The 144,179-nt window shown below is 46.1% G+C and overlaps 5 protein-coding genes across 6 annotated transcripts; 3 read left to right on the plus strand and 2 right to left on the minus strand.

The window, feature by feature from the left end:
* Positions 1–1,129: 1,129 nt before the first annotated feature.
* Positions 1,130–37,944, minus strand: LOC135366319 (uncharacterized). The gene is made up of 22 exons (XM_064598991.1): positions 37,922–37,944; positions 37,659–37,762; positions 35,186–35,275; positions 33,965–34,083; positions 33,291–33,401; positions 32,630–32,714; positions 29,662–29,729; positions 29,500–29,559; positions 28,578–28,714; positions 24,770–24,899; positions 22,727–22,843; positions 21,071–21,211; positions 20,355–20,568; positions 16,262–16,359; positions 14,759–14,787; positions 14,024–14,114; positions 10,852–12,267; positions 10,705–10,799; positions 9,264–9,355; positions 6,630–6,864; positions 4,310–4,443; positions 1,130–1,302 (listed from the first exon to the last, which is right to left on the minus strand). Exons 1-22 carry the CDS (start codon positions 37,942–37,944, stop codon positions 1,217–1,219), a joined length of 3,675 nt encoding a protein of 1,224 aa, XP_064455061.1. The 3' UTR covers positions 1,130–1,216.
* A 4,026-nt stretch (positions 37,945–41,970) lies between these two features.
* On the plus strand, positions 41,971–53,809 carry LOC135365970 (uncharacterized). The gene is made up of 6 exons (XM_064598613.1): positions 41,971–42,078; positions 42,139–42,366; positions 43,959–44,325; positions 44,688–44,745; positions 50,983–51,034; positions 53,366–53,809. The coding sequence occupies exons 2-6, from the start codon at positions 42,261–42,263 to the stop codon at positions 53,587–53,589; spliced, it is 807 nt and encodes a 268-aa protein (XP_064454683.1). The 5' UTR covers positions 41,971–42,078; positions 42,139–42,260; the 3' UTR covers positions 53,590–53,809.
* A 12,185-nt stretch (positions 53,810–65,994) lies between these two features.
* LOC135366482 (lysozyme-like) lies at positions 65,995–85,957 on the plus strand. Of its 2 annotated transcripts, none has more exons than XM_064599195.1 (6): positions 65,995–66,039; positions 76,059–76,197; positions 78,019–78,110; positions 84,837–84,900; positions 84,968–85,043; positions 85,669–85,957. In XM_064599195.1, the coding sequence occupies exons 2-6, from the start codon at positions 76,059–76,061 to the stop codon at positions 85,733–85,735; spliced, it is 438 nt and encodes a 145-aa protein (XP_064455265.1). In that variant the 5' UTR covers positions 65,995–66,039; the 3' UTR covers positions 85,736–85,957. The 2 variants fall into 2 exon arrangements, with proteins under 2 accessions (XP_064455265.1, XP_064455264.1); XM_064599194.1 differs by lacking the exon at positions 65,995–66,039 and adding an exon at positions 73,711–73,914.
* Positions 66,446–69,037, minus strand: LOC135367523 (52 kDa repressor of the inhibitor of the protein kinase-like). The gene has a single exon (XM_064600820.1). The coding sequence runs from the start codon at positions 69,035–69,037 to the stop codon at positions 66,446–66,448; it is 2,592 nt and encodes an 863-aa protein (XP_064456890.1).
* Positions 85,958–104,714: 18,757 nt separating the features above from the next.
* On the plus strand, positions 104,715–130,364 carry LOC135367524 (probable pre-mRNA-splicing factor ATP-dependent RNA helicase mog-5). Its single transcript, XM_064600821.1, has 12 exons — positions 104,715–104,877; positions 105,101–105,295; positions 106,457–106,642; positions 109,034–109,120; positions 118,976–119,099; positions 122,268–122,446; positions 124,241–124,381; positions 125,465–125,674; positions 128,856–128,936; positions 129,007–129,135; positions 129,752–129,948; positions 130,235–130,364. Exons 1-12 carry the CDS (start codon positions 104,722–104,724, stop codon positions 130,362–130,364), a joined length of 1,815 nt encoding a protein of 604 aa, XP_064456891.1. The 5' UTR covers positions 104,715–104,721.
* The last annotated feature ends 13,815 nt before the right edge of the window (positions 130,365–144,179 follow it).

Genomic DNA, 144,179 nt, shown 5'->3' on the forward strand with positions numbered 1-144,179 from the left:
CGCTCCCCAGGAAGAAGGATAGGGCAGGGCAGGGAAGGGATAGCATGTGTCCCGGGCCGACTTCAAGGGGAGCCGTGCAGACATTCGTCTGGACAGGAAAGTCTTCTGAATTGCACAGGGCTTCAGGCGTGCAAGCTACGAGCCTTCATATCCACCTCAGTGTTGTCCGCTTGAGCGAAGCAGGAGGTAAAATGTACACCAGTTTATTAACTTTGGTAAAGGATATGAAATGATAATCCTAACCTGACTAATTTATTTATTTTTGTTTATTTTAATTACCGTAATTTCGCGTGTATTAGCTGCGGCTTATGAGATTTTTTTTTTTCTCACAGGCGCTCTGCGGCTTATCCACCTGTGCTGCTTATCTGATAACTATTTTTCCCCGGTATTTTCCCCATGCACCGGTTTTAACGAATGGGCCGACAGTGTCTCTGGAACAGCACCGCCCAGCCGATGCACCAACAGTGCGTAAGAGGGGCGCACCCATATTCGAGTGGACTGATCTTCCTGATGCCTACCCCCAAGCAGCTTTAACGAAAGTGGTTACAGTGATTTACATCTTCTGGAAGCCCTCTGGACCCCTCGATCCATGGAAAACACGCAACAGGGGCACAATCCGATCATGGTAGAACACTAGAACTGACCTCCTTTGTTGTACACCATTCCGACCCAGGAGTATGAACCACAGGGTTTATGGCCTTATGTGTGGTCACTTTTGTGGCACAAATCAGTCTCGTCATACTGCCTGCGGCTTATCTGCCAGAAAATTTTTCGAAACCTTCCTGAAACCGGGTCCTGCGGCTTATCTGCGGTGCAGCTTATACACGTGAAATTACGGTATTACATTTTAGATATCTATTGTACAGTATTTTATATACTGTATTCACTCTTCACTATTTTTTCCACTGTAACTACTGCAATTACAACTTTTTTTTTTACACCCCCATGTAATGTCCCGTAAGGGCCCTTGGGGTAAAATAAATGAACAAATAAATATTGTGCGCAAAAAGACTCTTCACTCAGTCGCTACTTCATGAATCATTTTAATGGTTACCTGCTCCTCCTAGAGCAGCCACTGTACATATCTACAACTGCAGTAAGGTATAAACGCAGCCATTCAAAAGTACAAAAATATAAAAGTCCTAAAATAGTACACAATAAGATGTTAAAAGAGGGCCCATCATAGCTGCAGTGCAAAGAGTACTTGCGTCAGCAATCACTGCACCCTGCAGTCGTCCGGATTCTGCAGTAGAGGGGGTCTCCGGAATGCAGGACCTGAGCCGGTGCTGCTTGTTGAAGGCACTATTGACAATGATAATAATAAAATAAAAATAAAAGAATATCATGAAATATATATATTTATTGAAACGCAGTCTCAGCTACAGTTCGGGTGGCTTCACCCATGACCATGGACTTGCAACACAGCTAACAGCAAACGCACTTAAGACCCCAGTAATCGTGCTCACGTGCAACAACAGAATTTTCAATGTAACATTTGAATGTGAGCACTTCGAAAGGTCTTCAAAGTGAGCACAGTGTACACAAGGAGACGAGAAACACAGTATCACTGAACGCGTATCTACGAGCAATACAACACTGTGGAAGGAAGCATGGTAAGCGAAAAGATGGCAGTTTAAATGTACAAGTTTCCAGTACTTTACATGGTGCTGCACCTGGAGAGCAAAAGATATTCTTCAGAGACCTTTCACCAGGTCACTTTTGCCGGTAAATTCTCTACCAGGAATGTGTTTGCTAGATATGAAATGACAATACAACTTTTACAACTACAACTGAAAGACGACTTCGATCAATCTGACCACCATAGTGCACCGCACTAGGGGGCCCACTACAGAGGGGAAAGGGGGGTCTCCACTAACATCCTCGCATATCACTGCACACAGTGAAGAGCAATCCCTCACTAGCACATTATCAGAGCCACGTGAGCAAAAGAACCTATTGGGTAAACATGTGAATATGTTCAATACTGGATATCCAGAGAAGCGATTTTATTGGTGATATCAACAGAATGCCAAAGGGGCAACTTTTGAGTTACTCCGTATTCGCACGAGCGACAGCAAATGCTGGTACTGTATACAAATACTGTATACCCCAGCACAGGACTCTTACAGGACAACAGGAGGCTGGGACAGCACAGGCAGGAAGCTACACGAAACACAGCATACCTTCCTGCTACCACATGAGCCTGGACACTCAGCGTTAATCCGGAATATCCGGTGCTGCTACCGCAGCGAACCACATTTTCTCGAATATAAGACTTTTTTTTCCCAAAACCCAGCGTTCCAAAGTCGAGGTTGTTTTAGATTCGAATATGCGTGCCACAACGAGGTCAGGGAAGAGGTGGAAGCGGGTGACAGGACAGGCCAATATCACGCGGACAATACCATGTGTTGCAACGTCAGCGCGATGCAAATACAGCAACACGGACACAATGGGGACGCCATTCATCATTCAACGCCATTCATGCTTCGATGTCCTGTGTTTGGATGAAAAGTTAAAGCTTTCGAGAATACAGCTACAATTTTGCGGTGGCAACGCACAAAATGTTACAAGGTGGCAAAAACAACAGGGAGAGATCAAGAATTGTGCCAACGCAGTGGATTTTGGTCGCTTGGTGCGATGTGCCTGATGATGCTGTCACGCACACTGTTAAAAAAAATGGAGGAAAACGAGCTGTGGGCAGATGGCAACAAAGGACACAGTAGTCAAGAAACTGATGATGAATAAATGGTATTGCGCACTGATTCCAACTGCTATACTGCCTCCCAATCCCCTTTTACTTTTCTTTTTCCAAATTTGTGTACCCTGAAATCGGGAGGTCATCTTAGATTTGAGAAAATACGGTATTCTGCAGCAGACGACAAGAACACTCAGTCCCCTGCTAAGCGCTGTCCTAGTAATTCCGGGACCATGCGAATACCCGACGTAACATACAGCAGAACTTTACTCTCGTGATGAGTTTTTTTTGCCTTTTCTTCTGCTAGATTATTCCATGGAGTTGTCACTCGTGTGGACACATGGTTAGTTGAGTGCAGGCGACCAGCTGAGCTTTACGTCACATACAGTCGAGCCCGTTTATAACGATATTGACGGGAACGCGAAATCTGATCGTTATATATCAGAGAATTGCCGCTCGGGTTCGCGTAAACGAAGTAGATCGCCACAAGCAGAACGCTGCTGAACATGAGCGTTTGTTAGGAGCACAGAAGCATTTTATCTAGCTTTAAATTGACGCAGCTGCGCGTCGAAAGCTTTTAATAACATAACCGCAGATACCGTGCGAGGCGCCGCACCTTTTGAAATCGACGACCTCATCCATTGCTCGTCATCCAATGCCATAGTCATCACTGTTCTCACGATCGGGACTGCGAGGTCCATCAGAATGCGCCCCCGCCACAGGAAATCCGTCGACGCGTATTTCAGTGGTAACATGCAACTGTCTGCCAATACACGTTTTCGAAGCCGCGGTACTTCACAACGTGGTTTTGCACCAGTACGAAACCTGTAAAGCGCATGTAACTCGGGGTCGAGCCATGCGCTTTTCCTCCTCAAAAAGAGTCTCGGAATCGCGGACGCCATCGTAGCAAGCACGCAGCAAAACAAGAGAAAAAGCCTGAAGACGAGGGAACGATGTGGAGAGGGAGCAACCTCCTCTAATTCTCGCAAGCTCCTTCCACGCTTTCGAAGTCGCGTGCCTCGCAACGCACGCATCTAATCTTCAGCTGTCATGCGCGGAAAAACGCACTGCGTTCTCACTTTAGCAGGCACGGAGGCGAAGGCTCTCGAAAATGCCAATGTACTTTGTTTTCAGTGAATTGGTGCGATCTTGCTTTCTAATTTTCGCGCGTTTTACCGTCCGCCGGGAGAATTCCGATCGCTATATGCGAGCAAGCTCTTTCGCGGCGATCGTTATGTCGATGTTTTATTTACACGTAGTTCAATGGGAGAGCTGACGGGAACCAACAATTCGATCGCAATATCGGAGTTATCGTTCTATCGAAGATCGTAATAAACGGGCTCGACTGTATGTCTTTTTGCCAGAGAATTCCCAATGTCGCGTTTTCAACTGAGGAGATTAGAATCCAACTGTATCCGTTCTGGGTGTGTCACGGCCCACGAGACCATCCCTTTAAGTAGCGCACGGTGCAATACGTGTAAGAACAAAGGTGCGATATGGCATTGCACCCAAACCTTAAGGCAGCAACATGTGGAGAGGACAAACTTAAGAGCATGAGATACGCAACTCTCAATGCTATGCGTAGGCAAAAGGTACAACATCTGAAGGAAGTACCTGTAGTATGGGAAGCAACATTTTCTTTGCCACACGGGCTCGTAGCAGCGTCTTTGGCAGCATGCAGGTTTGTATCCATGCTCTTGCAACAGTTGGCATTGGTGCTTGTGGCAGCATCTTTCGTAGTCAGTCGTCTGTAATCAGTGGTGTTACCAAATGTCAAGTTTTTGAACTGTCAATTCCAGCATGAAATTTGTAAATGCGAGAATTTTATGTGGCTCGAGAACATCGAGAGTTTTACAGCGTTCAAGAACCTTGAATGATGCATATCGTCGTCACTGTATCCTTCATTAGGGTTAATGCGGATGCTTTCAGAATTTTTTTTCCAAGGGCTTTCAAGGACGCACATGGACTTCTCAGAATAATGTCTCTAGAATTACAACTGTTTCTATACACACCACTGGTACAAAAAATGTAATTATAAATCTTTTTACAAAATATAAAAGCAAAATAAATATGACAAGTATATTTGTATACTGCATGCCACATTCTGTGAGTTTAATTTATACAAGCTTTCGCGTGAAGGTCCAGCTTCTTCATGTACAAAGTGAAGTGGTGACACGCATAAGTATATATGGTATATAAATATACACGACTAAACACAATTTTGTACAAAAAAGAATGAGAATGTGAAGCGGGCTTCACCTAACTCTTGCATGTAGTGAGGCAAAACCCCCTTGCAGAACGGCGATTGCGATACATCGCTTCAGTGGTATTCGAAAAATATTCTAAAATTTCGAATACTGAAAATAAGTTGCGAATATTTGCGCAGCTCTGCTTTCTCCAGTATAGTCGCTCACTTTGCAATAATATGCTGGCCAACCAAAAAAGCATGGAAAATAATTGGAGAGGGATCGATATCTGAGATACGTTCTCACACACGGAACGTTACATTGCAACACTGCACTGTTTCATCACGCAAAAATTTTGCCTAACTTCGTTTCATTCAAATTTAATGACGTGTGGATATTTGATATTTTCCTGTACAAACAGACTAGACAGTATTCATGCAAGTTGAGCACGTTTAAAATATATTATATACCTTAAAGCAGCTTTCAGTGGCATCATGGTAACCAATGTATTAGCTAGTACACGGTGTCCCAGAAAACGTGCCACTGAATTGTAACAGAAAAAAAAAAACATACCACCTAGAAACATGTGGTCAACAGCATTTGTTCTTACTAGGTTGTTGCCACCTCCTGATGTGAATGTCACGTATCAATTTTTACGAAGTTAACTCAAAAATTTGCCAAGTAAAGGTCACTTTTTTACCCCACCAATGTGAAGAGCATGCCCAATTTACCGAGATTCATGGTAATACAGGGACATCGAGGAGCCCACAGAGGGATAGCAAAAGGAAATAGGAGAGGCACGGCTTATTGCATCAGGCGTCTGCTGGGATCATGCCTTCACGCTCACAATTGCAAGAACTGTCACATTTTCTACTATCCCTATGTGGGCTGTGTTTAGCAACCTCCTTTCATCGGACTGACAACGAGGGCGCTCAAAATATCATTGACCACTAGGCTCTTGGTGATCCAAAAAGCATGATGTTCAGCTATATTTTTGATGGGATAGCTTCCAGTGGGATAGGTTCCGATGGGATAGATGAGTGAATTCGGCACATGTTTCACTTTGGTGGGATGAAAAAGCGACATTTACTCGGCAGATTTTCGAGTTCAGTTTGTAAAAATACCTAAACTAAAACAACTAACTTAACTAGAAACTTGAAACTTAAATTAGAAGGTGGCAAAGACCTAGTAAGAACAAATGCCTCTGACCACGTGATTCTAGGTGGAGTAGTTTTTTTATATTATAATTCTATTGCATATTTTCTAGGATGCCCTGTATGCCGTATTTAATCTCATAATTTGCGCACTTGTCTCCCCGAAACAAAAGTCTGCAATGTTAGTGAGTGTGCAAGTTACACGGGAACATTCTAACGATATCAAAACGACGCAAAATTCCAAAATTTTGGTGCGCCGTTCATACAGGCTCCCGGTAGAGCCAGCATTTACGTTACTACTGCATTGCACAAGCACGAAAGAAGCAAGCTACTGCAGAACTGGCGACGGTCAAGAGGCAAACTACATACCAGCCCTCCCAGTGGTGAAATCAGAGTTCGAGGTAACTTGTTAGTGTAACTTAAGTTCCATTTTTTGGTATTACTTAGCTCGATACTTTTGCACCGTGGTAACTTTCAGAGGAACTCGTTTCTTCTTCAGGTAACTTTGCCAAAGTAACTCAAGCTAAGTTCCCAGTAATTCTCCAATTCGCTTTTCACTCATCCTACAGTTTTGCAGAGTTTATTTTATACTACCTTCGAGATGTGAGCTGTGAAACTTTTCGTTCGAGCTTCTTCGTCCTCATTGTCTGATGATTGAGCTGGGCTCGTAGGCGTTCGATGACCATGTCGTCCCCGATTGAGGGCCCAGAGAGTGCCTTGGCAGCCTCCATTATCAGCGCTTCTTCTCGAGACCCCGGTGACATGGGCTTGCGGGCCTTCTCATGTTTGGCTCTGCGGCAGGAACTGCACTGGCTGTCTGGCAGGCTCACTGCATATCAATACAGAAGAAAAATATTTTGCGTCTCTTCAAATGGGTTTGCTAATAATTTTCTGTAAAAGTAGAGCTACAACATAGTTAGGGTTTGTGGTTTCCGACATCTGCCAAAAAAGGCTACCCCCCCCCCCCCCCCCCCCCCAATTTGGAATATTCCGAAAAAACCTGGGAGAGGAGCCCCAACTTTGAGCAACAAATCGAACAGTAAATGCTATTTTGGCACCCGTACGGTTCCGTTTCAGTCACGTTAGATTTTGATCAACAGTACGAGGCCCCCCTTATACAGTTCTGAGATTGGTATTTTCCTCATTTTGGGGGTTAAAGGTTAAAGGGACCATGAAAGGATATTTGACAAGCCCACGATCATTTTTAATTTGTTCCCCCATACTAAAGCATTCACTCTGTGAAATACGAAGTTGAAAATTGTTCAAATAGCGAAAATATTCTATATTTACCACAGGCGTGAACGGCAGCTGTTACGGCCCGCCTCCGAGGCGAACTGGCCGTGACATCATACACAGAACATGTTGCCGATTCGCGGACGGGCTTTTGCGAGCAAACTGGAAAATTTTCAAACAAGCTCGCGTACTTCGTCGTGAAATTTGTTTTAATTTGACTTGGAGACAAGATTGTGACTAACCGTTGACACAGAATCCTACGAGAAATGTAATATAGCTGTTGACTGTCAGCATGGTTACCGGAGCATGTTTTCCTCTTTAAACTACAGTAGAATCTCGATGATACAATCACGGATGATACGAATTTCGGGATGATACGAATTCTTTTCCGGTTTCAGCCGGAATACCTATTCTTCCCATGTGTTAGAGTTCGGATGATACGAATGAGCCGAGGATGCGACAGAGGTCATTCCCCCGTGATGCGAGAGCGCGCGAGTCATGCTGCTGCGTCTTTCGAAAAGGGAGGGCGATCATCACCACAAACTCCCTTACATCGTGTAGCGCAATCCAAGCAATGACTTTCCTTTTGGTGGTGGTGGTGGAGATAAGATCAAAGGGATTGAACGGCCCGGAACCTTATCACCTTATCTCTGTTTTGACCTTTTTACCCCCCTCACAACAATAAACCGCGAAGCTGTGTGACATCGCTCTGGCAGAAAACAGCGACCAGAACCCCAGAACACGTGGAGGGAACATATCGGGACAACTTGTGGCAACGTTACGCGTCACCATTCTGCAAGTCGGCTTCACCTAACGCCTGCTTGCTTTAGGAGAAGCTCGCTTTAGAACACTGTCGCGCGACTCGCGGGTGAAAAGCACGTGCTACGTCTTTTGAATCATCTCGCGTATTTGGGCAGCATTGGCCAAAAACGGAGACACAAAAGCGTTAAAACCGACCTCTCTCATTGACTGTAACGGAAAATGAACAGTCACTGTCTATTTTCTTGCCTCAATTTTTATTTTGGTTTAATTCGTCTGATACGAATTTCGGATGATACGAATTTTTTCCGCGACCCCGTGAGATTCGTATCATCGAGATTCTACTGTACTTCTTCGTCAGAACATACCTTCGTCTGTGATATTTTACGAGCTGCTGCGTACCGTATGATCCATAGTACAGTCAAACTCCTTTACAACGAAGCTCAGGGGACAGCAAAAAAAAATTCGCAGTAAAGGTATTTTCGTTAAAACGGATGTCCATTATTGGACCTATAGGCTCCAGCGGGACCGAAAAAAAAATTCGCTGTAGTGGTATTTTCGTTAAAAAGGTGTTCGCTATAAAGGAGTTTGACTGTACGCTGCGTGTGTCGCATAATCTCTTCCTCCATTGCTGATAATTTGCCTTTCGCCATATTTTGAGTGATTTTGAAGGCAGATATACGACGCCGTTGTTGTCCAAACCGAAACCATGCACTCACGTGGTCCTGAGGGGTGTGTCCTCCTCGTCGTTCACAGTTGGCTGAGCAGATTGGATGATGATGATGTAATCCCACTTTGAAGGCATATATCCAGCAGTCACGCCCTGCTATTTTGACTGATAACTGCGCCCCCGTTGTACCGAATACAGTTAAAAGTCGATGTGTGTTCGATAGGGAGGGAACATGAGAACGGTTTCCTGCACAGTACTCGGAATTCTCGAAAATCATTACATGGTCCCTTTAAGGGAGATTTAAAACGTGCTGCAAAGCTTTAACAGGGCAGAACACGTGTGAGCACGTATGAAAGAGTACACAAAAAAAGGGGGGAAAGAAAAGGACTTGCTGGCTGATGTCAATGCTCACAATGTGAGTCGACTTGGTTATCGCTATGTTATCCTTAGCCAGTTCCTATCTGATCTGCTGGGCTCCTCCGTAAATTACCCTCAAGCTGACTGTGAAGACTCAGCACCGTACCATAGCTTTAAAATAGCTGCGTTACTGCGCTCCTCGTACATACCTGTGTTATCTAGGTTGCCGTTGCGCAGCCTTCTTATCTCGCTCTGCAGTTCGACCTCCCTTCCGCGATGACTCTTCTTCATGGACCGTATTCTGAAAAGTAAAAAAAGTTCTGAAAGTAAAAACTCGGAAGCAGTTCCACCAAGTCCAGGGAATTCGGGTGACCTGAAGGGGTGCAGAACGGCCAGGACAACAGGATGTCACCTGGCTTAGGGACAGGAGAAATTTACTAAAGTCAAAGGGCCCCCTACGGCATTTCATCTGACATAGTGAGAGACCACGGGCGCTCCGAGAGAAGACAATTGGGGGGGACTATGGTTCTCCCCCTTTCTGGAGCTTCAAGGTCACCTGTGACTAGGGCTGCCACCGGGCCACTATTATACCAGCAGCGCCGGTTATTTGCTCGCTCTGACGGTTGCCGGTAGGAAGGCAACACCGGCAGCCTTCTGCCGGTATTTGTGGCTGAATACCTTTCGTATTCTTCACAGGGTAGTAGAAGGCAAAGTAGTAGTAAAGGGTTCAATACCTTTCATAGGGGCTTTCGCGGGGTTTCCCCTTCAACATTCCACTACAGCGTGAATGAATCTGGAGCACGGACTCAACTCTGCAGTCACCAGTCTTTTTCTTAGCTATTCATTATTATGTATTATTATCATTGTTATTCACTAAGTCATGTGTGTTCGCAGTGGACAAGATCTCTGGTTGTGCAAAGCTGTTGGTGGTTGTGTCGACTGTCAGCCAGAACTAGGCCATATAAAACCATCATGGGATCTTCGCCTACAAAGAAGGGTTTGCCTGCATCGATGCGTTCTTCAAAGTAAGTGGCGGTCCAATCCGGTTGCTCCAATACGATCCAGTTCATGCCTGTTTATAGCAATTTCTAACATCAATGATCCAGCCACACACAGGAACATGAGTTTCCTCGTATTATCTTGAGCGAGCACGCTCGCTCGCTCGCTCTTTCTCTCTCTGTGCTCGTCCACCCCCTCACCCACTTTCCCTTTCCCACGGGCATTTCATGCTTTCCCTCTATTCCACCTCCTCAACCTCAGCCAGCATTTTTCACTTCCAAAGGTGGCTACCCTACCTGTGACATTTGTGCACTCTGTCTGCATCACAACTATGGCACTACCTGAGTGACTTTGCTACAGTTAGTTTTCGAGTCACTCTTACCAAAAGTAGTAACGTAACTTGCTACAACTTAATTCTGCAGGCAAGTAACTATATTGTTACTGTAACTTGTTATTTACAGTCACGAGCTACTTGTAACCCGTGCTACCCATGACAGACAACAACCCATATCATGAGCTTCCATGGCCTACTATGTCAGAGCATTACTTCCATAATAGAAGGAACGGGAATTCAATCGGCACCGGCACTCGCCGTTACGATACCCACTGGAAGGAACGCAACACACAAACACAGCAGTAACGACGACGTACTGTTCATCAAGCTGCGCAATCCTGTACATGAACTTGGCAGGTTCATTCACTCCAGTTTCATCTGTTTGGATACCTCTTTCCGAACGTGATGATTCCTGCAAGTATACGAACGTATTTACCATGACGTACTACTCTAATATCTCTCACCGTTACTACTGCAATTCGGGGATGCAGAGGAGGATTCTGAGCCAAACTGCGCAGTTCATTAATCTGTACGGACAGCATGGCCGGCAGGAGGTTTCCACCTTCCTCGGGTGAGTGTCTGGTATCCTTGTTGGCAGGGTGGCGACCCTTGCCAGTCGAGCCAGCTGAGGATGGTTGACCCGCAGAGTTACCGCCCTTTTCCCCTAGCTTCCGTCGGAACCTCTCCACATGTACGGCATAGCGCGCATTTGAAGCATCGAGGTCGTCAGTGTTTGACAACGTAATGGACGAGTCAGAATCGCTTTCTGAACTTGGGTTCTTGGAGACAGGTTCTTTAAGCGAGGCTTTCGTACGAATCCTTGGCACGGCTGTCGCTGCGACCGTAGAAGACGGCGTTGTCCTAGCGACTTCCGTAGTGGCAACCCGGTCTTCGGTTTCTTTCGCGTCGTCACATGCTATCGCGTCCGTTACAACACCTTTATCGTTTGTGCCTGGCACGATGCGCGCGGTCACCGAAGCATCAGCCGTCGTGATACGTGTCGTTTCAGAAGCTGCGTCTCTCGCTCGAGCTTTTGGATCATCAACGGTGTCTGTCAAAGTGGATGCGTCGCAAGTGGCCGGTTCAACGCGGGCTGTCAGAGCACGGTCGACGGTTTCCGCCGCTTCCGTCTGGGTCGCGACGGGACATTGTACAGCATCGACCCCGTCCGTCAAGGTTGCCTGGCTGCGAGTGGCTGGTCTAAGAGACGCCGTCACTGCACGATCGGAAGTCTTCGCCGCTTCTGTTTCCGTGACCGCGTCTCTCACCTCTACTTGTGGAATGGCGGCCGAGTTTTCCGTACCTACCGAAACATCAACTTTTTGCAAAGTTTCGCCAGCAACCATTTTACCACAGCTGCACACACGCAAGTCAACGCCGACGGAAAACTCTGCGGTGTCTGTCCTGTCGGTCTGGGTTGCAGCAGTTCTCGTCTCCGACCGATGGCATGAGAGGTCCTCTGTACCGACAGCAGCATCCACCCCAACGACGTCGACACTTTCAACGTGGCACGACGGTTGACATTGCCCTTCGTTAGCGCCGCGGAACGCTGATGATGTCATAGTCGAAACGTCGGCAAAGTCTTTGTGCTCTTTCTCTACGGCAGAGCAGGAATCCGTGCAAACAGCTGTGTCAACGGTTTCCGCTCGAACTGCAGCTGTCTTTTCCGGCAAGCACACTGTGTCAGAATACTTCAATGTTTCCGTGGTTGTGTCATTTTCTTGCTCCAAGTCAATGCCTACTGAGCCACAGAATGTCCTTGTAATGTCACGTGTTCTCGTAACGTCACGTGCAATGTTGGAAGGTACGGCAAAGATAGGAGAGGCACCGTTGTCAGAGTGATGTCCATAACTGTCTGTTTTACGGCGTTTCCGTGATGTCTGCGTACACAATGTAGAAAGGCATGTCGAGTATAAATGGCAATAACACATATTTCACAATACGGTGTACAACCATTTTGTGTTGTACACATTAATTCAAAGCACAATCGACACCTGTTTATGCAGGCTCGAAGAGAAGACATTGTGAAAGGCGAAGGTGTCGAGTTCTACAAAATATATATGCATTTTGTGCTTAATACAAACTATAATTGATATGATCAAACCCAGCTTTTATCAGGCTTCATTTACCCGGACCCCACCATTAAGAAGCGCGAAAACAGGTTTCAGTGCATGCTCAATACATTCATTCATATGGGCTTGTTTGGGCTGTGGGATACCAACAACAACAAAAAAAATCCTAATGCTGAGTACTCCACACTGCTGAGCACAGATGCTCAGCATCATGTGCTCATGTAGATAAGCACGGACTTCTTAATTTGTTTTCCCAAAATTAATTTGCTTTTTTCCGCCTGCTATTGACCAGTTTTAAAGAAATTGGCCGGTTTAACTCAAAATAAGACTACTTTTGCCCCCACCCCACCCCCCATCTCCAAGATATAAAACCGAAACCACCAGAGAGGGGCGTCGTAGGACTTCATAGGACGACTCCGGATTTTGCTGCAAGGACTCATTCCTAGGACTACTTACTACTAGGACTACTCCGAGGACTACTCATTCCATTTCACCATATTGCTGCCAGCAGTGGGGTGCAGTATCCCCTCCCCAATCCCCACTAATCATCATTCAAATAAAGTTGTTAACACGAGGGCTTAATTGCTTGATTACATATCACCAAGGGGCTCTTTTTTGTGTGTGCACTTGAGCGCTCCCACATGCTACCATGAGGCCCCCTCCAACCGAAAGGATTTGTGCAAAAGTTTATAAAATCTTCACGAAAACTTAGAGGCGTGAAAGCAATAAAATTACAAATGCAGATTTGCTAAACGTGGTTTCAATACCGATACCAGCCACGTCGAACACACTGCCAACAAAACCCTGGTGTCGGCAGATCTCTAAAGGCACACATTTACGACGTAAACAATCATCGTTAGGTGCCGACTTAAAGGGGTAGAGAGGATCACTTAAAATATTTTGAGCTTAAGACGTCCAAAAGTATATGCGCCAATTTGCCAAACAGCACAAAAGTTTTTTTTTTTAAGCATGTAGCTTTTTTACCGAAAAAAAAAGTACACAAACACAGCCGCACTCGTTCACTCTCAACTCGCCTCACGGGGTGCCATAAGGAGGAAAAGGACGACTTACGACGTCGTAACTTCTGGGCAGTTGGTAGAGGTCAGCACCTGTCTTTCTCTTTTTGTGCATGAGCACTTTCCCCTTTTGCTAGTCTGTAATCCGGCTCCCTTCGGGGCCGTTAGGAATTGAAAAGGTGACATTGGGCATGGAGAATTTCATTGTCACGCAGGAGTTTCCCTGTGTGCAATGCTTTTTCAGAGCCCTGACTAGCAGACGACGCACTGAACCAATCAGCGAGCACAGACCCTGTAGCGTCAGCGCAAGGTCACATGCTGGCACTTTATATTCAATTTCTGCGATAATTACGGCTCCGTGGGGTGAATTGCTTTTCCCTGCGCTTGCCTACTTAACCATTTTGTAGAAAGAAAACCGGGTGTTAAAAATGACTTCTGTGCTACTTTCAGGAAGGAGACACCATTAGGGCACCTTCCACCTCTCGGAGGCAACCGCAGGGATGCCACTCATTTGACGCTCACACGACAGGGACACGTTAGACACTCACGTTGCAGCACAGGCGCTCCAGTGTCGTCATTTCTCGCAGTTCGCAAAGTTCCTTTGACAGGATAGCCACCTCCCTTTCTAGGCTCTCAATCCTGAATTGGACATAGTACAAATATAACAATGTATATAGAATATTACCGGTCGACTTTTCGACAGTAGCACTGTCTTCGTCAGGACATTCAGGACTGTCTTCATCCTGACGAAGTCAGTGCTACTGTCGAAACGTCGACTGTAGCTATGAAACATTAAATGTTTCATAGTATATATTATAATACTTGTCTTACATTACCCACTAAATAAATTGGTTTTTGTTAAGTTTTCTATAATCCGTCGTCCACATATAATTTTATTTTTATACACAACGGCGACTGTAATCCTCATTTCGCGTACAGCTCACATCAGAGTAAACTTGAACGCCATCCCGACCTGCCGACCCTGGTGGTGTTTAGCAGAAGTAACAGCACTTTGGCCATCTGTTCACAGTTCAACGGGGCGACCCTCGTTACGAAGGTGTTTTTCTCTGCTAAGCTGTGCCAGGGTGGCTCTCTCCCCGCTCCGCAGGCTCGAGTGGAGTTCAAGTTAAGATTGACGCAAGCTGTACTACTCTAACAAACACATCGGTGTTTACCATGGGTACTGAAAACTACAACCACATCCACTGTAGGTGAACACTTCATTATTTTTTTATTTTTTTAGGAGAGCAAAGTTCTGTTTTCAGGATAATATGGCCACTTACTTTTCATGGCAGGAAGTGCTCTGACAGACCTGAAAGCGAAGAGCTCTGTTACGGAAAGTTTCGAAACTGCATGTTCAACTCTGTTCAGGTGGGGTTTACAATACACTGTACAGTGATGGAACTGAAAAGAAGCTTCCTGTAGCAGCTCTCGCAGCTGGAAAAATCTGCTTCTGTACGAACAGTAAATCCAGGCAGTAAATCCTAGGCAGTCCCGTAAAATTTACGGTCCATGAGGCAGGGTCCACCAACTCCTAGTTTCTCCGCATATGGTGTAAGCACTGGTCTACTGCACTTACACAGGTCTACAGTCATGTGTTCAACTTAAGGAGAAGAAATCTAGTCTGCCAGCTCGTAAAACATGACTGTGCTGCAGGTAGGATGGCTGGAAACAGAGAGGTCACTCTCCCTCCTCTGCAAGATAATGTAATCAGTCGCACTTACTCTGCCTCTGTATTGCCTGTTCAGACTGGCCACATGACACTACACGAGCCCTCCCCCATGGTGGCACTGCAGTCTCTCTCCTGGCACACTATTGTACATCCTTATGTCCAAATGCATACATAGATGACTGTCTGGATTTCTTATGTTGAACATGACTGTAGGCTGGTTCCAATCCTAGGCAGACCCCCCAAAATTCAACATCGGATTCTTAGAAGAGTTCCTTCAAATGACGGAGGAGGGGGGGAGGCACAAGAAAGGAACGATGAATACACGCTTCATATCATGTGAAATGTTCACACTCACACTTCCCACTTCACTCACAACCACATTCTTCTTCCCAAAATGCAGCACCCTCGGAACTGCCCAGTGCGTTTGATACTGAAGGAAGGTGCGTGTGCACACTTCCGCAGGAACATTGTTCCATGCTGCTCTGATCCACGATCGGCGAAATGGCGTCGCGGAAAGCACACGCGTCATAAGCCACGCTCTTTTATGCGATGCACGTAAACAGTGGCGAGACGGCGTTCTGGCGGACCAGCATCATTGAATCTAAAGCAGACCCATAGTTTCGTACCCCAAATTCAAGAAAAAAAAGGTATGCCGGGTAAGATTCGGGTATCACATGCACCTAAAGGACTGAGTAGTTGCTATGCTGCAAGAGTGTCACAGACAGACAAACTGACAAGGATGACTGCTCACTGTCAAGTAACTGCATTTGTTATACATGGTCGTACCCGTCACACGGACATCCGTAAGGCCTGTGAGCCCACTGTCCATCGGCTCAACTGCGAATTGTGCCCTGCGCACAGTTTCCAAAGACCTTCGGTCAAACTATCGAATGGGTCAACGGAAAGCTCGAGGGTCCCGGCAAAGGCCATTGAGACGCAGACGTCAATACTCTCAATAAACACTCAATAAACAAAACACAATGTGGCCAGAGGATGCGCCGCAGCATCGCTTGATGGCGAAACACGACCACTTTCAGCTACCGTCGAAAACTGCGAGGACCAGCACTAACCATGAATCGAAGAGGGAAAAAAAAAAAAACGAAACCAACGGTACCTGAGGACAAGGAGATGAAGAAAGCTCCAAACTGGCCTCCGCGTTCTTCCACTTTTCTTCTTCACTCAGGTGCCTCTCAAAGTCTGCCTTATCGATGCCTGAATGAGAAAGAAAAAAAAAATATTTGCAGTAAAAAGAAATAATACTATGATATGTGCACAGGGGCTATCTCGTACAGCGCAACAAATGCACTGCTTTGCTGTGATTCACTGTGTGTGCCCACGCGATGGAAGAAGTGCGTTCTTCCTCTGAAGTTCCAGTTTTCACGAGCCATTGCCTCACATTTGGAGTGCACAAACTTAAAATATATAATGACAACGAACAGTAGGTTCAGTTCAGCTCTAGAGGCACGCGGACACAATGAAATACGTTATCTGCCGCGACCTGGCAATGCCACGAAACACCTCTTATGGGCTGTCAATTCTTCAGGAATGCACTGGCCCAGCTTTTGAAGAACAATAAGAGAAGAGCCCAGGGTCCTAATTTTCCAGGAAGATGGAGGGCACCGCCGTACAATCGGGAGACTGAACAACATTCGCGAGTCTCCCGATATAATCTCCGTCTAGGAAGTCTCCGGGGGGGAGCTGGCTGGTGTGACGCTGCGATACGCACGTCAACAATGTGAGCTCAGCTAACAACATTGCTTTCAACTTTTGAGCAGTATCGTTAGCCGGTTCAAAACAGACCTTGCAGAAACTATTACGTATTAACGAGCCCTATGTTTGCCAAAATTTTTGCGCGAAAAACGTTGGGTTTCAGTGTAAGCTCGGGAGTTGTGACTCGGGATAACGCAGAGGAAATATCCGGTGGAATAACTTCTCACATTTCAGGTTAACAGATCATGCCTAGATTAACGTGAGTGCAGTCCGTAGCATTCTTCACTGCCTGTGCTGGTGGCAGGATTTGCGCTTGAGTTTTACCGCTAGAGACAATTTTGCAAATTGGGGGTGGGGGGCGTTTAAAAAACAGGATTTGCAGGACCAAACACAAAGCCTAAGCAGAAACAGTACAAAAAGTTATTTAGAGCTTCCAAAACAGAAGCTTCGCCGCATACAGTGCTCTCTCTTAATCAAGTATCATCCCGAGTGGCATCCCGAGTTCTCTCCTTTCACGTGTTAAAAACAGGCGGTGTACGCCATTTTGCGACACTTATATAGTTACAGTCAACCCTCGATTTATGAACACCCTCGGTTCCCCGAAATTTTTTTCATAAATCGAGGGATTCATAAATCGAAAAATCCGTGAAGAGAGTACTATCGAGCAAATGGAACAGTATTTCCGAGTTGGGATTGTGTTTATAATGTAATATATTGTGTAGTTTTGCTTTCGACCATGCCTTCTGCTGTATCAATCTCACAAAGAACAGACTTTAGCACATTCACACTCTGTTTATTATGGAATACTAAATTGTTTCATTTTGCTTTCGACCTTCCGCTGTGTCAATCTTGGAAAGAAGAGATGTCAGCACATTCGCATTTGACTGGTCTCGGATTTCCTCCGGGATTGCGCTTGCACTCTTTCCGCATTCATCTTCCAATCTTCTCTAGCTACTTTCCCACGCAACGTGCCAGTCCGAAAAGTGTGTCACCATTATTGGAGGGAAAGACATTACGTTCGCCATACCGTTGCCAGGGGCGATGCGAATATCGAAATGGTCCATTGAGGTCAGGAACACTTCATCGCCCCTTGTGCGACCCCCGAAAAACCCGTTTGTTGTTCGGGTTTCGAGGGGGTAAGAACCGAGGGAGCAATACCTGGAAAACGTTTTGTCCGTTCAGGCGTCATTCATAAGACCATGGAATAATCCCTTTGAAGGTTTCTGTTGACCTTGGAACGATCCGTTCATAAATTGAGGGCAAAAGCGGTGGGCAACACCTAGTTGGTTCCCAGAAATTCCATTCATTATTCATTATTCATAAAACGAGGGAAGAATGCATGTAAAAAATTTGGTTTCTCGTGCTCGTGTTCATAAAACGAGGGAATTCATAAATCGAAGGTTCATAAATCGAGGGTTGACTGTACTATATCGAAATCGAAAGGAATCGCAAAATCGTTCAATACAGTAAATCTCGCTTATAACGAACTCGACGGTCGCGCGCCACTCGTTCATTATATCCGAAGTTCGCTTTAAATGGAATGGACAAAAAATTTGATCCAAAAGGCCAGCAGTGTAAGAAACACGAGTCATGTATGCCGTTCATTGAAAATACATCGTTAATGGCGCCTGTTTATACACAGTTGCGGAGATCACGGCGTTTCCTAAGTCATCAAGGTGGTCCAGGTGGGCCGCGGCAATGCCTTCGCGTACACAAAATCGCGGAGCGAAGCAACGTACTTGAGTGCCTCCGCTGTAGTTAAAATGTAAGGAGGGGAAGACACTGTGTCATCATCATCGTCATCGGAAAGTTCGTTTGGCGGCGGGCGCATGTCGGCAATGATGTCCGAATCACTGAAGTCCGCGACGGCCTGTGCGTCGTCATCTGCTGTCGCGAACTCCTCGAAAGACTGACAGCCGTCAGTCAGATTCGCAGCCGTTGCTCTGTCCCAAAGTTCTGTGTCGGTATCACGCACACCAAAGTCCACTTCACGATCGGCGTCTGTAGCCAGTGCCTGATGAACAAATCCAGCTTTTCTGAAGCAGTTTCGCAAAGTTTCCCGCTTCACCTGCATCCATGACGCCTTAATCATCGGCCAAACGTGCACGTGCAGCGCGCGCTGATGGTGACAGCGCATTGGCTGCAAAGCCAGGTCACGTGCAAGCGGCGCCTGACAAATCCACGGGCGTCTGACGTCGCGCGCTCGCCTTCTCCAGTGGTCGAGGAAGCTCTTTCGGTCGCAGTAACCGAAGGCTCCCCGGCAATTCGTTCATAATAGGCGGAGGCAATTTCCATAGACTCAATACAAACTTTGACGGTCGTTCGTGAGGCATTCGTTATAACCGAAGATTCGTTATAAGTGGGGCTGTTATAACCGAGATTTACTGTATATCCATAACTTGATGTATCAGCTGTGCTACATTAGCGGCAACTAAAGCACCCGCGCTTTACGCTCATCCCAGCCACAGTCATGACAGATGCCGAAAGCAGCGAAGACACTTTATTTTACACAAAAAACAAATCTATTAGCTTAGCTCGTGCCTTGTTGTGCGCAAAGAAATTGAGCACATACACACCTCGATCTTGTCAAGATGCTCCACGTTTGGAGCTTTCCGTATCTACGCAGCAGCGACGGATCGCTTGAAACGCTGAGATGAGCTCAGCGGCTGTCGGCAATAGGCCGCGGTCCTTGGTCGTCGTCGGTGCTATCCGCTTCATCGGCACCAGCTATGTCCGCAACGACGTTCCGCGTCCGTCCGTCCCCCAACGGCTTCCGTGGCATCGTCTACACACTCGTATTCCGTAGCGCTCACGCGTGCGAGAACGACGCCCGGAAACACAGTGTTCGCGGAGCACCGCGTCCAAACACACTCACATGCTTCTGCTACTTCTGCGCTCCACCCCGCCAACACCACAAAGCGCAGCAACGTCATATGTCAGTGCTTTCACCCTTTCTGTCCATGTGCTCTCCCCCCTCTGCTGCCCTCTCTCGCTCTTTCCTCCTCTTCCAGGATACGAGACCGCCAGTGCGACTGTCCAGAAGAAGTTGCCTTTTGAGCATCTCGACGTTCGATATATCGGGAAACCGCGGTACCGAAGTTCGATAAAGCCGTCTGTGTTCCTCCCGTCCTATACTTTTACCAGCAATTTTCTAGGAGATTTTCTTATTGTTTGGCATACGCAATAATTCGAAACATGCAGGTCCGACTGTACTTAAAGTGTCACAAAAAGGCGCATGCCGGCAACATTCGAAATATGCAGGTTCGACTGCGCGTAAAATGTCACAAAAAGGCGCACGCCCAGCAACATTCAAAACATGCGGGTTCGACTGCGCGTAAAAAGCCACAAAACGGGGCGCAAGCCCAGCTTTTTTCACAATCCAAAGATAAAGGCACGCTTCTGTCCAGCGAATGGTCTTCAGCATGCTATGCGGTGAAGCTCTGCTGTAAGAGTGCCAGTTGCGGACAAGCCCGTACGTAGTGAGCTCGCTTACTAACCGTAGAAATCGGGGACAGAAATTCCGCTGCAGTCTAGAGGCAGGGATGACTTCGATGGGCGCTTCTCACATGGCATGGCTGAAGAAGCGACTCTAGCTCTCGCTTCAGATCTTTCATCCACGGGACTTAAGATGGAAAAGTCATCTCGTCGTAGGAACGTCAGGGATAGGGCCCTCCGAGGCGCTGCCCACGTCTCCCGACGGTGCCTTCGGGACTGCAATGGGCAGAAGTTATTACCACATATCAGTGACTTTTTTTTTGCTTTTTTTTCAGCTCGAAAATATTATACAGTTATAAACATATTCAATGATACTTAATGCTGTGCCACCTACAGATCTTTCGCACTCCAAAAATTTGGTCTTTTCAGATTTTTCTGGAAACACAGTGAAATGCCCTGCAGGACCCTTTATATGGCCGATATTCCTGAGCGTGAAGTCAGTTTGATGTCCCGATATTTCGGACTGGTTCTGTGGGTTTCAATTTTTGATATTTAAAGGTGCCCATAAGAAATCTAGAACCAGTTTGGTAATAGAGAAACAAGGGAAAGGGTGCAGGCTAGCTGGTATAGATCCATGAAGAAGACCGAGAGACACGGACACAGAACTTTGGTTACAGAACACTGACATTTGGTAGCTTTGCCACATCTTGGGTAACAACTTGGTAGCGCTAAGAATTTTCATAATATGAACGGAAGATTCAAAAATTGCATCGCTTACCTTTACATGTGCAGACTTTTGCGGAGCAGCATGGGTTGAAACTACGAGTTGTTCACGAAGCTCTTTCACTTTCTGTTGAAGTTCCTCGATGGTGGAATTCTTTTCCTGGAGCTTTTTGCTCAGACCCTGATCTTCCAAATACTAAAGTAACATGGATATATCGCTGTCAGCAACAATGCACACAGCTGAAGTGCACAGCTTGGCACAAAAGTTTACGGAACACTGAGGTGTCACAGTCCCCCAATGGAGAGACACCCTCGCAGCAAACAGGAGAGGACCCACATACCGTGAGACGGATAGACTGTCTGGTTATTCATTTCTTATTTGATCTCGTCCTGATGGCTAGCAAAGAGACACTCCAATGAAGAAATATGCCAGTGCCATGTTCCGTAAACTTTCATGCCAAGCATCTTTTGTTATTTGACACAAATAGACAAAACTTTTGTGTATGCTTCACAGATCCACAAAATTATTTTTCAAACGCCTATGTTCAGAAATAAAATGGACAATTTCTTTACGACTGTGCTCAATTTAAATGTGACCACGACTACAGTCAAGTGGCTCTAGCTTCTACGGTATTGAAGAGCTTTCATATTAGTGCTTCGTAAATTGCGTAGATGATGTAAAAATCACGACCTATAATATGTAGACTACAGCGACAATATCATAATCGGCAAACCCAATGAGAAGCCCGTCCGCACGATCCGGTACGAACACTACTCATAACTAAGAGATCTGGTATCATTCTTAATGGCTACCCATAACTTTCTAGCATACTATTAGAACCTCGAACCGGTTCCTAACCGGTTTACAGAATAATTGAAGTGATACATGTGAACTCGGGAGCAGAACCGGAACCGAACCTTTGTGGCCGTACCCGAACCCGAAACAAACCGGAAAACGTTTTAGTTTAGACGCTCTGGTTGCGATGGCTTCGGATCTCCCTGGTCCAGGACTCTTTCTGGGAAATATCGGGTTAGACGCCATTTTTGCCGATTAGAATCGGGTAAACGTCGGGCATAATCGGGTGAAACACTAGAGGGTCAGGCCGTACTCTTATGTCACAAACGACGTTCCTTTTGTGTTGACGTCAAGTAACATCTTTCATTCTGTTGGGAAAATTTATGCACTTCAGTGCCCCTTTAAGTGCTTTTCCTAGTAAGTAAATTTTCCAAAATTCGTTCACAGGAAATAGAGTTACGACCAAAGCTGTTGCAGCTACTGTCACCACTGCACACATTTCCATCTGTTACTGAACACAACATAACAAAAAAACAATGGCAGTAGCGTGAAGTGGGCTTCACCTGACTCTTGGATGTAATGAGGGGAAGCCTACTTGCAAAAAGGGGTGATAGCAATTTCCTGCATCATTACACTTAAAAAGAAATATTCAAAAGCTTCAAATACTGAAAATAGGTTGCAAATAACATTCAAACAGCATCAGATATTCGTTTCATATTAGAAATTGCAAATATTCGCGCAGCTCTAGTTTTCTGGGTTTTTACCGTAGGAGACGATGCAAAACGGGGTGAAAATGGGTTTTACTGTGTGCCACCCTATAAAACAAGGTTCTAAACATGATTTCTAAAATCTCAGTTCGTGCTAAAACTATGCTTTTTCTCATACCAACACAAACACAAATCTAGCCCAACATACCTTTATTTTTTCTTGCAGCTCCTGCATCTGCTTATGGTAGCGACGCAGGGCTGCACTGTCCGAGATCACTTCGTTGACAACTGGCTTGTTCTGGATCTTTTTGGCACTGCTTGCGAACTGATCAGACAGATATAAGGGCACACACATTTAGTTAGGGCTGATTACTTCTAAAGATAGACAAAAAGAAAAACCTATAACATGAATCGTGATTAGCTACACAGAATTTCGTAACAACTTGAAGGTACTCTTATGCAGTACCTCTCTTACAAGAAGACAATGCACTTTTACGAGAATCAATTGAAATGGACGAGGTGTTGTCTTCTCACGTACTCTATGTTCTCTTATTCAGTCCTCTGGTATGCAGCACAAAACGTGCGCAACCCCTTTTTTATTTTGCATGCAAAATGAATCATACACATAAAATTTCAGAACCATATCTTTTCCATAATCGCGGTCAGGTTTCAATCTCTTAAACGGAATTACTGCCTTAACGGAACAGCAGCCGCAAGGTTGTTCGGATTCCTATTTATGCGGTACAAACATTTTGCCATTAAACGGAACGAAAATTTTTACTCTCTACTTAAACGGAACAGAAAATAGAACTCGCTTTGTCAGGGCATTGTCGCTATGCATCGCAGATTGAGCTCTCCGCTTCCAGTACGGCCACGACTAGGATTAGTACGTTAACAGTAGTAAATACCATCGACGCATGTTCTCACGTTTCTGTTCAGCATAGATTTCTAGTCATCGTACTCAATTAGCCACTTCACTGGTCCCTATCAACGAATAATTACCAACTCAATTCTAACCTGGCCCGCGAACCGCCCCCCAAATGTACTGCGTAACGTATCATTTATAAAAAAAGAATGACTAACCAGGTGCAGATTATACATAGGGCCTGACTTTTTAGGGTTAAACCCGTATCCACCCGATATTTACCCCCCGAACGAAATCTGTAAAATTCGGGTTTAACCCGAATCTACCCGAAAACATCCGGGTCGCGTGGCACACTCCTAAGCATGCATTAAAATAAAGTTTGATAACATTGCTAAACATTAGTTCCATGTTAAGACAAATTTTTATTTTAAAAAAAAAATCACCCGAATACACCCGAATTCCTGACGACAGAATATGCCGTAACGGGATTTAACCCGAATACACCCGAATTTTCGAATGAAAAATATCACCCGATATTTACCCCCCGAATTTGGCCAAAAATAAAACCCGAAAAAGTCAGGCCCTAATTATACAGAGCAGATCATGCATACGCTTCTCCGGGACACTCAAAGCAATCGACACAACAACGCTAAGCTGGTTTGTGCCCTGGTGGTGCTTAGTAGAAGTAACGGCAGAGTGTGTTTGTGTCACCTGTTATTTACGGTTAGAGGGGGGGCGACCCTTGCTATGAGGGCGTTTTCTGCTATGCACTGCCAGGCACTAGGCACTGCTAGGCATTGTCAGGCACTACCAGTGTGGTTGCCTTCCTGCTTACGTGAGCTAACTTTGACGACAGCCGTACAACGTCGTGAACCAGGCCAACTGAGGATCGCGTAGGGTCAAGAATGCAGCATGTTCAGCACGAACGCAAAGCTCTATGGCTGCCTGGACACGTTCGTTCGCAGAGCAGCTGCAGCCAACATCTTTGCTGCTGTTGCCTGCTCACATGCTGCTGAAGCACGTGGTGTCTACGGCAATGCGGCTAGCATCCTTTGACTGGGCATCTTGTTCTCTGACACGATCGTAACACGCAGGTGACTTTGAGTGCACATTTAAAGGTGCGTCTTACAACCACGGTAACGTAGCACCAAATACATCAAAATTCTGTGCTGAAACAATTTAACTTTGTGTAGCTCAATTACTTTTCCCAGAAACTGTAACTACAACTAAGTTACGGCTATGGTTTTGCAATTACGTAACAAGCACAATCACTTTTATTACTTCTAAGCGATGTGTTTATTCCTTCTTGCACTGGCCTTAACTATAATACCACCTCCCATTCAGGCCCACCTGTTCCTTGCAGAGAATCACAGAAGTACTACTTACTCTCAGGGTGCAGAGGGTCTGTTCAACTGATGCTGGCGTGACGTTGCAGATGATTGCAGTGTGGGCATTTCCGCCGAGAGAGTTCTTTAGAATCCTCGTGAGCTTTGAGTCACGGTAGTTTATGTGACCCCTGTTCAAGAATAATGCCAAGCAAATTGGTATTAGTAAAGCTCAAGCAGCGAAGGCAGCATTGCATGGTTTTCTCAAGATGCACACAGCTGACTGCACATGGCAGCATTACCCTCTTGTGTTTGCAACCAGAGTCAGTGGCAACGTAAGTCATACACTTCACCCCACCCCCACACAAGAATCGCTCCGCGCGCGGATGTAGTGCGGCGCGGCCAAGTGGGAAGTGGGGGGGGGGGGGGGGGGGAGAGAGAGAGCTGGCATTACATCACGAAATTGGGGCGTCGCCCGAAGGCTGGTAGCCAATCGCGAGCGCCTACCACGGATGTGTGGGCAGTCCCAGTTGTAGCAGTTAAGTCGTCACTGACTATACGTGCTGGCACTTTTCTGGGAAATCAATCAACATCAAATCAATCATAGTGGGCCATATTTAAGCCCGGGCTTTAAGTGGGCGCCTTTCAGCTTTCTGCGGCGGGATTTGCAAATCCACGGGATTCTGCAGGCAACAGAAAACAAGCAAAAAAAAAAACAATGTTGCAGAATTCTCCCAAGATCGCCTATAGACTCTCCGTGCACACTTTTCCAGCCTTTCCTATCTGCGCAGAGTGCACAGGAAAGTAGTCAAAACTCTGCCAACTTCTCTCCGGGCATTTTTGTCGTCGAATTTCCTTCTGTCGTGGCAGGTTCCGCCAGGTAAGTGCTGGCAGTACCGGTCCCCCCAGGCATTTCAGCCACAACTGGTTGGGGTCTGCCAGTGAAAATGCAGGAGATCGACTGATATCTTTACACATTTCTGTACCCTTGCGATACAAAGTTTTTTGCATACTGGACACAGGGTACATATTCGCAGCCACTAAATTTTGCAACATCTACATAGATACTGAACTTCATGACTTGATTTCCTCACTTTGTGATACGTCTTAATTTGCCCTGATGCTGTTCAACTAAGGTGGTATGGTGCACGCTAGCAGTGGAAAGTAGTTTTATTTATTTATGGCACTACCTCAAAAGCCCTCCTGGGGTGTTATGTGGGGGGAGAATACATGTACATATACAAAGAGTACATATGACCTGAGTTGGTACAAAAAGTACACAGAAGCAAAAAAAGAAAAAAAAAAACACCAGATCATAAACCAAGATACGTAGCAAATCTATTACGAAAGACAACAGTATCAAGAACTATGACAAGGGACTAGGGAAGGTCATTCCTACAGTTAACGGTGTTCGGGAAAAATGAGTTAGAAAAATAAGAAGTGCGACACTTCATGGGCGATCGCTCCCGGCAGAAATAAAATGGCTAGAGTAATAATTCCGCAAAATATTACGGAATCCGGAATTCATCTCGGAATTCTTCATTTGGCACAGAATTTTACGGAATCCCTTATTTTTACGGGTGTGTGGATTTCGAATTCTCGCATTCAAATCAAATATCAATCACTCAAAGTGTTTCATTCGCGAATCGAATACCCAGCATTCAGATTTCCGAATATCCGACTACACGTATTCGCAGAATATGAACGACACCTCCTGAAAGTGGGCTTCACCTGGTGCTTCCCTGCGTGATGTATAGCCTGCTTTACAAAACTGCCCATGCTGCAGACAGATGCTGACAGCGAACACAGACAGACTGTAGTTTAGCTTAAGATAACGTTAGCCGAAGTTTCTTGTGCATACTCTGCCTCAAGAAGGGGCCCGTGTGTAGCTCAGCGGTGGAAGTAGGGGATTTGATGTTTGACTCTTAAAGGAGTACAGAGGGCCATAAAAAAAATACAGATTAAGACGTCTGATGAAAGTGTGTGTGTCATTTTACCGAGCAGCGCAAAAGGTTTGGATGTGTGCAATTTGTTTCCCAGAAAAAACTCCGCCCGTTCACCATTTACTCGCCACTCCAGGTATAACGAAGATGAGAAGGTATGATGTCACGTCACCGATGACAAGATAAGGAGAACTCGTTCTGGTTCGCCGTTCAGAGGAGGTCAGCGCCTTGTCCCTTTGCCACCGTAAACCAGTTTTGCCAGTTCTCCCGGTTAATTAGGGATAGAAGGAGCAGCCGAATCATTAGCAAGCCAGGAGAAAGGCTTTTTCAGAACCCCGAACAGCCGAGTAGCAGACGACAGCGGAGTAGCAGACAACATTTCTCTAGACCAATCAATAAGCGCTCTCCTTATAGCGTCAGCATGAGGTTCCAGGCAGATCACAGGCGGTACTGCTCTTCACCACTGTTGCGCACGGTCACTTTTTGTGGCCGTGAATTTTAAATTCAATTTAAATTTTGAATTCTAAATTCGATTTCTGCGATTATCATGACTCTGTGGTGCAAATTACTTCGCATGGTGCATCTTACTAGACTACTTAACAGTTTTATAGGAAGAAAACAGGGTGGTAAGAATGACTTCTGTGCTACTTTAAATAATGCCAACAGCCCAGAAACGAAAAGGATGTCCTAAAGGTCTTCCTATAACCTTCCTATAAACTCCATATGTTGAAAGATATTTCAGCAAGTATAAAATGATTGTGGGCAACACGACAGCATTTTTTGTCGGAGGAGAGCACAAGATATCATGCATAAGATGCTGAGCCACAACAGTGCTTCGAATCTATAATTTTATAAAATATGTTTTGTTGCTTCCCATTTCAAGCAGTCACTGACTGCTTTTCGCGGATAATCGAAGTGTTAAGGTCAGCCAAAACAAAATGTGAAGGACTGTTCTCCCGTGCTCATGACAGTATCTGCCCAGGATACAGTGTGTGTGTGTGCAAGGAGCACTGGGATTTCTTGAAATTGCCTATTTTCACTTAAAATGTTTGCATGTTCTTAAATTTAGCTGATTTTCGCATTCACGAAAGCTGGGAGGCATGGACAATAAGGGTTCTACAGTATTACAAAATATTATTCGAAAAACACACAATTCTGAGGGGAACAGCAGGTGCTGCGAGACATGGCCACTGCAGCAAAATTTTGCCGCATCAGGGAATTCTTGGAGCTCTAGCCTTGTTCAACAGCTCATAAAAGCCCATTACATGAACACCATACCACATCATTCAATGTCACCATCATGTCCTCTCACTTTGAAACCCATCATTCATTCCACTTGAACCTTCAGCATCACGTGACATCATAGACTATCCTTCAACATAAACTTCAACATCATACCACATCACAGGCCATCACTCAACATCACACCATTCTCCATGATGTGGTGATATTAATCATTTCCGTAACGTTGTTAACGAATTTGCCAGTCTATGTAGCAAGCACGACCTGCTAGACTATAACGACCATGTCATAGGCACCCGTTCCTAAAGCCACCTTTGGAAGCTAGCGGTGGCGCTACTCATCGACACGGTTACTGCTTCCTCAACTTCTACAATACTTTGTACTTCAGTTTCCCGCAGTATTTTCGTACAAGCAGCGGATGTCCCACGGAAGATGTTTCATCCTAAAGTTGATTATCATCATCATTCTACGTGCTTTCATAGGAGTTGTTGCCGTCGTCTGCTACGGAACGTCTGCCACTGCGCATTCAAAATTCATATTTCCATTGTCCAATCAGGATGTAGATCTCAATGAGTGGCGCCCCTAGCAAATCGTACGGACAGGCATAACATGGTCGTTAAAATCTAGTAGGTTGAGGTAGCAAGGGGGGAAAAGAAATAGTTTTTCTGCTCAATATGGACCTACCTTTCACCTCGACTTAGTTTCGAGATCACCTGTCCGAGTACAGAGAGTGAACTGTTAATGTGAACCCCTTCTTTGAATCGATTGCCCGTTGTACCAGCCTGTTCAGCACGCTCAGATCCAGCGAGATCAACCAAGTTCTAAGGAATGAAATGAATATGGAACACATGAACGATTACGATGTGCACATGAAAGTGTCATCGTGAAGCAAAGTGCCTATGATCTCAATAAGCAGCCTGCTACAAAGAATGTTGAAACATTTGAATGCGTGTGTAAATATGTGTATGCTACGCTGAGTTTGCAAAAGACGCAGTAAGACAGACGACGACGTGACAATGAAAAAAAAAAAGGACATGTGAAGCCTGACAGCATTCTATAGTTTTTTTATGTGTACAGTACAGCCTCTTTTTTCCATGTTGAGCAGGCAGTAAAGTTCTTCAGGCTTTTTTTCCAACAAAGAATGCCTTGCCCCCAGACCATTCAAAGGCATCTTGAGGCAGCCAAGTTTCTCACTGTTCTAAGAACAAGGCCCCTTCTCTCATGTCACAGTATCAAGATGTACCACTGTATCATTTGTCAAAGTAATCTCAACAGTATCTAAGGCCTACAGCACAGGGTCTGAGAAATTGAACCTCTGTATGCAATAAGGGGATAAGTCGACATATCCTCTTTTTACTATTTTTGTTGCAATGACATCGACATACCAGTATGCACCTGCCAATTAAAACTTGGGACCTTGTTGCGATTTATTGGCCCACTACAGCATGGTAAAAAACGGGAAATGCATGTGTGTCAATGGGACGGACAATCATATCAGGCCCCTTTTCCCATTTTGGGATTTTTCGACTTATCCCCTTATTGCATACAGAGGTTCAATTGTCGCGCGGACAGTTCTCAAGGAAACCCGCTCGTAAAACCTGCTTACCAAGTGCGACACCGTGACGACTCCTTCAGAGTTGTCCTCTCGGATGCTGCTCTCTATGATCTGAGTAGAGTGAAGAACATGTTCCAGTTTAGTGGACAACACCAAAGCTTAAACTGTGCTAATGTCAAAGCTTTACGCGTGTGTTTAAGTAAAGGCACAAACCATTCTGAAAATTGTATGTGAGCGAGAGCTCCTTTGGTTCATGTCGGTTTCTCCAAAGTGCCTCAGTTCTGCAAAATGATGAAGAGCTTATAAAATGTACGTTTCCTGAAATACAGGAGGATACCAATAATTTCGTAAAAGCAGACCTAAGGCTCGTCGCTCGTAAGTGGGCCTCACGTTTTCGGGTTTAGTGGTTTTTTTTTAGTGGTTTTTAACGTTGGGGTATACAAATCTGGTTTTAACCCCAGAACCGTAAAACGAGGCGAAGTGTGCTGTTTGCATTTTAGATGAATGGAAGATGCAAAACAGCTGTACATGATCATGCGGTGCTCAGCATTCTCCAGTTCCCATATTAGTTACTGCACTGGCACATTGCCAAGTTAGTTTTTGAGTTTTGGAGTTTTAACAGAAGTCATAATGACGCAAATTAAACAAATTAAATTAAAAACAGCTCTCACCGGTTTAACCATAAAGCACAAGGCCCTAATCGCAAACTCGTGTGCGAAAATTTATGGCTTGGAACGTTTGTCCTTAAACACGTACTGAATAGCATGGGCGCGACATGAATGTTAAGTTGATATTGCATAAATTTTCCTTTCGTTGCAATTCTATATGATGGCGATCCAGTAAATTACCCTGCTTTTGTTGTCTATGAAACATTCAGAAGGAAGTCACTGGTTTAGAGAATTTCGGAGACAGGCATTAGCAAAAAAAAAAAAAAAAAAATGCCACTGGTTCATGCAGCGGAAACCACTAGCTGGCCAGAACAGAGTTCACTATTAATATAGAGTAGAACCTCTATACCACACAGTGTCCCTGCATGTACTGAAGATGTTGATGTGATGAAGCAGACTTTGACAGTGTGTCAGAGTATGAACTATGCACAGTCATGCATGTTTCCTTTTTTTTCATAGAAAAAAAAACAAAAACACTGTACACATGGAGTTTTTTCATAGAAAGTTATAGATATAGAGTATATATAATATATATTATAATATAATATATAGATAGATATAGAGTATATATAAAGATATAGATATAGATATAGTTCATAGAGTTTTTTCATTGAAAAAAAAAAAAAACGCAACTGCTGTCAACAGCCATCAACAGCTAATGTCTGCTTATGCAAAAGACAGCATGAGAATCCAAATGGTTAGATGTTGTCGTACATGCTTCATGCTTGACCGACTATACTGTGGAAGGTCGTTACATTACTATCCATGAAGTTATCATCTCCTGGGTCTGAGGTAGGGTTCCGAAGCTTCGAACAAATTTTGTCGGGCCAACACCATTATCGACAGAGCTGCGCAAAGTGGGTGCCACATTTGCTCAGCGATGTTCATGAGGTGTAACAGATGAATTCAGCTCAAACTTTACTGGAAAGGCACCGACGAGTTTCTCGGCAGTAAGCAGTTTGCAAGCGATGAAGTGAAACCCAAAGCGTACAGGGGGGCATGCAAACAGGACATTGCAGGGCATGGTACAGAGAAGGTGCAAAAAATAAATGTGCAGAACGGTACCAAAAATGCCTTGACAAAGAGCGTGAGGGTAGAAAACAAATGGGTTTCAATGCATTAGAGAAAGAATTTTCAATGTTTGTTCAATATTTGGGTCAATATTTGCTCCACAGAAGAGGAACTTTCTACTGACATTCGCATGCAGTTATACTTAGAGCTTGAAGTTTTCAGGAAATATTTTTTTCACAGTTTGGGGTACAAAATTGGGGAAATCAACATGTGCTCTAAATTCGTGCGAATTGGAAAAGCTTCCGGTATGCTAAAATCCGGCAGAAATCAGGCTCTATTACTCAAACGAACTGTACTTGTTTGGTGTTCACAGTGATGTAGTTGCATCTGCTGCCAAACAAGCTAGTGTGCATTCCTACAGACGTTTCGGTGAGGCAATTTCCTGGTTGAAAATAGGGTTTCACCTAAAGAGGCCACCTACAATTCGGGCGGCAAATTCGGGGAAGAAACGGGTTTAACCCTAAAACTTCAGGCTCTAGTTACACTAAGCTGGCATGTGTCACTTATTAGCGCAGCTAATCAAACCAAATATATTGAAGGGTAGTTAATAAATCTGATGTCGTACCAAGGAGGAAACATGCATGCGTAAGGACCGGTGCGTTTAGCTTAAAACCAGTTTTTACCCTCCGATTTGCATCATCGTCATTTAGAATACCCCCCCCACACACACAAAAAAAAAAACAAAAAAAAAAGAAGAAATGAAAACAAACTCTGCAAAGTGCTCATTAAGCCACCGACATGACCACTAGAGACCTCTCAAATGCCGTACATTCAGCACTGCTGTTCTGCATCGTATGTCACAATGTAAAAAAAAAAATCTACCTAAAAATCTACTTTTCCGCCCGATATCACTTAATTTTACCGCGTTTTACTGCTTCAGAAATAAAAGCTCGTTTTTACCACCCGTTTTTCAAAAAACATAAAACCCAAAAACACAGGGCCTTATGCATGTTCTTTGTAATAAAGTGTACTTTCAAGTTTTCATCATGCTTTCAATCTGCACTGCAATATACTGCTCTATAGTTAGGGCCTGACTTTTTCGGGTTTTATTTTTGGCCAAATTCGGGGGGTAAATATCGGGTGGTATTTTTTATTTGAAAATTCGGGTGTATTCGGGTTAAATCCCGTTACGGCATATTCTGTCGTCAGGAATTCGGGTGTATTCGGGTGATTTTTTTTGTTTAATAAAAATTTGTCTTAACATGGAACTAATGTTTAGCAATGTTATCAAACTTTATTTTAATGCACGCTTATGAGTGTGCCACGCGACCCGGATGTTTTCGGGTAGATTCGGGTTAAACCCGAATTTTACAGATTTCGTTCGGGGGGTAAATATCGGGCGGATACGGGTTTAACCCTAAAAAGTCAGGCCCTATCTATAGTCATCTGGATTCACTCCCTTACGTAACACATCATTCAACTAACCAAGTAAACCTGCTTACTTTCCCCAGATTTCATTGTAGACAAAATGGCCTCTGGAGAGCTGACAGTGACCTCAGAAAGATTGGCTATGAAGGCTTGCCCATCCTGGAATCAGAATATGGTGAGAATTTTTATTTCTTACATAATTTTAGCAAAAAAAGAAAAGAAAAAGTGTTACGGAGGCGAGGTCAGCTACGTCTTATTTTCGATAATTAGTAGACTCTCGTTATTTCAATCGCTCGATACTTCGTACTTTCTGTTATTTCAAACACATTGTTTGACAAGACCGAAATTTCAAGCATGATACAATATAGAGAGGACAAGACGTGTCGTAAAGGTTGACTATACTTTGTTGATTATTTCTTTATGTTACGGCTGCATCCTGCAGACACACACAAGGAGATCTTTTATATTAATTTTTTACATTTATTTAACTTCATTTAACGCAGAAATTTTTTATTGACTTGTGGCAACCCGCCATCATCTTCCGTCACATTGGCATTGATTCGTACAGAAGTAATCGCCTAGAATATCATTGATCTAAGGGATTCCTTCCCTTGCAAAGCTGACACGCAGACAGTGGCAATTTGGTGTTGTGGACACAAGATTACATTACATGGCTGACATCTACCGGCGCCCCTTGTGAGATCGCAGGGTGCTAACAATGCAAAAAAGACTAACCGTTTCCCTGATCTGCAGGTTCTTGTTCTTGGCCTCATCGAGCAGGTCATAAAGGTCTTCCTTGTATATTTCCAGGTAAGATATCCTCAGAAGATACTCACGATCAGGAACCTGCACACAACAGGAGAGGGGGGAGGGGTCATGAATTACAAACAGAGCAACGCTAAATCTCGTTTAAGCTCACTGAAAAAAAAAAAAAGCAATGCCCATTAAAGCATTAAAATGATACCCAGCATTGGTTGCATGAATGACTGAACAAAACCCTGCTTCACTTGTGCCTTGAACGGTGTCTTGTCACTGCTGAACTCCATTTATGATCACACATTAACAACCTGCAGCCACCATGTCGAGCTTTATAAGTTACTAAAAAGATGTAATTACGTTACAATAACAGAAACATGAATCTGAAAGCAATTCAGTCACTTGAAAAAGTTAGTAGAATAAAATGTAATTTGGTTACGGTTAATCCAAGTTACGTGTGCAGACACACATTACAAACACTCATATCGAGCTCAGAAATTACAGCTAACTTGGTAGAAACACGTTGCGAAGTATGTGTCCCTAGAGTACAGCCGAAAACAACAAAAACATTGGGGATCACAACAGTGCTCCTTTAGCAACTACAAATTCATGACAACACAGACATATAGAGAGTGCCCTTTATGCAGACTTACATTTTCAATTATGCTGAAAATATTCTGGACAGTCTGCTGAACCAATCCAGGTTCATCACCACTGCCAAACATTGTGTGGGTTTTCCCAGAGGATGTCTGCCCGTACGCAAATATCGTGCCTGCAAAGTCATGATAACAGTTACCGCGGGGTCATTCCAATGGCCCTGCTAGACCCCACAGCAGGTTCGGTTCTCAAAAAATATGATGAATACCTCGCACTATCACTTCGGATTTTCTGAAGTCATACGAAAAAATTATGAACCACTTTCAATATACGAGAAACACAAAAACAGTAGAGGAGGGAGGTAACAAAGAGTATGTCTGGTACGTCGCAAAGAGAGAATAAAACCCGAAACAGGGAGCAAACAAAGACAACACAACACGTTCTGAGAGAATGTGTTGTGTGGAGGTTTTCACATTGGGGGTGAAGGACGTGTCTGTGAAGATGCGCAACGAACGAAATAAAGGAAAAAATGCTGTTCTTTCACTAATTTTTTTTTTCGGACGATATGCCGAAAAAATCTTTGTTCTGAAAACTGTAACGGTATCAGGTGGCCGAAGGGACCAGATGTTCTCGTTGGGACGACGTTGTAGCTTCTATAACTAAAAGTTCATCAACAATTTTCGGGTAATTAGTCGTTCAACGGTTGAGCAACACATGGCTAAGAACATCCGCCGCCCAGAGATGTTAGAAGTGAAAGCAGGATGTCTATAGCCCGTTGTTTTTTTAATGAAAAATCTGTAAAAAAAAAAAATGCACCCTGTATAACTAATTACATACTTTTCCAGCCTGAAAGAGAAAGTTTGTGCAGCAGAAAGAAGCACTGCCACCACTAACCAAATGTCGTTTTGTCACGTGGTATTCCTTGTATTGTTATTTAGCTAGTCAATCTTATCTAATGAATTCTACAGTAATACAATAGTTAGGAAGCATGCGAGCTAGTGACATAGATCCACAATGAAGAACCCTGGAGACAAGGGACATGGGATGAAGGGGGACAAGCAATGAATTCAATTCGTCTGGCACAAGGGAAAAACACCAGCAATTACGACGGAGGACCATTGACAAGATTCAGTAGAATTGATCACATAGAGCACTTGGATTTTTCGAAACATAAAACCTGAGTGCAGCTTAGTTGGGCACCCTGTATAAGAGGATAACACAGAATAATACGCATTGATAAAACTGCTGAGCAAACAGAAGTAGTAAAGCACACAGACCATTGAAGCCCCTCATGACAGAGTCCACGATGGGATGGCAGTACTGCTCGTAGATTTCCGCGTTCGTCGTACATTGATCGAAAATGTGATCTGCAAAAAATGGGAACATCACCTGTGTCGTAATCAAGAAAGCTGGGGGCTGATTAAGGACAAGTGATGATTAAGGACAAGTTGTCGTCCTAGCACAGCTTCATTGCCAAATCAAAATCAATGCCCAATCAAAACGGAATCAACAAAAAATTATTAAGCTGGCATTCAAGTCTTTCATTACAGCAGTATTATTCCTTCCCAAGCACTGTTAGAGAGAGGAAAAAAATCAGTCCAAGGCAAGCAACATTCATCTGGACATTCATCAGACTGGACATCCAGATACATCACGTAAGACTAATGCTGTCATTTACTAGTTCTACCCAGTTTTTTCATTCCCGTAATTATCTCTTGTGCAGAGTTAAAACCAACCCTGGGAAACAAATGCTCAGTTTCACGTCAGTCACTTTATGGAATTCGTTACCTATCCATTTGAAGGACATGCCCTCATTACATCGTTTCCGTCATGCCCTGAAGCATCGGCTCTTGATGACGGTGGCTTAGTCACAGAGCGCTAGCTCACATCTACAGCTACCCTCATTCTCATTTATTTTTATTTTTGTTCTTGTTTACTGTTCCTTTTTTTGTTTATTTGTTAGTTGCTGCACATATCGTTTCAGTTGCCTGTACTCGTTTTCCTTTGTTAACCTCCTTTCCACTCTTATTCGTTTAAGCCTTCTGAGTGTATCGGATCTCAACTCAGTGTTATTGCTCAGAGTGTTATTGCTTGCGTGTACTGCCCATGTTATTTGCTTCGTTTCTGTTTGTTTCATGTGTATTCTTCCTAGCAGTTGTTCCACACATTTTATTCAACCCTGGGTGGCCCCTCCTCTAGCTCTGCTACGGGGTCCCCATTACTATCACACTACCTTGTATCTAGCAATAAAGGATTTGATTTGGTTTGATCTGTATTACCAAAAAATCACGCCGGCAACAACAATAAAAACAGAATAAGAACTTGATGTCTTGCAACCAGTTCTGGTTGGGCAGAATAAAGTGCCCAGGCAGAGCCACCCACTTCTCTACTAATGGCAAGTAGCAATCCGGATGTTTCAGATGAATCAAGGCCCCAGTTTTTTACTACTTCTGCCTTAACCTTGACGCTTCATTCTGAAGATTACAGAACTGGTTACAAGACGTCATGTTTCTCATCTGTTTTTATTGGTGTAGTGCCGGCATGTCCCTTTTTAGTAATAAAAAAATGAGGAGGGGGCCTCCCCGTCTGAGAGCTTAGCAAGGTTTTGGGCATAGAGTTTAACATTCCAGTTTAATTTAATTTAGGAGAATATATACATTATTAAATCGGCTAACAAGGTCAATTATGATAATTTTATTTATACTCCTAAATTAACCTCGTTACAACGAAACGCGATATAACGAAATTCGCGATAGAGCGAAATAATTTGGATTCCCCGGCAGAGGGCCATAGAGACCAATGTATTTTAACTCTCGCTACAACGAAACACTTTTCAGCCGCCGCCTCGATACAGCGAAAGAACGAGATAAGGTTTATGACCCCAAAACCGACGTTAGGGTCATGAAAACAAAGGGCGCAAGCAGCGTCCTGTTCCCGCGGCGAAAGACGGCACACGCGATTAGGGTTGGGAGGAACCTGGTGCCTACAAAAGGAAGTCTGAGTCATTGGAAGGTTAGGGATTTTCTTCCGAGGCTTCTCCTTTTCGCGCTTGTTTTGAACTGTCCGGTTGCAGCCAAGTAAAAAGAGCACGAGACGCAAGGCGCCATCGCGCGCGTGGCGGCGTAAGCGGCGTGGCGTCGACGAAATCAGCCTAGATTATTTTCTTGACGGGGAAAAACATGCCGTAGCAACGGAGAGCCTTACGGAAAACGCACTGTCATAGACGTAGAAGGTTTGCGGGAGATCTCAACACGATATGGAGAAAGCTGCGGAGGCTTCGGCGGCGTACGAACAATGCGTGACACTGCGTCTTCTAGGCACGACGCAGACGCGTATAACCGGCTATTTCACGCAAGAATAAAATATTGCAGGTGCACTTTGGCGCTGTATTTGTAGTTGTTGAAACTTTTTCACGAAAAACTTTTCCGCATCGTAGCGGGAGTTATTGACGCTTATGTACAGCGCGCGCCCTCGCAAAGGTCGCGATCCGTGACCTTCAATTCGGTACAACGAAATGTTCGATACAACGAAAGAAATTGCAGTCCCTTTGGGTTTCGTTATATCGAGGTTCGACTGTATATTAATTGACCTCATTAGCTGATTTAATAACTAAATCATTCAATTACATTAACTTAATTAATTTAACCGGACACCTAACATAGCGAAAAACTTGAATGAAAATTTCTTTAGTGCAGCGACATAAATGACCAGAAAGACACAAATTCAATGTAAGAAGAAAAAAAAACTTACCAAATGTAAACAGCAACGAAGCCTTCCCGTCTTTCTCCGTAAAAGTTGAGAAGATGGTGTTTTCTTGAACACCCCAACGAGAGCATTCCTTTGCAACGACCTCTCTGTAAGAGAACATAAGCAGAACATTTGAGCAGATGAGCAGCCCAGCCTTTCATTTTCCAGCGGTATTGATACTCCACAATGCCAAGACTCCAAAGCAGGCTTATTAAAGACGGAACCCACCACTCCTTTCAAGTAAAACGTAGGGTTCATTCACCAACGTGAATCCCTCCAGAGGCCTCATGTAGGCCAGAGGCCATCAGAGGCCATCAGAGGCCATCAGAGGCAACCAGAGGCCAGATGTAGAGTAGCCATATGCATATATGTTACACATTTTGCATTTGCGTTATTCGTGGATCTGCAATTACTTTATCAGATATTCACTCGCAGTTTTCTCGGTTTTGGATTTTTCGACTTATAGCCTTATTGCATACAGAGACTCAATTGTTGGTAGAACCAGCTCAGAATCTGTCCAAGAGACAGATACCTCTGAGAAACAACAATCAAGGAATGTCTCTTGCCTTTCGATCAGGGGCCGCACCCGTACAGCAACTTTTATGCTCGCTGATGGTGGGGACATACCTTGGAAGCTGCAATGCACAAGAAACATGTTTACCAACATCATGATCACAAGATCGCAACTGCGCAAATGTGCCAGACAGAGAATGAAGTATATTTTGGCCAGATGACTTGGTTGGCCTTCATATCTGGTAACAAATGTCCAAGTACTGACATTTGGGTAGCCCCACCACTGAGAGTGCAGTTCTGTTGTAGCACACCAGGCAACCGGGGTAGGCAACTCTTGCTATGTTTTGTATGGCTCCTTTCTTGTTACTGTGGCTTGTGGCTGCCAAGTATTTGGTTGGCAATTTGGCTGTTTCTTCTTAAACAAGTATGGCGAAACAATGCTTTGGGAAATCAACTTGTTGCATATCAAAAGCTGGTGTATCTAACGAAATCATGAAAGTATCAAGGTAGACAGGGCATTTTCAGCCCAAACTGTTGTAAAAGAGAACTTGCTAAGCACGACGACAATTGATCCCTTGCACTCAACTCTGGCAACTTTGGCCCATGAGCATTACACAGTACACTTTCGCCCTTCAACTCTTAACCCTCTCTGAAGACCCTCTTAACATAAATGATTGAGCTGCAGCTCTCTGATAAAGGATTTGAAAACCATCTTTGAGATCTACTAGAAATTCTGTCGTTTGTAGCCAATGTTACTAGTCAGTCCATGGTAAGTGGGTGTTTCAACATTATCCACCATGCACAAATGCACCTTATACAGTCCACTTTCGCTTCCTTGTTTCCAAACCTCACTTTAGGAGTCCATCGACCTATAAATTATTTTTCCAGGAACGCTGATCAATGGTTGGCGCAGTGGTTTATCCAGAATCCCAAGCATGGAGGGTGTTGGAAAAAATGGGGGAGGGGGGGTCATTGTTATACTTACGTCATTACAGCTTAACATATTACCAATTCACGTCCGCACTTTTGCAACTCTGCTTTACGAGAAACGGCGTACATCCAACTACATGAAGTGAAGATAAGAGATGATAAGAGAGTGTGACGGTTAACGGGGCAACGACTGGCATTCCTTGCATCGCTTCGTCCAAAAATTGAACTCTGCGAACCTATCGTCCGTCGCTCTCGAAGGGGCTTGCGTCGGGTCGCAGACGGATGTAACGCTGACGGATGCATTGGAACGCAGTAGCGCGGAACGTGCTTAACGGCAACAGAGTTCCCATAAGACAGTTTACGGCATTCCCTAAAAACCGCCAAAGTCTCATCGCCGAACGCCATGAACAGGATGGAGCAGACTTCATTATATTTCAAACAAGATGTTTTCATAAACATAATGTTCTGCCAACTTTTTTCGTGTTCAACTCGTTTTTCTGACGCATGTTTGCACTTTGCTTCTCGCTCTTCGTAGCGATACTCTCTAATCAAAATGCTGTCACTAATCCCGCCTGGCAGCCACCCATCGTTCAAGGCCGTAATTGAGCTACGGCAGTTTCGCATGGCCAATATATATTGAAAGGAGTACCGAGGGCCGTCCGAAAGATTTTCAGATTAAGACGTCTTATGAAAGTGTGTGTGTCTTTTTACCGAATGGCGCTAAAGGTTTTGATGGGTGGAATTTGTTTCCCAGAAAAAAAAACTCGCATAAAAAATGGGTCCGCGCCTTCACCCTTAACTTGCCACTCCAGGTATTAAAAGGAGGAGAAGGTATGATGCTACGTCACCGATGACGTTTATCAGGAGAACTCGTTCTGGTTTGCCAGTCAGTGGGGGTCAGCCCACCCCACCTTGTCCCTTTGCCACCACAAACTAGTTTTGCCAGATCTCCCGGAGAACTGGAGATAGAAGGACCGGCCGAATCATTACCGAGCCAGGAGAAAGGCTTTTACAGGACCCCGAACGGCAGAGTAGCAGACGACAGAGGAGTACCAGACATCATTTCTCTAGACCAATGAGCAAGCGTTCCCCTTATAACGTCAGCACGAGGTTCCAGGCCGATCTCAGGCTGGTACTGCTGCTCACGGCCGTTGCGCACAGTCACTTTTTGCGACGTACTTTAAATTCAATTTCCGCGATAATTATGACTCTGTGGTGTGAATTACTTCGCACGATGTATCTTACTGGCCTACTTAACAGTTTTATAGGAAGAAAAGATGGTGGTAAAAATGACTTCTGTGCTACTTTAAGACCGTGACTGTACCCGTCTGACAGGTACATAAGCTACCCCCCCGACTATGCAGCTGTCATTCGTTCACTTCGTCTGCGTTCTCCGAACAGTCAACTACAAGGCCGCACCGGTTCCAGCAGCTCTCAAGACCCTTGTACCTGTGCTGCACTGGGGGGACTCCCAGCATGGAACCAAAACCCTGATCAACAGTAACGTAACACTCGTGAGATCACACACAGATCACAGGAAGACAAGAAGGAAATGTCAACATTCAAAAGTGTTTGCCACATGGAATCATCCACTGTTTAAATGCGAGACCAGAGGAGCACCTGGGACAGCGACTATTCAGCTATCTCGCCATTTCATAGGCTGCTCTATCGATTTGGTTTCGTGTCTCAACGTCCCGTTTGCTCGTCGAGCCTTTTAAATTGGATGTGACAATGTACAAGGATGGGCGACGAACTGCACAGAGCCAGCATTCAGCTACAACTGCCTTGTGGCGTCCTTCAAATATGCGTGTCTATACATGCTCGTTTACCTTGTTGCCACTTGCGTGCTGTGCAGATGATTAGTGTGCTATATGCTACCTCAGTGTTATGTCATTCGTCACTGGCGAGCGATAGGAAGAAGGCTTAATCAATAGAAAGAAGGGAATAGAAATAGACGCCACCTTCCCAGTGATAAGCGTCGCGCACGTATTTGTTCTGTCACCGAAACTAGTCCGAGATAGGGCTTCTGGTCCCCTGCTCAGAGGACATGCACTGTAATATTTTGACTGCGTAGATGTTCAGATATAATCTGAATAATAAATTTTAAACCCTGCACGATAAGGTACGCTAGAACGCTCACAACAGAAGACTAATCGCATTTTTTTTTTTTCTTTCTTTTAACGTCATCGAACTTGTATGGGTCAGACTTAATAACTGTGTTTAGGCCAACAGACACTGTGGCTTCTGTTCGGAATGGAAATACAATCACACGGAGTGAACGTCAAGTAGACGCTGTGTACGTTCTCATTCTCTCGCGTCCGCACAGGAACTATTCCAAGCTCACAGTAAACGCTTATCTGAGCAATAACATGCAGAAAACAAAACTCACCTTCACAAATCCCGAAAATGCTACAAGTATGATCACTTTTTCTGGAACATGAATTACATGACAATATGCAACGAAAGACGGAAGTTTGAAAAATGGAGCGACATGGAAAGCGACGTTTTTGTTGTTCTTTCGTTTCTTCTTTTGCAGCGACGATGGCCATGGCAACAGTGCTGCATGCTGCCCAACGGCGGCTGCTACTTGTGATGTGAAAAGGTAACTTTCAGTTTGTTGAGTTTGCGGGGAAGAAAGACACAAGACACAACGCAGGAGAAGACCAAATATTTCTTTTTTCGTACCTGCGCCAGCTTGGTTGCATTCTACTTTTATGTTTAAAGCGGATCACAATACAAGAACCTAAAACAATGCTAAAGTCCCACAAACTGTGACTGGACTGAGAGAAGGTAAAACAGGAAGTAACTCTATTAAAATTAGAATTCAGGTGAACAAGGCTTTCGAGCAGAGACTGAGCGTAGTACCATGTAATAGTATTGCGTATCGCCATGGACATTAACTTGAGTCACGTGACTTGAATATTTGAAGCACTTCGATGCAACAACGATACTCAAAGCGCTCAAAGCTTCAAACAGTAAGGTAAAGTGAATTACTTTAACTTGGAAAAAACCGCCTTGGCCTCAATTATCCGTTAACCAGTTTTCAGGAGATAAGGCATACAACAGGACTCGAAAACTTGGGCTGGCCGTCATTTCTCAAGAGTAAAGTCTACCAAAAACAAGCCGTATCCCTGTAATGTATGGGACACAGACAACAGAAGCATGACCATCTGTCGGTATTTTGCACAAGGCTGGTGTCGTTTTGGCGACAGATGCCGTTTTGAGCATGTGGACAACAGCTACCAGAGTCTGCAACCACAACGAGAACGTAAGCGTGACAGTATTCCACCATATGAACAGAAATGGGCATGTCTGCTGCATCCATTGATTGAAAGACAAAGTTGGCCAACCTGTGCCCCAGTAGTGCGGCACTACAGAGTACATTGTTGACCTTGTAAGCTGCTCTCTAACAAACTGCAATAATTTCTCTGTCATGGATGCTTGGGGCCTCTGACTTATTCGATTTAAATCCCCCCCAGATTCGGGAGGCAAAAATCGGGCGTGTGTTACTCACCAGACATCGGCAGCTTTGACCCTCGCTCACTCAGTTCTCGACTCGCTCATTCACGCTCGCTCACACGCCACCTGCTCACCTCTAGGCTCATTCACTCACTTCCAGCTCACCTCGTCGTTTGTGCTGTTTTGAGTTATTTGCTCAGTCACCCTCACGCTAATTACTTTCCACGAAGAATCAGGCATTCCGTTGCCCACGAACGAGTGCTGAGAATGCAGTGAGTTTCGACAGAGTGTATGCGTCATGGTCCATTTATGCAGCGCGGCAAGCTACGGTCCTTCTTCGTCAATGAAAGCGCGGGAGGGCAGCCATTCAGAAACAAGGGGCACATTGCGACGCATTCTGTAACGGGAGTTGACAGGTTCAGCGGGTTGCCTGGCCGTAGCGTTCGTACCGTCATACAGACACACCTCGGCAGTTTTGACTCTCGGCTCGCTCACTCATGCCGAGTTCATTGGCAAAATTGAGCATGAGTGAGGTTTGCTATTGACCCAAGCAGCAGAATACATCTTGGACCAATATTGCTAATGTCTGCCCAATATTGGACTGAGGTTGGATCAATATTGGGCCAATATCAGGCCAAGAGGTTATGCTGTTTAGAGAGTTATTTGGGTGTTATCAGGTTATTCTTGTCCCTTCTCTCCAGCAATCGTTCCACAGTTACAGGTCAATGTATTGAAAAAACGTGAATTCTTCGTGAATTGCAAGCACCACATCTTGTAGCATCAAGTGTGTTTGATGTAATTTATTGTTGCACTCGAACAATGTTTACATCGGACCTGCATCCCAGTTGCTACTAAATAGTTGTTGTAGTATGCGATAGAAATTAGAGTAGAGCATTCAACGGACTGAACTGTAAAGCGGGTTTGCGGAGCTGGGTTGCGTTCTGGTTTGACATTACGGGATTGTGCATTTGCGGGGTTTAGGTCGGGTATAGCCTGGGCCCGAGCATGTGTTACCCCACTGTTAGTTAGCCACAGTCAACCTATACAGCCCGCTATACTGGGCTGGGCTGGGCTGGGCTGGGCATGCCGGTTAGCCTATAAATTTATCGGGATGGGAAACCTAGAACTTCTTCGGGGTTTGACCGGGCCAGGGATGGAGCCGTCGTCCGGGGTTCAATAAATCGGAGGGCCAGGCCTCGGCCTAAGAATCTGACCCGTGCAGGGCTCTAATTTAGGAGGAACCGAAAGTCAGGTTTAACTTTGAACTGGTTCAAAACTGATTCGGGGAAGCGAAAAATGGGGAGGCGTCACGTTTAACCGGAACTGCGTGTCTGAGCCTCTTTTGTTCTAGTGATCCTCATTATGCAACTTTATTGGAGGCTTTGTCATTCACCTTATCAGGGGACCGATACCACTGGGTGAAACCTGGAGCCCACAATACCTCCACGGCCACCAGAGCTGCATCATTCGACTTTAACGCTACCCTCCAAACTGCCAGAGCCAGCGAACAGGGAGGGTGGTCCCGAGGAGGAGGAGGAGGATGGGACCAGGGCCGCCACCAGAACACCTCCTCCTCCCATGGGGGATCTTTCTTTGATTATGCACCCAAACCTGGTGGAGGCTACAGAGAGCCTTTTAAAGAGGAGCCGCGCAGTTGGGGTCAACCTCGGACGGCGTTCGGCAGTGCTGCAGCTTTTGACTTCAACAGAGCGCTGGATACTGCCAGGAGAAAGGATGCCGACCGATACGTCGCAGAGGACATGGACATGTGAGTGTGACTTCAATGTTTGAGACAGGGGCATCAGCAGGAGACTTGGTAAAGCCCCAAGATTTGTGCCGGAGTTTGATCTCCAAGGAGTGTTGGAATTTCATACAGGGGTGTGAGGGGATGTGGGATGGGATGCTGTTAAAATCCGTTAATCCCCTTTTTGATGTTTTTTTTTTCCTTTGGAAGTCGGAGATCTTTGAGGTGGGAGGTGTGGTAAAACACCTTCTCTAAAGAACCGAGTTGCATAGAATGGGGTGGGGCATCCATGCCACAACCCCCTTACAGGAACCTCACATGGATGCCGCATTCTTTGTCTCTATTATACTAGTATCAGCTTGTACGCCTGTTTCTTATTTTGATAGGGTGGAAAGCCAGGGCTGGGAAACTGGAAGAAGTGGTAGCAGACGGCCATCTCAACAGGCAAGTATCTGTTTCGCATACTTTTATAACAGTTAATGCTAAGCACCCGGGGACACACACGTGTCCTCGGTAAACGGCCTCGAACGTTTACATTCGAGCCCAGGCCACAGCTGGTGGTTTGCTGAATAGACCATACAGTAGAGCCACCATATATCCAGCACTGGTCATTTATTGAAAAAAATGTGCAGAGACCAGGGGACCCAGATAAATGAAACTTGTGAGTCACCTGTTGTCAAAGAAGCGTGTGTTGATTTGGGAGGGCATAGCAAACCGTCTAATGCCATTACTGCAAAACTATCGGACATTTGTAGAGGACGGTAACAAGATCAAGAGCATGTCATGGTGCAAGGGCCCTGCACTCCATTCATTCGGGTTCTGAGTTAGGTACAATATGTGTTCAATTTCAATTCAATTTATTCAATTTACCATATACACGGTTGAGCAAAAAGCTGGCAACTTGACGACGTGTTCGATCAGATGTCTGTCCAACACTGATCCAAGAACTCTGTGCAGCTGTGTGACTGCAGGCATCAAATCGAAAAAATAAGTCACTCCAAGTACTTCATTCACAAGTCAAATACCCAATATTCGGTTTTCCGAATATTCGTCTGTTCGGCGAATATGAACCACACATTCCCGAAAGTGGGCTTCACCCGAAGCTTCCCTGCATGAGGTGAAGCCTGCTCTACGAAATTGCCGGTGCTGCAGGACCAACAGAGGCAGATTATTTTTTAGCTTAAGATAATGTTAGCCCAAGTTTATTGTGCATACTTTGCCTGAGGAAGTGTCTGCGTTCCTCCCATGTGCACTTTAGTGGTGCTGGTGGGAGATTTTGATGTGGTGTCTGGGAGGTTGCCTCTAAAAAGTTAATACCCTTAAATAATGCAAACAGCCCCAGGAACAAAAATGGTGTCTTCAAGATGTCCCTTAGGTTGAGAATTTCAGCAGCGCAACTTCCCCAGCAAAGAAGTTAAAGGACGTTCATGGCAAAGCTGAGGCAGGATACCAATTTGTTTATTTTGCAAGTGACCTACGAATGTTCAGAAACAATTAGAGCATCATCTGTGTAACGTGACACCGCCTGACACGAAATTTTAAAATCAAGATAATTATCCCGGTATGTACTCACCTGGAAAGCATGAAACACCATCATGTAACATTAAAGAGTAGGGGTTCCTCACAAAAGAAATTTGTGTGACTCTTGTGAGAGTTAATGCCAGAAAAATTACACTAAAGCCATGGGCTAGAAATTGCAAGCTTTTAATGCAAATGGCACATATTGTAAACTTTGCACGACTATTGGATTCGATATTCTGCATTTTCCCCCATTCAACTCGACTTCAAATCTTCGTATTTGCACACCCCTAGTTAATAGTAATAGTAATAATAATAATACAGTCACCGTCCGATTTTTCGGACTCTGCGGGGACCGTGCAAAAGTCCGAATAATCGAGCAGTCCGAAAAAACGAGTTTCGCTTCAAAATAAACTTTACTAAGCCCTAGTAAGCTGGAAAAATTTGTCGATGCTTTCCTAAAGCACTTCCAGCTCTGCCTGATAACATCAGCTTCTATTTCGTCAATGTACATTGTCAGAGGCACCGCCGTCATCAAGTCCGCAAGTCATCTTCACCTAATGCATGTTTGCTTTAGGTGAAGCTCGCTATAGAGCGCAGTCTCGCGACTCGCAGGCGGACAGCACGTGCTGGGCCGTTGGCTAAAAACGAAGACGCAAAAGTGTTACGACAGACCTCTTCTACTCAGAGGAATGGAAAATGAACAATCATCACTGCCTATTTTTTTCCTCAATATTTTAATTGGTTGATTTCTTTTTATACGAATTTCGGATGACACCAATATTTTCCGTCACCCCAAGAGAGAAATTCGCTCTTTGGGTAAACAGAGTCCGAAATATCCAGCGACGGAGCTGCACAGCGTCCGAAATTTTGGATTTTCTTTAAAGGTGCTGTAAAGCAGTAGACAAGCATGATATGCCGGTGATGTGACTAGAGACTTTGTTGCTTCTAAATACCATGTGCGGAACCGAAGAACCGACAACGGGCTATAAATATTTTTAATTTGCCATGAAAGATGCGGCGTAGTGGAGCGGTGCGACGCCTGGTGTCAAACAACCCCCTGTACAGCGGGCAACACTGAAAATTGGTATTACACACTATGACATCGGAACTTCGTTATTTTAGTAACCATATTATTAGTTTTCCTGTTTACGTATGCAATCTGAAACCCCTGTTAACAGTTTAACCTGTTAACCCCTGTTTTTGCGAAGTAACCCAGTGCTGGCCGCTGTTCGATGGAGGCTCTCCCTACTTCTCTGCTGCGCCTGCGCGCTCCTTTTGTTCGCGGCCTCTTTCGAACGAACAAACCCTCTCTGTGAACAAACAAGTCCCGACGCTGTCTGGCTTCTTGAACGTCTGACACATTTTTTTTCAACGGCTCAGCATTTCATTTCAGTTCGCTTATCTGTTTATACTCAGATGTGGATCGTTGTGTGAATTGCAGGGGCGGATTTTATGGTGGATTGTGGTGGATTGTTATGTCGGGCCCAGTGTTATACGCATGCAATGTGGTTGCCGCCGTATGTGTCAGAAGTACGGATTCATTTCGAATACCTAGTACAGTGTTGCCCATAATCTTTAATTGTAATTTACTAATTAGCTGCAACGTCGATTGGAATGAAACTTGCACATTTTTTCTCCTGGTGGCTTATACTATCGAATAGCCACACTAAATGACATTTGATCGGTGCTGCTTTACAGTACCTTTAACATCACCTCAATGAGACCCGCGGCCGTTCCGCGTCCGAGTCCGAATAATCGAGCATGTCCGAAAAATCGGTCGGCAACTGTAATACAGTCGCGGGGATCGCGCAAAAGTCCGAATAATCGAGCAGTCCGAAAAAACGAATTTCGCTTCAAAATAAACTTTACTAAGCCCTAGTGGGCTGGAAAAATATGTCGATGCTTTCGTAACGCGCTTCCAGCTCTGCCTGATGACATCAGCTTCTATTTCCCGAAGCGACATTTCGTCAATGTACACTGTTAAGGGCACCGCCGTCATCAAGTCCGCAAGTCGGCTTCACCTAGCGCATGCGTGCTGTAGGTGAAGCTCGCTTTACAGCGCTGTCGCGCGACTCGCGGGCTGGGAGCACGTGCTGGGCGGCTGGCCAAATCGAAGACGCAAAGGCGCCACGACAGACCCCTTACTACTCAGAGGAATGGAAAATGAACAATTATCACTGCCTATTATTTTGCCTCAATATTCTAGTTGGTTGATTTCTTTCGATACGAATTTCGGACGATACCAATATTTACCCGTCACCCCAAGAGAAAAATTCACTGGTTGGGCAAACAGTCCGAAATATCGAGTGACGGAGCTGCACAGCGTCCGAAATTTTGGACGCTCTTATACATTAACTCTATGGGACCCACGGCCGTTCCGCGAACGGGTCCGAATAATCAAGCATGTCCGAAAAATCGGAGTCCGAAAAATCGGTCGGCAACTGTAATAATGTGAGAGTGAGAAGAGTTTATTCAGCTCCAAGGAAAAGCCTGAACAAAAACAGAAGGCATGTGAGAGTCCTAAGGATGAAGAGTGCGAGGCTGCGACGATGGTGATGTTTCAGTTTCACAGTAATGATAAGAATAATGACAATAGTAACAATTATTTTGTTCTTGTTAAGGTTAAAATGAAACCGTTTCTGTGGTGAATGCCACGCTTGGTTGGGATATCTCTCCCAACCTAGTTATGTGCCCTTAGAGTAGATCACACTCAAAACTAAAGTGTGTTAATACACATGTTGCACTGATGTCTTTAGATATTCATATTTCCCGCGGACAATATCGGATTGGGCCGGTCCAACCTGTGTCGATGCGTTTTATCAGCTATTTTCTTGTGACGATTAATTCTTAACCAGTTTGCTGTGCTCAGTATTGTTTCCTGTGACATGCTCTGTACTGTTTCCACTACCGTTTATACTGTTACATTTCCTTAACTTGCACTATACAGGATGTTTCATTTTATCTGCAACAAATTACTGCTTCATCAGTGGTTCGAGAGCATTGTGTAAAGCTCAGGCTTTAATATTGCAATTGCAATTTGCTCCCTAAAGTCAATAATGAAAAAGTTGATTAAGATAGCTTTGTTAATTAGTCCCCTAATGGAGGAACAAATTGGTTTCATAGTAGCAGCCCCGTCGAGTAATCCAATGACAAAAGTAAAACTGCCCTAAGGCAACTCCCCTTTTTATGAAAATTTGTTGCAGATAAAAGGAAACACCGTGTATATAAGGCCCTTAGTTTTCTGCTGCAGCAAATTCAAAATTCCGCGGCACTGACTTGTAAATTCCGTGATTTTCCATGGCGAGCTGTCAACAGCTGCATGAAATGGCGAGCTGTCAACAGCTGCCAGTGGGAAACACTTTATTTTCTTGGATAATGTGGGAACAAAAAATATTTTATAAAATTACAGATTCAAAGCACTATTCTGGCTCAGCATTACACACATGATATCTTGGGTTCTGATCTGATGAGGTCTGTCGCCTGCAATCATTTTATCATAGATTGAGAAGTTACCCGTCAAAAAGAACTCGTTACAAGTTAAGTTACCGCGTGCTAAATGTAACTAAGTTAATAACGAAGTTCTTCAGCATGAAATCTAATTCGCAGTTACTGAGTTACTTAAGAAAAAGAACGAGTTACTTCCAAGTTACTCCGGACACAAAATAGCATTACGCAGGTGCAGCGCTCGAGCAGTTGAGTTAGACCTTGAGTTGCCTGCGGAGGAGTGCAACACGCTTAGATCGTTTTCCTTTATGCCCAACAATAGACCTCTCCCTGTTTGTAAATAAATGACGTCATAGTGTTCGACAGCGCCAAAATTTGGTAGAATTGAACTACGCTTCAAGCTAGAGGTGAACAAGGTTGCGCTCGAAAGCCACAGTCTTGAGGGGATTACGACATGACCCCTTGAATGGACGAGACCCTCGGTCCTACTTTTCTTTCAATGGGAGACAGCGAACAAGTGCCCGTTCGTGGAACCCAGCCGTCCCTCCGCTTTGTTTCGGTTTCAGTCTGTCTACCAATATGTCATGATGACGTTTCTCGGGTAGAGGTTTATTCGAACGCTTTGCATCTTACCCCCTGTGGGCGCACAATGGTTCTGCTTTATTTCAATGGCAGCAGTTCTTATTTCCTGAATAAAATACTGTCACTCATTGAATATCACGTTTTATGGCAAAATATGCCATGAAGGAACCGGAGAGAAAGCAAGAAAATGTGTGGACGCGAGTGAAAAGCGATTTAAAAGTAACTTGGAACTTAACTTAAGTTACTTTGGCAAAGTTACCAAAAAAAGGAACGAGTTCCTCTGAAAGTTACCACGGCGCAAAAGTACCGAGTTACGTTACAAGTTACCAAAAAAAGGAACTTAGTTACAGTAACGAGTTACCTCGAACTCTGCATTTTATACCTGCTGAAAGATCTTTCAGCATCTACAGAGTTTATAGGAACTTTACAGGGACAAGTTTACAATACATGCCCTGGGGAAGTTACATCATTAGGACACCCCTTTTGTTCCTGGGCTGTAGGCATTATTTAAGTCTTAACTTTTTGAAGGCAAGCTCCCAGATATCAAATCAAAATCCCCCACTGCCACCGCTAGACTGCACACAGGAAGGACACTGCCCCCTTCCTCAGGTGAAGTATGCGCAATGAACTTGCCTAACGTTATTTTAAGCTAAACTACAATCTGTCTGTCTTTCTCCTGCAGCATAAACAATTTCGTAAAGCAGGCTTCACCTTATGCAGGGAAGCGTCAAGTGAAGCCCACTTTCAGGAGGTGTCATTCGTATTCGCCGAATAGTCGAATATCCGGAAACCCGAATATTGGGTCAACGGCGGCACGTGCCGTGAGTCCATACGTTAAGCTTGAGGGAACGAGTTCACGCACGAAGACGCACGATTTGCGAATTGAATATTTCGAGTGATTGATATTCGATTAGAATATCTGCACACCCCTAAAAATATGGGATTCCGTGAAATTCTGTGTCAAGCGAAGGATTCTGCGATTACAGTAGTTTTGAAATCCCCGAAATTTCGCGGAAGATGGAGGGCCTTAACTATATAGCCTGTTGGCAAATGTAGGTATTCTAATAAATAAATACACGAAAAAGTTTCCGCACATCATGGGTACATCACACCAGTTATTGTGATCTCTTGCAGGGCCAGCCAGCAATACATCAGCAGGCGCAGCCCCAATCAACATTTGTTTTTGGTATGTATTCCCTTTTCCGTAGATTGCAGAGTCATGGGATGAGGGGGCACGCGTGCCTGTCCATAAATTTCCATTCAGGGGCATCAGTGTTACTGCAGTGATTCTTTCCATTTATGAGCATGTTTCGGTATAAATACTTAGTTATTCACTGCAAATTCTTACAAGACGCTCAATATGCAAAAGTACTTCTGGTATGTGTACCAGGTGACTTGGATCTTCTAGGTGTTGACAAAACAGCAGGGTGGGCATAAAATGTATGCACTATAGCATCATGTTTTAGTGCGAATCCCTGCTTGTCCTTTGTCTGTTTTAACTGGGTGGGCTCTGTGCTTAGTGCATCACTATACTTAGAGCCTGAAGTTTTTGGAAAATATTTTTTTCTAAATTCGGGGGGTAAAAATCGGGTAAATAAACGTGTGCACTAAATCCATGCGAATTCTGGTGAGAAAACTCCCGGTATGCTAAATTCGGGGAGAAATGAGGCTCATTTACTCTAACTAACTGTAGTTATTTGGTACAAACGGTGATGTAACTGCTTTTGCTGCCAAACAAGTAAGTTAATGCATTCCTACAGACATCCCAGTGAGAGGAATTTGCCGGGTAAAAATCGGGTTTCACCCTAAAGGGTGAACCTTCAATTCAGGGAAGAATCAGGTAAAACCCTAAAGCTTCAGGCTCTAACTATACTTCGCGACATGTTTATTCCTACAAGTCACCTCTGCGCACATTCTAAAGATGTTTTTTATAACTCACTGCTTTCCCGCTCTGTTATATCTAAAGACGTCCCTGTGCGATTGTCCTGGGCGGGTGCACGACACCTCCGAGAAAAAAGTGCCCACATGCTTCAAATTGTTACTCGTACACTGAACGTATTGTCAAAACCACGTGTACGACAACATACTCTGAGCACATTTGCATGCCTTCAAAGTGTGCACACAAAATATTCGCCTTTACAATGCTCTGCCAACCAGCGGCATGGCCGGGTGGGTTAAGGCGTCCGCTCGTTGGTGATAGCCAAGGTCGCGCTGAAGACTGGGAGGTTGTGGGTTAAAATCCCACCACTGGCTGTGCTGTCTGAGGTTTTTCCCTGGGTTTCCCAAAGACTTTCCAGACGAACGTCGGCGGCACAGTTCCCCCTGAAGTCTGCCCAGGACGCATACTAACCCCCCCCCCCCCCCCGTCCCCCACTCCTTCCTGCTGTCCTCTCTTCATCTGTCCACATCTGTACGCCGCTCACAGCCACAGTTGCTTCGTGGCACTAGCACGGAATTAAAAAGAAAAAAAGAAACTCTGCCAGCCTCTGATATGCCTCACACTAAATGAGCAGGCTACATTATCCGTTTTCTCGCTGTATTGTGCCTCTACCGATCAGCTCATTCCCACGATACAGTAAAATGTCACAAAGTCAAATGCCGGTTTAAGAACAAAATTGGTCTTAAGTCGAACACCCACGATGTCCCGTGCACGGCCCGTATTCCTGTAATGTAAATAATACCTGCTTTAGTCGAAATTGTTTAAGTCGAAATCACGGCTAAGCCGAACAAATGTTTCGTCCCAGGCGACATTTTTCATCTGTTTAAGTCGAATTTCACTTCGGAGCGGTAAACACTACCTTTCTCGACTACCGATCATGATGATCGGCCAAGTTCTTCAAGCCAGCCAACACAATTCAATCCAAGTCCGCCTGATTAAGAGTCGACGGGATCGAGGTCTGCGGGATTCCAAAATTAGCGCGGGCGAGGCTGTTCGGCGCCGAGGACGCGGTGAAGTGAAAGTCAAGAACTGTGTGTACCGTGCGCGCGCTGTTAAGTTTTGTGCGACATGTCATTGTCGATGCCGAGGCAACGCAGATTGAAGGCTGTCACGCTCGCAAAAACGCGCGAGCTGATAGCAGCGGTTGAAGCCGGCACAAAATCGAAAGGAGAGATTGCCGCGGACTTCCGGATACCAATGAGCACGTTATCCAAAATTTTTGCAAGGGGCTCAGGGCTTTGTAACACACAAAATGTATAGAAAGCAAGGAAAGATATCAGACTATTTTCAGAGCTGTTAGAGCGCAACCACAACCAGTGGTTTGTAGTAATTGCAGCAGTAGTGGCTATCCTTGAAGTACATCTCCAGAGTATTGTGCGAGTCAAGATATAACTACGAATAAAGGTGATAGTATTGATCAATTTGTAGACTATGCAACAGTTTAGGGGCCAATTTTTATCAGAATTTGGCAGTTGTTTGATAAGTCAAAATACTGCTTAAGTCAAACTAATTGGTCTGGATGTTGGGTGTTTGAGTTAATGGGATTTTACTGTACAAAGTTTTTTCGTCCTTCTTCAGGAGAAACGCAAACCAGCAAACCTGCGCCAATCTGGTCGAACCAACAGAGAGATCACCCACCCAAGACAGATGTCCCCGTTGCAAGCACGACCGTGTCCGGCGAAGATTACAGATATACGCGGATCGAAGAGCTCGAACCGCGAGCCAAAGAACAGTACCTTGCAGTGAACTTTACCCTGGGAAAGATACCCGTTCAACCCCCACCCCTAGAATACTGTCGGTGACTGGCTCTTGCACCTGTTCTACATCGCCTGTTTGCTTTCCGCCTGTGCTTGACGTGATGTCTGTTGAAGAAGCCTTCTGTGTGAATATCAACTCGAGTGTACGTGCGCGAGCGAATGAGACACGTGCAGAAACCTTACAGTGAGCTAAAGAAATTTTGCCCGTTGAAGGTACAATGCCGAGCGTTAAAGACTAATTTGTTGTAAAGACTAAAGATTGTTGTGGAATGTCAGATCATTGCATGATATGTCTCGGGAGTGACTTTTTCGGGTTAAATGCCTTTCCCAGATTCCGGGGGTAAAAATCGGGCGCTATTTTTGAATCTGTAATTCGGGGAGAAATCGTGAGATAATTGTGCGTTCGGGTGTTTTTGTTTCTCCTCTTGTCTATTAAGTCCTTTCCTAATCTCTCTTTTTTGTCCTTTGACTGCTTTTTTTGCGTGGTCGTGCCTACGCCCCGAAGGCATAGGCAGTGTTGACGCACATGGGTGTATTGCTGGGAACGTAAGTGACCCTTCTTACGTGTGTTACACGTAGCGACCTTTCTTTGTCTTCAGTGGAAACGTCACTTGAGGATTTCATAGTGACCGGAATTCGGGGAGAAATCGGGTTTAACCCGAATTGGTCGGAGGTCAGTTCGGGGGGAGGGGGGGAATAACCGGGCATAATCGGGTTTAACCCGAAAAAGTCGCTCCCTAAATATATCACATCTGCAGAGCACGCAGAACACGCATAAAGGTGGATAATCACGTATCGATTAGATAAGATAATGAATAGGGCCTGACTTTTTCGGGTTTTATTTTTGGCCAAATTCGGGGGGTAAATATCGGGTGATATTTTTTATTTGAAATTTCGGGTGTATTCGGGTTAAATCCCGTTACGGCATATTCTGTAGTCAGGAATTCGGGTGTATTCGGGTGATTTTTTTTGTTTAATAAGAATTTGTCTTAACATGGAACTAATGTTTAGCAATGTTATCAAACTTTATTTTAATGCACGCTTATGAGTGTGCCACGCGACCCGGATGTTTTCAGGTAGATTCGGGTTAAACCCGAATTTTACAGATTTCGTTCGGGGGGTAAATATCGGGCGGATACGGGTTTAACCCTAAAAAGTCAGGCCCTAATAATGAATAGGGCGTGAAGTTTTAGGGTTTAACCCGACTCTTCATCGAACTGAAGGTTGCCTCTTTAGGGTGCAACCCGATTTTTTACCCGGCAGATTGCCCTCACTGGGATGTCTGCAGGAACAAACACTGACTTGTTTGACAGCAAATGCAGTTACATCACCGTTTGTACCAAACCACTACAGTTAGTTTGAGTAGCTGAGCCTGATTTCTCTCCAAATTTAGCATACTGGAAGTTTTTCCACCCGAATTCGCACGAATTTAGTGCACACGTTTATTTACCCGATTTTTACCCCCCGAATTTTGAAAAAAAAATATTTCCCGAAAACTTGAGGCTCTAGTCATATTGAAACCGAAGGACCCCCGTCCCGCCGGAAGACCGGTCTGGAGTAGACTACAAAGTACAATGCCAAGACCGTGACACGTGCTGCATTGGCGAGACAGGCAGAAAACAGAACACTCGTTTCAAAGAACATAAACAGGACATAAAGAGCGCGACCCACGCCACACGGTTTAAGACGGAGCTTACAGAGCATCGTTGGGACACGGGACATTGTTTCGGCTTCGACAACGCGGTGACCTTGGCTCGCGAACAAAGATGGGGACCCAGGAAGCTTCTGGAGTCGTGGCACATACGTGGTGACCCCTCGGTTTGTAACAAAAACCGTGGTCCCCTTCCCGAACAATACTCCCATCTCCTTAAATAGCGACCGGTTGTGTAATCTCTCATCCAGTTTGGCACTGATGATGTCCGTCGCATGACGGACGAAACGTCTGGGTAAAACTTGTTATTTTTTTATGTTAAGTCGGAGTTCTCTACTTTTTTGTCCAGTTATGTTGTCTCCTGGCTTTTGGAGTATTTTTGCATGTTTGTTTATCCAATTTTTGCCCCCGAATTTAGAAAAAAAAATTTACCGAAAGTTTCAGGCTCTAATAACATACCACGTCTGCAGAGCATGCAGCACATGCAATGAAAGTGAATAATCGTAAGATAGCGAAGCTTTTGATTCATAGTTACTGTTGTTAGCTATATACAGGGGAATTGCTTGTAGGAACACAGCTCACTGATGAGCATAAAGCATCCATTCCTGTAATGTCCCATAACATGTATGTGCGGCATGTCCGTTCCCTAGAGATGCGTTCTGTAATCATGAGTTCATCCACCAGCCGGCCTGTATACAGTCGCCGACCGATTTTTCGGACTCCAGAAAACGCGGACTTTCCAATATATAGGACCAAAGTTGTGGTTTTATCACACGCCCCATTGAGCCAATGCATTTTGACGTCCACACTCCGATACCAAAAGAAGTCGATTACTGCAACGGCGCTACCTACAACGCTGCTTTTTTTCACAAGCACAGTGCCAGAAAGATGCACTTAATAAAGCGAAATGAGATGGACAGCATTTTACATAGACAAACGTGAATTGATCTGAAACTGTACTGATGCATGTCGAAAATAAGCCTGCCAGCCTTGGTCTGTCTGAGGTCGCAGCGGTGTACAAGTTAATCCACAACACAAAGGCAATGTGTCAGGACACAACTAACAGCAAGCAGGACTACTTTTTTTTTTCTCAAACCACCACCAATCATGCAGGTACCGTTCCCAGGGGTGCGGGGGGCAGGTCCCCTCCTCGAAGTCTACCCATAGCTGACACTCACGATGAAAGTTTCGAGGGATATCCTAAGAATCGAGTGTTTCATGCGACTGATCATGAAAATCCTGTAAAAATTTGCCTCACAACGTCCCAACAAGGAATTCCCGACACTCTGCCCGACCTCTGTGCATGAAAGCGGGGGGGGTTGTGCCCCGGACCCCTCCGGCAGATTGAAACCTCTCCGCCTATGCGCTCAATTATATTTATTTTCATTGATTGATACGTGGTTTGCGTATACATCTGCATTCTGTATATGCCAAGCTCGTCGTTGAACCCTGTGGTTCGCTCAGATGCTCAAAACAACAACGAAGGTTGATTTTGTGTGGCTATGAATTAGTGATGGAACAACTAAGACAATCTGCTCCGTCAACGTGCGCGACGAGGCGCCCAAAATTCGTAGCACGAAGCGGTTCTCGGAAAGCCGGCTGGAAGCACCTCACATCGCGGCATTCGCATCACTACTGGCACGTTTCTCGGCACCGCCTCAAGAAACCATGTAAAGAGACAAGCTTTTCGTGTCTGGTCTGGTTCGGTGTGTTATGGGGAGCACTGCAAGCATGGCAATCCGAATGATCGTCAGAAAGACAATCTTTCAACATTTGTAGCCGTATATTAATATTTGTAGCCAGGCAGAGGGATTCCAGCGTGATCGTGGCGGTGAAACAGAGGGATGGACATAACAGTTTTGTCGTCCAGCTCTCGGCAACGTCAACTTGAACGCATCGACGACTGGCGGAGCAGTTGGAGACCCACCCTGTCGGTGCTATGTAGAACTACAGGGAAAGAGCCTTGTGGGCTATCCCACTCATGCTTGGGGGTGTTTGTCAAGAAGCAGGCGCTCCGGATGCGCGGAGAAGGTTTCTCGACAAACACCCTCAAACATGAGTGGGATAGCGATAGCCCACTACGCTCTCTCCCTGTAGTTCTACGTAGCGGCGATAGGGTTGCTCTCCAACTGCTCCGCACGCCGTTGGCATTGCAGGGAGCTGTACAACGTCCAGTTGAGTTAGTACAAGGTTTCGTGCCGGGTTACGCGCAGTTCCAACAGCTTACAACCCGAACACGTAAGATAACGCATGGGTGCGATTTCCCGAATAGCGTTATCGTGTCCGGTACCCCCACTCGCTGAGCGTTGCATTCAAAAAGTTTCGTGCAAGCGGGCCCTGTACCTCATCGACAGCTCGTGTACATTCGTAGGCGGACGTAACTGCTGGTGGTCCCCGATGAGGATCGCATGCTTAGTTTGTGGAGCCAAGCTTGTCACCACGTGAGCTTCGAGTACTTCGGCTGCCTCTTCCACGATGACGATGGACAGTCGCACCTCGCACATGAGGGCCTGGTACTGCGCACGTTGTTGGCATTCCAATGACCTGAAATAAGGCTTCTGGTCATTTACACACACAGCAGGATAAATTTACTGCTTTAGTGCCCTTCTTGGACCCCATTATAGGTGCCCACCTTGGATGCCCTAAGGACCGGTAGATCAGCCATTAGATCTCTGGAGTGCGCCATGCGCTCTCGCACATCATCTATTGTTGTCATGTCAGAAGATTCGATCACAGAAGTCAGGTTGTGGACGCAGTATCGATACAGTTGCCAGCGCTCTCGAGATCGTAGCGTTCAGACGTCCTCGACGTGATCGTTTCCTGTGGCTCGATCACCCTCCTTGATGATGTTGCGCAGATGCTTCCCAGAACCTCGTGTCCAGGTCCCGCATGTTGGATCCCTTTTGAGCTTTGCGCGCCTGTGTAAATAACGTCGCTATTACCGCATTGCCTATTGTGAAGAGCCTATGCCTAATGGTTCAAGATGTCACAAAACCAGCCACCAATAATTTTAGCGCCAAAGTTGGAACTCCACGCAGGAGTCGTGGCGTTTTGGCGTTGTACGAAACGCGTTTAAATGTGACATTACACTCTTAAATGTAATGCTTTATGTATGCCGGTCATCACTGGCGGTAAATTTTTGGCGAAACCTGTCATGTCACGTGTCATGTGGCCCTATGGGTAGAGGTGTGCGGATCCGCGTGGATATCTATACGCTACCCAGTGGCGTATCTAGAGCTACCTGCGCCCATGGCAAATAGTGAGTCTGCGCCCTTGTTCAGGCACATATCGAGGACACAGTTGGTCATGTTTTGTAAATACTTTAATGAAATCCACAGAACTACTACACATGCAGATGGCCCACTAACGTCACATGATAGCCTTTCTGGCTTTTGCTGCTGCAAATTTGTCAATAATGTCACTGAAATCAATTTTTTTCTGTTTCTTCTCGTTCAACACTTAGGACAGCAAGCTCGGAAAGCCTGTCCTGGCCCATTGATGCTCTTAAATACGAAAGTATCAGCTTTAGCTTGCGAAATGACCGCTCACAGCTGGCAATTGAAACCGCGATCGTAAACATTATCTGGACCGCAACCCGAAGGTTCGGGAAGACATTCTCATCTCCATAGTGAACAATAAATTCAAGAAGCTCTTTGGGTATCGATATTTTGTTTTCTGTGCGCCTCGCGAGCAACATTCTGCAGTCCAAAATTTCTTCGTACAGCTCGTTGCCGTCAACATCTAACGTGTAAAATTTGCCGAAATCGCCCCTACACCTTTACACCTGCCCCAGCCCGACACACGGGTTCAGGTCGACCCTCTTGTTGGTCCGCCCGATACGAACTCTTTTCGTCGGGTCGATTTTCTTGCTCATATATCTCTCTCAAAGTCTCACTGCTGCGATCGGCTTGCTACCTAGACATCCTCAAATGCTGCTGTCGCGTCTCGAGTAACCGTACAGGGTACTGGGATCTCCCTTTTGTTTAGGCTGCTTTGGTCTCGGCCGTGACAATCGCTCACTGAGCTGGTTCGTTTGCTCACGGTGCCCCGTTCTCGTCAAATACGTCACGCGCCCAGTTTAGCTACCTCGTGGTTAACATGATGTCCATGGGGATGCGTTTTCGTGTGTTCCGCACTAGGTTTCACATACAACCTCTCTAATGGCGGGTGCTTTAGATCATTTATGAATGTGCCAGGTTGAGTGCACGACCTGGCACATTCACACCCGACCACATAATGGCACCCCTATTCACCTGGCGCCCATGGCACCTGTCCACACCTGCCACACCCTAGATACGCCACTGACTCTACCAACTCTACGCCGTGGCTTGCGGATAGAATATAACGTCTTGAAATCCACGCACCACCGGAGGAGGAGTGTCGTTGGGAGGAACCCGAGAGGTCGGGTTCCATTGTTTCCACATGTTTCTCGGGGAGGGAAAGGTGGTGGAGAGGAGGAGAGGAAAGGGTGAAGTGGAAGACCGAGCGGAATCCGCTCGGGGGGAGGATGGGCCGGAGGGAGTCCATGGGCCGACTTCAGGGGAACTGTGCCGGCATACGCCTATCACACATCTGAGGGAAACCCAGGAAAAACCCCAGACGGCACAGCCGGCCCGCGGATTCGAACCGCGGACCTCCCAGTCTCCAAGCGCACGCGTTACCGCTGCGCCACCGGAGCTGGTACGCACCACCGAGGCACGCACGATATCCGCATTTCATCCGCAGATAAGCTTCAGTGTCGTCGTCCCCCCAGGTAGAGCCAAAATTGACGCCAAGAATCCAAAATGGTGTCGAAGTGCCGGTAGCGCTACAGTTAAGACGCAACGCGTCCGACGGAACACAAACATGTTTTAGTATACCGTGCTCCAAGAATGCAAGCCCTTTCCACGAACGCACTTGACGCAAGAGTCAACGCCTGCAACTGATTCGCAGGACTTGGACAGCCGAAATGTAACAAGAACGTTTTTTTTTTTAAATTCCGCGTTAGCGCCGCGAAGCAACTGTGACCATGAGCGGCGTATAGATGTGGACAGATGGAGAGAGGACAGAAGAAAGGAGTGGGGGACATCGTAGAAGCAAGAAATACCATGGTGTTGAGTGGGGGGGGGGGGCTGGAGGGGTACCCGGAATCCACGATCAACAATAAAAACTTCAAGAATAAACCGCGTAAAAAATTACACAGTTAAAAATAAACTGCTTCGAAACAAACTGTTTCAAAATACTCCCATCATCCAGCACGATGTGCGCGAATGCCACTCGAAGTCAAAAATAAACGCGCCACGGTTAGTAATAAATCCCCCCATTCCCAGAATTGCGGGACACCTACTCTTAAAGTTGGCTTAACCTGCGAACTCGATGCCCTCCATTGAAGCTATACATTCCGTCTGCTTTCCGTAAAATATCCATTAGTACTGAGGGTTTGAAAAAAGTGTCCACATCTAGGCGTGACGGCAGAAGGTTCCTCGATTGTCCACAAGTGGATTGGTAGCTTGAGAACGTCACACTTTTTTTCCTGAGAGACATATTTTCGCCGTGTTGGCTTCATGGCAGGATACATTGGCGTGTCTTAATCCTTTAATTACGTCAAAACTAGGGCTTCCTCAAAAAGTGTCCACATTGGATATGAAAGACTGGTCTGTCTTGTGCGCTCTGCAACTTTATGCGCAGTTGCAGGAGGTCCTAATTTTTTTCCCACGCCGGAAAAAGTACACGATAGGCCTACCATGGCTTTCAGAGTATTTCTAACCAAATTTTTCACGCTGTGTTGTTGCGTTGCTGGTCTCGTGGTATAGTGCGCGCGTTGCGGATTTGCGTTCTTGGGTTCAATACTTGGTGTGGTACTTTTTTCTATACACATATCATATAGTATTTTTTATTTCATTTCTTTCAGGTACACTTTCATTCAATTCAGGTACACTTGCTCATAAAATTGGCTTTACCTGCCTGCAGATCACTACCGTAGGCGCGACGTAATTTAGTAGTTTCGATAAGATAGCACAGTATACTGAGTGTTGCACACAGTGTCGTCCACACCTGGAAGTATGGATTAGTCCATGCCTGTCCCCGTAGAAGCAGAACGGCTGAACATTCGCCAATATGACTCTTTCGTTAACTAGCTTAACTTGCGTTGTTGCAGCTCCTGTGTGTCGGCGACAGCCCAACAGCTAGCTCATTCGTACTACATTGGTACTGATTGATGGACAGCAGGTCTGCAATAGCCATCTCTGGACGTCCCTGTCTACTCTTTTCTAATTGCAATAGAAAATATTCTCGAGTACATCGTTCATATTAATTTCTACTAAAGGTTACACTAAGGCCATAGCTGCCTTTGCATCATGAAATTGTTCACAAATAGACCAATCGATCTACCGTGGCGTCGCTCATGATCATAGTCGGCGCCACCAATTATTAATATTAAGATCATGCCTTTCTCACGCGGACCAATCATTTCGCTTCACGAGCTTCTATAGCGTCTATTTGCCGTGCAGATGACGTTAAAAGTTCTCTTTCTTATCTCTCCTCCTCGTCCCTCCCCGAATTTTTCCTCCTCCCATATCCTCGTGCAAATCTGTCAAGTCGGCTTTCTTGCATGGTTGTCTGCTATCCCGCGAAGCCGGCTTTCTGTGTCGTGTCCCTGAATTCTGGTCATATGCACAAAAATAATCGCTCAAATATCCCCGTGTAAATAAAAACTCTAAGGAATTCCCGGTTAAGAATATGTCGTTGAAAATAAATCGTTTCAGAATCCCCCCAAAGTCAACCACTGTCACGTGGTATGGCCGCGAGTGAAATAGTCCCAAAGTCGTCGAACTTAATGGGACTTCTGCAGTGAGTATACTTCGTACATCGGGCTTCCACACTTGTCACGAAATGTGGTCGGGTTCGTCACCGACTCCGAGGGGATGGCATAGTAGGGAGAGACCAGTCTGCTCTTAGTTAAGCGGTTAGTTAAGTTTCCTGGCCAGTGACGCCACATCGAGCAGGTAATAGACGAGTTCAGAAAATCCAAGTGCTCTTTGCGCACGCATTGCATCCTGGGCACTTGCTGAGCAGGGGGACGAAGAATAATCCTTCACATTTCGCTTTCGCTGACCTTGACACGTCGTGAACAATGGACCGGTAGGGGAGAAATCGGAACAGTTTGGAGGTCACCCGTTTCTTTCGTATTAGTAAATTCCCACAGTTCAAAGCGACGCTAAGCACTCTGGAATTTTCTGAACTCGTCTATTTGGACCTCGACGAGAAGGAAATGGGGTGACTAGCAAGGAGTCGACATTTGCAACATTTTACTGAGAAATGCAACAAAGCTAAAACCACATCAGTGCAACAATATAGGTGTGGTACATATCTGTCGGACACCTGCGAAGACGGGTGCTGGGTTCGTCCAGTGGAACAGTCGACGATGACGGGTCACGGCACTCTTGCACTTGTGGTTTCTTTTATGTCTGGAAAGTCCACAGCCGCACTCGGCTCCCTTGCGATGTTCTCACTCAGTCCATCGCATCGTGGAGTTCTCACACACAAAGTCCGGAATCGGCACCACGGCCTCAGCCATCGTCACTTCGCGGCCACACCTTGCCAACTGCCCTCTTGAACCCCCAGTTCTCTCCCAGAGGACTTTTCATTTCTTTCTCCCTCTTTGTTTTTTGACACTTGTTCCATGTGTGGCGCCTTAGCGTCTGCAGGCTTCTTATTACGTGGGTGTGAAGAGCACTGCTGTAAGAGATGCGCGGAAAAGGATGGTGGTTTTGTGTGAGGAACAAGAACTCAAGGTACTTTCAAACAGTATGAAGAAGAGAACCCAGGTGGCTCTTGAAATCTTTTTCTCCGCTAAGACACACAAGCCGGAGTGCCCCCTGCGTGCTATTGTGTCGGAGAGAGGTACATGGCAAGGTGCTGTTTCCCGATTCCTGCAGCAGCATCTCTCCTGCATGGACCTTCCTGATCCTTTTATGGTGCGTAGTTCAGCGGAGGTGATCGATGTGGTTAAAGGCATGGAGAATGTGGGGGTCCGACTGATGTCTATTGACATTGAAGATTTGTACGACTCCATACCGCACGAGCCGCTCTTCAGGGCTACTAGAGATCGCATTGAAGCATACGGGAGGGTGAAATTCCAGAACAGCTGCGGAACCACAGTTGAAGGCTTCTTGGAGTTGATAATGTGCTACCTGTCCTCGACCATAGTGACTGACGGTTCGGACTCCTATGTCCAGAGAAAGGGCATTTGTATCGGGTCGTCGGTGGCACCTGTGTTGAGTGACATTTTTCTTACTGACCTTGATGTACAATTGTCCACAGTGTTGCCTAGCATGGGGGTTAGGCCTGCTTTGCGGTATGTGGACGACTATTTGTTAGTGCTGTCGCTAGAGGCTTCTGAGGGGGTAGATGATGATTTAGATTTTGCTCGGCGCATTACGGATGCTTTCCACCGTGGGGGTTCTGGCCTTAGGTTTACATGCGAGGTAGCCGTCGAGGGGGTACTGAGATTTTTAGATCTTAGTTTGAGTGCCCAGAGAGAGCTTCTGTGTTGGTGCTACGCCCCGAGGTCTAGGAAGGCACTTCTACCCTGTGACTCGGCACACTCTAAGATTGTGAAGCGTGGCATTGTGAAGTCCTGCCTGGGGGCAGCTTTGCAGAAGTCGTGTTGTCATAAGGTTGTAGAGGCGTAAAATCGCCAGAGTGAGCGGATCCGGGAGGCTGGGTATCCCCAGTGTGTTCTTAGAAGTGTCTGTGTGACTCTGTTGAGGGAGTGGAAGGGAAGTCCAGGAGAGATGCAGGATGAGGAGGGGCGGCGAGGGAGGTACATGGTTATGCCGTACATTCATGTGGTCTCCCATAACGTGAAGAAGCTTGGTGACCGGTACGGTGTTCGAGTGCTTTTTTCCGCACCGTTTAAGCCCAAGAGCTTGTCGGCCAAAGTGAATGGCCAAGAACGGAGGCCTGTGTGTGATGTCAGTCATGTGAAAGGGTTTATTCCTTGCAGAGTAGGAGTAGTCTATCGGATCCCTCTCTCATGTGGCAGAGTCTATATAGGGCAATCTGGAAGGTGTGCCAATGTCCGGTTGATGGAGCACGCGGCATCACTGAGTGGCACTCCGCGGGGACACCTCGCTGCACATTGTAATAGATGTGTGTGTACACCGGATTTTCGGAGGACTGATATCTTGGCAATGTCGCGCAATGCGCTGACGCGAGAGATTATTGAGGCATACATGATAAGTAAGTCGGGTGAAAGGTGTGTGAGCCAGCCTTCCGTGATGTTGTCAGGGCGGGAGATAAAGTATCTCGATGATAGCGAGTGGCAGCCGCTTATCGCTGCGTAGTGTGAACTTGTTGGATGTTGCTGGTAGAGGGCGGGAGGATGGTTTTCTGGATTTTCGTCTTTTTTGTTCCAGTCTATGTGCCTTTTGCTATTAAACTGAGTTGCGAGTGGCGCGAGTGTGTGTCTCCCTCTTGTCCGTGTGTGTTGCGCCTTAAGATGCATCAGTATAACCAACTAGCCCAATTATTGTTGTTCTTATTACGCTCCTCGGGGGAGGAAGACATAGTGCGCGAAGATACGTTTCCCGTTACATACCTCGGGAAGGTATACGATACACACAGGCACAACGTGCTTTTCCCTCAAACAATCCCACGGTCTGCCGAAGTCAGTCTGAGTTAATGGTTCTAACAATGGCAAGCCCAAGAGTCCGGATCACTTGTACAATGCGTTAAAAATAAATCGTTTCAGAATCCCCCAAATCCACCCTACAGTTGCTAGAGTCATGTGGGATGGCCCAAATCAAAGTGAACTGCAAGCAAGGGGCTTAACCTAACCTCACAGGACCAAACTAGCCTAAAGTATCCCAAACTAACCGAAACCAAACTAACCTAACATAACATAACATGATCTAACCCGGCGCAAATTGCAATCAGACCTCCTCCGTGCTAGATGGTGAGGGTATTTTGAAACAGTTTATTTTTAATGGTGGATTATTAAACGGTGATCTCTAAGCGGGGATAGTAAGCGGTTTATTTTAGGAGATATATTTTAACCGTGTATTTTTTAAGCGGTTAATTCTTCAAGTTTTTATTCTTAAGCGGTTTATTCCTAATGGTGGGTTCCGCGACCTTCTGAGTGCAATAGCTTCGTTACGCAGACACGTGATCGCAGACACATAGCGTTTTGATGTGCATGTTTAGCAGGCATAAATGAATATCAATCAACAGCAACCAGCCAACCGTTTTTTGTTACAAAGTTATTCCTTCAAAGGTTTAGAAATGGTTTCACAACCCCTTTAAATGTTACAAAATCGAATCATGTCTTGCGGTCCCATCGTCACATACGCAACACCGTTTCGAGTTCATGTGACCTTGGCGCTTGTGAGGGGATTTTGAAACAGTTTATTTTTAATGATGGATTATTAAACGGTGATCTCTAAGCGGGGATAGTAAGTGGTTTATTTTAGGAGATATATTTTTAACCGTGTATTTTTTAAGCTGATTATTCTTGAATGTTTTATTCTTAAACGTTTATTCTTAATGGTGGATTTTGTTGTTGAAATGTGAACTTTGTTTTTATTCATTTATTTTATTTTATTTTTCAGGGCCACTTCGTCGCGCTACGTTATTGGCGGTATCCTTTTTCTGAAAACGGCAAGGGCGCCAGTCTACCAAAGAGGACAGGCCTTTTCACTGAAGCGAATTTCTGTCTTTCGTAATTAAAAATTCCACGAGTGAAAATTAATTGGGCAACACACTGTCGCACTGCCCACACCTTCCTAGGGCCCCCAAGATCAGTCAGCGGCAGCCCTTGTTGCGAATCAATTTTTACTTACTTGGGATATTGCCTGTTGTTACAGGTGAGAGGCCAATTGAACTGAATTCTATTTTCTCCTCCTCATTCTCGCTGCCGCTGACCTGATCAATTTGTGGTATCTGCGCAATTTTGTACCGATCTTTTGCAAACATGAGCACGAAAATCGACAAACTATACTCACAGAGATGTCGGCCAAACTCGACGCGCTGCCTGCCTGGACAACGTCTCAAGCGAATTTCTATATAGTGTTTTCAATCTTCAGATGCCTATGCCTTGTTGTGCGTGCGGTGGGGGTGGGGGACAAGAAGGGGCCCTTCTACTGTACCTGCCGCGGGGAACTGCGACAGTTTTTTCTTCGTTAAAGGTGATTTTTGTATAGCGTTACTGACATGCAGTGAACTCAAAACTGATGTTTATTGTGCATCAGAGAACTGGTATATAAATATCACTCAGATGACAAAATCTAGTCTCCGTTGTCCGCGAGCCTTACTTGCGAAACGATCGATGACCCTTTGCGTATCGATGGCAATGTCCCTATGGGTGTGCAGCAATGCCAACGCAGTCAAGCGCTCTTCAGCCATCTGTGTCCTCATCCACGATTTTAACCGACGGAGAGTAGAGAAGGACCGTTCGGCACTGGCTACGCTAACAGGGAGAGTGGCCAGTACTTGTAGAAGCGTACGTATTAGAGGGAAGACCTCCCTGTCGCATTTGTCCAGAGCTTCAACAGCAGTACCCGGCACCTCAGTCTGGGTCTTCCACTTTTCGCGCCATAACCTCAGCTCGGCTTGAAGTAGAAGTGGTCCTATTGGCGCGCTATTCCCCATGAACGCAGAATACCGCTCCCCAATAGCAGAAACAGCTTCCTTGTCGACGCCGTCTGTGGCACAGGTGTGAGGGGGCACAAAAAGGAACAGCTCGTATGCTCTTTCCGCCTCGGTTGTAAACCTTGTCTCTAAATCTGACAGCACATTATCCATTAACGGAGTGTACAGTGACATCCTGTAGTAGCTCTCTGTATTGGCCGTAGCGACGTTGCACCTGTGAGTCTGTCTCTTAGCTATACGTGGGGACCGCAACTCTGTTCCCAGTTCTTCTCCCAGGGCACTGGCTTGCTTGTAGAGCTCCGAAAATGCCTCTTCACTTTTCTCTCTGCGGTCGCGGAGAACAGTCATGGTGTCTGCCAACGCGCTCCTAGCCGTGCGAACGTCAAGATATTCCTTCTGAAAGAGACGACTCAGTGGAACAGTGTGCGCGAGTATGTCCGCCAAGCAAACAATTGCTACTAGGAATTCGGAGTCACTGATGGCAGCACGGAGCGTCTTTGCTTTCGCTGCGCTTTGCATCTCTTTCCAGTCAGCAATGGTATCAAGAGCTTTCGACACACTGCCCACGGACTCTCGAAACTGTATAACGCTGTCGTGCCGTTCAACCCACCTCGTCTCACAAAGGCCTTTAAGTTGGCCTCCAAGGGTGCTCTTTAATACCACGTTTCGTTTCGATGACGCCGCAAAGAAGGAAATTACTTCTTTCATAATGCCAACAGCATTTCTGATCGCTTGGACTTTGCAGGACTTGGACAAAGACAGGTTGAGTGCGTGGTTGAAGCACGGGCAGTGCACCGCATTAGGCGCATGTTTCTTGATCTCAGACACAGCGCCACAGATCTCGGACACCATGACGCTGCAGCCGTCGGTAGCTACACCTACGCACTTTTCTGGGTCGAGGCCTAAGGTCTTCAGTGTTGTTACAACCTGTTCCCCGAGTATCTTTCCTGTCAAGACGGGCTCTTCAATGTTGATACCGGTATCAGTATCGCTACTGACACGACGAAGATCGACGAACTGTACAAAGTCCTCTCGAACCACATTCTTGTGAACGTAGCGTAAAATGAGACTAAGCTGCGACATGTGAGCTAGGTCAGTGGTTTCGTCGAACATAACGCTGTACATGCCGGATTCGTGCACACGCCCAGTGACCGTGGCAAGGACTTCCTCTCCACAGCACTGGATGAGTTCATTCTGCGTCGTTTTGCTGATGTATGTGGCCCGGGACGACGTGCTGGCAAGGTGCTTTTGGAGTTCTGTGTCCCCACTGGCGACCCGGAACCGCAAAAGTTCTCGAAAGTTGCCCTCGTTTGACGTTAATGAAGTACCTTGCGAACAGTCTGCAAGCATCCCGTCGTCTCTGTGTCCGCGAAACGGTATTCCTTGGCGCCCTAGAAAGATTATAGAGTCTATGATAGGCAAGAGTCTTTTCCGGTTCTCATCCACTTGATGAAGTCGCTGACAAGATACTTGATTGGCGACGCACGTTTCAGGTGCATCGGCACAGGCAAGAAAGGCTTTTGCGGCTTGAACCGCCTCTTTGTGGTATCTAGTTGCTTCATGCAGAGGGAGGTCACCATCTTTGCCAAGTAGCCTCGCGAATGTTCGGAGAGGTTTTGTAACGAGCTTTTGAAGAGTAACATTCCTTTGGTACCCTCCTACGCTCCCCGTTGTGAAGAGTGCACAATACTTGCAATAGAGACCACTTTGGCACTTCGAGAGAACCAGCCAGTTAAATTTGCTCAAATGTGAGTGGCTTACATATCTCTTTTCTTCCTTGCCGCCTTTTTTGTGGACGGAGTATGGGAAACTGTAGTTTTCCGCTGGATGCCAATGAGATTCCAACAAGCGCCGCTTAGTGAAGTCGTCAACATGTTTCCCGACAAAGCTTCCAACGTCTAGTAAAAAGGCTGCAGCGGAGCCATCATTCCTTCCACTGTCACTCATGGTGTTCGATAGTTCGCATTCATGTTCAGCACTGTGACTGCGCTCATGTCGTGAACCGTTGCCGTCAGCCACAGCACTTGCTGGCATGGCACACGCTATCTGAGGATTGGCGTCCGCGTCGCTGTCATCCGTGGGCAACGTAGAGGAACCCGATTGTGATATTGCCGGCGCCGCGACCTCCTCGCTGTCTTGAATTGAAGTTTGCAAGGCATGCTTGGGAGCGCGACTAAAGAAACTGTCAATCTTTTGAAGACTCGCTCGCTTCATTTTACTTCAGACTCCGTTCTCACCGCTTAGACGCGGAATTGGCCACGTGCCGTGAGTCGCGCGCGAGAAAGAAGGAAAGCGCTGTCATGGAGACAGAATAAAGAGTGAAGGCGGCATCTTGGTGAAAGCAAGCGCGTGACCGTTGTTGGCATGGGTCGGACGGTGGGACAGGGGGGGCAGGTGCCCCCTCCCCAGGGGCGGATACAGACCCTCGGTTTGGGGGGGGGGCGGTTTCTTTGCCGGAGCGCGCAGTGGGGGAGGGGGAGAGGGAAATGCAATGCATAAACTGACGTTTTTTTTGGGGGGGCGATCGCCCAACCGCCCCCCCCCCCCCTTGGATCCGCCACTGCTCTGCCCCTACTACAAAAAGTTGCTAGGGCAGGCGATACAAAGGAAAAAACAACACAACTGGCGATACGTATGGGTTAAACGAGGCACTATCTTTGCACGCAAGTCAGATAATGCTAAGGCATTCATTATCAAAGGAGAAGGTGATCTGGCGTTGATAAACTGACTCTACGACGCCGAATCTCCGTGTGCTTGATTGCAATGACCGCCTCGCATATTAGACTAACTCATGTCAATATCAGAAGCCTACGGGCTAATATTGACTTGCTATCTTGTTTTTTGAGTTCGTATCCATGTGATATTCTTTGTGTGACTGAAACTTGGCTATACGAAAATGAACATTATGCACTTCCTGGTTATTCCTTTGTTGGAGTGTCCCGGAAAACACGAGGTGGTGGAGTCGGGATTTATGTAAAGAACACTCTTACCCAAGCAGCAAAATGTACTGAAAGTCGAGTGCAATAGGGGTGGACGGGTAGGTGGAAGGCCTTGAACAGACTGATGAAACTAAAGAACATTGATAAGACACATACCGTCCACCCCTATTGCACTTGACTTTCAGTACATTGTGCTGCTTGGGTAGTTATTCAGTTTGTACAGAACTTAATTTCAACATCAATAACGGCTGTGAGGCTCTGTTTATACAATTACTGAATAAAATTGTAGTGGGAGTTATTTACAAGTCTCCCAGCCTAAATGTCAACCATTTCCTTGAACAAGTTGAGGAGCTATTTGCCCGGGTTCACCCAAGCGGGAACCGCACGTACATTTGTGGTGACCTTAATATTGATTGGTTAGATGTGCGGTCTTCTAATGCATTCCGTTTATTATTAAGCTCATACGGATACAGAAACTTCGTTGCAGCGCCCACTCGCGTAGTCTCAGGATCTGCCACTTTAATTGACTATATTATATCTGACGATAATAGTAGCGAGAACTACTCTGAAGTTGTGGAGGAATTAATTACCGATCACTTTCCTGTGAGCACTTTAATCCCTGTTACCATAACCGCACCTTCACGCGTTCCAGTAAAACCCTCTCGACGGATTAATTACTCTCTGTTACGAGAGAAAATTGTCGGATTTTTTAGCCATACTCAGCATGAGGGTAATGCTGATGACATATGCCAGTCTGTCGTCTCACTAATTCAAAAAGCAATAAATTAGGCTAGTGTTTACACACGCGCTGGTTATTACGATAGGCCGTTATGCCCGTAGGTGACAGCTCCAATCTTGGAAATTTTGAGAGAAAAAAATTATTGGGCACCTAAGTTCAAACGCGGTAATCAAAATCAGCACTTCAAAAATAAATTAAGTTATTATCGTAATATCTCGGTTAAGATGATCCGAGAACGTAAACGTGAATATTACTGTCCGTTAATACGGACAAGCAGTAATCCCCGTCTAGTATGACGGATTATAAATGAGGCTATGGGAAAGAAATTACCAAAGCAAGTACTGCCTACGACGACTGATGATCTGACCTTATTGTGCGAGCATTTTAATGGGTTCTTTGTTAAATTGGGCTCCTTCACGTGGAAACTACATTGGCAGTGTCCCAGGTCACACTCATAATGACAATGAGAATACGTTTGCACTGTTCGGTGTTACATGTGACGATATTGTCGAGGCTATAAATAAGTGCTCTGATAATACTTCGCCTGGCAGTGACAATATCACTATGAAGGTAATACGGCAGAATAGAGATATCCTATGTCCGGTGCTGGCTACAGTCTTTAATTCATCTATTGCTGAGGCTCGCTATCCAGCTATCCTGAAAAGTGCTAGAGTGGTACCAGTATATAAAAATGGCGACTATAATAATTTAACTAATTACCGCCCAATCTCAGTGTTAAGCGCGCTTAACATAATTTTCGAAAAAGTACTGTTCTCTAGATTGACAACTTTCTTTGAAAAACACAATATAATCAGCCCAAACCAACATGGGTTCAGCAACTGAAATTATCAACAGTACTATTAATAGAGGTGAATACTGTGTTGGCATTTTTTTAGACTTGAAGAAGGCCTTTGATACAGTTCAACACACTATCCTGCTCGCTAAATTGTCTAAATATGGTATGGTATGGTATGGTATGGTATGGTATAGAACACAAACTGCATCTATTGCCGGGCACCACTCTTCGTCACTCCCAATACATACTGGCGTCCCCCAGGGCTCGGCCCTGGGACCTTTGTTCTTTATTTTGTACGTAAATGACTTTCCTAGTGGAATGTCTTCAAATTGCATTATGTATGCTGATGATACGGCGTTGTTTTTTACTAGCAAATGTATAGATACAATTCGAACCAACATTGATTCTTTTATGCCATTGCTTCTCGAATGGTTAGAAAACAATGCCCTTGAGTTAAATATATCGAAGACAAAATACATAGTATTTTGTTCGCATCGTAAAAGTGTTGACTTATCAAAATTTAATATTATCATCAAGGGCTTACCCGTCGAACGCCTTAATAGTATTAAGTACCTGGGTGTTGTGCTAGACTTCCATCTTAGCTGGAAGCCACATATTTCACAAGTATGTTCTAAGTTATCTCAAGCGTGTGGCGCTTTGTACAGGGTGAGCAAATCTTCCCTCTGGCTGTCTTAAGAATTCTGTATTTCTCATTAGTCCAATGTCACCTCTTATATTGCGTTGAATCATGGGGGCACACTTATAAAACTTACTTAAGACCCATTGAACTTCTTCAAAACCGTATAATTCGCACAATATTGAATGCACATCCTAGGCAATCATGTCTACCTTTGTATGAAACACTGCGCATTCTGCCATTTAACACATTGTGTTTTGAAAGGACTGTATTGATGATAAGGAAATGTATTATTACTGAAGGGATAGTTCTAGGTCTTCATTTTTCCTCTGTAACTCGCAGCAGCCGCTCCGTGTTAGGGCATCATCTCTTAGTACAACAACAAGCGAATGAGCATGGGATGCGTACTTTACAATACCAAGGCGTAATTAAGTGGAATTCCTTACCACTATCTGTAATTTCATCTAGGAACTTTAAATTAGCATTACATAGGCACTTACTTCACAGTACTGGTCTTGAATCAACATAGATAACACCGTTTAGGATTTTTGTGACTTGCATATTTTTAGTGTAGTACATCTTAAAAATGAACTTCACCGCATAGCACGCTCCTAGCCAACCATCATCTCGGATGATATCGTTATCTTCCCTGATTTGCTGAAAACCGGAGGCGTACGCTTTTTTGTGACAATTATGAACAGCATAAGTGTCACAAAAAAGGCGTACGCCTCCCGTTTTCAGCAAATCAGGGCAGATAACGATATCATTCGAGATAATGGTTGGCTAGGAGCGTGCTATGCGGTGAAGTTCATTTTTAAGAGTGTAGTATTGGGGGTTCAGTGTATACTGCTGTCATATATTTGTTTGACATGTTTCTACGGATCGCACTAGCTTCGGCTATGATCCGGATGGCCTTTCAGCCTTTAATGTATCACTTTTATGTTGTCACTGAAATAAAATATAAAAAAAAATGCCACGAAGGCAAAAACGAGCCAGAAAAGTTGTAGCCACCCTTCCTCCCCCGAGACGAAAATCATGGGAAAACCATTGGTGAGCATCTTACACTCCTAGAAATGGACTTCACCGCGTAGCACGCCCCTATACCCAACCCTCATATCAGATGAAACAGTTATCTGCCCTGATTTGTTGAAAACGGGAGGCGTACACTTGTTATGTGATCCTTATGCCGTTCATAATTGTCACAAAAAAGGGCCTTTTCAACGGATCAGGGCAGAACTTCATTTCTATGAGTGCACACTCTAAAAACAGAACTTCACCGCATAGCACGCTGTGCGCCAACCATTGCCAAGAATGATAGGGTTATCGCTTCTGATTCGAAGAGAGAGGGGGGCGTACGCCTTTTTGTGACAATTTGGATATATGATAATTGCCATAAAAAGGCGTACGCGCACCTTTCTCTTCGGATCAGGAGCGATAACTCTATTATTCTTGGCAATGGGTGGCGCCCAGCGTGCTATGCGGTGAAGTTCTGTTTTTAGAGTGTAGGGTTGTCGCTTCTGACTCGAATAGAGAGGGAGGGCACACGCCTTTTTGTGTCAATTTGGATAAAAGATAACTGACACAATAAGGCCTACGCCTCTCTCTCTCTCTTCAAATCAGAAGCGATAACCCTATCATTCGTGGCAATGGTTGGCGCAGAGTGTGCTATGCGGTGAAGTTCAGTTTTTAGAATGTATAGACGCTCACACGTTGAAAAATGCTTTGTCCTCTTGTTTTCGAAATAACTACGCAGGATAACGTTGTGACAGATTTTGACCCTGATATGAGAGCCCGTTTTTGACAAGTCGTCCGAGACGCGTTCCGGCGGAAATCCCTTTGTGTCGCTCGGCACGTGCAATGTCTGGTGTTTTCCACTTACGTCTGAGCTTCACTTCCTTCCCGCTGTTCGATAGTATATATGTACACACATAGGGGTCCTTTACATGAACGCGAACCACAGGTCTACGCGCATCACACAAGGTAATTGTCAACCTTCCTGTTATTGTTATTCTGCATGCGCACTTTTGTAATGTTAAGAAAGGCTAAGAGTGCTTTTACTGCGCCTTTTTGCTCATGAAATCTTGATACGATATCATTCTCGTTTCTCAATGGTACAGTGCTGGACAAAAGTTTACAGAACACACGCTCCGGCGCATTCCTTCCTCAGAGCAGCGCTCAGAGTGATGCGCTAGCAGCAAATGGGACCCTAACGGACTTGCAAACAGGTGGCTCTGTTACCTATACTGTGTATTCACGCCGACGACATCCTTATGGAAGATTCTAGTGGAAGAAAGCGAAAACACTGCTCAGAGAGACCAAGTTCCGTCTCGTGTTATGCTGAGCATTCACACGGTGTGGAATTATCGGGAGTGGCGTATACTGCGCATTTAGCAGACGACACCGTCATCGTCTTTCCTGTCGTCTGCTACGGAATATCTTGTGGCTGTGTCGCAGGATATTCCCCATGGTTAGCAGTGTACGTTGAGCGCTCGCGCTCAGAAAGCTATGACGTTGTTCGCGACTTTCGCTTCTGCGGGGAGTGTCGCTCGTGTGAATACCCGGATAGGCACATGTCTGAAGGTCCGTCTCTGAGGAACGAATGCGCCAGAGCGTGTTACCTAAACTTTAGTCCAACACTGTACTTGTTCGTAGAATAACAGAACGTCACCGCATGAGGCGCTCCAAGCCGACCGTCATTCCCAATAACATCATACTCTCCCCTGATTTTGTTGAAAGACACGAGAAGAGCGCACTTTTTTTTTTCAGCATCGATGCACTCTAAATGCAGAACTTCACCACGTAGCACGCTGTGCGCCAGTCATTATTTGCCATGAATGATATACACTCTTAGAAATGAACTTCACCGCATAGCACGGTCACAGCCAACCATCATCTCGAATGATATCGTTATCTGCCCTGATTTGTTGAAAACGAGAGGCGTACGCCTTTTTGTGACACTTATGCTGTTCATAATTGTCACAAAAAAGGCTTACGCCTCCCGTTTTCAACAAATCAGGGCAGATAACGATATCATTCGAGATGATGGTTGGCTGTGACCGTGCTATGCGGTGAAGTTCATTTTTAAGAGTGTAGTTGTCGCTTCTGAATAGAAGACGGATTGGGGGCGTACGCCTTTTTTGTGGCAATTACAATATATCCCATATCGCCACAAAAGACGTACGCCCCCCCTCTCTCCTCCTTGTAATCAGAACAGAGCTGTAACCCTATCATTCGTGGCTATATCGTTGGCGCACATTGTGCTTTGCGATGAAGTTCAGTTTAAAGAGTGTGTGCTTACGTTAATTGTCACTAAAAGTCGTACGTCCCACACTCTAAAAACACAACTTCACCGCATAGCACGTTGTGCGCCAAACATTGCGAAGAATGATAGGATTTTATCGCTTCTGATTCGAAGGGAGAGAGGTGTCCGTACGCCTTTTTGTGGCAATTTTCATATATCCAACTTGCCACAAAAAGGCGTACGCCCACCTCTCTCTTCGAATCAAAAGCGATAATTTTATGATTCTTCGCAGTGGTCGGCACACGGCGTGCTATGCGGTGAAGTTCTGTTTTTTAGAGTGCACGCTTTCCACAGATCAGGAGGGTAACATTAGCCGCGGTTACATGAACCAGACAGAAACGGGTCGAGTTGATTTATCACAGCTTCTCACATCAATCCTCTCTACACTCTCAGAAATGAACTTCACCGCAGAGCACGCTCGTGCAATCTTAAAAATGAGTTTCATCACATAGCACGCTCCTAGCCAACCATCATTCTGAATGACAACGTTCTCGCCCCTGGTTTGTTGAAAACGTCGACGCCTCCCGTTTTGAACAGATGAAGTCAGGTAACGATATTATTCGAGATGATGGCTGGCCAGGAGCGTGCTATGCGGTGAAGTTCATTTTTAAGTGTGTAGATCGAAGATCGGATGTCGCGTCCTGATGGGAAAGGAGTTGCTGCGATAAACCAGCTCGACCCGTCTCTGCCGTGTTCGTGTGACCGCGGCTAGTATCATCACCGTGGTAACATTCTGTGAAACGATTCACCTTCACCCTGCCGCGTTGTGAAGTTCTGTTCCAAGAGTGCATGTGTGTCACCAATACGTGGCTTTCTTGCTCAGATGTCCGCAAACCGGCCCGTCGCATGCCTCGTAGTCCTCTTGGTGGCAGTTAGCATCGTGGAAGCAAAAGTCTACAAGAGATGCGCGCTTGCGCAAGAACTGAAAAGCAGAGGAATTCCAAGAAACCAGATAGCCAACTGTAAGTGCACCTTATCGTACGTACAATCAAATCCCAATCGGATTCATAAAATTGAAAACGTCATATTTCGCCTCTAGTTGCGTTGAATACAGAACGCGTCCAAGGTCTTGTCTCTTCTTGAGCTCGTCTCTTCGCACTAGCGAGAAGTTTGGATAAATGGGTGTATCCCGTTTGAAACCATTAAAAATCTTTCAAAAATAAACGCGAGAGTATCCACTGTTAAAAATATAAGTCCCAGGATATACGCTTAAAAATCAACGCACAAAAATAATCGTCGAAATATCCTCGTTTAAATAAAAACGCTGAGGAATCCAAGGTTAAAAATAAATCGTTTCAGAATCCCCCCAAATCCATCCTGCAGTTGCTAGTTGATAGATTCATGTGGTATGGCCCCAATGAAGGCGAACTGCAAGCAAGGGGCTTAAGCTAACTTCACAGGACCAAATTAGCCTAAACTATACCAAACTAACCGAAACCAAACTAAACTAACCTAACATAACATCATCTAACCCGGCGCAAATTGCAATCAATCCGCTTCCGTGCTAGATGGTGAAGGAAGTTTGAAAGTTTATTTTTAATGGCGGATTATTAAACGGTGATCTCTAAGCGGAGATAGTAAGCGGTTTATTTTAGGAAATATATTTTAACCGTGTATTTTTTAAGCGGTTTATTCTTGAAGTTTTTATTCTTAAGCGGGAACCCCCCGTTCGCTCAGCTCGCGACCTTCTGAGGGCAATAGCTTCGTTACGCGTGATCGCAGACACATAGTGTTCTGATGTGCATGTTTAGCAGGCATAAATGAATATCAATAAACAGCAATCAGCCAACCGTTTTTTGTTACAAAGTTATTCCTTCAAAGGTTTAGAAATGGTTTCACAACCCCTTTAAATGATCGAATCATGTCTTGCGGCCCCATCGTCACATACGCAACACCATTTCGAGTTCATGTGACCTTGGCGCTGGCCGACGATTCCTGGTTGGGATAAAATCATTCGCTGAACGTATTTTGTTGGTGCAAGCAGAGCCGTAGCGAGGCAAGTTTGCGCCCACGGCTCCCACTGCCGTCAGGAGCTCTGTAAACAAAGAAATGAAAACGCTTATTTGCACTGCCGAGATAGTAAATTCAAAGTTTCTTCGTTCCCGCTTTATCCTGTCCAACAGACCTGCCAGGGTCTGCCATTCGACGCCCTCTCTGGCGAGGGCGCCCGGGGCTGCTGTCAACCTGATAACTGGTTTATTCAGTGTCACGACATTAACTACTTAGTGGAACCAATCCACTGCTACAGAAAAGACGCCGCACTTGCGTCTTAATGAGTCGGCGCCCAGAACTCGACTGACTCAGCAAGGGTTCCCGCGTTATGATATAACAAGAACACACGAACCAAAAAGGACAAGACTAAACAAATCGGCAGGTGCTTTCGGCAACGGGCACCCTCGTAATCTGTCAGGTGACGTGAAGCACGTGATGCGGTATCGGGTAACCCTGGCAGTCGTATTGAAGCGTGCTATCCGGTGCACGAAGTGTAAACCGAAAATGGAGAAGCAGTCTTCCTGGCAGCCCAGGAGCGCAATAGGTCAATGTCCCTTTATACGCTGTGGTCTATTGCCTACGGCTGTAACATTCGTTCATAATTTTCTTGGAGGGGCTTCCGACATTATTATTATCGTTGTTGTTGTTGTTGGTTTCTTCTTTTTATCACTCTTCTGCATCTAATTTCTCTCGTTAGCGTAGTGAAAGAACCTACGAAGTCAATATGTCCGCTGAACACGGGACGTGGTGATAGTACGATAAGTTTACATGTTAGTATTCAACATCGACAGGGGTTTGCATCGCCCGCCACGAGAGCAACTACAACACCCGAGCACTGGGACGTCCGAATCGTGATGGCAGTAGGGATCATGGACTCTTTCAGGTATGGGCGCCACCATTATCGTGCAAAATGTGAATGAGAGCGTATGTTTTCTAAGAACATTTTCTTTTTAATAGACTTTTAGAAATACCAATAGCTTTTTCCGTTCATTTTCAAGTACACAGCGCCCGAGCATAATAATTCGTGGCTTTACGTCGCAAGACAATTGTGACCATGAGCTACGCCACAGTGGTCGAGTCTGTGGATTACTCTTGCCCACCAGAGGGTTCTCTAACGCGTCCGCAGAGCTCGGCACACGGCAAACCGTATTTGATGTCGCTCGTAGAAGGCGGCGTATCTATATGCAACTTGTGCCCTGCTCCCAAGTGGCTGGCATCCTCGGTCGTGATTGAACCCGCAACCTCGGGGTCGTCCGTAGGCTACATGCTACCAACTAATACAATACCAAGATAATCGTTTTCTATCAATACCGTAATGAACATATGGTAATTCCCGGCTCACTTTGCTACAGGAAAGAAAGAGGGATGGCAGCATACATGTGCTGTCTCAAACTCTCAGCATGCATAAGTATACAACAACATGCACCTTGTATATACCGGGGTACAAAATCTCATCACCCAGCGGCGTAGTCAGAAAAATATTTCGGGTGGGGCTCTATGGGGACTTTACATGGGAGATTCGTCAACGTCATCTGTCGATATCTTCCAGTTTTCATCCCAAATGAATGTCCTCGTAGTGCCCTTCATCCACATGGCAGGGTTCTGGATATTTCTTATTGTCGGTACAAGGGTAGGCCAACAGTAAGGAATGGGGACAGAGTGGTGAAAATCGGGATTTCCCCTCGTTTTGTTCTCCCAAATAGATGGGGAGTGACTTTTTCGGGTTAAACCCGATTCTGCCCGGTTATCCCCCCCCCCCAAACTGACCTCCGACCAATTCGAGTTAAACTCGATTTCTCTCCGAATACTGGTCACTATGAAATCCTCAAGTGACGTTTGCACTGAAGACGAAGACCAGCTCCGGTGGCGCAGCGGTAACGCGTGCGCTTGGAGACTGGGAGGTCCGCGGTTCGAATCCGCGGGCCGGCTGTGCCGTCTGGGGTTTTTCCTGGGTTTCCCTCAGATGTGTAATAGGCGTATGCCGGCACACTTCCCCTGAAGTCGGCCCATGGACGCAGATATCCTCCCCCCGAGCGGATTCCGCTCGGTCTTCCACTTCACCCTTTCCTCTCCTCCTCTCCACCACCTTTCCCTTCCCGAGAAACATGCCGCCTAATCAGGCAGGCAGACCTCTCGGGTTCCTCCCAACGACACTCCTCCTCCTCCTGAACACGAAGAAAGGTCGCCACTTGTAAGTTGTAACACATGTAAGAATGGGTCACTTGCGTTCCCAGCAATCAGGGCTGGGCAGGAATACTCAAAATTTGTATTATAATACAAATACATAATACTTGCCAAAAAATTGTATTATAGTACTAATGCACAATACATTTTATTTTCAAGTATTATAATACATAATACTATCACTTCCCTGTATTACTCGAGTAATACTATAGTAACACTTTTGTGCCGTGGCAGACAGTTATTAGAAAAGCAATCCCAGACATTTCTGAGGCCACCGGTCCGGTCACCGAAGTGACTGACAGCTCTCAGGGCATTCTCTCGCGGGACGCAGGTGTGTGTGTCCATAATCCCCTTTCTTTCTGCCTTACTTTCTGACGCACCGACCCTGGCTCCATTCTATGATATGACCCCCTAAGGGCTCCGGGTTGTTCACCCAGAGTGGAGAAGTTTCTCAGAAATTTGAGTCAGCCAGCTCCTGTAATCGTCCCTTCGTTGCACGTTGAAGTGTGATCCCCTGTTGGCAGAACTAGGTCGTGTTCGTAGGACTGGAATGGTAGGAGTGGAAGCCTACACGTGTAAGACCCATCACCTCAGGCAGGGCAGGTCATAAGTATTACGAGTTTTGCAGTAATACAATGCAACGAATGCAAACAACTCAGGGAAAAGAGGTGCTGACGCCAGGAATCGAACCTGGGTCTTCTGATTTCCGGTCAGATATGCTAACCGCTACACCACACAGGTTCGATTCCTGGCGTCAGCACCTCTTTTCCCTGAGTTGTTTGCATTCGTTAATTTCTGGGCGTTTGAGGCTTACTTGTCTGTGTCGTCCCTAATTGTTGGTCTGCCTCGGCCAAATCTCGTTGTATACAATGCAAGTAATACTCGAATTTTTTTGTATTATAATACGTAATACAAATACAGTTATCGGATGGGCATTATAATACGTAATACAAATACTCTAAAGTATTACAGTACCGGTATCATAATACAATGTATTTGTAATACTGCCCAGCCCTGCCAGCAATACACCCATGTGTGTCAACACTGTCAATACCGTCGGGGATTACCGCTAAAAGGTGACGATTCGCAATAAAAAAAAAAGAGAGAGAGAGAGAGATTAGGAAAGGACTTAATAGACAAGAGGAGAAACAAAAACACCCGATAACACCCGAATGCACAATTATCGCCTGATTTCTCCCTGAATTACAGATTTCAAAACAGCTCCCGATTTTTACCCCCCGGATCTGAGAAAGGGATTTAACCCGAAAAAGTCAGTCCCTACAGATAGACTACCAAAGGTATTGCACCACTGCTGCCATCACCAGTGTTTCCCCTCAACTGAGTGCAGATTTATCAAGTTCCTCGCGTACTTGAGGACCATAGAGCCCACTTGCACGAACGTTGAAGAGATTCTTCAGTAGCGCCTGTAGCGCTTCTTGAACGTGCTACAGTCCTCAACGCTGCTCGTATACGTAAAACACTGCCGAAGCTGCTGAAGACTCCACAGAGGAAGGTCCTCAACGCTCGAGCAAGCGAAATAAACTGCTTCCGACAGCGCTGATTGGTGGTGCTTAGCTAAGGTCGCGCTGAAGACTGTGAGGTGTTCGGTTCGAACCCTATACCACCGGCTGTGCTCTCTGAGGTTTTGCGACAGGCTTTCCAGACGAATGTCGGCACAGTTCTCCATGAAGTCGGCCCTGGACGCACACTAACCTTCCTGTCCCCCACTCCTTTCTGCTGTCCTCTCTCATCATGTCTGTGCACCGCTCAGAGCCACAGTTGCTTCGCGGTGCTAACAGGGAACTTAACAAAAAAGCATTCCCGACGCTCTCCCGTCATCTCCCATACTGCTCCCCATATTGCCTTATCCGTATATTGTCCTGTATAGTCTGTATGCTACAGGCTTTGCAGAAGGAAAACACTTTACTTTCACGAGTTCAGTGCACTGAGTTTCCAAGCAATTGCAAATATTTAAAAAACAAAACAAAAAAGGAACAAAAATTTATAAGTTGTCAAACGATTTGTTCTTTCTCACACAAATCCTGCAAATATACTGCATATCTTTCACGAACAAAATATTTTCGTTCCTTTACGCAGAATTGCCCCGAAAAGCGCTGGTAAGGGTACTGTATGTGTTACGGGGAAGGGTACCGCATCACCGCAGTGAAACAGTCTATTTCATTGTCATCATCCATTGTTGTTGTTGTTGCGGTTGTGTTTTTTTTAACCTTTACAGAATTTTTATACAGGGTGTTTCAAAAAACGTGTCATTCGGACTTTATAAAAAAACGGGGCGATGGAAAAATACGGGGTAAACGGCACTTGTGTGGCAACTGAATTTGCCATCTTGCAAAAATATTTTCATCTGATTTTAATTAAAATAAATTGAATTTCTTTAATTGAACTCAAAAATTTCCCAAGTCAACCTAACGTTTTTTTTACAGAATTAGAGAGCTCGTAGCGAATTTAGTCAGATCCACTAAGAAATCCGCTCGATATTGCAAATGGAACTGCCCAAAAAAAGTCCCGAAATTGAGGCTTCAAAGTTTCGGGTATTCAACGGCGCACCAAATCAGACGCAAATATTGGTGGAGAGGAGGACATTCTCCTGCCCCCATGAAAGATAGAAGGTCGAAAAAACACAGGGCGGGAAAAAAGAGGCGGAATCATTTTTGTTTGCCGCTTATCAACGTATGGTGGAATGTCACCTGCCTTGTTATCTGCGCGTCTTGTGCTGCACGCCTGTCCGGCGATTAACTGTTCTAGCTTCATGGTGAAGGAGCATGTCCTGCCCTCCGCGCATTTTTCCGACTGATTTGGTGCGCTGTTGAATACCCGAAACTCTGAAGCCTCAACTTCGGGACTTTTTTTGGGCTGTTCCATTTGCAATATCGAGTGGATTTCTTGGTGGATCTGACTAAGTTCGCTACGGGCTCTCAAATTCTGTAAAAAAAAACGATAGGTTGACTTGGGAAATTTTAGAGTTCAATTAAAGAAATTCAATTTATTTTAATTAAAATCAAATGAAAATATTTTTGCAATATGACAAATTCAGTTGCCACACAAGTGCCCTTTACCCCGTATTTTTCCGTCGCCCCGTTTTTTTATAAAGTCCGAATGACACGTTTTTTGAAACACCCTGTATATAAAAAAATGCTATGAGAGCAACAGAGATGTTGTTTTTACAGTTGTGTTCTGCGGCAAGGTAGCCGTCCTCTCGAAGACAGTGTGCAACTACAAAATGACCAATTACCTCAAATTGGATTATTAACTTTTTAATTTAGGGGATTTGGTTGGGGGCAAAAGTGAGATAACAGATTGAGAGACTGTCCTACACTCTTAGAAATGATGGTGGTGGTGGTGGTGGTGAAAGGGCTTGCCGTTGTTGGCCTCACGTATGTGGGCAACGTCATGACTGACGCCCTGGGGGAATGTGCGTCCTGGGCCGACTTCTAAGGGAACTGTGCCGACATATGTCTGAGAGCGTCTTAGAAATGAACTTCACCGCATAGCACGCTCCTAGCCAACCATCATCTCGAATGATATCGTTATCTGCCCTGATTTGTCGAAAACAGGAGGCGTACGCCTTTTCTGTGACACTTATGCTGTTCATAATTGTCACAGAAAAGGCGTACGCCTCCAGTTTTCCAGAAATCAGGGCAGATAACGATATCATACGAGATTATGGTTGGCCAGGAGCGTGCTATGCGGTGAAGTTCATTTTTAAGAGTGTACACTGTTAAAATAGAACTTCACCACAAAGCACGCTCCCTGCCAACCACCACCCCGAATGATATCATTCTGTGTGATATGATTAGTTCAAAACAGGGGGAGGAGCCTATCTGGGACATGCATAATGTATATCAGATAGGCGCCTCGTCCCATTTTCAGCAAATAACGACATTGAATGATATCATTCCGAATGATGGTTGGCTTGCAGAATGCCATGTGGTGAAGTTCTGTTTTACCAGTGTAGTTACAAGCCATTTCACGTTTAACAAGTCCTGAACCACGCACGTACGTTAAAATACCCATCCCCGAATTTCGATATGCAAATGAGCCGAAACCGTGGCGACCAAGTACAGCGCTCATTTTCACGTTAGAGGGCCACGTGATTTGGAGCGATGGAGACGATTGGAGTAGGCGCCGCTCAGCTGGCCAGATAAACCGGCTAGATAAACCGCTTTCCTGCCCAGATCCGTCTGCGAAGGTGACGCGCTCCTCAGGCGCGCAATAGACCTCTCCCTGTTAGTAAACAAATGACGTCATAGGGTTCGACAGCGCCACTAGTTTGGTAGAGTTGAACTATGCTCGAATATAGCTGCGAACAAGGTCGTACTTGTAAGCCACGGTTTTGAGGGGATCACGATGCTCCCTGAAAGGGACGCGACCTTCGGTTCTGCTTGTCTTTCAATAGACCCCTACCCGAGAAACGTCATCATGACGTTGGTAGACAGACTGAAACCGACACAAATCGGAAGAGGAGGGCTGGGTTCCACGAACGGACACTTGTTCGCTGCCTCCTATTGAAAGAAAAGTAGGACCGACGGTCACGTCCCCTTCAGGGAACGTCGTAATCGCCTCAAGATTGTGGCTTTCAGGCGCGACCTGGTTCCCCCTAGCTTCAAGCGTATAGTTCAACTCTAAAAAGTTGGTGGCGCTGCCGAACACTATGACGTCATTTGGAGAGGTCTATAGGAGGCAGCGAAGAAGCGAACATTCGTGGAACCCATCCCTTCCCTTTCGATCTGTTTCGCTTTCAGTCTGGCTACCAACGTCATGATGACGTTTGTGGAATCCAGCCCTCCCCGTCAGGTTTGTTTCGGTTTCGGTCTGTCTGATGACGTTTCTCGGGTAGAGGTTTATTCAGGACGTATGGATATTTCAACGCAGAATTTCAGGTTTCAAGATTTTTTAAACGTGGAATGGATTTCAACGACGATAGTCTCTCAATGTGCTACCTCGCTTTTGCCCGAAATTTCCTAGTTAAAGAATTAATTAATGAATTTTATGTAATTAAGTCATCTTGTAGTTACATACTCTCATCCAGAGGATGCCCGCCCTGCAGTAGAAGTCAACTGCAAAATCAGCATCGATGCTTCTCGTTTTTTAAAATAAAAATTGTATAAAGGCTAAAGAACAGCATTATACGGCTTCAACCACATGTCACATATCAGAGGTGGAAGCCGTATTATTTCGTAGGTTCAGGTACCGACTGGTCCGATCAGTGTGTACGAATATTCCGGTTTATACGGCAGTTACGCCTGAACTAAAATGACTCGTACTCTATATTATTTTCATTGCTTATAACATTGCAGATTTTTGTTAGTAAATGCTGTGAAACATCTCGAAGCAACGCGACACAGACGATGCCAGTGTACAAACGACGAAATTTGCTCGAAATAAATCCTGTTCCACATTGCAGATCAACGACCGCTACTGGTGCAGCCCTCCTGGACCACATAATGATTGCAGAGTGACGTGTTCTGGTAGGAATAATTTAAAATGTTCCTCCCTTCTGATACTCACTGCGGAATATTCTTTGTATTGACGCAGCTCTGAGGGATGACAAAATCGCTGACGACGTCAAGTGCATTCGCAAGATATACGCAAGGCATGGATTCTCGGCATGGTGGGCTAATATTCGGTTTCATTTTGACGGCGTGCTTATCTTATTCCCCTGTCTTCAATGGACATTGAGACTAATGGTCATTGAAACAGAGCCGTTTAGGAGGCGAGTTGGGCCATTCTTTGATCTTTTGCCGCCCGGAAGTGGGGCCTCGGCGTGACGTAAGGCACGTCATCGCTCCGCCCACTTGGCCAAAATGAAAGTAGAGCGCGGCAGGGGAGGTTTCAAGGCTCAAAAATGGCGGAAATGAAAAGCCACGAGGAGATTTCAAGGCAGTAGTATATTGGAGTAGCTCCGTTCCAAAATGGCGGCACTGACATTGGCGCAGCCCTTCGTGTGACGTAAAATGACGCCTTTGAAACAGGCTCCTCCCAGTGGCCAAACTCTCCCAATACACGGCTTTGCATTGAACATGCGCGCGGCGCCATCAAGTGTGTAGTGTGTCAACCTGTCACGAAGCATAGTAGGTCGTGGAAGCATTGAATTCAATGCTCTTTCAGAAGTTGACAGGTTAGACGCTAGGTGGCGCTAGGCGCATGTTCAATCACCATTTGTTTCCATGGCCATTGAAGACTGCCTGTGTGACAGGGGGTATAACATACACGAATCACGTGATTTCGTACAACAGGGTTGCTTGGAGAAACCGCTGCCGAGGAAAGAATCTTAGCGGGTACGTCGCTGGATGCAAGATATAAAAGAAAACCGCAGTTCTCGTGGCCGCGAATGAGAGATCTTCATCAATGCCTAAAGAAACGGCTTTGTATATATAGGACCACGTGCTCGACGGCTATGACTTGCTCTACACTCTATCCTAAACCAAGACAACTTGTTGACAACATGGGAACAAGATGTTCAGTTTCAGCATGTTTACGATTCACTCAGCTTCAGGGAATTGAGAGGAAGAAATAAAGCTACAACATCCATAAGCAGTTGCCTGAATTCAGATTGTTTCGTGTGGTTGTTCATGCAACTTTGTGTTTGTGCAAGGGTAGTTCAAGGTTCACCGACTGAGACTTTGGCTCGAGAAAAATCAGTGAGTAAATGTAATTCAATATAGCTTTCGGAATAACGAAGTGCGATTCTTCTCTGGCAGTGGCACGTGCAGCAGTGGCACTTGTCATGACGACGAGCAGTGTGTTATAGTAACTGTGTAATAGGGTTTATTCACATGACGTCATCCGTAGGCACAGGGGTGGCACTCAATGTATTGCGCACTCAATAGACGAAAGCGTGCTGGGCAAACGCAATGCATCCTGGACAGGTCCTGGTCGCACGTCACAGCAAACATCGAGGCACACGTGACCTTAAAGATGGCGGCGCCCGTGACCGGCGGCAAAACCGTTTCTAAACAATGCGGTTGCTGTTTCTGCGCGACGTTTTGGATATCTTTCGATCACGGTAATTATTTTTATCCGATAATTTCGCAGTAAAACGCACATGCAGTTTTGCACATAAGGCCTCGTACTGTTCACGATTTCCAAAGATGTGATGACGACCGCGCGTTAAGACTCACCGAGCCAATGCGATGTACTTAAACTATGGAGAAATGGGCTACCATGTTGCGGAAGAAGCACCGCATGGTTTACGCTGGCAAAATATGTTCATTTCTTGGCTTCATGACGACGGAGATATGTCGGTAAGCGACAAAACGAGATGTAAACAAAGTCACATGACCTCAAAATGACGTTTTCTATGACGTGCGACCAGAACAAGATGGCAGTTTTGCCAAAGGCACCAGCCCGCTGAGGGTAGTTACAACAATGGCGGGTTTGTGTCACCCCTGTGTCCGTAGGAGACCGCCACTGTCGCTAGCGCAGGCAGATGTGCTGCTATATCGGCCGCCATATATTGTATAGGTCCCATCGAAGCCGTCACCCATATCGCACTCACCGTATATTTGCTGCTTCAAAGTTATTGTGCTGCGGGAACATCACTTCGAGGGACCTACAGTATGGCGGCGGGGTGACGTCGGTGAATAAATCCTATAGCGACGCATAATCAAGTTCCTTCTATAGGAGAACGTCAAACCAGCTGAGATCTTTGCAAAGGTTACGGGCACAGTGTGGGGAAACAAACGATGACAAGGTGAAGAGCGTACGAATGGTGCAGACAGTTTGGCGAAGGGCGGGATATATGGTGACGCATGAACCACACAGACACGTTCGTCCCACTGTAATCACGCCAGTGAGCATCGCACAGGCGTTGAGCGAGCCATCGTCGACAACCGGCGAGTAACAGTTCGAGACATTGCAGCCCAGCGTCATATTAGTGTCGGCAGTGTATGGAGACAATAGAGAGTTTTAGTACATAGATCGTGCGCTATCGCCTTTGCGTACGTAAAGGATAGCGTTGGTGTTTCGGCGCACTGCGCGAAGCTCTCTTTCTGTTGTGGGCGTGCGCAGAATCATCAACGCTATCCCTGACGTACGCAAAGGTTATAGCGTACGATGTACTAAAACTCTCTGATCGTTCACGAGCACTTACTGTTCCCAAAAATCTGTGCAAGACGAGTTCCCCTACATGTCACGTGTGACCAGAACGGAGCACGCATGGCAGTCTCTGAGCAGCTACCGAACAGGTTTCAATCCGATAGGGACGGATGTTTGCAATCATGACTGTAAAAGTAATGAGGTATACCTTCAAGCTACTTGCTACGCCACAGCGCGCTAATTCAGTCCTTGAAATGTGTATGGTTGTAGTTGAGATCGTGATATGTCGCAATGAGTAGTGCGAGACGTTCCATAATAGTTCTGCAACATGTATTACATGTTTTTTGCACAGTTATTGTATTGTACCTTGTAACCTTACCAAACTCCTGACTATAGTGCACTCTTAAAAAAAGGGTGTACTTTAACTCCTTTCTTTGCCACATATATAACACCCTTTTGGAGAGTACAATTACGCTCAAAAGGGTGTCTCCTCGCTCCCTCAAGGGAGTGAGGAGACACCCTTTTGAGAGTAATTGTACTCTCCAAAAGGGTGTTATATATGTGGCAAAAAAGGAGTTAAAGTACACCCTTTTTTTAAGAGTGTGCTCCATTAACATTTAGATACTTTTCACGGATTTTCCCTCTGGTTCCTTCAGTTCTACGTGAAGTGTATGCATTATATGAATGAATGAAAATAAATAGAAATGAAAAAGTATAAAAACATCAAAACTATACTCAATCTTCCGTATGATGAAAGAACATTCATGTGCTTCCTTAGGCTGTGGCCTTTGATCCTTTTTGTGTCCTGATAAACTTCTCCGACGGAAAACAAAGCAGGTTTCTGAATTTTAAGTTTGTTGAGTTGCCGTCGTCTGCGCGTATTTACTAGAACCGAGCCATGTGTGGCATTTCAGTTGCGCAGCTGCCTCCTTCATTGGAAGTACACTACTCGCCACTATACTTGGTTCGCCAAAATAAACTTCGGGGTTTGTAATGAAGATAAAACAAATAAGAACGGTGTCGTAAAGCCAAAGTAGATGTTAGAGGACGTATTATGTCCCAAAATTTTATGTCAATAATTCCGCTTGGTGTGTTTCTCTACGGATAAATCGTGAAAATTAAAAAAAAAAAAAAAAACGCTGCTGGCTAATCGGCTATACCTGTGTTTTAGCTCCTTCCTCCTTCTTCTTAGCTCCTTCTTTTAGTTCTTATTTCAAGCGGCAATCGTGCGAACTCGCGCCCTTTAGCCCGAAGAGAAAAGGCAGGGCGCCAGACCGCCGCCAGAACAGGCCCTCGAAGCCCGAACTGTTTATGCGAACCTCCGCACCTAAGCATATCATATATCATGTACTACATCCTCGAAAGCGGAGCGCCAGTAGAGAAATGAAGATGCTCCCGAGCAGTCGTGTGTTTTGAGATAGACGAGCGAGAGAGAGAGACAGAGTTGTCTACCAATACGTATAACAAAAACGAACTGGAACTTGTAACCTACTCGAAGTTACAAAGTTAACGGGGTCGTCACGAGGTTACTGGAACTCAAAAGTAACGAGTTAAGTTAAAAGCTTCCAAAAAGCTTCTCCGGGCTATGAAGGACCGGCTCCCCTTTGCCTGCCTTGTGTATTGTCAGCAAGCAAGGGAACTACGTATTGCCCCCCTTTGCCTCCGTTCGCGCCGTTTGCACCGCTTCGCGAATTATTTATCCCGAGGATTTAACTGAAACACCCTGCGCTCTAAAAACAGAACTTCACCGCACAGCACACTGTGCGCCAACCGTTGCCGTGAGTGATAGGGTTATCGCTTCTGACTCGAGGAGAGAGGTGGGCGTACGCCTTTTTGTGGCAATTTGGATACACGAAAATTGCCACAGAAAGGCGTACGCCCACCTCAAGCGATCACTCTCGGCAATGGTTGGCGCACAGCGTGCTATGTGGTGAAGTTCTGTTTTTAGAGTGTGTATAATAATTAGAAGAAACATAGTTCTTATGGTGACTTGTAAGTTGCAAGCGTTCCTAACATTCGTGAAAACCACGCTCATGAAAAAAAAAAGAAAAGATGTGTGTCGAGTACACGTTTCCCTAAAGTCTCGAAAACAGATTTCAGATTTTTATACGCAGAGGTATTAAGTTTTGTCACGGTACCCGAAGTTGCTAAAAAAGAAAAAAAAAGAAGGAAAGCAACAAAGGGCATGAGTCGGCACCGAAAACCGAAATGGAAACGTACCGGAAACGAAAACAAACAATAATGGTGGTAACGGAAACTGATACGGAGACAAATATAACGGAAATAAAGGAAACGAAAAAAAAAATCCGTTTCTTTTTCCTGGTTTTCATGCAGTAGAAGGAGAATACTTGTGAAGAGTTGCCCCCACCCCGCTGACAGCCAACGACCACTAATGAATTATCCATTATGAAGAAGGAGAAGAAGACACGGGGGAACAAAAAAGGACGTCATTCGGTTGTTGTCTTCCTTGTTCCAAGTCTTGGAATTTTTTTGTTGCTTCGTGAATGAGTGCCACCAGACCGCTTGCGTTTTTGTATCCTTTCCCGAGTCGGCGCTCACCGAGAAAGCCAATAGACTCCGCACACGCCACCGCGCCTCGCCACGCTAGCATCACACCGCTCCATGAATTCCGAAACTGTGCAATGCAAGCAACTGTAATACCGAAACCGGAGAGCTAGCGTGTATATCACATGACTTCGCTTCTCAGGGCAAGTTATATTTTCTTTTTAACATCGGGAAATATTGCATTCTTAGTTATATGCGCTGTTATGTTCCGATTTGTAAATACGGTTTTGTCCGCAACGTACGTTGGGCGCTGCAATCGCAGTGGGCACGAGCACGAGGCATTGTTTAAAAACGAAAGTGGCGAGCGGATTGTCGGGCGCGAACGTGACGGCAGTGCTGCTCGACACTGAGTACTAAAATACTATATTCTACTTCATCCTGCGCTCCAGGGAGTACTCAACCATATTTCGACAGTACTGACAACGAAGGTGAGTGATGTAGTTCGCTACGGGTAAAGTATGAAGAACAAGAAAACCGCCAGTAAGTTCCTCTCGAGTTGCAGCTGTGGATTACACGTGGAAAGATTAATTCGTGGGTGTGTCATCGTTTTGAATTTGCAGCCGCTTTCACCGTACAATAAACTGATGGTTTAATCTTATACTCTTCGAGCGCGTACTCGTTTTGAGCAAAGTTCGGTCCCAGCAGCGATCGTAAAAGGGGTTGTCGACTAAATATTGTTAACATGAGGGTATATATTGAAAATTTTAGAGGTGGCACAAACGTTACCGATCCCGAAAACTCGCTTCTGTCAGAGTTCGTACACGCGTCACTGCTGGAAGTGTTTGAGGAGCGCGGTTGTGGACGTATACTTGCAAGGTCCGGAGAATCTATTATACACGATATATCTAGGAAGCCTGCCAACGGAAATGCTAGTGCAGTCAGACAGAAAATCGATTACAGACCGACTGCACGGGGCACAGTTGTTTGACAGTGCCGTTGCACAGACGAGATGAGATATTATGGTAATTGTGAAGTATATAAGATAAGGGTAAGCAAACCATATAGTGCGTGAAGGTATCCATACCTAGTCATCGTTGAAACTGAGGAGAGAAGTTGGACTGCACAGACGTGGCTCAGAACCAGTAAAACTAACTTATGTTCAGTGAGCAGGGTGGGAATATATCGAGAATGACGGAAAAGAAGGTACAAACCGAAGGGGAGACATCATTACATCACTAAGCTGTCAGTTGGCATATCCCTCCTTCTCCGTACCCATGGGCGCCGCCAGGAGTGTTTGGGGGGACAGAATGTTTGAGGTGGTCGTTTTCACGTTACGTTTCACGGCAACTGCGTCAACTGCGCCCGCAACTACATTGTCCTGGCCAGTGATGGGCAAAGTACCTCAAAATTATACTTAAAGTAAAGTACCAAGTACCTGGTGTCATTAGTACTTCAAGTACAGTACAAAGTACCCAATTCCAAATGTACTTCAAGTAAAGTACAAAGTACTAGGCAAAGTACTTCACTGTTTAGTATCTGTGTCTTGCTCTTTTGGCAAAACTTTAGTGAGCATTCTTGACAAATGCTCTGAAACCATAATGTCCTATAGGTTAAGTGCTAATCAGATGTTATAATTTGCAGTTACATGTAGAGAGGTAATCAGTCAGCTGTGCTGACTGATCCAAGATCACCCGCCTAGTGTGGTGTTCCGGTACTAATCTTCGGGTATAGGAGGCTAGATAATTTCTGGGGAAAAAAGTACAAGCCAACTGAGATTACATTTCTGGACATTCCTGACTGCTTTTTGAAATACAACACGTTTAAAAGAGAATATAAAGCAAATTAAAGAGGATGAAACACGATGTAAGCCTTCATTTTTATACGACCGTGATATGCAGCAATCCATGTGACCAATTAAAAAAATGCAAAACGTAAAAATGAAAGCATGTGTATCTTTCAGAGTGTTCATCGTGTAATGCAATCACACATTGTGATATAAATTGATTATTAATTGCCAATGAAGGAAATAATATATACAAAAAGCATAGAACCTTGCATTGGGAGAGCTGAAATGACAATTGACCAAGTCATTGTGCTGCCGGTTGCAGTGTCATAATGTGTGCGTGTCTTTGCATTCCATTCATTTTACTCAATCATAGAAAAGTTGATACTTTTTCAACATTTCAAGCCTCGCCAACAAGAGACTTACTTCAACAAATATGCTGTTTAAAAGCACAAAACTCCGTTTTGGTAAAATGTCATACTGGGAATCTTGGTACTGCATTTCACTAGAAGCGCTAAAACGATGCAAGAAGACGAAAACTCAGATATATAACCCTACCTGTGTGTTTTCGTCTTCGTGTTGTCATTTTAGCGCTTTTAGTAGGGTGCATTTTTGATACCCTTTTGTGATTTTTTGTCAGAGTCCAAATTTGGGTACTTGAGTACTTGATGGGAAAGTACTCAAAAAAGTACTTTACGTACAGTACAAAGTACACGATTTAAAATGTACTTAAAGTAAAGTAGACGTACACAGAAATGTACTTAAAGTACTACTTGAGTACTTGGTACTTCAAGTACTGTCCACCACTGGTCCTGGCTCAGAAAACCTACGTTTCTGGTACGTAGAAGCAAAAACGAATCGTAATTTGCGATCGTGTTGCAACGGCAATGTTTATTTGCTGAAGCCAGGAGGGGGGAAACTCCCCCCCTCCCCCCGTAACGGTGACTATGTCTGCACCATCCTTTCCTTTTCCAATACATTCCCCTCTGTTCACTTATCTTTACTGGTATCTGCTGATTCGTGTTATAGTTCGATCCTCAGTCTCAAGGTTTATTGGGTATATATTGATATGTCAATATTGATTGCAGATGATGATTGGCGACTAGTACATAACTTGAATACTCGTCTCAAGTTGTTCTGTCTTAAATACGAGTACTTTTAGGGGTAACTTGGTTTCTTAGAACTACTTTTAAAACGCTGTATATATAGTATACCTTAACTTAAATACCTTTTAGCAGTGACCTGTACTCATCTCTTTAGTTAATCCTAAGATACTCCCTTCGGTTTTATTTTTTTCCGGAAAAAGGAAAGGTAAAAAAAAAAAGATCACCATCGTCTGTGTTCTTACACTTCGTCTCAGATATTCCAGGGTACCCCTGTCATTCTGCGGCGTAACCTGCAAACGCGGGCAGCGCCTCGGGATTAATGGATTAGCGAGACGCAGCGTGTTCGCTTGAAGGCAGTTACATATCTTGCCCGGTACTCAGTAACTTCATTCATCTACTTTTCTTTTTTTAAGTATCCGGAGGAACAGTACATGAATGAATGAATGAATCTTGTACAAGCTTAGAGGATTGTACAACATCCATGTCTGCCGGAGAACCGAAGAGAGATCTGACGGGAAAAATTGACGTTCAAAGAGAAAGCATGCCCGCTCTCTGCGATGGCCAAACGACAACGTTTAAGGCGGGAGCAATGAACCAGATAATGCGCGTGTTTTTCGCGTAAAATGCAACCAAAACAGCGCACCTGGGTGAAGTTATAACACATGATTAGAAATGTCAGTTGTAAGAGTTAGCGAATGCATCGCGTATTGTGCGTCTGGCATCGCGCCAGGGAGTTTCCGGCCCAAGAAAAACACTATACGCGTCTGCGCGCTCGTCGACGGTCTCACGTGTAGACTGCGGAATGATCCGGTTGTCATGCATGTTCTGTCGTCTGCGAGCAAAGTGTTGCCGTCTGAGCCTCCTAAGTTACCATCGCCGTGTGTATACTCGTAATTCTTTTCGTTTGCTTGCTTGCTTTTTTTTTCTTTTCTTTCGAGGGGTGCAGACGGTTGTCAGCGGCCATGCCACTATGGGACACCTTGTCGTAGGGACGTCGGAACGTTTTGAAATATTGGGGGGGGCAGAAATAATCCCGCGTGGCCGGGGGAATTTTAAAAGAAATCAAAATGAAAATTTGCTTCGAAAGTTATGCGCTGTATTAAAATTACAGCGCAGAAAGGGACATATTATGATAATATATTATGCAGTGATCTCACCTCTACTCTCTTAAAAATGAACTTCACCACATAACAGGCTCCTAGCCAACCATAATCTCGAATGATATCGTTATCTGCCCTGATTTGTTGAAAACGGGAGGTGTACGCCTTTTTGTGACACTTATGCTGTTCATAATTGTCACAAAAAAGGCGTACGCCCCCCGTTTCCAACAAATCAAGGAAGATAACGATATCATTCGAGATTATGGTTGGCTAGGAGCCTGCTATGCGGCGAAGTTCATTTCTAAGAGTGTACGCTCTTAAAAATGAAGTGTGGATAGGGGTGTTCCTGCTACGCAACGTGGTAGTACACTCTTAAAAATGAACTTCACCACGTAGCACGCTCCTAGCCAACCATCATCCCGAATGGCAACGTTCTCGCCCCCGATTTGTTGAAAACGAGAGGCGGAGCGTATTTTGGGCCATTATGTACGGCACAAAGTAGGCTCCGCCTCTCATTTTCAACAAATCGGGGGCGAGAACGTTGCCATTCGGGATGATGGTTGGAATTTAATTTAGGAATTCCAACACTCCCTACCTCCCGAAACCCGAACCTGTGAGTGAGTGAGGAAGGAATCCCCTTGCTGGCGCTGCGTGTCTCGCATTACGCCAGCCTTCCGAGCGTCCACGCGCACGTCATAACTGCATGGTTGCATCGGGTTGCATCTATAGATGCGTCTTGCATCACCGCTTGCATTGAGGCGAGCAAGTTCAGAATTAGCCATCTGTCTATCGTATAGTTTCGTCGGATTTGTTGATCATTGTTTCGTTGATGCGCACAGAAGTATATGCTATGCGTGACGACCACTTCGATGGGTGGCCGTGCCGTCGACAATTTTGAAAAGTTGCGAAGTGTACGTGATTGCAGAGACTGGGGTGGGGGGCAAAGCTGGTGCTTTGCCCCCCCACCCCTGCAATTCTCTGGGGGGGGCAGGCCCTCTGCCCCCCCCCCTGTTTCGACGTCACCTTGACGCTCACTCTTCAAAACAGAACCCCGAATGACATTGTCCTCTCCTCTTACATGTTTGAATGAGGGTACAAAACGATGTCATTCGGGATGGTGGTTGGCTAGCTGCGTGCTATGCGGTGACGTCCTGTTTTAAGAATCTCGGTGCCGGCTGTGCAGTGTGGTGTTTTTCCTGGATTTTCCTCAGACGCTTTCAGACATATGTCGGCACAGTTCCCTTAGAAGTCGGCCCAGGATGCACATTCCCCCAGGGCGTCAGTCATGACGTTGCCCACCTCTGTGAGGTCGACAACGGCGAGCCCTTTCACCGACACCACCACCACCGGCCACCTGTTTTAAGAGTGTAGGATTACGGCTTCTAAGAGTAACAAGCCTCGAAAACTAGCACGGTCACTTGTGTTCTGCTGATCCTTCGAAAAATGCTCTAGGACACGCACTTGAAAAGTGCTAATAAGGAACATGTATTACTGAGAGATGTCACGAACTTTTTGCGAACCCGAGGTTCGCAGTCGAACCTGGTGGCATAGTTGGGCGGCCTCCCGCATGAGGACCCTCATGAGGACGCCTCACACTTACCTCACGACGATGAGGTGAGGGTGAGTGAGGCCAGACCACGCTAAATGTTCCTCATGACGACAATCGTGAGGCATTGCCCCTCATGAGGCCAGTTGTCGTGAGGCCATCAATACGTGAGGGTACAACGTATTCCGTGAGGAGCCTCACAGATAAGGCCATGAGGCCCTTTGTGAGGAGCCTCACCGATGAGGCCGTGAGGCCCTTTGTGAGGAACCTCACCGATGAGGCTGTGAAGCCCTTTGTGAGGAACCTCACGGTTGAGGCTGTTAGACCCTTTGTGAGGAACCTCACGGATGAAGCCGTTAGGCCTTTCGTGAGAAACCTCACGGATGAGGCCATGGGTCTATTCGTGAAGAGCCTCACGGATGAAGGGCGAGCCACCGTATCCCCTCGCTTGGAGAAGGTGTGTGGCAGATGACATCACTCTGCGCGAAGGGCCACTGAAAATTCGAAGATCTTCGAGGATCGCCGTGTTCCGTTCTTAGGTTTCATTCCTCCATATACAGTGTGGTCCACCAACCATTATAGAAATTCATAGTAAAAAAACGTAGGCCCCGGAGAGACATGCGATCAAGGGATTTTTTTCTGCCAATAACTCTTGCCACATATTGGTAACATTTTTTTATTCATTTCAACTGACGGAAAGTTAATTTCTTGAATTGAACTCCGAAATTTTCCAAGGCAACCTGACGCTTTCTTTGCGGAAATGGGTTGCCTGTGGTCATTTTACTCAGTATAGCACATAATCCCACTCGTAATGCAATGGCAATAGACCTCTACCTGTTTGTAAACAAATGACGTCATAATGTTCGACAGCGCCACGAGTTTGGTAGAGCTGAACTACGTTCAATGCTAGTGGCGAACAAGGTCGCGCCCGAAAGCCACGGTCTTGAGGGGAGTACGATGGTCTCTGAAAAGGCGCCATCTGTTGGAGGGCCGGAGCACCACCCTCAACCCTCTCCATGCTCTTGTCGGTTGGACAGCGGCATTTCAAACAGCCAGGGTGCACTCTTCAGTTAAAATGGAAAAAATCGAGTACCGCGCTGTGATAAAATTCTTGACAAAAGAGGGTCTTTCGCCTACAGAAATTAAAGCGCGACTGGACAACGTGTACAGGGAAGCCTCTCCGTCGTACACAACGGTAAAAGACTGGGCTAAGCAGTTTCGACTGGGGCGAGAGTCCATTGAAGATGATCCACGTGATGGTCGTCCAGTAGAAGTGGTGACACAAGAAAATTTGTCTCTTGTCGAGGAGGAAGTGCTGAGCGAGAGGCGCCTGAAGGTGAAGGAAATCTCAGAAAGGCTGGGGCTTTCCAAAACAACCGTTTTTCGCATCATCGACGAGGGCCTTCACATGAAAAAGGTCAGTGCGAGATGTGTGCCACGACTTCTCTCGTCAGTTCAAAAGCAACAGCGCGTCGTCTGTGCCAAAGAGTTTTTGGAGCTCTGTCAAGAGAACGAAGAAGAAATATTGAAGTCAATTGTCACAGGGGATGAGACTATGGTGCTCTACTATGATCCCCTTTCGAAAAAGGAGTCGATGGAATGGCGCAAACCAGGAGAAGCATCCCCAAGAAAAGCCAAGGTCACACAATCCACAAAGAAGATCATGGCAACAATATTTTGGGATTGTCACGGGATCCTCCTCATCGACTTCAAAGAGAGGAACACCACAGTGAATGCGACTTATTATGCTTCACTCTTGCACCGACTGCGAGACGCCATCAAGGAAAAGAGGCGCGGCAGGTTGAGTTGAGGTGTCCGGTTGCTCCAGGACAATGCCCCTGTCCACACGGCTTCTGTTGCCAAGGCAGCACTGAAGGAGTGCGGCTTCGAAGAAATCCACCACCCACCCTACAGTCCAGACTTGGCACCGTGTGACTACTTCCTGTTCTCAAACTTGAAGAGGGATCTCAGAGGACGGAGATTTCAAAACGATAGTGAGGTGCAAGAGGCAGTTTTCCAGCATGTTGCGGACAAAACTCCGGACTATTTTTTCAAGGGTGTAAGAATGCTGGTTGAAAGGTGTCAAAAGTGCATCGAAGTTAAGGGTGACTATGTCGAAAAGTGATACACTTGTTTCGTCTCTATGACTGTTAAAAGTTGGCCGGGCCGGAAACTTATGGAACCACCCTCGTACTTTTCTTTCAGTAGGAGGCAGCGAAGAATTGCCCATTCGTGGAACCCAGCTGTCCCCTTCCGATCTGTTTTGGTTTCGGTGTGTCTAACAACGTCATGATGACGTTTCTCGGGTAGAGGTTTATTGCCGAAATAAATTCGTCGAAAATCCGTGGAGATGAGCCCTTGGCTCTGCCTCTTTTTTGACGGCTCTAAGTTTGAACGCAAAGCTGCGAAGAGAGGAGGTTACATTGACACGCCACACGAGCGGGCAAAGGGTTACAATCCTTACGCACGGAACAAACATGGGCGGTGAGTGCGGGAATCAGAGCTATCTTATCAAAAATGAGGTCACCCGACGTGCTGATAGGTATGGAAGGAAATACATTTTTGGAGCGTTTTGCACTCCGGTCTCAGTGAATGCAGTGAACAAGTAAACGGCAGCGATGGCAAGCACCGTGTATTCCAACCAAGAAAAAATCAAGGATGGTCATTGCTCTAGGGACTGCAGGTAGGGACTATGACAGAGCAGTCCTAAATACAGTGAAATGGCTCCAGAAACTAGGGTTGTGAGCTCTTGTACTATAAGGCGTGCATTTTTGAGACTGTCCACAACAGGAAGTTTCCATTCCGGTACCCAGAGCCAGTCACACCCAATCACTGCCAGTGAGTCGAGACAAACAGACAAGGTCCTGAAAGAAGTAGGAGATGATCCCCACGTAAAGTCTGCGCACCCTGGTAAAAGTGAGTACAGACATCAAAGTCAAGTGTGCTGAGGATACCACACAAGCACAAACTTAACCAGTACCACGTGAGCCTTCATCAACATTTCCAGCCGGGCGACAATGAGAAACGACTGGATGTCTGTAACTGTATCCTATATGTCAGACCGGGGAAAGCAGAAACTTTGTGGAAAGGGTCATTTGGGCTGATGAGGCCCACTTCTGCCATAGCGCTCAAGTGAATCGCCACGACGCGCATTATTGGAGCCAAACAAACCCACACTGGCTACGGGACTGCAAGCATCAGTACGAGTGGGGATTCAATGTATGGGCCGAGATTTATAACGGAGCCATTATTGGGCCAATCTTTTTCACGGGATCCCTAAATGCCAACCGCTACTGCAGCGAAATTTTAGGCGCCATGTTCAGCTTTGTTGATGACCTGCCTCTTGCTGAACGGACCCGCGTGTGGTTTCAGCACGATGGGGCTCCACTTCACAGCGCGCGGCGTGCAGTACAGCTGCTCCGTCAGATGTTCCTGGAGAAGTGGGTTGGCCGATTTGGTTCAGTGTCATGGCCCGCCAGGTCTCCTGACTTAACGCCGGTAGACTTTTACCTCTAGGGTCGCATCAAAGACGAAGTACACAAAAGCGAACCACGATCGCCGGCTTACCAGCAGGGGAAAATCACTGCTTTCTGCTCGTCGCTTTCCAGATCAGGAATAAAAAGGGCCGCGAAAGATACAATTCGGAGATCCCACCTGTGCACTGCAGCAGATGGCGAACACTTCGAACACTTTTACCCATACATGGTGCATGGTGATATTTTGCTTTCACGCCTTTCGTTTTGCTTTCAACTTTCGTTTTTTTTTTTAAAGTTGGTTTGTCTTCTGTTGTTCAGGGAAATTTGTCACGGAAACCAGGTGTGCCGTATAATGGCCTCACAATCTTACTGGGTCTGCTTCGCGATTGCACCAAGTGGGCTTTCACCTCCGTCGCTAGATCGGGAGGGCTAGGCTTACTTCCACTGGCAAAAGCTAAATACAGCCACAGGGTCCGATGTATCACCGTTCCAACAAACACAGAAGAAGTGGGCGGACTGTCCCCGGGTCAAAAGACACGCGCTCGGGAGCGACACAACAGTAACTACGAGGAGAGTCGAGGTGTCGGTAACAATAAGAAGTTTACTCTGCACATAGGTTCCTAGTATCGATAAGCAATCAATAACAACAGGGTGACTAAAGAAACGATCCTAATAACAGTTACGGTTGACAGCGAAAATTAAATGTCCAAAGTTGCGAGTGGCGGACAACGAATCAAAGTCTTATCTGTTAGGTGATGTGCAGTGGTCGTCTTCGGAGGTTCCTCCGGGCGAGTGGTGATGCTTGTGGACGAAGTCTTGATCGTTGAACACAGATGGGCACTTCACTTCACTTCTCTAACACACATAAGGTGGATAGTGCTGACTACTAAGTTAATCTTAGAAATAAAATCAACGGAACTTTGAGTGGGGTTGATGCTGGGGCGTCCGACTTCTGGCTACATCTTTTACCGACTGCCTCGCGTAGGGCCTCCGACTTGGTTTTGTAGGGCTCTTCCCGTGGTTATCTTTCTCATTTATTTTTCCCTTTTTCTGGGTTTGCTTTGTTAGCAACCTTTTAGATTTCAGTGCCCCTCCGTTACTAATGGCTTCTGTAGAGGGTATTTGCAATCAGACGGGCCATCCCATACAGCATCTGGTTGTACTTCCGTGCTTTCGTCATGGTAGAGACAGTCCCACTTTAGTTAATTGCAGTCAGGAATAACACTCTTCTCAAACACATATACATTGAACAGGTGGTTGCACTTTGCTAGCACTCATGGGTTTTAAAATCGTGGCCCGTGTCTAATCAGGTATATGAGTGGAAAAAGTCAACAGTCATCCCCCCTTTGACGAGTTTACGCGGAAGGATTAACAGTTGGGGGTGGAAGTCTGAAGCTAAACAGGATTAACAAAAGATGCTATAATCTCTCCCTGAGACACAATGGCGCGCGGGAGATCGTCGAAGGTCAGTGGGGCAGGTGGACTGGGAAAGCAAAATGTCTGATTCCGTCACAGAAACGTATCCTGTTCTGCAATGAAAGTGTCGCCAATGATAACCTAACAAAAGTACACACGAAGTGTGTTGAATGTGAAGAAATTCGTAGCATGTTGAAGAGAGCTGACAAGCGTTCGTGCATACAACTCTCTCTCTATCTCGCACACATACGGTTCATGACAATAAGGTGGTGCAGAAAAAATGCGAGACCGCTATCAGCGGTCATAGTGAAAACTGCCGCGTACGCACCCAAAAGCAAACAAACACACTGAGGAAAACACGAATAAAGGAAAAAGAGCGCGACCCTGAAACTGACGTGGGAAAAGCTGATACCTGGCAGCGGATGGTCATGTGAGTCCTCATTAGGCGAACGTACGCGAGGCGCCGTGAGGACATGAGGGCCCACATGAGGTAAGGGCACGTGAGGATGAGGACTCCTGAGGTCATGAGAGCCCTCATGAGATGAGGACAAGTGAGGTTGAGGACCCTCATGAGGTGAGTACAAGTGAGGATGAGGACCCTCATGAGGTGAAGATACGTGAGGCCATGAGTGTCATGAATAGCCTCATGAGGTGAAGGCATGTGAGGATGAGGATGGTGAGGCCTTTCGGGATCCCGATGCCCTGAAGTGAGGTTTGTGAGGGCAAAATTTGAAATGGAATGTGAAGGTGAGGGCGACTGAGGTTAAGTTACTGGTGAGGAAAATTTGGTGAGGGTGAGTGAGGCCGATAAAGTCCGTGCTTCGTGAGGTGAGGATGAGTGAGACCGCAGGAGAATGCCCACCTATGCCTGGTGGTTCGCAAGGGTTCGACGAACCTTCGAACTTCAGTCGGGTTCGCAGAGGTTCGCAAAAGTTCGCAGAGTTGGCCTTTGTCGTGAAAACTTAAAAATGATGTGACTAATATAGCTCTTAAAATTGAAATGTCTGAAGAAAGGAAACATGACAGAACATTGGTTTGGCTAGTCAGTACCAGGCCCCCATAGCTCCCCGCATTCGCAGCAATAGAAAAATAATTCCACGTCATAGTCACGTGGTATTACTTCGTCAGGCGTCATGACGGATGCCCATTGGCCGAAGGAGGTTGCGCGCTCCGGGATTGGTTGACAAAGTTTCGAAATAGCTGACAGCTCACTTTTCGCGGGCAGTCGGCCAGGCGTGCACCTCCAAGTAAGGTTGCTGCGTCTTCGCGTCTGGCCGATGTCGGTTGACCACAACGATCAAAGAGCAAGTGTATTTGCGGGTTTGTTCGTGAGTTATAGTGACTTTGGCCATGTACTGTTCCCCGATAAAGTATCAACCTACGAACATTCTAGCTGGTTCGGAACTGGAATGCTGTGGTGAGCTGACGCCTGAGGAACACTTTCGAGCACTGTCGCATTTTCGAATACAGTGACTAAGAAGACAGGATTCGTAACGACACAAGTATATCCCGTGACCGTGTGACCTTCGGTGCATCGCCAGTATGAGAAAAAGGTGCTCATTTGTGAAACGCACGCACTGTGGACCTCGCTCGCTTCCAGAAGTAGACTGTGTATATGCTTATTTGCAAGTTCGAACTTGGTTTCGTTGCAGTCTATTCAACGAACGAAACGCCCTGTACGAACGGTGATTATATGAGTCAAACATTTGAGTCTATACGTTGCATCAATAAATGTGTATTTAGCCTGTCAAAAATGTCTGTTATTTTGGAATGACGGGCGCCAGGCATGAAAACCAGTAGAAGTCAATGATAGCCAGGGCCGGCCGAAAGGCGAGCAAAACGGAGAGGCTGCTAGGCATCACGACGCACTGTCATTGGTCGAATGTCCAGTGTTGCTTGAATTATCTCGAACTATGGGCTCTGTGGGAAGCTGTGGGCGCCTGGTCAGCGATGAAATGAGCGCAGCACGGAGAGGGGCCGAGAAAGAACAACACCACGCAGGCGCTCAGTAGCAACTACGGAAATTTTATGGAAAACAACAGTTCTTATAACCACAGGAAGTGTAATCGTGATTGTGATAATGCATCCGCATCTATGAAACCTACCCCTTGCATCGTCTGTCTCCCTCTGCTTCGGAATAGTTTGAAATCGCATGTTATGAAAACAAGCGACTCACAGGAAGATACGCTTTTTGTCCGGTGGCGTCTCAGTAGTGCCAGCAGGTGGCTCGCATTATACTTTTTCCCACTGCTTTTCCCTTTTCACGTTTCCAATCCACCTTGCTAGTGTAATAATAATAATAGTAAATATATAGCACGCAGAGAAATATAGAACGTCATAATCTAAACATACCACAAGTACGTGGCGGCTTTTCGAGTCGTGAAACACATGCTTCCGCTTCCGGTAAGGAGATCGGCGCCCATGCGCAGTCGGAAGTCCAACTTCTGCGAACATTTTCGAATTTTCCGAAGAAAATTTCGAATTTCGCACTTTTGCGAATTCGAACCTCGAGAGGTTCGTGACATCTCTAGTATTAATGTATTGCCTTTAGCATTCATTATGTATACATGCCTACATGCACACCTACAGTCAAATTATTTTTGCAATGAAAAAATGTGCTGTTCTCATGAGGCAAGCTGAAAACCGTAAAAACACCTTGCACTTCAAAACATTTCATGGACAGTGCACAAGGGGTGAGGGGTGGGTCATTATTACAGTTACGTCATAACAGCTTAATATATTATTACCGATATGTGTGTAAACTGAAATAGCAACGGCTCCCCCTATGTGCACTCTAAAAACAGAGGGTGCACGCTCTTAGCCAACCACCATCCCGAATGTCGTCGTTCTGCCCCCTGATTGGTTAAAAATGAGGCGTACACCATTTTTGTGACAATTATGAACTGCATAAGTGTTCCAGAAAAAGGCGTACGCCCTGCACTTTCCACAAATCGGGAGCGATAAAGGTATCATTGTGGTTGTCCTTCACCGTGCTATGTGGTGAAGTTCTATTTTTAGAGTGTATAGGGGGCGCTGCACAGGGAAAAAGTTGGGGTGGGGTGTACACTCTTAAAAAGGGTGGTGACGAAAACTGAAAAATGAACTTCACCGCATAGCACCCTCCTATCCAACCATCATCCCGAGTGACACCGTTCTTTCCCCTAATTTGCTGAAAACGCGGGTCGTACGCCTTTTTTGTGGCATTATGCAGTTCGTAATTGCCACAAAAATGGCGTACGCCCCCGTTTTCATCAAGTCATGGGATATAAATTGTCATTCGTGATCGTGTTTGGATAGGAGAGTGCTATGCGGTGAAGTTGGCCGTGATGCGGGTGATGCGGCACAGTTCCCTAAGAAGTCGGCCCAGGACGCACATTCTTCCAGAGCGTTGGTCGTGACGTTGCCCACCTCTGTGAGGCCGACAACGGCGAGCTCTTTCAGCAGTGCCACCACCACCACCACTCTGTTTTGAGAGTGTAGGGGGCGGGGGTCTGTATAAATCACAGCTAAGTACTCCACCACAAAACACCGCCCAGAGTCAGCCACCATCGTTCTCTCCCCTGATTTCTTCAAAATGGAGTGGACCTCGTCCAGTGGCACAACGAGGAAAAAAAAGGGGGTTTCGTCGCCAGGGGCGATACTCCACCCCATTGCTGGAGGGGAAGCCGGGAATGAAGGAATGGGTCCCATTACAGTGAGGATCGAAGTCCTGTGGCGTCCAGAAAGGCGAAGAGAGCCTTGAGGACAGAGCGTTGCTGAGCTGGATGCGGCCAGGGGCCAAGCAATTTGGTAAGGGAGAGGGGACGGGAGTCGAGCTCGTTGAGGGAGGCGGAGAGTACGGAGCGGGAAGGGTGGTAGTGTGGGCAATGGAGAAGAATGTGCTCGAGATCTTCAACAGCACCGGAGTGACTGCAGTGGGGATAGTTAACTTGTCCCCTGCGGTAGCGCCACTGTGCTGTGAAGGCCACGTCGAGGCGCATTCCATGAACTAATGCGGCGTCTTGACGAGAGATACGTGCTGACACACGGCCTGGATCATTCTTCTGGCTGATTCGTCTGGAGGCATAGGCTCCAACATGTATTGTCTCGCCCCTAGTTACTCATATTAAATCGTTGTTATTTCCACGCATACCGACTATCTCAACTGGTGACGAGTAAACGCACTTCTCTCTTTCTCCATGACAGAGGCAAATCTAAGACATGGCGGGATCAGAGGTCTACTGTGAGTATGCATCTTAAAAAGAGTGTAGGAGAAGTGTCGTGATATCTCATCAGCGTGTCAAAGATTACCATGGTTTCACAGGGAAACAGTTCGAAGCCATGCTGCGTGGCATGGGGGCTCACGCCATACAAGATGCCAGAGAACAGTTTCTTGATGACGAGCCTATGGTCTATGTGTCAAGGTACAGCAGGAGTGAGATCAAGAAGCAGAGAGAAGCGCTGCCTATTTTTCCCTACAAAGACAGAATCGTCAAGGTCAGTGTTTACACTTCAATGGATGAGACACAAATGCGACACACACGAGACACAAGAACTGCTTCATGCATCGTATTAGGTGCGAACTCATACCATTGGTAGTGCATGTGGAGAAGGAAGAACAGGGCTGAAAAACTCCTCCCTATACAGATATTATATATATAGGAAAATGGCTTCGGTGTAACCTATGGATGAATTACGTTGTGCGATTCTTGCAACACAGATAGTGCGGGAGAACCAGACCGTGGTGCTGACAGGCGAGACAGGTTCAGGCAAGTCGACTCAGATCGTGCAATACTTGCATGAAGCGGGCATTGCAAAGGGAGGTACGATTGGCTGCACTGAGCCTCGGAGGGTGGCTGCCATGTCTCTGGCTCGCAGGGTTGCTGATGAAGTCGATTGCCAACTGGGCACAAAGGTAAGCCCTTTTCAATGTCATTCCCTCTTCCCAACTCTCGAAATATATTCTATGAGGTCCTTCACAGAATGCAACACGGAGAACTATACACGGTAAGGACTGACAGCTGTGGAAACGTTGAATTGGACAAGCCATATGCATTAGGTTCTTGACGGGGACGGTGCAGCTAGGTCAACTGCCCCGCCTCGTATGTTTACCTGCTAGCACTCTGGTGCCCAATTCTCGTCAAACTACTCGACCTCGATTACTTTGTGTCTCGTCCGTCGCGGTCGTTACGTGAAGAAGGCGCGCAGAAGAGAGACGAATGTCACGTGTTCTCAGCCAATGGCCGAGCGCTTGATCCTTACACTATTCATGATCTATTTACTTTACCACGAAGGTTGCGGGATCAAGCGCTCGACTATTTGATTGAGGGCGCATACCATGCATTTCTGTGGTGGTGGTGGTGGTGAAAGGGCTCGCCGTTGTCGGCCTCACACAGGTGGGCAACGTCACGACTGACGCCCAGGGAAAATATGCATCCTGGGCCGACTTCTAAGGGCATTTCTGTTTTTCAAGCCTTCTTCATGTGACGACCAACGAGAGGCGAGGCACAAAGTAATCGAGGTCGATTACTTTGACGAGAATAGGGCCCCTGGTCTCAAGATTGCAGGCTTGGATTTGATGGCGGAGTACATATCACATGCACTGTCTTCCTTAAAGGACATCAGACACGGTGTGCCGAGACACCTTTCTTTCTTTTTCACTCGTACGAACCGCATATTCGTTGTCCAAAAAGCCGAAATTCATTATCCCCAGTTCGACTTACTGATGAATAAGGTTCAGTTCCCGGGATCCGAACCTTATTCATCAGTAAATCGAACAGAGACTGTTTTCTCCGCCGAACTGTCGTACTGTCGATATATCGAACTACGTTAGAAATATCGGTGGTTCTCGTAATGAGGCTCTTCCCTTAACGATAATCATGTGGTGTTTATGAGATTCTTGGACATTCGTTTGGCACTGTTGTCAGTTACAGTTATTTTATTTCGTTACCAACACGCACTATTCACAATGTCTCCATCTAACAGTAAACGTTAGCCACTAGAGGTTGCAAAGCATGTGTCATACTGTCAGTATAGCTATTGAAAAGCCTACTGGGTCATTTGCTTCAATGAACAGGTCGGCTATTGCATCCGGTTTGAAGACTGCACCGCGCCAGAAACAGTCATCAAGTACATGACTGACGGAATGCTTCTAAGCGAAGCAGCCAGGGACAATCTACTGGAGAACTACTCGATCATTGTCCTGGACGAAGCCCATGAACGGTCCATACATACCGATGTCCTCTTCGGCGTTCTCAAAGCGGTATGCTCAGGGTATACCATAGGCACCGCATGGACGTTTCCCAAACCAATACCCACAGTTGTGCCGGTGTAGACAAACATACAGAGTATTTCGCATAACGTGTAAAAAAATTGTATCGAAAAATGGACCTGTTAGAAAATTACGGGGTCAGAGGAGCCCTTGCCACGACTTGCGGCTGTTCGGGTCATTTTTCTGTCAGAGCAAAATTGTTGAACTGCGAAGCTCACCAAGTGGATGTAACTTTCTTTTTCCTTTCATTTTACCAGAAACGGAAAGACCATGTTGGACTTACCCAATTCCGTTACGAAATTGAAGCAACACCGGAAGGGATACGTGAATAGGCAGGTCACCGTTTCTTTTTCCGCTTCTTGCATTAATTCACAGAGAACTGACGGCGGCCGACAATTTGCGCATCTCGAGAGGGAAAGGTTTTTTTTCCCCACAGCTATTACCATCGTACAACAGTATGTGTATTTTCATTTTGTAACGGAATGGAGTAAAGGTGCAGCATGGTGCGTTTTTCTTGCGTAAAAGCTGAGTTTTCACGCCTAGCGCGAAGTTTTTTTACGTCGCAAGTGCTCGTAGCGCGTGATTCACAGCACCAGAGCAGCGCAGTCAGTTGACGGGCGTTCATAGCAACCAATCATGGCTCAACAAGTCACTTCTGGTTCAAGTCCAGCATCCTACTTCCTTTTTAGCAATAGCCGCTGTTACGAAAAAGCTGCAGAAGGACATCTCCAAGGAGAACAACTTTCGCTCGCTGAGGTTCTATTTTACCACATGCAAATCAATTACAAAGGAACACACACAAAACCAACCATTTCAGGACGGAATAGCAAGGAGAGGAGAATGTTGCCAACACTTCGTAAAGCGCTAAGCACGCTGTGCACGCAGCAGCAGGATTAGCGCCCCATGCGGCTTGACCGGCATATTTTTTCACGGTCGTGGCCATGCAGAGTTTTATGCAGCGCGATATTCACAGAAACACGCACCATGCGGGCTAGCCTTCGTATCCGACGTGCGCATTGTCTCTCTAGCAAAAATATACACTCTAAAAAATGAACTTCACCGCATAGCACGCCCCTAGCCAACCATCATGTTGTATCTACCATCTATCAACCATCATGAGTTGTATGCTAGGGCCCGTTTGGACAAATTGGCCTCGCGTCGCTTGAAGCACCGTTTGAAATTTGTGTATCTGGCTGTTCATGGGCGATTAAAAATAGACTCTTCGCGATACCTGCAGCCTTTCGCAGGAAGGTGTACTCACCAATCACCTTTCCTTTCCTTCCAATCCTTTCAATGCTAAAAATGATTGTTTGATTCTTTTTTTTCACAAGAACAATTGTTGAATGGAATGCGTTGCCAGAAACAGTGCTGAATAGTTCATCTGTAGAACAGTTTTCTACAGCCGTATCATTGATGTGTCCTGATGCTATCCTTGCTTGATTTTGTGCCCACCCCTACTTAGGCTCATGAATTTGGACCAGTAGTATGTGAAATAAATAAATAAAATAAATAAATCATCTCGAGTGATATCGTTATCTGCCCTGATTTGTTGAAAAGGGCGGCGTACGCGCCTTTTTTGTGACATATATATATATTCATAATTGTCACAAAAAAGGCGTACGCCTCCCGTTTTCAACAAATCAGGGCAGATAACGATATCATTCGAGATGATGGTTGGCTAGGAGCGTGCTATGCGGTGAAGTTCATTTTTAAGAGCCCTTTAAGCCCTTTCACCACCACCACCACCACCATCATTTTTAAGAGTGTAGGCTCCCGTAGACATACGAAGAAGAGAAGGAGGACAATGAAATTCATTCAGGGGTTCAGTGGCACGACAGCGAAGGTGTCTTACATTGGTTGCCCACATACGTGAGGCCGACAACGGCAAGCCCTTTCGCCATCACCACCACCACCACCATTGGTGCTGCCGAATTCCCGAACAATGTGGGTTGAATGCCACATAGAAGGCACCCCTGATAACCCACGGGTCACCAGCTGCTCCGCTGAAGGTCAGCGAATCGATTTGTCCGTGTCCAAGAGCCAGGATACCTCTTTCAATATCTACTGACCAAGACAGATGCAGGCAATATAGGAAACCTTCATCAGAAAAGTCGTTAAGATAAACATGAAGAGAGAGGACTTCCGTCCACACATCAGTAGGAGACAAAACGTCACATTCACTTGGCGAATTTGGCAGTTCAATTCAGAAAGTTCAATTTGCTGCGGCAGAAAATTGGTGGTCGTAAGCCGCGGAACATAGACGCCATTGACATCTCAATTTTTCATCCTCTTCTCCTTGTTCTTTTTTTTTACACGTCAGGTGAAACACCCTGTATGCCCGACACAAAAGCAAAAATAAAAAAACGAAAATGTGTCTTTCAGATTGCCAAACGAAGGTCGGACCTGAAGATCATTGTCACATCAGCGACCATAGATGTCACCAAGTTCTCGAAATACTTCCTGAATGCTGTAAGTCAAACCTATAGACCTGCATGCACATACTGCACCAGGCCTGAAAACTCACAACAAAATGTTGTAATGCTGTTAGTTCACTTACCTGCCACATTGATGTCTCTACATGGTCCCAGTAGAAATGGGATATGATTTTATGATGTTCGCCAGCCCGAGTCTTCTACGATGATAGACCTGGAGGAGTCGTCGATGATCTCTTCCCAGTCGTCTTTCCCGTGTCCGGTTGATACCGGGCTTGTTACCTGTCTTCACTGCACTGGAGCCGAGACTGAAGTTCCCATGATTTATTTGCAACTTATATTTACAGGAGTCAACTATAACACATGACTGAGGAAAGGCGAGTAACTTGACTTTCCGACGACCTATCCAGCCTCTGCCCCCCCCCCCCCCCGCTTAAAAGGGTGACAACTTCGGCCACAACCCTAACTTGGGAGTTGGGACCACCAATCGAGCAGCCCTGGTTCAAACTGCATCAGACCCTGGTTGGACTGGCTTAAATTTTAATTAATGAATTAAAATTCTCCGCCCTTCACTCGAGATTTACGAGTAACTGTCCCGGCTGTCAAGTCGTGCACATCGTTGTTTTGAGCAGTGCAAGACGCGGGAGCCTCTTCCCTGATTTAGTGCCGGGGAAAACAACTGTCCACTGTCGTCCACACTGAGCTGCCTAACAACCTCTACAGCCTACAGCCGGAAAAGCTTTTGTGCAGACCGCAATCTGCTGCGACAAACTGTTGTAGTGCACATCCCTCCATCCTGGCAATCGCGCGCTACGATCTGCTTCACCCCAGAGGTTTCTCACGGGTTGTGCCAAACGTATATACCTGCATGTATTGCAGCAGGCGTGAAAGCTCACAAGGAAAAGTTTTTTGTGCCGTTAGTTCACGTACTTGCCGCATTGGCGCTCTCTACATATACTTCAACAAGCTTTTAGTAAGCAGACCGCGGTCTGCTACGTCAAACAGTTATAGTGCACCTCCCTCCATTCTGGCAATTGCGTACTGTTGCTTCTCCCCAAAGTGGTTTCCAGCATTGTGTAATTCGTCCACGCTTTGCCCTCGAGCAATCGTTTAATATATTGGAATTTGAGACACAATGCTAATTTGGAGTAATTTAAACGCTACCTGTCGGCTAGAATATTCTGCGATAGCAGACCATCATAGCAGACGACACAAACAGATGTCAGCACACTTTTTCTACTATATGCACGTATGGACATTTGCATATGTTCCCAGTTGTTGCTTGGATTGAACTCTCCAAAATGCGTACTATAAACAGCTCTTTCGTTATTCTTGGACACACTTTACACTTATCGCGATCCAGTGACATTGCCCCCATTCTGGGCTACAGTCCAAAAACAGAACTTCACCGCATAGCACGCTGAGCGCCAACCATTACCACGAATGATAAGGTCATCGCTTCCGATTCGAAGAGAGAAGGGGACGTACGCCTTTTTGTGTAAATTTGGATGTATGATAATTGGACACAAGAAGGCGTACACCCCCTTCTCTTTTCGCATCAAAAGCGATAACCCTATCATTCATGGCACTGGTTGGCGCACAGCGTGCTACACTCTTAAAAATGAACTTCACCGCATAGCACGCTCCTAGCCAACCAACATCTCGAATGATATCGTTACCTGCACTGATTTGTTGAAAAGGGGGGGGGGCGTACGCCTTTTTTGTGACAATTATGAAAAGCATAAGTGTCACAAAAAAGGCGTACGCCCCCCGTTTTCAACAAATCAGGGCAGATATCGATATCATTCGAGATGATGGTTGGCTAGGAGCGTGCTATACGGTGAAGTTCATTTTTAAGAGTGTATGCTGGGAACTTCAGTTTTAGAGCGTATGCAGCAAGCGCTACTGCAGTGAGTAAGTAGACCAAGTGTTTTCGCAAGTTTACTGTGGGAGTATCGTGAAGAGTTCAGGCCTATAATACACGAGACCGTAATGAAGTAGTGTAGGAGAGAAAGGGGTAACACCCTTGTGTGTGACGAGAACATGGAAAACACGAGTGTGGAGTATCACGAGGGATTCTTTCTAATTTCATCTTCCCAGCTCCTTCTCATGCTCATTCTCAAGGAACCTTCTTTTGAAACAATATAATGAGTTGCAGACCTAAAGTGGAGGTCCTATACCCGTGCATGAGATCATCGCTGAGTCATCTACTCAGTACTCAGCTTCCTTCCGCATAGGGTGTGAAAAGAGCTTCGACGTAGCGACGCACCAGATCCGCTGTGGCCTTGCCACTACGTGCGTTGAAATGCACCAGATCTTGTTCCTAATGTTGAATTCCAATGGCAGATTCGGAGCGCCTCCGGAGCAAGTTTTGTTGCTCCTCCGAGAGCAAGTCTGTTCGATTGGCAGATTGGGAACAGTCCTGGAGTCTTCAATGGGAGGTTTGGAGCGGCATTCGAGCCAAGGTCGCTCCAGGGAGCAACCCAGACTGCTCCGCCAAGATAGGCAGATTCAACCGGAACTCTATGTGACGTGTCACTTGTCGCTCGTGCTTCCTATTTCCTGTCTCTGCTTCGCCAACATGGCCGCTTCGCAACGCGTCTTCGCCGTGACTAGTCTTTCGCGTCGTACGTTGGCGATTTTGTTTCATGAAGGAAGCGATAAGTCAGACATTACCAGGGCAACGTTAGGAGATTAGAAGGACCTTGATGCTGCAAAACATGGCGTTATAATGGAACATGAGCATCTTCTTCTTCTTCTTCCTCCGTCTCTGGTCGCCATCCACCAAGGGAGATTGGCCAGGGCTAAACTCCAAGTTGGGCGCAAGTGTTCCATTCGCAGATTCGGATCACTCGCTATAGGCCAGATCAAGTCGCTCCATTGCCGAGTCTGCCACTTGCTCCAACTCTGCTATTGGAATTCAACATTAGGAAGTCATCCTGTCAACACGTGGCCAGCAAAGAGAAACGAGAGAAAAAGTCGAGAGCGAAGAAAACAAAAAGATGTTAGTCATGCCCTTCTTGCTAAGTGCCAACATCAGTTCTCAAACAGCTGGCAACGGACGTGATGCATAGCAGATATGCTGGCCGCACTGCAGTTTTCACCGATGGATCTACCAGCCGGGACTGCCTCATCGTCTGCTTACCAACGGATGCTGGCGGTGGTGGTGGTGGTGATGGTGAAAGGGCTCCGTTGTCGGCCTCACAGATGTGGGCAACGTCACCATTGACGCCCTGGGGAATGTGCGTTCTGGGCCGGCTTCTAAGGGAACAGTACCGACATATGTCTGAAAGTGCCTGAGGAAATCCCAGGAAAACCCCAGACAGCACAGCCGGCACCGCGATTCGAACCCGGATACCTCCCAGTCTCGACGTGACATGGCCAGCACGCTAACCACTGAGCCACGCATGCTGGTCTCAACGGACGCTGTGTCGCATGCTGTTGTAATTGGAGACTGACTGACTGACGACTGTTCAGGATGAACGAAGCAGGTTTAATGAAAAAGGAATGGACGTGTGCACGAGCTCATGCACTAGTGCGCATGCTCCATAAATGGGGCGTCGGTTGTTGGCTTCTTCCAACACCCCCTCTCGACAATCAGCCCTTAACGACGCTCATACGTTCCCTGAGCCCCTCGAACCGTGGTTTCGGAAGAGGTTTCGTCAAGATGTCCGCGACCATGTCGCTGGTTTGGCAGTACTGGAGCTTGACAACCTTCCTTTCAACTAAGTCTCTCAGGTGGTGGTGCCGTACGTCGATGTGCTTGGACCGTGCGCTGACGCCCTCACTGATCTAGAGCTTGACGCAGCCTTGGTTGTCTTCATACATGCAGGTCAGCTCGTCGTCCCTATAACTGAAGTCAGCTAGCAGCTGTCGAAGCCACAGCACCTCCTGTGAAGCGTGTGTGGCCGACACGTATTCTGCTTCCGTGGAGGAAAGAGCTACCGATGTCTGTTTCTTGCTGGACCAAGACACAGGACTAGCCCCCAGCCTTACAAAGTACCCGCTGGTTGACTTCCTGTCGTTCTTCCTGACGTCTCCTGCCCAGTCTGCATCTGCGTAACAGACAAGCCTTGCTTTCGACTCCCCAGAGAGCCGCAACTTGTAGTCGACGGTTTGCTTAAGGTATCGAAATGCCTTCTTGACTGCAGCCCAGTCACAGTGACGTGGGTTGCTAACACGCCGGCAAAGGTACCCCACGGCGCAGGCTATGTCCGGGCGTGCTGTCGTGCTCAGGTATAGTAGCTCTTCGACCGCTTGACGATAGTGGTCGTTATCTGGTAGCAGCTCATCACCCAAGAGCTTCGGGTAGTCTGTATTTATAGGAATGGCGCTCCCCTTGGCGTCATCAAGCCGGGACTTTGCTAATAGTGTGGTGATTTTATTGCGCTGATGGAGAAAGCAATCATCACGTGGCCTCTCGATTTCAATCGCTAGGTAATTACTGACGGAGCCAAGATCCTTCAATTCGAAGTGCTTGTTCAACCTTTGCCAGGTGTCGGTGATGGCCGAACCAGCTGGATGAGAAATCAGCATGTCGTCCACATATAGGAGAACATACAAGAGCTTCCCGTCAATCTTTCGAGAATACAGGCAAGGGTCGGCGTCACTGCGTTTGAATCCCTCCTCCAGAAGCACCTGGTTGGCCTTTACGTTCCAGGCTCTAGCTGCGTGCTTCAGTCCGAACAGCGATTTTTTTAAATCTTTAAACTAGATGCTCCTCGCCTGCTGTAACAAACCCTTCAGGTTGCTTCATATATATATGCTCATCTATGTCATCGTTCAGGAATGCAGTCTTGACATCGAAATACCGGTCGATTAGCCTTTCCGCTGCCGCTATGGTCAAGAGTACTCGCAGTGTCGTCAGTTTTGCTACTGGGGCAAACGTAGCGTCATAGTCTTCTCCGTATTTCTGAGAGAAGCCTTGAGCGACCAACCTCGCTTTGTACCGGTCCACGTTCCCCTGTTTAATCCGCTTAGTTTTAAAGACCCACTTGCAGCCGAATGGATGCTTCCCTGATGGTAACGGCACGAGATCCCAGGTGTTGAGCTGATGCAGCGAGTTCATTTCCTCCTTCGCTGCTGCTAACCATTTCGCCTTTTCGCAGTCCGGCAATTTCTGCATCTCCCTTCAGTTAGCTGGATCACTGTTGAGTTCAGTCTGCGTAGTGCTGTAGGCAAGGCGTACAGGCGGCACCCCTTTATTGGATCTCGTTGACCTCCTGGGTATATCCACGGCGTGACCTTGGCCGACAGGCACTTCGACAGCGGGGTTCTCCCGTCTCTGTTCCTCATCAACTTCGACCGTCTCAACTCCATTAAGCGGTGTGCCAACACTTGGCGGTGCATACGTTGTCGGACACACGTCCATCATAATGTCATTGTAAGGCCCAAACTCGCAGCTTGACAGATCCTCGCATTTGAGGTCGCGATGGTGTGTAGGTGCTAGCTGTGATCCCGATTCTCGACAGAACCTTTCCATGACAGGGCCTTCATCAAAGACGACGCTCCGGGCTGTCTTAACCTTATTTGTGCCGGCTACCAGTATCCTGTACCCCTTCTGTGTATCACTGTAGCCGATCAGTGTTCCTTCAGTAGCATGGGCATCCCACTTGTCGCGGTGCTCCTTTGGGACGTGCACGAAAGCCCTACTCCCAAAGATCCTCAAATGACCCAGGCTTGGCTTCCTACCATTCCATAACTCATATGGCGTCCTGTCTACTGCTCTACCTGGGACCCTGTTCTGAAGGTAGCATGCCGTGAGAACAGCTTCACCCCAGTACGTCTTCGGCAAAGCCGCTCCGAAGAGCATACTTCTAGCACTTTCGCAGAGCGTGTGGTTCTTCCTTTCTGCGACGCCATTCTGTTGTGGACTGTATGGCACTGATGACTGAAGTACGATACCGGTCTGCCGGAGAATTTCCCGTGTCCGTCTCCCAGTGTACTCCGTAGCGTTGTCAGCACGCAGGATCTTTGGATATCCGCCAAATTTGTTAGAAACGTACGCCAGGTACTCCTCCACCTTCGCAGGAACTTCATCTTTAGACCTGAGTAAGTATACCAAGGTGTACCTAGTGAAGTCGTCTGTGAAGGTGATGAAATACTTGCTCTTGCTTGGTGTCATCACAGACATTGGTCCGCAGACGTCCGTATGGACTAAGTCTAGGGGATGTTCCGACTTCGGCGAAGTATGTTGAGGAAATGATGCACGCTTCATCTTTCCTTTTATGCAGCTGGCACACTGTAGCAGGTCCTTGCACTGCTTCACTACAATTCCATCCGCTAAGCGTTCCTTTTGTAGCCTCTGTACTGCCGCTTGGTTGCGGTGTCCGAGGCGGTGATGCCACACGTGAATGCAGTCATGGTGGCTGTGATGACTCGAACCTCTCGTAGCGCGGGCTGCTCCCGGATCGGCTATCACAAGCTTATAAAGGTCTTTGTAAGCCTCACCTCTAGCGAGTACGTTGTCCTCTCTTGTAACGACGCAGTGGTCCTCTCGAAAGGTCACAACGTTCCCCTGCTGAGTTATCTTGTTGACCGAAAGTAGGTTGCTCTCCAATGACGAAACGTAGAGAACACTCTGTACTCGTACTTTCTGAATCAGTGAATAATTAATTCTGCTGTACAGTATGCCATCTCCCACACCTTGAGCCAAGACTTGTTGTCCGTTCGCTGCAGTGACGTCTCCTTGTAGCTCTTCTAAAAAAACTCTCTGTCGTTGCACATATGGCTCGTCGCTCCAGAGTCAATGTACCAGGCCCCTGAGAGACTCCCAGTAAGAAAGGCGGCTTCTGAAGAGGACGAGTGACTCGACGCAGCTTTCCTGGCACGCTGTTTGGCGCCAACTCTGCGTGAGCTTTTCCTTTCTGCATTCCAGGCTGGGCAATCCCGTCTGAAGTGGCCAGGCTTTTTACAGTAGAAGCACTCCCCCGAATCAGCCGCACTCGAACGGATCACTCTTTCCTTGGCTTGTGAACGAAGTGCTGATTCAGACTCGCTTGTGGCAGCTGCTAGCTCTCTCTTCCTCTTGTACTCGTCCATCAGCTTGCCATTGACATATTCCAGCGTGAGGTCTTTTTCCGAGCGAGCATCCAGGGCTGTGATCAGGGTTTCATAGCTGTCTGGAAGTCCACTGAGAAGCAGTGCGGCAACTTGAAAGTCCGTCGGTTCTTGATCAATGCTCCTCAAGCTTTGAACCAATTCCAAAACGCGCCTAAGGTACGCTTGCATGTCGTCGTCTCTCTCCATCTTCGACTGGTACAACTTTCGCAAAAGGTAGAGCTTGTTGCTCAAGTTGGCCCGTTCGTGCACCTTACGGAGCTCTTCCCACATAGACTTCGATGACGAACAATTGCAAATATGCACAATCTGGGTGTCGTCCACGCAGAAAGATATGGTGCTCTGGGCCTTGCGGTCCCCCGCGCTCCAAGCTTCCGGCGGGTTGTCTGGCGTGTCGTCAGAAACATAGGTCCAAGTTTCCTCACGTATCAGTAACATCCACATCTTGAATTCCCATGACTGATAGTTCCCATCAGTCAGCCGAGCTATGGGAAACTTGTTCGCTCCATCCATCTTCAGGCTGTCCCGAAAGTACTCCACGCTGACTTCTTAGTGATGCAGTGAAACCCACAGCTGTCCTGGGCCCATAACCTGTTGCAATTGGAGACTGGCTGACCGATAACTGTTCAGGATGAACGAAGCGGGTTTAATGAAAAAGGAATGAACGTGTGCACGAGCTCATGCACTAGTGCGTATGCTCCTTAAATGGGGTGTCGGTTGTCGGCTTCTTCCAACACATGCACTCTTAGAAATGAGCTTCACCGCATAGTACACTCCTAGCCAACAATAATCTCGAATAATATCGTTACTGGCCCTGATTTGTTGAAAACGGAAGGCGTACGTCTTTTTTTGTGACAATTCTGAACAGCATAAGTGTCACAAAAAAAGGCGTACGTCTCCCGTTTTCAACAGATCAGGGCAGATAACGATATCATTCTAGCCTATAGGAGCGTGCAATGTGGTGAAGTTCATTTTTAAGAGTGTGGATACCGTCTCTTCTCACCGCACATCATTAACGTCGGCCGAGCCATGCATATGCTGTCCTATTGTCTGTACGAGAAAACATTGCATGATACTCCGCTGCTCTGCGAAGCATACACAACATGAGGATTCGTGGGTCGCTCGCACCGACTGTAACAAACCCTCCACCAAACCCAGCGTCTGAGCGGCGAAGGTCACCGTATATCCCTGCAGTGGATCGCGGGTCACCGTGGTTTTTGCGGGAATGAAGAGGCCGACAGGGCAGCAACGGCAGCCCATCAGTCCCAGACAGTCGTGCCAACTGTGCTGTCGAGAGGATACAGGATAGGTCACTTTTCTTTCCAGCTACTGGATCTGCAGCAATAGGGACCGGACATCTCTGGCAGGTTCCTCGTGCATATGGTGGATCTAAATTTGCTGGTTTTCTGTTCCACACTGCCTTTACCACGCTACTTTGCCTCCTCCCCACATAGACTTCGCCGCAATGTAACCTTCACTCCGCGATTCAAATACAGGACCAGATACTGTGATACAAGCTTATGCCTAATAGACCTCTACCACAGAAACGTCATCATGATGTTGGTAAACAGACTCAAACCGAAACAAAGCGGAAGGGGAGGGCTGGGTTCCACGAATGGGCTCTTGTTCGCTGCCTCCTATTGAAATAAAAGTAGGACCAAAGGCCGCGTCCCTTTCAGGGACCATCGTAATCCCCTCAAGACCGTGGCTTTCGGGCGCGGCCTTGTTCGCCTCTAGCTTCGAGCGTAGTTCAACTCTACCAAATTGGTGCCGCTGTCGAACACTATGACGTCATTTGTTTACAAACAGGGAGGGGTCTATTGTGGCGTCAGTGTATGTCCTCATTGATGTGAGCTCTACGAAACTGAGAGACGACTGCTCTATGCTCAGTTGAATGGTGTCCGCAGGAAGCCATTCAACCTGGCTGCAACAATAGGCCCTTGTCAGAACCTTGTGCAACACCGTCAGTGTATGCTGTTTATGGCGCTCCTGGTGACCACCGGTGTGCTCCAGATGATTTAGCTTTGTACTTTGTTATCTAATGACCCTCTGTGTTCCTTTCTCTGTTTCACTTTTTCATTGCATCCTCCTTTTGTCCTCCACTCCTTCTTGCTGTCCTCTCTCCATCTGTCCCCATCTGTACGCCGCTCATAGCCACAGTTGCTTCGCGACAATAACACGAATTTTTTATTAAAAATATCCTTTTGTTCGGCATAGCACAGCCTGCCAATTGTTTCGTGAACGACTTTGGCTTACCTCATTTCACTTCACCGTACCTATTATCTACAGTTACATATGTCAGTGGGGCAGCCGTTGTTCTTGCTGCCTTTTTACTTCACCTATGAAGGTTGGCAAGAATGTAATTCTGTGCTCGTAACATAACCAGCTTTCTGTACCATAATCACCCATTGTCACACTCCCTCTTTGATTAGCCTCTGATGCGTTCGAGGGTGCATACCCTCACTATCAATAAATGGTCTGGCGACAGACCATGGTGCGATATTCTACTCGCCGTTTTAATCGCTGGCTGCCCTTGTCATCAACAGACGACGTCAGAAAATCCCAGACAGCTTAGCGCCGCTTTGAACTATGGGAACTTGCTGGTAACAAAGGAGAAGAAGGTCTCCATGCTGTTTCAGTTCCTTCTCTCTCGGACGATTTTCCACGAGGACTCAAGGTCAGCGAAAACGCAACGCGAAGGACTGTTCTTTTCAGTAATCTCCCAGGATGCAATGTGTACGAAATGAGCGCTGGGATTTTCTGAAGTCGTCTTTTGGACTTAGACACTTGAGCTTCTAAGAAGTACCATTACTTTGGCTGTTTTGTTCTTTAGCCCATCATCACAATACCGGGGCGGCTCTTTCCTGTGGAGATTTTCTACAACGATGACCCCAAGCTCGACTACTACGAAGCCTCAATTCGAAGAGTGCTTACCATACACAGAACACAGCCTAAAGGTGCGTTCAAGAAACTATAGATAAAGGTACAAGTTGGCAACCCGTTGTGTGTGAGCTACGTGTATAGTTGAGCGCGGAAAGCCAGAGTGCTACTCTGCCTCCTCTGTTGGTCTCACATTCACCACACGCATCTATGTGGTGAATGTGAATTTTTTTTGCCGCACCAATAATAAAAATGCGAAAGACAATTTCAGAAAATCTCACAGAACAGAGCTCCCCCTTGAACTATGGGAAATAACAAAGAAGGAGAAGGTCTCGGCCCATTGTCCACAAGGTGTCAAGGTCAGCGAAGACGAGACGTGAAGGACTATTCTCCTTTCCTCATTTCAGTAATCTCCCAGAATGCAACGCGTGCGCAAGGAGCACTGGGATTTCCTGAAATCATCTATTCCCGTTGAACAGTGTCTCTTGCATGACACATATAGCGCAATCCCGTTAATTCGAACTCGAAGGGGACCGATGAGTGGTCCTAATAAGGCGGAGCTCGAACTAATGAGCGAAACGAGTAATAAATAAACGAGTGCAGAGCGACCCCCACGATGCGAGCGCATACTAGCCATATCGGATACGCGTCACGGATCGCTAGGCGTTGCCGCAAGTTCGCAGTCACACGATGGTGGAAATATAAGAGGCTGATTAGTCATCCAAATATATATTTACAGGCAGGCATCAAAGCATGTCAATGCACAAACAATATGTTATGCACGTTTACATTCGTTTCTTCCGTCGCGTCTTTGCGATGTTCAACTGAGTCCAGTTGCAAACCGTGTCCGGGAACAGTGTCCCTAGCACAGCAGCAGCTTGCCGCCTGGTGCGCTACTTGCGCATATGTTCGAACGTTTTCCCCCATTGAAATACAGGCATGACTTTGGTGGGCCTCCAGTGGCAGTTCGAATCATCCGTAAGTTCGAAATTTCGAATTAGCGGGATAGTGTTAGGATTAGGTTATGAGTGTGTTCCAGGAAGGAGTCTAACCTTGGAATTATCCACGGGAACAACTGGCCGAGTGGCCCGTGTACAGTGCATTTAATAGCGCATAAAAACAAAGAGCGCTGATGGCATTGGAACGTGCCACTCGCTACACGGCTTCCGCTCCCTTACGACTGTCTGAGCCGGGAGTCGTAGACAGGTTGAGTGGGCTGGGTCAGGGGACCGTGCGACGGCGCTTTGGCAGCAAGGGTCGTACCGGGGAGCAAGGAAGTGGTGCAGGAGAGTCGGACTCTACGTAAGCAGGCTTCAGGCGGTCCAGCAAGACCAGCTGGTTCTGTACGGCAGCGTCCATGATTATGGTCTTGTCAGGCCTGGGCAGCACGTGAAAGGAGCCGTCGTAGTGAGGGGACGGCGAACGGCTTCACGACTCAGGGAGGCATGCTCGTCGGACTTTCGATCTTGAGGAACGAAAACCGGGGACGGAGGTGGACTGGCGTGGAGGATTCGGAGCAAGCTGACGGAAGAAGCATCGGTTGTGGACAAGTCGGCTGTTGGCACAGGCTGTTTGTGTTGTCCGCGGGACCAGAAGTAAGCAGGTAACCGCAGGGTCGTGCCGAAAACCAACTCTGCAGCAGAGCATGTGAGGTCGTGCTTCAGGGCAGAACGAATGCCAAGTAAGACAAGGGGCATATGGTCATTCCAATGAGCCCCCGCCTGATGAGAGCACTCTTCAGCTGCCGATGAAAACTCTCAACCAGACCGTTTGCAGCAGTGAGGTGGCCGCGAATGGTGAACGCCGAGGATCATGAGTCACTAGAAGAGGGCACTCTGGAACTGCCGTGATGTGACATGAATGCCACGTTGGGAACGGGAACTACCAGCGTCCGGCCACCGTGGTGGCCCACGATAGAAAGAAGGTAGCGATGGCCGAGACACGGGGGTAATGAAACGACGAGGACCGCGTGAAGGTGCTGGAGCCGCACGTCAGGCAAAGAAAGGGATGAACAGCTGTCTTGGTGTGACGCGTGATTGGCCTTATGGCAAGCAATGGAAGCCCTTCGGACGGCAAACGGAACGACGGTGTTCATTCCCCACAAGGCGAGATGGCAACAGTCGCTGCGTAGCACTGACGCCAGGATTGCTGATGTTGTGGAGATCTTGAAATGCAATGGAGCGCAGGGAAGGCGGCAAGTAAGGACGGGGCCAGAGACTTCGCACATGGTGTCAGACGACGAAAAGGGGAGAGGCGCCTTCCGAAGTTGCAGGGAATGCTTGCTCATGTCCGAGAAAAGCTGATGGGGCATATCATCTCCTGCTTGTGCGGCGGCCAGACTGTCGACGGTCGTGACGGTCGAACACGTGGCACCTTTGAAGCGGGACAGCGGGTCGGCCGCAGCGTTCTGAACACTGCGGACGAAGCGAATGTGTACTCTGATGAGATGATCGAGGGACTACAAGGGTCAGTCGGGGAGTGGGTGTCATGGTTCGACTTGAAGACAAACGTCACGGATTTGTGGTCCGTGAGAACGTGGAACTGTCGGCCTTCGGGGATTCTTGTCCAGAAGGGAGGGAGCCTGATCTCGCGGCTGACGGCACCCATCGACGGATTATCACCGGCACCTTGGACCGGAGGGGGACACTGAGGCTGATGACGCAGTCTTTGATGTAGTCTGGGGAACGTCCATTGAAAAGTCGGGCAGGTCACGAATTTGTGGGAGCATGGCGCAAGTAGGAGTCTAGTCTTGCAATCATCCACGGGAACAACTGGCCGAGCGGCCCGTGCACCGTGCGTCTATTAGCGTGTAAAAACTGACCGAGCGCTGATGGCATTGGAGATAATGCCGCTCGCTACAATAATTTATATTAAAAACGCAGCGCGTGACCCTGAACACGCAGTCTGCTTTTGATTGTGGTGGCCGCTCACAGCGTGTTTTCATGCAAAAAATATGAACATATCTGTAGTGAGTACATAAGGTCATCTCATTCCAATACATTGCTTCTTTCGGTTACATGTGGTAAGCTACTTATCCAAGTGAGACAATGAAATCAAACAAAAATTGCTACATCTGAATACTACAGAAAATTCCAGTGTCATGAACTCTTCCGATGTAGCAAGAACTATACTTAAACATACGGCAATGACATCCATTAGTGGACAACACCAGGACTGTGTATGATTACTTGTGGACGAAGCGATGTTGATTGCATTGGTTGTCATAATTGTGTATTTACACCCAGGAGACATTCTTCTCTTCCTGTCTGGGCAAGAAGAGATAGAAAATGCCTCCGACATAATCGAACAGATGTCTCGAGCCACACGAGAAGCCCTTGAACTGATGGTGCTTCCGCTGTACAGTGCACTTCCAAGCAACATGCAGGCCAAGGTGTTTGAACCAACGCCAGAAGGTTACAGGAAGGTGGGTGTCTCTATATACGCTACGACAGTACGTCTCTGCGCATGTGAGAAAGAAAAGGTTGGAGAAGGCACGTGACAAAGCTCTCTCCATTCTGAAACCAGCAATAAAGGGGTATTCCCAGACTGGCCACAACACTATGGTGAAAAAGATTAAGCTGTCTCACGTGCAGTAGTTGTGGTACCTTATTTGAGAGCGACCCAATGATAACGTTCAACATGAACGAGGGGAAAGGAGAAGCTGGGGGACTGCGCGTAGGGCCAACACCACCTAGATAGAGAAAGCCTGCACATTGCCTCCCCTCCCTCCTCCATTACGTGGACATATATATGTAGTCAGGATTCGTCTGCTACTGTGATTCACCGTTCTGCGAATGGAAGAACCCGCAAATAATTGCAGCTCACCTGGAGCCACCTGCAGACCTAAATATTTAGACAAAAAGCGCAAGACGCTTTCCAGAAAATCAGTTTTGAGAAAGATTGAGACCGTTTTGCGCTTTATTTCCAAGTTTTCCCATTTAGCACGCGGGGACGTTCTATCACAACTCGCAGACGACGATGGTTCTTCTCCGTGGCCACGACCGCTGAAAGCACGTCCGTGATTGGCTACGGCCGTTGAAAACACGAGCCTGATTGGCTGACTCTTAATTGTTACGTCAAGTCAACGAGCGTACAGGCTTTCTGTACCTAGGTCGTGTTCGTACACTCTTAAAAAAGGGTGTACTTTAACTCCTTTTTTTGCCACATATATAACACCCTTTTGGAGAGTACAATTACGCTCACAAGGGTGTCTCCTCACTCCCTCAAGGGAGTAGCATAACACCTTTCTCCCTACTGGAGAGTAATATTACTCCCCGGCAGGGAGAAGGTGTTATGCTACTCCCTTGAGGGAGTGAGGAGACACCCTTTTGAGCGTAATTGTACTTTCCAAAAGGGTGTTATATATGTGGCAAGGAAAGGAGTTAAAGTACACCCTTTTTTTAAGAGTGTAGGGCTGACCTACTTTCATAGCGTATATGTCAATATGCCACATGCACAGGTGGTCGTTACTTGTGTATTCGTTTGGGGGTTGAATCAGCCTTCGACAAAAGTGAACACTTGCGAGTCGCAAGAATGCCGAGCACATCTACTCGTCTCACGTCCTGATGGTCATCATGCACAACCTGAAAGAATGTGCGGATGCAAATACGGCCAAAGCGTCCGTCCCTCAGCATTGTCAGACGCATGTCGTGTGACCTGTGTGACGGACACATGATGATTCCAATTCACGTCCACACCTCTGCAACGCGAACCCATGCGTCCGTTGCTTCCGAAGAGGCTCGCGTTGGTTCGCAGACGAACGCAACGCTGACGAGAACAAGACAGAAGTAAGAAAAAGAGGAAGTCTGGAAATAAATGCGCTTGCGCTCACGAGTCAATCTCTCGCTGATTCTCACTCTCTGCACTCTTGGATATATATCTATGCTCCCACTTTCCTCAGTGACGTCCTCAGTAGCGTTGGCAGTGCTCTACGCACCATCAACGTTGAGGACTGTACAGCGCCTGCCATTCGCGCTAGCGAAGCTATTGTGCCACAACGTTGGTGCGAGCCCTGTATCTCAGTATACCTGTACCTCTGGTACGTCTCACCTCTCTGGTACCTACCTCTCACCTCTGGTACCTCTGGTACCTCTCACCTGTATAGGTGGAGAACTCTTCTCCACGGAGCTTCCACAGGGAATAGGAAAAAATAAAAAATAAACACAGCCTCTTCCTAGTTGCATGAAGGAGAGTTTGGCTGGTTTCCTCTACTTTGCAGGTTGTTGTGGCAACCAATGTAGCAGAAACATCTCTCACCGTCGACGGGGTGGTCTACGTGGTGGATTCAGGTGTAGTGAAAGAGAAGACATATGATCCCCGCACGGGCATCGAGTCCCTGAGCGTCTCATCCATTTCTCAGGTAATAGTCCCTGTGGGGATGCTTGTATCAGCTGCGCTTTTTTGCGACGTATCATATATTCAAAATACAGTGTCAACATCAGTCAACAGTGCATGCCATTTTTGCCTTGATGCCACCCGCTGTTACGCGATTACATTTTTCAGCAGCCACTGGCCTAACCAGGAGTGTGCGAGGAGTGCGCTCCGTACCGAGTGACACAAGGGAAATGATTCACGCGCCACACCAATACTCTTTCACCCTACCTACCGTGTGGCGAAAAACAACATCAGGGGCGCTCATACTCTCATGCGAAGCGTGATTATTTTTCAGCGTGTGGTATCATATTGTTGTTTATCGTGTATCGCCTTGGAATCCAGGAATCCAGTATTGCGCGGGGAGGAAGACGAGTTCCCGCACTGGACGTTGCATGCCCTAGTTACACCACTGCTTGCAGTTGTAAGCATTATGAAGGAAGCTTTGAACAGGGTATGTGACGGCGCCTTACTTGAGTAGAACCCTTGGTATCTGCGGGTTGCGTAAATATTTCCCAGAATAACTGCACTGCGAGTGTGAGTGCGTTCCAGAATTTGAGCAGTTGTGTCCTGGGGCACATTCAGGATTTTTCTAAAATGGGGGTCCTGCCTTGAACAGCATGCAACTACACGACTGAAACTGAAACTGAGTAACGACTGAAATTGAGGGCTGGGAGTCAGGACATCCAGACCTTTCCCTAAATCCATCCCTGTGGTATGGCCTGGCACAAAGTACCAGAGTTGTGTACGTCTTCCATAATCGTACCTATAGTTTATTTCGTTATAACCTACACGTACGGCAGTGTGTTTTCGCGACGGGATACAAAAGGCTTCTGCAGCACTTCGTAGGGAGTTATATAAAATAAATTTCTCACTCTAAAACGTGTCGCATAAAAATATGCATGATGTAGTTCCTGCCTGGTACCTTTGTTGCTAGGATGTCGCATTACTGTGGCCGCCGTCGCAAACAATGAGCCTTGTAGCACAGGGATTTTTGTCGGCCAGTTAAGCTTTGATCCTGATTTTTCGGCGAGCTGGAGTTGTTCTTTGTGTGTTGCGTTGTTTGTACTAGACACAAGCGAACCAGCGATCAGGGAGAGCGGGAAGGACAGCACCAGGCAAGGCATACAGGATGTACTCTAAGGCCGTATACGACAAGATGAAACCCACACAAGATCCGGAGATCATCCGCAACGAACTCGCTTCTACCATCCTGCAACTCAAGGCCCTCGGTGTTCACGACATTATGAAGTTTGACTACATGGATGCCCCGGATCGTCAGGTTTGTACGGCAGGGTGCCAGACACGTCTGCGACTGGCGTGTGGTATTGGTGCGATCTTCCTACAATGCTTATAAGGAGAAGGGTCCGCAAGAAGCAATATTAAAGGGACTATCGCATCCGGGAACTGATAAGACCCGCACACTAATTTATGCCCTCCATAACGTAAAAGACCGAGTCAGGGCACACTGAGGGACGACATGTGTCGCACATGCACACACGATTGTACTATTGGGCGACACGGTTCTCTAAAAATCTTCAATCCGTGGCGAAACGATCCCCTTTCGGCCACTTTCTCCTAGCAGACGATGCTAAGAATGCGATGGTACTCTCTGCCAACAGGTGGCGCTGCGTAGCCTTACCTCGGAGGCTGTAATGGTATACTTCCTTCGTGCGCGACATCGCCGATAGGGGACTGCTGGAGATTTTAGACAACCGTGTCCCCAACAGTACATATCACACGTGTCACACTCAAATTGAGACATGTGTTCGTGTCGTTCTTCTGTGTGCCCAGATTCGGGCTCTTACGCTATGAAGTTCATCCACAAGCTGGCTGGCACATACGCCATCTTGTGAGTAATGTACGGCACTGTTTCACTACCGAAGCTTACTCGGCCAAATCTCGCCTCTGAAGGCAGCTTCCATATTAAATAAACGAGCTTTAAAGATATGCACTGCCCCTTCAGTTATGGAGGCCACAGCGACAGGAACATCATGATGACGTAGACACACCGAAAGAAGCGATTTTCTTCGCGCCTGTCTGCCTCGTGTGTTCGCCCTGCAATATGTTTAGGGTTAGCAGAGTTATAGCACCGTATTTCGTCCGCTTCGTAAAGAGTTCGGAAAGCGGATGCCAGCGTGGTCGAATCCTGTCTTCTTGGAACTGCCCTATGGGACACGCGTAGTGTCATCCACGTGAACTTCTTGGAGCGCAAGGGCTCACGGTTAATGCCTAGTACTACTACACGTCGATAACGGGTGCAGTGCGAAACACAAGTCGCAATAAAAGGTCAGGGATGTCGTCCGGAAAGGTCATACTTCTTTACGATAATAACGATCACGAATCAACCATCAACGAATTTGACAGTGGCAGCCCTGGCCGAGCCGTGCTGGGAGGTTTTGCCCCCTGTCCCTTGCAGCCCATACTTAGCCCCAAGTGTTTACCATTTATTTTGGGCCCCTTAAAGAGCACATTGAAACAAAGACATTCCATACAGATTAGGCCTTTCAAAGACATTCTGCTAAGAGACTAGCCCACTTCTTCCTGCGGTAAAGTCGTCAGAGTTTCCGCGCCAATGGCACCGGTGTCTAAATGCGCACGGTGAATGCTTTGAAAAACTGGGGTAGTTTGGTGCTTCCCTAGCTTTCTATTGTGTTTGAAGAAATAAAAATGTCGGTTAACCTTGAACTACCCTTCTAATTCGTGACTTTACGTCGAGACATCTGTGATCATGAGAGACGCCATTTGGATCTGTCTGAGCATAATTTTGCCCACCTGAGAGTTATCTAGCGTGCGCCTAAATCCCAGCACGCTGCACACTGTATTTAACACCGTTGGACACTGTATATATTCAGTTGGCGTTTTCCTAACAGCGGGATGACAGAGCAGCGCTCCAGTGCTTTAAATGCAATAAGGGATATAGAAAACTCTCACTTTGCTTACTTTCTCCTGTGAACCCTCTCGTCTCACCACGTGAATAACATAGTGGGATAGTACATGTGTGAGGCATGATGCGCGATTGAACTGTTGCACGAGAGTTGTGTGTACAGGGTGTACGGCATGAGCAGGGGAGGGCGCCTCAAACATGGCAGAATTCCGGAGGTTTTCGTGCGAGCTACAAAAGGGCGCTGGGTTTTGCGTACCGCCAGAGCCATTTATAGGGAGGGTTTGGCCATTCTTTGATCTTCTGCCGCCTCGTGGGTGGAGCCCATTTTGACCTCAGAGTCGTCGTTGCGCCGCCCAACAAGCCTGAATCCAAGCAGAATCCGCTTATGAGCCATCTGGTGCGCGCCATATTGATGCTGTCCGTCAGCTTTGTTATCGCAATGAATGCAATCTACAGGAATAACTGGTTTATGACCCACAGCCGCCTGTGATCAGGGGGGCTTTGTTGCCAAACTGAAAGAGTTCAAGGACGAAGGGCTTTCGAAGGACAATGTACGCACGTGTCTTCCCTCCAGCATTAATATGGCGTTGGCGACTGGCTGACAACGGGACAGCAATAGAGCACGGTGAGGGAGATGGCTTAGCCGTGACGTCGCATGACGCGCTTCAAGTTATGCTCCTCCTAATGGCCAAACTCTCCCTATTAACGGCTCTGCATACCGCCAGAGCCATCTATAGGGAGAGTTTAGCCATTCTCTGATCTTTTGCCGCCTCATGGGTGGAGCCTATTTTGACGTCAGAGTCGTCGTTGCGCCGGCCAAAAAGCCCGAATCCAAGTAGAATCCGCTTATCAGCCCTCTGGTGCACGCCATTTTGATTCTGTCCGCCAGCTGGTCGACAGCTTTGTTCTTGGACTGAATGTAATATACGGGAACAACCGGCTTATGACCCACACCTGCTTGTGATAAGGGGAGCTTTGTTGCCAAACTGAAAGAGTTCAAGGACGAAGGGCTTTTGAAAGACGATGTACGCACGTGTCTTCCCTCCTTGCATTGTAAACAATGATCAACATCAATATGGCATCGGCGACCGGCTGACGGCGGAACAACAATAGAGCACGGTGAGGGAGGTCGCATAGCCGTGACGCTGGATGACGCGCTTTGGGTTAGGCTCCGCCTAGTGGTCAAACTCTGCCTATTAAGGGCTGTGTATATAAGGGAATGCTCAATACGTACCACGCGTGCGGAGCGCTCGTGCCTCCCGGTACGCGTTCTTCTGAAAACCGGGTAAGGACTGCTGGGGAGCCTGCTTAAAGCACCCATTGATGCACACGACCCTCTTTTCGGGCTCCCGATGTAGTTGGAAAGCTTTTGTCTTGAATGTGTAGCTTTGATGCTTTGCAGAGTAAAATAAGCCAAAGGACGCCACAGATGGTGACATCATAGTGATAATAAACTTCCGTTTACGTTTTTTGCCTTGGATCCAGACTATCCCCTCAAGCATGCTAATGCTGACCTTACATTATTTCTTTTTAGTACACTTATTTTTCGCGTGCATTTATACGGCTTGATACGCAGGCCCTTCAAAGAGGAATCAGAAGCCTTCAGCTCCTGGAAGCACTGAATAAAGAAGAGATTCTGACCGAACTGGGAAGGCAGGTAAGGCTTCGACGTTATAGTGTGGCATTGTTTTGTGTTACTGTGTGGCCTCGTCTCAATCCCGCACCAGATGACGCAGTATCCAGTGGAACCGCCGCTCGCCAAGCTGCTGATAAAATCGCTCGAACTGGGCTGCAGCGAAGAGATCCTCACCATAACCGCTATGCTGTCTGCGCAGCACATATTTTCCCGTCCAAAGGTAAGGATTTTTTTCTTTTTTTCTGGCATGTTCCACTCATGTAGTGGTCCCAAGGTTGGAGGTTCGGATCTGGCCGAGTATGCTAACGACTTGGTGGCACTGTACATATGGTGTTACCACGACGTACTAGATTATAACGACCGTGTCATAATCGGCAGCCCCTATGAGGAGCCCGTCCACACGATCCTCTAGGGGCACTACTCATCGGCCCGCGAGATCTACATCATGATAGGACAACGGAAATTTGAATTTGGAATGCGCAGAAACAAACGTACGACTACCGTAGCAGACGACAGCAGCAACTCCTATGAAAACGCGTAGAATAACGATGATAACCGACTTTAGAATGAAACGTACATCTTACGTGGGACATCCACCGCTTGTACAAAAGTACTAAGGTACTAAGCTGCAGTACAAAGTATTGTAGAAGTTGAGGAAACAATAACCGGGCCGATAAGTAGCGCCACCGCTAGCTTCCAAATGCTGGGAAGGGGTGCCTATGACATGGTCATTAAAATCTAGCAGGTCGTGGGTGTTACATACGGAGCTCTGTGTGCTCCGCTCCTCCCCACGGGACAGCCTCTGACGCATCCCCCTGGTCGATGGCTTCTTGCAGAAGAAACACCAGGAAGCAGACGCAAAGAAATTGCAGTTCGACGTTCCTGGCAGTGATCATTTGACTCTGCTCAAAGTGTACAATATGTGGGTCGACATGAACATGAGCAGGCAGTGGTGCTACGACAACTTCATTCAACACCGTCGCTTGCAGCAGGCAAGGTTCGTGAGGAACCAATTGTACTCGGTGTTAACAAGGTAAGCAAAATGTGATTGTTAAACAGGGGTATCTAGGAACAGCTCCCCGGAGGTTAGCGCAAGTAAGCAAATTCGTACCTGCGTCACACCTGCAAGGTTGCCACCGCAGCATGCGGATAGACACGCAAATAGCAAGATTGCTGTGGTACAAGGGCGGAGAGTTTGCAATCTACCGGAGGGGGCAGGGACACAACGCCATCGCCCCCCTTTTTTTTTTTTTTTTCGTGCACAGAGGTCGGGCAGGGTGTCGTGATCGTTTGCGATGTTGTGAGGCAATTTTTTACAGGATTTTCATGATCACTCGCACGAAACACGCAATTCCTGGGATATCCCTCGACACTTTCATCCTGAGTGTCAGCTGGGTAGACTTCCCGGAGGTGACCTGGACACCTCTGGGAAAGTTCCGGGGTCTCTGACCCCAAACCCCCCGCAGTCGACACCTATGCCTGCATAACACCTGCGGGAGTGCCAAATGCATACGTATATAGACAAGCAAATAGCAAGACCGCTGCGGTATATACCCACACTCGTACTCGTCTATACTTACAAAGCCCTCTGCCTAGGGATGACCCCCTGAAAAAAAAAAGAACAACAAGAAATAAAAAGTGTAAAGAACGTGCAAAAATGCTTTGGCGCCTCTCAGTTGACATTGATACGTGGCCTGTGGTACTTGGCTCTGTCTCGCACCAAGCAGAAGCAGAAAAAGGGGAAGTTGACTGCTCTGACGTGACTTTACTTACCTTACTTTGAATCCAATGAGCGCTGTGCAAGAAACAACTCCATTTCGGGGTGATGGGTGGGGAGTTTCATCGCAGGGGGCGATACTCTACCCCATTGCTGGAGGTGATGCGGGAGAATGAAATAATGAGTCCAATGAATATGAATGCATGAAATAATGAGTGCTGTGAAATCTATAGATAGGCTATTGTTTATGGCCCTCTCCACGTTTTCCCTGCCTATGCAAGTCGCGTGGTGTTTCTGCGCATGTGACCCATTCCAGTTTTCGCGTTCATTGCAGGCGAAATCTAGAAATTGTCTCGTGTGGGGAGGACACGGACAAGGTCCTGGAAGCACTGTGTTACGGCTTCAGCCAGAACATCGCAGTGATCTACAAAACACCCTTTACGTCAATGAGACAGCCTACAATCTACAAAACTGTTGACCTTTACAACGTATCCATCCACCCTTCAAGTGTCCTTTTTCGGTACGAAGCCGAATGGTAAGAGTGCTAATGTACTGGGACTGATAATTGCGTGCAGGTTGCGTGTTCAGTTGCAAGTACTGGTATAGTTTCTGGAAGCCGATAATGGAGAAGAACCCAAGGAGCTGACGATGGGAGTTCAGTCCTGTTACGATGGGAGGGGAGCGAAATGTTAAGGGCATTGAGAGAGAGCCCCGCCGCTTAGCATACAGTGATACGAAACACCAGTCCTGCAGTGGAGAGGATACTCTGTGAGAGTGGTTTGGTGAGACGCAGCAACACAGTTTTGTAGCTGACTATACTATGCGGATTCTCCTGTATATAGGGTGCACATCGAGGAAGGCAACCGCACTCCGGCCACTCTATACCGTCTTCGACCACGTGGCTCTGGGCTTCTGACTGGATCTTCTTTCCTTTAGCAGCTCCATTGTGCTTTTTTGATAGACAAACATTGTTCGGGATGTACATTTCACCCGTAAAGGCTCACCGTACAGGATTAACCGGAATGCACCAGCACCCACGGGTACGCGAGCGCCGCAGAGCATGGCCGCGTAGTTTGAGGCCAAGGGAGCGTTCCTCACCACTTCTATGGCGAATTCGCTTGGTCAGAATCACGACCTACTAACAGCCGAGCGCTCGGAAATTCTTAGCCTTTGTCCACGCTGGATCACGTGACAGTTGCCACCCAAACATGAGTGCCAGGAATCTAGGGTTTTAGTCGCTTGGATCACGCTAGGGGTATCGCGGTCGCCCACCTTCGGGTTTTGTCGTCTGCTTACCCACGTGAGCAGTCTGCTAACCCACATCAGCTGTCTGCTAATTCACATGCAATGGTGGCCCTCGCACCCCTTGCAGTGCGGACGTGATGACTCCGCGGCGGTTCCAATGAACTATAGGTGGTGCCCCGAGCTTCCGAGATGACGGACGCATGGAGGTCTCCCGAGCCAGCGAATGAGGTGTCAGCCGAATCATGTTAATCTGTTTCAGTTGTTAATCCTCACAAATTGACATGTTTCATGAAGACGGAATCAACGAAATCAATTTTGTCTGCTGGTCATCTCACACTGTGCAGTTGAACTCAGAGAAGTAGGCAAACAGTTTCCGTCATCGGAGTCACATGTCCGTCAGCTTTGCGTCCGTCTGCGAAGCGACGCAAGCCCCCCGGAAAGTTACGGATGCATAAGTTCGCCAAGTTCAATTTTTGGACGGAGCTATGCAAGACATGCCTGTCGTTGCCCCGGTAACCGTGCCACCGCGTGCCCTTATCTTCTTTTACTTCACTTCAGCACGTTTACATGAACTCGACAGGAGCGGGCTGAGTTGAACGGTCGAGTTAACTCGTTCATGTAAACGCTGTCGGGTCGAGCTCACTCTGCGTCGTGTCGTGTTGAGTCAACTCGACAGCACGGCGTGGGTTGACGCGCTCGACTCGACGGGCGAAGTGCATGTAAATGCTGTTGGGTCGAGTTCGCCGGATGCGAAGAACTGTGGTACAGCCATCGGTCTACGCAGGCGGTGGCAGGCGTGATCAGAAACAGGAACCGGAAGACGCTTTCACTGCGCTGGCAGCTCGACTCGACGCGGGGCGTCGCTGCGATCGTCTCCCGTTGGAGCGAGTTCATGTAAAGAGCGTCGGGTCGTGTTCAACTCGACTCGACAGTCAACTCGATCTGCTCTGTAGAGTTCATGTAAACGCGGCTATTGTTAGTATTTTGCAAAAGTCCGGACGTGAAGTGGAAACTAACGCGTCCGTCACCCAGAGATGCTGACGGACGCACGCATTGAAACGTAATAGTGAGGACCAGGCTTTAGGCTGGCGGCAGCTGTATATCCAGACGTCGCCCGTTGTTTTTGCGTTGCGCTAGCGTTCTTTCTATGCAATACTTGCAGTTTCAATAGTGTGATGTGAAAATAATGGGGATTTCAGTCCGATAGTGTACAATCTGGAGCACTGCACGGGCCGCATTCTTCGGCCCAGGCTCGGCCTTCCTTTGATTTACCCGCAACTGCATACCTAACTCAGGCCTGACCCAAGCACTAAGGATTCCAAGTTTCTCCGCGCAAGCCCGAGAAATTTATAGGTTACCCGGCCCAGCCCGACCCAGTGTATCAGGCGTTTGACCGTGGCTAACTAACAGAGGGTAACATACACTCTTAAATCCCTACCTTTTATTGTAACTTTTAGAAACATGTAACTTCTATATAGACGTAGATTTCGAGATATCTTACAGGTTACACCACTGTAACGTATATTTAGAGGTTAAAAGCGACCAAAGTCATGTCTTTACAACACGAATAGAAGTTACATCTCGGAAAAAACAAAAACAGCTTGTTGTAACTTATAAATGTACCCTACTCCGGCACTGTAACTTCTAAGCGAAATCTCCAACGACAATTTCTTTGTTAGTTTCTTATCGTTTGTTTTCTTTCTGTTTTGCAGCATAATGCCGCGTTTCAGCTTCCCATTCGAGACGACAGTTGCGAATCTACGCTGTTATTTTTTATTTGTTTCACCGTCATCTATACGTCGACTGCATGTTATCAATGCTGTATGCACACATATTATAAGTTCGCAGTCTGGAATACTGTTAGTATGTTTCTTCCTAAAGGGTGAAAAACCATTGTCAATGCCGCAACCACCAAGATTTCCGATTTCGCTGCGTAGCCGAGCCTGGTCTAGGTCTGTCCACACTGAGAGCGGTTTCCTTGAAACGCTTAACGCTCGTCGTCCGTCCGTTATCAAGTGTAATCTGTTTTAATCAGTGGTTTTCCTCGCGTTTATCATAGTATCGTCAGGAACAACGGAAAAGCTAGATGTTGCTAGCAAACAAGGATATTTTCGGTGCTCTCAGGGGAAACTGTAGTGAGTGCGAAGACTGCAAAGAATATATAACCGAAAACGAACGTCATCCATCGCAGCCCTAATTCACACACTTCATACACTGGGTAAGTGTACATTTTGTGCTAGGTGCGTGCGTTATTTTGATAGCAAGAGCTCTTAGCGCATGTTTGTTGTGATTATGGCAAGCGTTTTGCGGTCCTGCATATGAACGCCACTTACGCTTGCTACTTTTCTGCTCTTACTTGGTCGCCAAGTCAATACACCGGCGTGCATTTTGCGAGCTGCGGATATATGCATCGAGATATATAATTCGCAGCTTCCTACTTGTTGTATTCTTACGATATTCTAAGACTCAATCGCGGAGTGAACGCCTTCCTGCATTTATGCTGCTCTCTCAGCGTACCTTGTGCTTTGTACGGATTTGAATGGTTCCGTAAATGTTACTCTCATTGCCCAAACTTTTGTTCCCAGGATCCCACATGCAGGTTCACATACCGTCACCAGCGCAAAATGCAGTACCTCACAAACTCGTCCCAGAGCGCCTCCAACGCTGATAACGCAGTAATGTAGTGTCTCCTGCGTTATTGTACACTCATACTCCTCAAGGTTGTGTGCGTTTTATGTAATACTGTATTGCCCTTTGCGCTCGCCTCTGCAACACGAATGTGGAATAAATGTTTTTCTGCTGCAATTCTCCATTTCGTTGGGTCTGTTCAGCTTAGCAAACATAGGTCAGTTGTTTTGATTCGCTGGCTTCCTCGCACTTTTATGCATTGCTTCTCACTTAGAAGATAGTTCTTTTTTCCACATACCTTTGGTAAAGCGATCATGGTTTCTCCTCACATCAGAATCGCACTTGTGCACAATGTGTCACCTCTAAATAGACTTCTGTGTTTGTAATATACATATGTGCAAGATCTCCTTTTCTGCTTGTGCATTTTGGTACCTTGGTGTGTTCTGTAAATGTCTGTCTATATCCCACGCACAGAGTGTTTGTTTTTATTCGCATCATAGCAGCGCTCATTTGACAGGTGGGTTGTGTTAATTTTCGCAAATTAACCCATCCGTAGTTACAAACATTTCCGACATTTCTTGACGCATGTGTTTGTAACTACGGATCGATTAATTAGCAAAAATTCACATAACCCACCTGCCAAATGAGCGCTGCTCTGTTGCGAATAAAAATGAACATCCTGTATAAAAAGCCGCACGTTGGCTTAACCTTTACGGGCAGGTGCTGGATTGAAGGCCGTAACCTCTAATTAGTGGGTTTCCTTGTAAGTTTTATAAAAGGTACTGCTCAGAGGGTACTTGGTAACTTCTGAAATAGAGGGTAAAATATTGCGATTTTTTACCCTTTACTAAAGGGTACCGAGTTAAGAGTGTAGGCTCTAGTCCGACCTAGGTATGACAGTGTACGGGCCCGGGCACATGGTAGTCAAACCCGAGCCTAGGCAAGGCCCGCAAGAAGAAAGCTTTACCCGGGCCAGGCATGGGCTTTCGGGTAAGCCCGAGCCCGTGCAGTGCTCTAGTCCAATCGGTGGCGGTATGCAAGAATGCAACAAGCCTCGTTTACATGAATTCGATGTTGTGTTGTCGGGTTCGACTCGCTGATGTAAACGCTGTCTGGTCCAGAGAGTCGAACCGAAACGTTTATCGGTTCGGTTAGGGTTATTAGGTTCAACGATAAGGGTTCGGTTCCGGTTCGGCTCCAGAAGGCAACTATAATGGTTCAAACCGGTTCTTTCCAAACGGTTCGGTTCACGAACCGGTTCAGGGGCCACGGGTGCGAATGAAGCACAACAGGCAGGTTAAAGCAAACTTCCGTTTGTGTGGTACAGTGCTTGAAGTGGACAGGAAGGCGTCAATGGTCGTTCAGGATTTTGAAAGACTTTGTGCGATATGAAAGACAAGATTAGTAGTGGTTACAAGAGGAGCATAGCCATGAATTACCGCCTTGGGTTGACTGTCCCCGCACGTAGCTCATGTCGCGGGGGTTAACTCACCCACCGGGTTGTTCGCAGAATCTCGCCCGGAACAGGCGCCAGGAAAATCTCACCAGTCAACCAAGCCTGCTACCTTGGCCTAAGTCATTTAAGTGATAGAAATAATTCATCGCCAGTCGGAGTCGCGAATACACGTTAATCAGCAAACGACGCTTCATGCTAGTTGGATTGCAGTGGTGCGATCCTGAGCTCGGCGTCTTTATGTAAAAGGCGCGTTATTGTGTCAGCACTGACCGCCGCCGTGCTACCATGCCCCCGTTAGAGTGAAGTGTCTGTGGAACAAAGAGAAAGCAAGTACAAACAGAAAGTTCGACTAATTTTCGACCCATTGCCGATTTTTAAATACGATGTCAATATGGTTGTTTTTGCTTCTTTTATTTCAAATCCACAAAGAAACCCAGCTTTGCATGTTCTTTTCATTCTGACCAGCATGAGGGTGGCTGGCGCTTTATTTTCTAATACCCTAGTCACGCGGCAAACTTAATGCATTAAACGGAATGACAGTAACTTCACCTCCTAACCAACCACCATCTCGAATGACACCGTTCTCTCCCCTGCTTTGTTGAAAACAGTAGGCGTACGCGTTTTCTGTTACAATTATGTCCTGCATAATTGTGACAGAAAAGGTTGTGACAAAAAATGTATATAGATTCATGTGTCTGTCTTAGACATTAGTAGTCCTAACAGTTTTCAGTTACTATCTTTGTTGTTACTTCGTGACTCGAGAAAATCCAGATCATTGTTGCAGGGCACGACTTTTTCGGCTAGCAAAAGGAAGTCTACGAAGCTAATAAATGAAGAAAAAAAGAGGAAAAATAGTTTTTACGTTCATGCAACAACAACAAAGCAACAACATGCAAAGTTCCGCACTTAATTCCGTGTGAACCGTTATTTGAACCGGTAACCGGTATTTTTTTACCGGTTTAGTTCCGGTTCAGCTCCAAGATGGCGTCGACTTTTTCGGTTCGGCTCAGTTCCGGTTCGGCCAAAAATAACGGTTAATAACGGTTTTCGGTTCGGGTTCAGGTTCGGTTCGACCCTCTGGTCTGGTCATGTCGACCCCGTGTCGGGGTCGAGTAAGAGTCAACCCGTCAGCCGGGGCCATAAGTTGACTCGCTAGGCGCCACAGCGATCTCGTTTGTTGGAGCAAGTTGAACGAGTTCACGTAAACAGCGTCGGGTCGGGCTCGAGTTCGACTCATCCCGCTTGTCAACTCCACCTATGTAAACGGGGCTATAATGGTGCAATAGAAATGGTGGGAAAATGGCGGTGATACCTGCAGCATGATTTACAGAGGAACTGAATTCACGTGTTTGTAGTAGTAGTGAAGGGTTAAAGCGGGATCGAACTTCATTATGAGTGAAGTTCAACGTGGCTATATATGCACTTCTCGCTATACAGCCGTGTGTAAAGGTACGTACGAGGGGGTGCTGAAAAGTAATCTGCCAGACAAGGAAGAACGCGGCCTACAGTCATAAACCATTATTACAATTTGACATACTCACCTTGCAGTTCCTGAAGCTTTTAAGCCCTTGAACAAAGAATTCCGACGTCTCTCTTGAAGTAGCACAGAGGTCATTCTTAACACCCTGTTTTCTTCAGATAAAACTGTTAAGTAGACCAGTAAGATGCACCATGCGAAGTAATTCATACCGTAGAGTCATAATTATTGCAGAAATTGAATTTAAAATATGCTTGAAAAAGCGACCGTGCGCAACGGTGGTGAAAAGCAGTACTAGCCTGTGATCTGCCTGGAACCTCGCGCTTACGCTACAAGGAGAACGCTCGCTGATTGGCCGAGAGAAAAATGTTTCCTGCTATTCCGCTGTAGTCTGCTACTCGGCTGTTCGGGGTTCTGAAAAGGCCTTTCTCCTGGCTCGGTAAGGATTCGGCTGCTCCTTCTATCCCCAATTCTCCGGTAGAACTGGCAAAACTGGTTTACGGCGGCAAAAGGATAAGGTGCTGACCCCCACCAGAACGAGCTCTCCTTATTGTATGGCCTTTGTTGCCTTAGTGCCATTAAAACCATAATCTCTCTCTCTCTCCTTATATCGTCATGGTGACGTCGCATCATACCTCCTCATCCTCGTTATACCTGGAGTGGCGAGTTAAGGGTGAACGCACGAAGCCATGTTTATGTGAGATTCTTTTTTTCTGGGAAAAAAACTGCACACATCAAAACATTTCGCGCTATTCGGTATAATGACACGCACACACTTTTATCAGACGTCTTAATCTGAAATTTTTTTGGATGGCCCTCTGTACTTTCAGTTTTTTTCAGGTTTTATTTACTCTTTCGGAGTTTCAATGAATTACAAATGGGACTGTGAGGGCGTGCCCTGTACTCCTTTAGATATGCTTCAGCTGCTCCTATATCACCTCCGAGTCCTCCAAGAATCTCTTTCCTTTCTAACTTTTTTCCTTTTTTTTAGGCTGTTCAATGTAGCAGGTCCTTCAGAACCTCCATTGTCTTGCCTGGTCGAGCCGGTTCACTGAACTACAAAAGGAGACCGCCTTTCCGCAGCTTCCCGCGCAGCATGCTTTAGTAGTATGCTGCATTAGCTGTTCGAACCCTTCTGGAGATAGTCAGCCATTAAGAGCAGCGTCCCAGAAGACCGTGGCCATGACCATTCCCGCTGATCGTTGAGTCTTGAATTCCTCCTGCCTCGGAGAATGAACGTGCCGTCGCCGTCATTACATCAACCGTAACAACCGTAACCGCTCATGAATATTGTGTCGCCCAAAATGCTTCAACATCAACTTGGAGGCATCCATTCGACGCTGCATGGTTCTCGTCAGCATTCGTACATTTCGGCACCCACTTGGCTGACAGCTTCCGCATACCCAACTCCTCGTGAATAAACGTATTTGGTAACATCGTTGGTCAAACGTACTTGGTTCGCGTATTTTTTCCCGCACCCGGCGGGCGGCGCTCGAGTGGAGGCTCTTACCGGTGGGCGGCGCGTGGCCGGAGGGCTGCGTGCGCGTTTACCCTCTCACATTTTTCAACCTAGGCCGACTTCTTTCGTCATTTTTCAATCTGTGCCGAATTCAATCGTAATTTTTTTCCAGCTACAACAGGTGTGCAGTAGGCTGTTTACATGCAAAGGATAGCCATACACAAAAAGTACAAGTGAAAATATATTTATTAAAATCAATAGTGCAAGGAATTATGCTGTGACTCTATGTGGTGGAGAGAAACTCAGCCAAAAAATCTGAAGCAGAAGAAACACAATACAATACACGTAACAAATAATATACTTATTACAGGCATGACGCAATAGCATTGAATAGGTATCACAGATCAAACACAATATTTTTTATTAACTGTAATCATACACACAAGTTTTCAATAAATCAGAATTAAAATGCAGTAGCACATTTAATCAAAGAAGATGTTCTTAATCAATACGATTACAAACAAAATTACAAGTTGTATTATAAAAAGTCTAATATTCCTATACGTGAGAACCATCAGTGCAATAGCGGGCAGTTCTGATAGTTGTATGTAATTAAATGTGAACAGCACAGACCCTGGAAGACCATTAGACACGAACACAAGAGGAAATAAAATCTATACCACTACAAAGAAGTTATTCTTGATCAAAACAAGGAGAATAATCTATCATTTTAACTATCATAAAATCATCCTCGTGACATAATCTAATCGAACACTATACAATTTTCATTCTAAGAGACACTTACAAACCTCACTTTGTTTTATGAGTCCAACACAGAAAATAGATACGTTAAAAATGAACTTCACCACATAGCATGCTCCTAGCCAACAACCAGCTCTGGTGATACCTGCACTGATTTGTTGAAGACGGGTGCCGATAGATGTATGTAATTAATTGTGAACAGCACAGACCCTGGAAGACCATGGGACAAGAACGACACGAACACAAGAGGAAATAAAATCTATACCACTACAAATAATCTATCATTTTAACTATCATAAAATCACCCTCGTGACATAATCCAATCGAACACTATACAATTTTCATTCTAAGAGACACTACAAGCTTTACTTTGTTTTATGAATCCAACACAGAAAATAGATATGTTAAAAATGAAATTCACCACATAGCACGCCCCTAGCCAACAACCAGATCTGATTATATCTGCACTGCTTCGTTGAAGACGGGTGCCGATAGATGTATGGAATACCACGGAACACAAACGACACGAACACAAGAGGAAATAAAATCTATACCACTATACCACTACAAAGAAGATATTCTTAATCAATATGATTACAATCAAATTACAAGTTGTATTATAAAAAGTCTACTATTCCTACACGTGAGAACCATCATTGCAATAGCGTGAATATCTGTCATAACATTTCGAGCGCAATTCCAACATTACACAACTTTTAATTTCTTATTAAGTGAACAGCATAGACGTAAGGAAATAACGAGAAACAAGACAATCAACAGCTACAATTAATACAGAGACAAACCTGCGCACCATCCAACACATAGAGAAATAATAGGTAATCAATCTATCAAAAGGATAAATATTACAATATAGCACAGACTTAACGCTGAAGAACAGGGGAACACTCTTAGCGGCGACATGTAAACAACTACATGGGAAAATAATCTATCATTGAACCATCATAAAATCGACCAACATACAATTTTCATTCTAATAAACACTACAAACCTGATGGAGGTATCCAAGACATAGAAAATATACACTGTTTTCATCTCGGTTTTCACTCTTTTCCTCAAAGCCGGGAGACTTTATGTCTCTATCTATATGACCAAGCTCCCATGCTTTATCACTCAAAGGGTTGGGGGCTATATTCCTTCGTCCAGCAAACAGAACGTCTAGAGGTCAGATAAGATAGTTCAAAGGCGATATATTTTATTGTGCAGCGCAAATAGATGTCGATATTATTCGCGGGGATCACTATCTTTTCGTATCCTTTCATTGAAACGGAAATCTTTCGTCAAAGTGGTTGACAAGTCGACTAAGTTTGTACAGATGCGATATTGTTATTGAACATGTAGAGAAAGTCCAAATTATTAAATGGTAGCAACAATACTCAATCAAAAAACGAGAAACAAATTTAATTACATGAATTTTTGTAATATCTTGCAACAGAAAGTTCTATATAGATGAACCACACAGAAAAAAAATCAAATGTGAAACACAACTCAGAAATATCAGGCATTCCCAACTCAGAGATTATTTTTACTTATCTCAATCGAGTGAACAATTGAAACACATACGACACAATCAATACATTATGCATACATAATGTCCAACTCATAGAATATCAGTCGAACCTGAAACAAAACAATAATTAATTGAGACAAATCATTTCTAAGCAAGCAGCGTGAATACACCGTAGAATCTGTAGTGAAACTTGTCATTTTCAATGAATAAACATGATCAACTAGTGGATTCAAGCGATAAAGTGTGATGAAACCCGACGACCCCCAACAACAACGTCAAGTTAGGGAAGGACGGGCTCTAGTATGGCCTTGTACATAGAATCATTGAAAGCGCACATTTTTTCTTACTCATCACATCTTTTTGTAAATCAATTTCCATAATTCTCATGGCATGTGGATATTAATAACATTCTAAAAAAATTTAATCAATAAAATGAGCATAGATATGCTTTTAATTAAGTGTACACGAGCACTTGAAAACAGAAGAGACAATTGCTCTACATTGAAAAGATGGACGGTTTTTGTACTCGCTACCATAAGTCATGGGAAGATGTGATAAAAAACTGCTTCGAAAAGGAAGAGCCGCGAAATGATTCCATTATCGTTGCATTTGAATACGTCCTAGACGTGGTCGTATTCGGAGAAATGGTACGAACTACAGAACTGAAGGTGCAAGAATTTATATGCCGAATCTACAATACTTATAAAAATATCTGCACATCAACGTCGGAAGGGCCACTGGGATTGATGGCGGAGTTTTTGAGGTTTGCTAACGAAGAATTGAAATACACTAGACCAGATGTAATTGTACTCATTGCAATGGGCATTGCGTTCATCGAGAAAGCAGTCGGATCAAATTATTACATACAAGCCGTCTATATCGCACGATTCATTACGGATTTGTTGAAATTACACATATCTGAGATGGAAAGTACATAAAATCCTATCACGTGATATATTCCACCCTAGAGCCTCTACACATTTATTTTATTCTACCAGTCAGTGATGTCGAATGAACAGAAGTTCAATATTGTCGTGCAAGGTCTGATGTAACATCACTTATTGAAACTCAACAAACATATCAATTGCGGTGGACCACCGGACGTAGTAAAAGGACGGAGCCCAGACGTAGTAAAAGAAGAAGAAAAGGCGTCTTTGACAAGCAACCCGATTGGAGTGCGGAATAAATAAATAAATATTTTCGTCAACACAGTTGTCCCTTTGTATGACTGGATAGGAAGAATGAGCCGTCCAAGATAGGGCAAAACGGGAAATAAGGCACCGCGTTAACGCGTCGGGCGCAGAATCGCGTTCGGTTTCGAGTACGGCATTGGGGAAACGCGGCCAGGCGTGTTGCCGAAACGTCTTCGAGGACGTTTGCTCCTATGGTCAAGAACTCCCCCGTCAACTGTATATATGTGCCTGTACGGTGTTTATATTTTTGTAACCTGAAGAAGTGCAGTCCCGTGCACGAAAGTCTTGTTTACCATGTGTAAATAAATAAGTTGTTCCTACCGTTTAATATCACTCTTTGATTTACTCATTTTATTGATTAAAATTGTTTCCACATGCCATGAGAATTATGGAAATTGATTTACAAAAAGATGTGATGAGTAAGAAAAAATGTGCGCTTTCAATGATTCTATGTACAAGGCCATACTAGAGCCCGTCCTTCCCTAACTTGACGTTGTTGTTGGGGGTCGTCGGGTTTCATCACACTTTATCGCTTGAATCCACTAGTTGATCATGTTTATTCATTGAAAATGACAAGTTTCACTACAGATTCTACGGTGTATTCACGCTGCTTGCTTAGAAATGATTTGTCTCAATTAATTATTGTTTTGTTTCAGGTTCGACTGATATTCTATGAGTTGGATATTATGTATGCATGATGTATTAATTGTGTCGTATTTGTTTCAATTGTTCACTCGATTGAGATAAGTAAAAATAATCTCTGAGTTGGGAATGCCTGATATTTCTGAGTTGTGTTTCACATTTGATTTTTTTTTCTGTGTGGTTCATCTATATAGAACTTTCTGTTGCAAGATATTACAAAAATTTATGTAATTAAACTTGTTTCTCGTTTTTTGATTGAGTATTGTTGCTACCATTTAATAATTTGGACTTTCTCTACATGTTCAATAACAATATCGCATCTGTACAAACTTAGTCGACTTGTCAACCACTTTGACGAAAGATTTCCGTTTCAATGAAAGGATACGAAAAGATAGTGATCCCCGCGAATAATATCGACATCTATTTGCGCTGCACAATAAAATATATCGCCTTTGAACTATCTTATCTGACCTCTAGAACGTCCTGTTTGCTGGACGAAGGAATATAGCCCCCAACCCTTTGAGTGATAAAGCATGGGAGCTTGGTCATATAGATAGAGACATAAAGTCTCCCGGCTTTGAGGTAAAGAGTGAAAACCGAGATGAAAACAGTGTATATTTTCTATGTCTTGGATACCTTCATCAAGGTTTGTAGTGTTTGTTAGAATGAAAATTGTATGTTGGTCGATTTTATGATGGTTCAATGATAGATTATTTTCCTCTGTTGTTGTTTACATGTCGCCGCTTAGAGTGTTCCCCTGTTCTTCAGCGTTAAGTCTGTGCTGTATTGTAATATTTCGCCTTTTGATAGATTGATTAGCTATTATTTCTCTATGTGTTGGATGGTGCGCAGGTTTGGCTCTGTATTAATTGTAGCTGTTGATTGTGTTTATTGTGTTGTGTTGTGTTGATTGTGTTGTTTCTCATTATTTCCTTACGTCTATGCTGTTCACTTAATAAGAAATTAAAAGTTGTGTAATGTTGGAATTGCGCTCGAAATATTATGACAGATATTCACGCTATTGCAATGATGGTTCTCACGTGTAGGAATATTAGACTTTTTATAATACAACTTGTAATTTGATTGTAATCATATTGATTAAGAATATCTTCTTTGTAGTGGTATAGGTTTTATTTCCTTTTGTGTTCGTGTCGTTC

Source organism: Ornithodoros turicata, chromosome 8 (genome assembly GCF_037126465.1).
Source record: "Ornithodoros turicata isolate Travis chromosome 8, ASM3712646v1, whole genome shotgun sequence".
NCBI classification, from domain to species: domain Eukaryota; kingdom Metazoa; phylum Arthropoda; class Arachnida; order Ixodida; family Argasidae; genus Ornithodoros; species Ornithodoros turicata.

Excerpts from the sequence above, each read along its gene's own strand:
- LOC135366319 (XM_064598991.1), bottom strand. The coding sequence starts at position 37,944 with ATGAGGCCTCTGGAGGGATTCAC. Across the intron at positions 14,115-14,758 it reads AGCACTTCCTGCCATGAAAA|GATTGAGAGCCTAGAAAGGG; the intron begins GTAAGTGGCCAT and ends TGTCCAATTCAG. Across the intron at positions 10,800-10,851 it reads CCCGAATTGCAGTAGTAACG|GAATCATCACGTTCGGAAAG; the intron begins GTGAGAGATATT and ends GTATACTTGCAG.
- LOC135365970 (XM_064598613.1), top strand. The coding sequence starts at position 42,261 with ATGACCATCTGTCGGTATTTTGCACAAGGCTGGTGTCGTTTTGGCGAC. Across the intron at positions 44,326-44,687 it reads GTCGCAGAGGACATGGACAT|GGTGGAAAGCCAGGGCTGGG; the intron begins GTGAGTGTGACT and ends TTATTTTGATAG. Across the intron at positions 44,746-50,982 it reads GCAGACGGCCATCTCAACAG|GGCCAGCCAGCAATACATCA; the intron begins GCAAGTATCTGT and ends GATCTCTTGCAG.
- LOC135367523 (XM_064600820.1), bottom strand. The coding sequence starts at position 69,037 with ATGAAGCGAGCGAGTCTTCAAAAGATTGACAGTTTCTTTAGTCGCGCT.
- LOC135366482 (XM_064599195.1), top strand. The coding sequence starts at position 76,059 with ATGTCCGCAAACCGGCCCGTCGCATGCCTCGTAGTCCTCTTGGTGGCA. Across the intron at positions 78,111-84,836 it reads GGGATCATGGACTCTTTCAG|ATCAACGACCGCTACTGGTG; the intron begins GTATGGGCGCCA and ends TCCACATTGCAG. Across the intron at positions 84,901-84,967 it reads TTGCAGAGTGACGTGTTCTG|CTCTGAGGGATGACAAAATC; the intron begins GTAGGAATAATT and ends GTATTGACGCAG.
- LOC135367524 (XM_064600821.1), top strand. The coding sequence starts at position 104,722 with ATGCTGCGTGGCATGGGGGCTCACGCCATACAAGATGCCAGAGAACAG. Across the intron at positions 122,447-124,240 it reads CGCCAGAAGGTTACAGGAAG|GTTGTTGTGGCAACCAATGT; the intron begins GTGGGTGTCTCT and ends TCTACTTTGCAG. Across the intron at positions 125,675-128,855 it reads TGGATGCCCCGGATCGTCAG|GCCCTTCAAAGAGGAATCAG; the intron begins GTTTGTACGGCA and ends CTTGATACGCAG.